The sequence below is a fragment of the Miniopterus natalensis genome, chromosome 18 (assembly GCF_054644295.1).
Source record: "Miniopterus natalensis isolate mMinNat1 chromosome 18, mMinNat1.hap1, whole genome shotgun sequence".
NCBI classification, from domain to species: Eukaryota; Metazoa; Chordata; class Mammalia; order Chiroptera; family Miniopteridae; genus Miniopterus; species Miniopterus natalensis.
The window spans coordinates 41,262,770-41,374,439 of record NC_142098.1 but is presented as its reverse complement, the minus strand read 5'-3'; the positions used below and the strand labels follow the sequence as shown (position 1 = coordinate 41,374,439).

At 53.2% G+C, this 111,670-nt stretch overlaps 7 protein-coding genes and 1 pseudogene across 19 annotated transcripts; 5 read left to right on the top strand and 3 right to left on the bottom strand.

Moving 5' to 3' along the window:
• Window positions 1–1,028: 1,028 nt before the first annotated feature.
• ZNF787 (zinc finger protein 787) lies at window positions 1,029–16,790 on the bottom strand. Of its 2 annotated transcripts, XM_087826978.1 has the most exons (3): window positions 16,704–16,790; window positions 6,481–6,569; window positions 1,029–2,092 (listed from the first exon to the last, which is right to left on the bottom strand). In XM_087826978.1, exons 2-3 carry the CDS (start codon window positions 6,557–6,559, stop codon window positions 1,029–1,031), a joined length of 1,143 nt encoding a protein of 380 aa, XP_087683104.1. In that variant the 5' UTR covers window positions 6,560–6,569; window positions 16,704–16,790. The 2 variants fall into 2 exon arrangements, with proteins under 2 accessions (XP_087683104.1, XP_087683103.1); XM_087826977.1 differs by lacking the exon at window positions 16,704–16,790 and having other exon boundaries at window positions 6,481–6,900.
• Window positions 16,791–23,547: 6,757 nt separating this feature from the next.
• Window positions 23,548–30,463, top strand: ZNF444 (zinc finger protein 444). 5 transcript variants are annotated; one of them, XM_087826986.1, is made up of 5 exons: window positions 24,938–25,205; window positions 25,348–25,499; window positions 26,122–26,467; window positions 27,974–28,058; window positions 29,795–30,463. In XM_087826986.1, the coding sequence occupies exons 3-5, from the start codon at window positions 26,156–26,158 to the stop codon at window positions 30,400–30,402; spliced, it is 1,005 nt and encodes a 334-aa protein (XP_087683112.1). In that variant the 5' UTR covers window positions 24,938–25,205; window positions 25,348–25,499; window positions 26,122–26,155; the 3' UTR covers window positions 30,403–30,463. The 5 variants fall into 5 exon arrangements, with proteins under 5 accessions (XP_087683115.1, XP_087683113.1, XP_087683112.1 ...); XM_087826989.1 differs by lacking the exons at window positions 24,938–25,205; window positions 25,348–25,499 and adding an exon at window positions 23,548–23,610; XM_087826987.1 differs by lacking the exons at window positions 24,938–25,205; window positions 25,348–25,499 and adding an exon at window positions 24,151–24,314.
• Window positions 30,464–36,863: 6,400 nt separating this feature from the next.
• Window positions 36,864–40,501, top strand: ZSCAN5B (zinc finger and SCAN domain containing 5B). The gene is made up of 4 exons (XM_016222228.2): window positions 36,864–37,439; window positions 37,994–38,230; window positions 39,306–39,456; window positions 39,714–40,501. The coding sequence occupies exons 1-4, from the start codon at window positions 37,068–37,070 to the stop codon at window positions 40,499–40,501; spliced, it is 1,548 nt and encodes a 515-aa protein (XP_016077714.2). The 5' UTR covers window positions 36,864–37,067.
• An 8,520-nt stretch (window positions 40,502–49,021) lies between these two features.
• EDDM13 (epididymal protein 13) lies at window positions 49,022–66,927 on the top strand. The gene is made up of 8 exons (XM_087827074.1): window positions 49,022–49,106; window positions 49,210–49,268; window positions 49,706–49,767; window positions 56,670–56,693; window positions 57,323–57,360; window positions 62,791–62,915; window positions 64,111–64,148; window positions 66,921–66,927. The coding sequence occupies exons 1-8, from the start codon at window positions 49,022–49,024 to the stop codon at window positions 66,925–66,927; spliced, it is 438 nt and encodes a 145-aa protein (XP_087683200.1).
• A 2,105-nt stretch (window positions 66,928–69,032) lies between these two features.
• ZNF667 (zinc finger protein 667) lies at window positions 69,033–82,884 on the top strand. Of its 3 annotated transcripts, none has more exons than XM_087826966.1 (5): window positions 69,033–69,085; window positions 70,363–70,451; window positions 71,622–71,748; window positions 73,061–73,153; window positions 75,341–82,884. In XM_087826966.1, the coding sequence occupies exons 2-5, from the start codon at window positions 70,419–70,421 to the stop codon at window positions 76,909–76,911; spliced, it is 1,824 nt and encodes a 607-aa protein (XP_087683092.1). In that variant the 5' UTR covers window positions 69,033–69,085; window positions 70,363–70,418; the 3' UTR covers window positions 76,912–82,884. The 3 variants fall into 3 exon arrangements, with proteins under 3 accessions (XP_087683092.1, XP_087683093.1, XP_087683094.1); XM_087826967.1 differs by lacking the exon at window positions 69,033–69,085 and adding an exon at window positions 69,392–69,512; XM_087826968.1 differs by lacking the exons at window positions 69,033–69,085; window positions 70,363–70,451 and having other exon boundaries at window positions 71,659–71,748; window positions 72,943–73,153.
• ZNF583 (zinc finger protein 583) lies at window positions 81,099–92,408 on the bottom strand. Of its 3 annotated transcripts, XM_087826969.1 has the most exons (6): window positions 92,309–92,408; window positions 90,862–90,958; window positions 89,505–89,662; window positions 84,935–85,061; window positions 84,599–84,694; window positions 81,099–82,749 (listed from the first exon to the last, which is right to left on the bottom strand). In XM_087826969.1, exons 3-6 carry the CDS (start codon window positions 89,538–89,540, stop codon window positions 81,272–81,274), a joined length of 1,737 nt encoding a protein of 578 aa, XP_087683095.1. In that variant the 5' UTR covers window positions 89,541–89,662; window positions 90,862–90,958; window positions 92,309–92,408; the 3' UTR covers window positions 81,099–81,271. The 3 variants fall into 3 exon arrangements, with proteins under 3 accessions (XP_087683095.1, XP_087683096.1, XP_016077716.1); XM_087826970.1 differs by lacking the exon at window positions 89,505–89,662; XM_016222230.2 differs by lacking the exons at window positions 90,862–90,958; window positions 92,309–92,408 and having other exon boundaries at window positions 89,505–90,452.
• A 1,895-nt stretch (window positions 92,409–94,303) lies between these two features.
• On the top strand, window positions 94,304–102,918 carry ZNF582 (zinc finger protein 582). 3 transcript variants are annotated; one of them, XM_087826975.1, is made up of 7 exons: window positions 94,304–94,419; window positions 95,311–95,443; window positions 95,954–96,040; window positions 96,556–96,682; window positions 96,919–97,014; window positions 99,788–100,988; window positions 101,243–102,918. In XM_087826975.1, exons 3-7 carry the CDS (start codon window positions 96,032–96,034, stop codon window positions 101,250–101,252), a joined length of 1,443 nt encoding a protein of 480 aa, XP_087683101.1. In that variant the 5' UTR covers window positions 94,304–94,419; window positions 95,311–95,443; window positions 95,954–96,031; the 3' UTR covers window positions 101,253–102,918. The 3 variants fall into 3 exon arrangements, with proteins under 3 accessions (XP_087683101.1, XP_087683102.1, XP_087683100.1); XM_087826976.1 differs by lacking the exon at window positions 94,304–94,419 and adding an exon at window positions 94,432–94,643 and having other exon boundaries at window positions 95,358–95,443; XM_087826974.1 differs by lacking the exon at window positions 94,304–94,419 and adding an exon at window positions 94,432–94,643.
• A 5,663-nt stretch (window positions 102,919–108,581) lies between these two features.
• Window positions 108,582–111,144, bottom strand: LOC148091129 (BOLA class I histocompatibility antigen, alpha chain BL3-7-like; annotated as a pseudogene). The gene is made up of 6 exons (XR_015716010.1): window positions 111,074–111,144; window positions 110,692–110,976; window positions 110,146–110,421; window positions 109,298–109,573; window positions 108,931–109,174; window positions 108,582–108,640 (listed from the first exon to the last, which is right to left on the bottom strand). The product of XR_015716010.1 is annotated as a BOLA class I histocompatibility antigen, alpha chain BL3-7-like (transcript).
• Between the last annotated feature and the right edge of the window lie 526 nt (window positions 111,145–111,670).

The following is a 111,670-nucleotide window of genomic DNA, read 5'->3' as shown; positions in this document are numbered from 1 at the left end:
GAGGGGGCGCGGGAGCGCGCGGACCCGCACCGCCGCGGGGAGGGCGCCCCCGCCCGCGCGTCCCTGGCGTGGGCAGGGCCCCGTCGGCCGCGCCTGGGCTTTGCTTAAACAGCAGCAAAGCGGCCCCAGTTCTCCCCAAGGCTGGACGCTGGTGGCCACCGCTCCGCGGCCCACAGCCCACCGCAGGTGACCTCGCCGGGTCGCTCTTCCAGGACAACAGCCCAGTCTGCGCCCAGGGTGGGTGTGGACTCACTGGGCAGCTGCCCAGCCAGCTGCCTCTCCGCCGGCCTGGCTCGTGGCCGGTGACGCCCCAGCCATTGCCCCGCAGGGACCCCGCCTATCCTCTGGCTCTGGCCCTCTCCCTCTCCAGCTCAAGAACCACGCACAGCAATCAGACAGTGCCATTTATTGCCCCCGCACCCATCTTCCACGCGCCCAGGCCTCGGAACAGGGAGGGACCAGTTCTCCCAGGGGCACCTCCGAACGGGGCTGGTTCTGCTCCCACACTCCGGCACCCCCGTACCCAGGACGGGAGGCGGGCTTGGGCAAGAGGAAGGGTGGGACCCACGGGGGAGGAGAAAAACAACGGTGATGGGGTCGGGTGGGTGCGATTAAAAGAAAACTCTAAAAGGGAAAAGGGCCCCTCTTCCCCTTCCCTCTGGGCCCCCCTCTAAATGGGAGGGCCCGATGGCTCTCGACTCCGTGCCGCACCCCGACGGCGGGGAAGAGAAAGTGGGGAAATGGTCTTTCGCTCGTGGGCTCGTCGCCTCTTGGTCTCGAGTTCACACCGTCTACCTCGGACTCCGCCGGGGCCTACAGGGGCGGGCAGGTCCGCCCAGGGCGCGGGGAGGGCGCGGCGCGGCGGGCACCCCGGCGCCCTCCCTAGGCCACCGCGCGGGACAGGCGGCTGCGGGGAAGGCGGTCGCTGCGGTCTGGGCCCCCTCGGTCCATTCCTCCCCGGGCCTCCGGGTCCTGCGCCATCGCTCCCGCCGAGCCCGAGGGGCCCTGCCCCCCCGGGCCCCCCACCCCTACCGGGCCTCCCCGCCGCGGCACTCGCTGCACCGGCCGCCGGCCGCCTCGTCCTCGCGGTCCTCGTCGTCCGCGCCCGACCGGTAGTAGTTCTGTCCGCAGCGGCTGCAGACCGCGGGCACGCCCACGGCGTGGACCTTCTTGTGCCTGCGCAGCGCCGCGCCCTGCACGAAGCCCTCGCCGCACTCCACGCAGATGTGCGCGGGCTCCTCGGCCGCCCCGAGCCCGTCCTCGTGCTGCGCGCGCTGGTGCGCCAGGAGCCCCGCCGCTTGCCCGAAGCCCTGCCCGCACTCCAGGCACACGTAGGGCTTGGGGGCGGGCGCGCGCCGCGAGCGGGGCCCCGGCGCCTTGGCCCCCGCGCCCTCCCCCGCGGCGGCCGCCGCCGCCCCCTCCCCCGGCGCGCCCACCACGATGATGCCGTCGCCGTCGCCCACGGGGATGGCGATCTCGCCATCTGCCGCCGCCGCCGCCTCCGGAGCCTTGGCCCGGCGCACGCTGGCCGCCAGCACCTTGGCCGCGACCCCGGGCCCCGACAGCTCCGGGTGCAGCCGCAGGTGGCGCGCCAGGCTCTTGGGCTGGCTGAAGCCGCGGCCGCAGCGCGGGCACACGAAGGGCTTGAGGCCGCTGTGCGAGCGCCGGTGCTTGGCCAGGCTCTTGCTCTGCGTGAAGCTGCGGCCGCAGTCGGGGCAGGCGTAGGGCTTCTCGCCCGTGTGGATGCGCTGGTGCTGCATGAGGTTGGAGCTCCAGCTGAAGCGCTTGCCGCACTCGGAGCAGGCGTAGGGCTTCTCGCCCGTGTGGATGCGCCGGTGCTGCACCAGGTGCGAGCTCTGCGAGAAGGTCTTGCCGCAGTCGGCGCAGGCGTTGGGCCGCTCGCCCGTGTGCGTGCGCTGGTGCCGCGTCAGCTTGGACCAGTGGCTGAAGCTCTTGCCGCACTCGTTGCAGATGTAGGGGGCGGGCGGCCGCGGCCGCGGCGGGGGCCCGGGTGGGGGCGCCGCCTGGGGCGGGGACAGCTTGGTGGGGGGCCAGGTGGGGACGTCGTCGTCATCCATGATCAGGATGTCCACTGGAAGGCAAGAGGGCGGAGGGAGAGTCAGACCGCGCTCCGCATGGGAAACCCGCGCCCCTCTGCGGGCCCCTCGGGCTGCCCCGGCGCGGGGCGTGGCGGTGCGCCCCTCTGCACAAACCTGACCCCGGAGGAGTCCCACCCGTCTGCACCCCTAACCCGCCCCACTTTCCTCAGAACCCATCAGCCCTGCCATCTCACTAAACATTCCTGTCACTGCCTGTGCCTCCCAACTTCTACGCTGTCTGGCGCACCCAGGAGATGCCCGGGACACAGCAGGGACACCAGGCTGGGCAGGGGTTCTCAAGAGGAGAGCTCACTGGGGGGGCGGCAGTGACCCTGGCCCGGGACCCTGAAGGTGCAGCAGCGGGAGGGACAGCGTCGCGGGTGGGCTCTAGGGCACTATCCTGGCTGCAGGTGGAGGATGACAGCCAGCAGGGGAGGCCTGGGCTCCGCTAACCCTCACCCAACGCAGCCACTATCACGGGCGTCCTCACTTGGGCCCCTGGCTTTGTGGGTCCTGTGTGCCCAGTGGGGCCTTGGTCTTGCTGAGGACACCCCCATGGACAGGCTGCCCAGCAGCCTCTCACATTTAGACCAGCCTGGCCCTGAGCGGTCTCCAGGGGTACACGAGCCAGCCTCCTGCCCAGCTCTGCCGCCCAGACGAGCCTGTGTGTGCCTGCCACTTCTGCTCCCCCAGCAGCTGGGCCTCAGCCAGTCAGAGGGCGATGGGGGCGCCTCACCCCCGGCTCCACTGTGGCTCTTAGCACCCCAGTGCAGCACAGCCCTTACCCCTGCGAGGCTGCCCAGGGCGCACCCTGGCGCCACCACCGTGCCCAGAGGGCACAGAGTACTGCAGTGCCGTCCCCAAGACCACGCCGGCGACATGCAGAGGGGGAAGGCTGATGCACCAAAGACACTAGCGTCACAGGTGTGCAGCCGCTGGTTTGTCCCCTCCAACTCTACTTGGGGGATCCCAGGGACACCTTCGCACCTAAGGCACATTATGTTGTGAGCGTGGCCCAGGGGAGATGGGTTTGTCATGCGGTGCTGTGTTTCACGTGGGGCGTGGGGGCCCAGGGCTCAGGCATGGCATCCTAGGTGACCTCGCAGGATTCTAAAGTGCTCTGACCGTGACAGAGAGCTGACGGGGACATCAGCGTTCCATCCCCTGCAGGTGATGCCATCTTTCTAGCTGGAAGAGCTCCTGCCTCAAAGTCAGGATCTTCTGTATTTGGATTCATTTTCTGGATCGCGTCTCTGAATGCCTGTAGCTAGGGCCCGAGACAGGCCTGGATGGCTCTGCTGCCCCACCGCTACCAACCCATGCCCCTCACATCCCACCCTGAGAAGTCCAGGCTGGGGCCACTGGAACAAGGGGCCCGGGCCAGCAGGTCAAGAAGCCAGACGGCCCTGGGCCGTGGGTGTGCCTCCTTACAATCACAGGTTTGCTGTCTCCAAACCCCAGCACCTCTGCTCAGAGTCTGACCAGGAGGGTGAGAATTCCGTGAGGTACCCAGCCAGCCTGGGGGGGCTGGTGCATAGCTCAGGGCAGGTGGGAAGAGCTCAGGGCCCTGGCTGCTGAGAACAGCACCAGCCCAGGAATCTGGACACCCTTCCCACCAATGTTCAAACCCAGGGGAAAATACGATCTCCGAGGTTCCCCAAACGCCCTGGGTAATTGGATCTCATCTGAAAGAAAACCGAGACCTTAGTGCTTTTCCGTCTCAGCCACTGAGGAGCAGAGTGCCTGAGCGGCGTGGTCACTGCCGGTCACAGCCAACAGTGGGCAAGGGGACTGGCTGTGTGTACAGAGGACCATCTGGGGAACTTTATTTCGGTGCCACACAAGTAAACACGCAGCTGGGGGGTGCAGCCCCAGAAGTGACCCCATAAATGATGTTGGGCCTTGACACAGAAGAGCACATATTGCAGAGCCACCACACCAGAACCGAGGTGGCCAGGGCCTGCCCCAAGTAACAGACAGCGTCCCCTCTGCTCAAGACGCCTTGCCATGGGGAGGGGCGGGGTTCAGACTTCTGGGGACAGAGGGCTGAAAACTTTTCTTCAGGCCCCTCATCCTGAAGCCCAGCCTCCTCCTCCCAGCTGAGGCCCCACCACCCATCCCACGGTCTCCAAGGACACAGCCTGCAGAGCCACTGGCCTTGGGGAGGGAGGCTCTGGCCCACAACGGCCTGGGAAAAGGTTGCCCATAGCTCCTGAGCTGCTGGCCACCTCCACCAAAGGGCAACGTCCCCTGGACTCAGCGTCCTCCCCCGTGACGGCTACAGTCAGCTCCCCAGCACTCCGGAGCCCATGTGACGCTGGTCTCCATGAGGAGGATGCTGGTGCTGCCAGTCAGTCCCCTCTATTCCTCACCAGAAAGCCCCAAGCAAGGGGTTGAGCCTGAATAAGCCAGTCTTGGTGACTCTGAGGCCACCTCCCTGCCAGTGAGACCCAGCTGGGGGCTGATGGAGGGAGAGCCAGAGGCCCCGCCTCCCTGCTCCAGCCCTTCCCTCCCTTCCTGTCCTTCTGCCTTCGGTGGTTTCCTAGGAAGGTGGAAGGGGCGATGGCTGGACGGAGGCGCCATCTCAGGATGGCACAGAGGAGGCCCTCAGGGCCCCAGGTGTCCGTGGCTCAGGGAGCAATGGCTGAATTGACCACCCTGAACCTCCCATCTCCAACCAGATGCCCCAGACCATTCAATGTCCTTTTGATAGGAGCCACTACTGGGTGGGTTCCCTGGGCAGCTGAGAGGGTCCCCATGGGTCCGGCCATGCTGCCCTGTGTCCTTCCTCAAGCTCTCCACGGGGCCTTTGCTCCAAGCTGGCCACCGCCCTCTGCACCGTCACCGCATCTCCTTCCTCGGCAAGGCCTGTGCGGACAGAGACGGGCCTCTCCAGGGAGGCGCTCCGCGGGAATCCCGTCTGTGACCTCGTGCTGGGGCACCGTGCGGGCGACCGCGGGCCAGGCGAGCAGCGCAGGTGGGCACCGCTCCGCAGGAGCCAGGGCCCGGCCTCCACTTCCAGAGGCGCGGCTGGGGCGCTGCGGGGCCGACCGGCCTCGTGCGGGACGAGTCCGGGCCGGGTCTGGGCCGGGCGGCACGCCCGCTTCCTGCGAGGGGCTGCGGCTGCGCCCGGGCCCGGCTCGGGGAGCTCGGGGGCCCGGCTCGGGGAGCTCGGGGGTGAAGCGACGGGCGCCTGGGTTTACCTGAAATACCGCAGGCAGCGCAGCCCCCACGCGGGGGCAGCGGGAGCCGCCGCGCTGCTCGCCTGCGGCTGGCGGGGCCGGGCGGGGCCAAGTGGGACCGAGTGGGACCGAGTGGGGCCGAGTGGGACCGAGTGGGGCCGAGTGGGGCCGAGTGGGGCCAAGTGGGGCCGAGTGGGGCCAAGTGGGGCCGAGTGGGGCCGAGTCGGACCGAGTGGGGCCGAGTGGGGCCGAGCGGGACCGAGCGGGTCCTCACGCAGCGCTCGCGTGAACCGCCCGCAGCGCGGGCTTCCGAGCCGGTGTGTAAACGCCGAGCCCAAGGACGTGAGGCGGGAGGGGGCCCGCGCCGCCCCGGCCTCCGGCCTCCTCTCCCGCGGGTCGCGCGCATGGGAGCAGGAGGGGCGGCGGCCTCACCCTGGCCCTCGAGGCCGGGCCCGGACTGACCGGCCGGTGGGCACAGGGGCCGCACGCCAGCGCCCGCGCTACGGATAAAGTTTTATCGGTGCCCGGCCACGCCCCCTCCCGCAAGGGCAGCGGCTGCTTCCGCTGCCGCTACCGGGCAGGCCCGCAAAGCCGGAAGTGCTTCCGCTCGGGCGCTTTACGGCGGCTTTGCGACCGGGTGGGGCGGCGGCGGGGCGCGGGCGGCGTGGCACCGGCCGCAGCGGGGCACCGGGCGGGACCGTCCGCCGCAGGCGCGAGCGCCGGGCCAGGGAACACAGCTTCCACCGAGGGGTGAGTTTATTCAGCCCGAACGATGCTTTTATTAAGCGACAGCCGTTTCCGAGCCTAGTGAGGGCTTTCAGACGCCCCCTCTGCCCCCGCGCCCCGTCGGCCCGAGCCCTCCTCTGCGGCCTGTCACCCCCACGCGCTACCTCTGGCCGCCAGCACTTGGGTTTCCTACCTCAGAGAACCGAGCCCCTCAGAGAAGAGGCAGGGCGCCCGGGACGGTGGGGGAGCAGGGGTAACCCCTAACGAGGGGCAGTGAGGTGGCCCCACGGGCCCCAGGGACGGCAGCTGGCAGGAAACGGAGACGCCACCCAGCCCGAGAGGAGGCCTGGCCGAGGCCGGGTTAATGGCGCCCGGGCCCCTGGCGGAAGCAGGGGTGATCCCAGACAGGAGAGAGGCCAGGGGGCCAGGGGGAAGGCGCGAGGTCAGCTGGCAACTGCCGGAGGCCACCTCACCTGGATTTTCGTGACTGGCCATCTGCTGGTCCTCGGAATCCAGCGGCCCCGGAGACCAGGCCTCTTCCCGCAGCTCCATGTGTGGGTCCCTGTTAGAAGGGATGAGACAGGACAGTTTACAGGGTGCCAGACAGACAGCCCGGGAGGGCAGGTTCGTCTCAGGTCCCGTCAGTGCTTGAGCTCCTAGAGCCCAGCACGGCCCTGCAGACAGAGGGACGGTGGAGAAACGGCCCCCTTGTCCCCACTGGACAGGGGAGCAACCGGGCTGCGGCGACCCAGGACCACTGGCGCACCCGTGACAGCCCCACGTGCAGACCTGGGGACACGCAGCCCCAGCCCTTCCCCGCATTTTCATGCAGAGCCCCGCAGGAGCGTGGCCATGACCGGCAGGAAGAGGGTCGGGAGGTCTGGAAGGGCAGAGGCCTGAAGAAGCGGGTGCAGAGGCCCGGGCAGACCCGGAACCCAGGCCCCAGGCCAGCGCGAAAGTGCGCAGATTCTCCCGCGGGGCACGCAGGCCAGGTGGGGACTGGGGAGTCGCTTGAAATGCGGGTCCCTGGGAGGAGGGCACCCTGAGGACTGTTTACAGATGCGGGGGGGACTGAGACGCGGCAAGGACCCCTCGCGGGCAGCAGCCTTGTCAGGGCCTCGAGACCACTCAGTGCCCGGCTCAGCCGCAGTGACTCGGGCGACGTCCGGACGCGAGGGAGACGCGCCCCCTGCAGCAACCTTCCCGGGGGCTGTAGGACAGCCCCTCCCTAGGGACGGAGACCATGGGCGCCGGGCACCTGCAACGTGGCTTCCGGGGCGGGTGAGTGCCGAGCGCCAGGCAGCCATTGACCAGTGACCCGGCTCCTCCAGCTCATGAGGGGAAAACCTATCCTCAGAAAACGCTGCTTTACCAAAAAAAGTTCATCACAGCAGATTCAGAGCAGGGGAAACTGGGGAGAACCAGTGTGCTGGGGGGCAGCGTACGTCACATGGACACGCCCACCGTGTCACTGCCTACGAAACCAGAGTATGGCTGTCCCTGCCCCTAACAGGAAGAGCGATTGCAGCTTTTTAAAATCTTCCTTTCCCAACTTTTTTACGATAATGGGTAATGCTTCTGTGGTAAAGGGAGACTACAAGTTGGGGGTTTTTGTGACGGACCCAAGGACTGCGCACCATACGGGACAGTCAGGGGTGCTGAGGGGCAAAGCAGGTCACTCCCGGTAAACACGGGCACCACACAGGGGCCCTCACCCAGGGCCCTGGGACCCCACAGCAGCTGTGGAAAACGGTCTGGCCGGTCCTCAGAGGGGAAGCAGTCACCAGATGACCATCCACCTCCACTTCTGGTGTGCCCCAGAAATAAAGCACATGTCCACTCAGAGACCTGTGCGCCAATGTTCTCCCGGCGCTGCTCATAACAGCAGCCAAAATCAGAGACGACTCACAGGCTGGGTGAGAGGCAGCCACAAAGGGCCACACAGAAATGTTCAGAGAGGCTGCGGGGCTGGTTTCTGGAGTGACGCCTGCTCACTGAGTGAACGTATGAACGACAATGAATTGCACACACTGACAGGTGAATTTTACAGCATGATTACAGCTCAGTTAAAAAGTGGATTGACTTTAAACAATGGTCCCGCCCTCTGTTTACACCATAAACATGAAGTTGTGTAAAAAGAGTGAGAAAGACACCAAGCACGGTGGAGGTGGGTCGGGAGAGGCTGCTCCTCTGCTTTCTCCATCCAGACTTGTCATGTGCGGCAATAGAGAGGGACTTTCCAGCCCGAGCCTCCAGTTGGGGCCTGGCTCCTGCAGCAAGGGCATCACACGGTTGCAGGGAGCGAGTCCCATCCTCGTCAGTCCAGGGAACCTGCAGGCTTTGGGGCAGCCCCGGCCTAAGCAGCCGGGATGGTGGTCCTTCTGTCTGCAGCATTCAAGGTGTTGGCTGCCTAAGATCCCTGTGCATTCAGCAGGTGCTTACTGGCGGCCAGGAACCCCACTGCCAGGACACAACCGAAGGAAATCAACGTGGAAAGTTTCTGTGGTGGGGAAAGCTGGGAAGATGGCGAGGAGGGAAGGAAGCAGGAGGGCTGGTCTTGAGAAAGAGTTGGTCCAAAACAGTCCACTTGGCGGGTTTATCTTGACTTCAAGGCCACAGCGGTACAAGGAGCACTCAACCCCCTTCTTCCCTGAGCTGGAGATGAAGTTCCCCTGCCCCACCCTGGGAAAGTGCCCTCTCAGTGCAGGAGGAAGAAAGTTATCTCTAGACACCAGGAGTCAGGCAGAGGGCGAAATCTGTACAAACATGTTCAAGAACTACTTCTTCCGTGTCCCAGGGAGGGCAGTCACCTGCCCCTGTCGTCATCTGCACAAGCCCTCCCTTGGGCCTGGTCACCTCTATGGTCTTTCGGTCATGGAAATACAGTTCTTCGGCTTGTCTGTCATCTGAGTCCATCTCACCCGGAAGCTCTAAGAGCCTAAGAGGGCAGAGGATAACCTTGCCACCCCTACAGACGGGTGGAAAAGCCTCTGGGACAAATGGAATGGGTGTGGGTAGCACAGGAGGCAGGCCAGCCCACCTAGACTCTGCCCTCCAGCTAAGAATGGTTCTGCCTATACATTTCAGTGATGTGCTCACACTGGGCCTCAGCATCGGGGGAACTGCAGGTACCCACAGAGCTGGGTGTGAGCACCAGGTAGGTGCTAGCAGCGAGGGTCCTGGGGAGCATCAAGGGGGGAATTCACTGCACATGACCCAGTCCTTTCTCTCCGGCTCACTCAGTCACTCAGCTGCTGAGGCCTCTGGTCCTGCCCCTTCCCATCCAGGGGCAACTGCAGAGAGGAAGAACCAGGGCTGAGGCCTGGGCAGCCTCAACCAGCTGGCAGGGCCAACAGCTCCCTGGACAAGGCCCAGGCAATTCCGAGTCAGCCTGACCGTGGAATTGGACTTGTGAGGCTGAGAGGGGACACCCACCCTGCCTCGACCTCCCCAGCTCCCCGCCAAGCTCTCAGCAGGAAGCTCAAAGCCCCGCACAGTCCTCACTCCCCACCCATCCAGTGGGGCCCTGGGGTGATCCAATTAGCACGCAGAGTTGTCAGGCCCACGGCTAGTAAGCTGTAGACAAATTATTGTTATTGTTGTTATTAGATCCCACCCACCTCCTCTGGATGCCTGCCCACCAATTACTCTGCGCTTTCTTCTGCTGCCAACCTCCTCCTCCCCAGGCAGCCAGCTTGCTGGGCTTCTCCCCTGGCAGGAAACGGCTGTCCCCCTCCTCTCCCTGCCACAGACCCTCTCATGAGCCCGCTGGCTTTCTCCCCCCTCCCTGCTTCCCCTCCCCCCCTCCCTCCCCCACCTCCCCCGCCACTCCCTAACCACTGCCCCTTCACCCTCTGGTAACCACACCCAGTGGCTATTTCTCAGCCTTGACCCCCCACTCCACAGTCACGTGCACTTGTGCTCTCCTGCCTACCTCCTCCCCTTATCCCTTCCTCCTCACACCACAGATGAACTCATCTTTGTAAGTCAGTCGTTCAAACAACCCAAGTTAAGCAGAACAAAGGATCAGAACAGCCATGTCTTCAAAGAAAACACACAGGCATGCAAAAAGATGCTCAACATCACTGCCACTGGGGACACACGTGCACCGAAACCACAGCGAAGGCCCCCGCACACCACTGGGGTGGACACAGAAAGTACAGCAAACAGCAGGGGTAGACGAAGACATAGGGACATCGGAAATTGTACGCTGTGGATGGGGCCGTGGGGCCCCACGATCCGTTTCTGGGCACACCCTAGAGAAACACATCCACACAACACAGCACACATGCCCACAGCAGACAAGCGGATGGACACACTGCGGTCTGCCCACTGTGGACCTCACACAAGAGGCTGTGTGGCCTGCTGTGCCACCAGCGACCTCACAACACTGTCGGGTGAACAAGTGCTAGTCCACGGACAGAACAGGCAGATTATAGCTCAGAGGTTCCCAGGACCACAAGAATGCTCTGAAAGTGCTGTGGCGAGTCACCTGCGTGTGCCTGCATAGAACACCACTGGGTGCACAGGGAAGGGTGGGTGGTCCAGTCCAGGAACTGTATCTCCATTATGCTGGTTTTTTAAAGGCAGCTCAGTTAACAGCAGCCCCTGCCCAGACTCCCTCCCCAGTCATCCTACAAACACTGCCCCCTGGGATCCTCACTCTGGGCCCACCTGTTTCTCTAGAAAGCCCACCCCGTACTCCACCAGCCTGGGCCCGCTCCCCTTTCAAGGGTGAGTTCCTGTCCCCTGCCCCGTGGCCGTGCCCCACCCCATATCACATAGCAGGCCTCCTTCCTTCCCACATCCATGGGCAGAGTCTAGCACACTCTTCCTCATTTCCTTCCGCAGGGTCCGGTCTGCTGCCACACAAACTGCTGGCTCAGCAGGTCGGCCTCCGACCCTCACACCCTCCTCCGCTGCTGGTACTGAATGGCCCTGTGTGGTGGGAAGCCCGGCAACACCAGCCAGCCCCACTTCCCTTTTCTGTGAGCACTTTGCCCCTCCCTCCAGGCCCAAAACATGGCCTGTCTCCGAAGGTGTCGTTCTGACCGCAGTCTGCAACACCCTCCAGATCTTAGCCGCCCCCTCCCCAGACTGGCCTGTGTAGATTTCCACCCTTCTAGAGTGAGCTAGGAGATTACACATCCCCGGATTGTGCCCTGTGCCTCCCCCAGGTTTCCCCTGGAGTTGACAGGAGCATCGCAGGCTCTACTCCCTTATCCCTCCCTCTCCCTTGATTAGGTGCCTCTCAAAGCCCATCATTGCTTTACTCCTCCCACCTCTCACATCTTGACCACCTGGCCTCCCAGACTCAGACTCACACCCTCCATGCCAGTCACCACCACCCCCAAGTCCTCCACAGCCTCCCCAGGGGCCCAGGACAGAAAAGGAGTGAGGTCAGTGTTAGACATGAGCAGAGCAAGGAAGATGGGTCAGGTACAGACACTTACCAGGGAAGAAAGTCACGGATGCCTAGCAAGGGGCAAAACTGGGAAAACAAGAACCTTGTCCCCAGGGTAACCTATCCTCCCCTAGTTTATCACTGGTCATGGGGTTTAGACCCACCCCCACCCCACCCCCCGCCCGAGCATTTCCTCCCTAAAGATAACATCTAGGCCTCAGTGGCATCTCAGCTCCAGGCCCAGAAAAAGCAGCAAAACCAGACCAGTGGCACCACAGTGGCTGCCTCAGGGCCATAGACATTGACTAATGACCCTCTGCCCTGGCACTGACCAATCAGCGGAGACCACGACCCTGAAAGAGCACACCTGGAAAGCTGAATATTCTATGGAGACACTCCCTGGAGACCTCCCCTAAGATTTCCACCTGCAAGAAAGAGATAAATATGCTCAGGACAAAGGACCCAGGGAGCACACCAGCCCCATCTCCTTCCGCCCTTCTTCCTTCCTAGGAGACCCCACAACCAGGGGAGCAATGGGCAGCAGCAGCTTGTCCCCGGCTTACCCCTGACCCTGTCTCCAAGGCCCCCTCTTCTCTGACTCCTCAGTGGCCAGAGCAGCCGAGCCTGGGCTCTCCTGTCACCTCTTCTACGCTCTTCCTTGTCTCACTGTCCCACAAATATTTTGCTGCCACCATGGACCCAACGCCCTCTGACTGAGTGCTGTGTAGTCTTTCCCTCTGGATTTCCCCATCCCCCATCCCCTTTCCTTAAATAAATTCCATTTTTCTTTATTCACCACCTGAGATGGCAAATATTTAGCCTGCAGGCGCACCACTGACCTTAACCTTTCAGTCAGGGTGCACACGTGTGGCCCGTCACCACTCCCACTTTCTGTAGAGAGAGAAGTTTCCAGAACTCCTAGAACCTTGACCTATCATGGCGGCAGGCCCACCTGGGAGTGGCAGGGAGCACAACCCTGGCCACCTGCCACCATTCAGCATTTCCAGATTCTTGAATGTTGGTAACTGAAAATTGTTTAACAAACAAAAATACTCCTCAGGCCAAAAAAAAAAAAAGATCTGGCAAATCGCGCAATCAGGCCACCAACCCAGCCTCTGTCCCCTGGGTGGGTGTGCTCTCCCACCCTGGCCTTTCTTGCAGGCACTTCCAGATTTGCTGCTAGGGCCCCATGAAAATAACACCTCCCCTAGGAAGCCTTCCCAGACTTGTCACTTCCCTCAGCTTAACTGTCCTCTGAAATAGTAGAATGCATTCATCAAGCACAGGCTGGATCACAGACCCCAGGCTCGGGGTGCTGTAGGCACAAAATTCTGACCCCACAACCACCCAGAGATGAGAAGACAAGCATTCGGGGCAAGCTGCCCAGGTCGGGCTCCGCCCCCCACCCTCCACATGACCTTGGCATCAGGATCAATGGGACGATGTATGTGAGGTACCCACTGAGCCAGGTGCTTAGTAAGGGCCTAGCAGCACTGACTGGGGTGACCTGAGCCTCAAGGCCACGGCTCAGACAAGCTCAGTGGCCAATGTCACAGCCAGAGCAGAAGGGCTGGTACTTGACAGGTCAGCCAGACTCCAAGGCACCTCCTGTCCCTCTCCCTTAGGACACTGGCACTTGTTCCCTGTACCTCCCATTATTAAGGATAAGTCTTGCATCCCTGGGGCGGGCCCCCCACCCCAGCCGAACTAGCTCCCAGCACAGACCCCGGACACAGCAGTCTCAGGAATCCGACACACTGACTGGCCTGGGCTCAGAGGCCAGACCACGCCTGATGCCTCTCTGGGTCCCCAGCATCACCCATTACGAGGGCACAGAGGACTCCCCTTCTGCGCACGAGAGAAGCCAGTGTTCTGTGAGCCCAACAGCCAGGCACTGACAGAACTGGGAAACCCCCAGCTCTCTGTGCTCCTGCAACAGGGCTGCTTACACTGGTGGTGTGACAACCCCAACGCCCCCTCCCACCTGTGTCCTGGCCACCTGTGAAAGTCACACCTGAAATAAGGGGCTGGGTCTCCAAATCCCCTGAACCAGCCGGCAGCCCAACCCAGCCCAGCCCAATGACTGACACCTAAAGGCATCAGAACAGCAGCCTGTCTCTCCAGACCCCAACCTTGGCCAAAAGAAATGTCGAGGCAACGGCATCACAGTGAAGGCCAAGCTCTGGAACCACAGCAGCCCCATGATCCAATGCTGTGTGGGTCTGGGCTTGGACCCAGTACTCCTACCATGGGGGACCACCTCCATCCCGGTTCTCTGAGGGCTGTGACAGTGAGTGAGCACCAGGAACAGAGTGGGCATGTGTCCAGTGCTCAGGAAGCAAGTGTGCTCACATCTGCAGTCTACCCTCAGCAGGAGACCCCAGGCAGCGTCCAAGAGGAACGAGTGAGGTTAGGAGGCCATGACAGCCAACAACCCTGGCAGCCAGGCAGTCACTGGAGGCCATGGCCAGATCTTTTCCACTTGCCCGAGAGTCCAGGGTTCTCTTGGTCAATTCCTGCCCTTGGAGACTCAGGACAATCCGCCTCCCTGGATATCCTCCCTGACCACAGTGAGGCAAGGCAGTGAGATGCTAGGAAAATTCCTTGGCAAGTGGAATGGGGAAACTGAGCCAGGTGGCCGATTCAAACTGGCCCCATCCAGCACTCCCACTCCTGCCTCCTTCTCCCTGGCACAACCACTCCCTTAAGCATTAAGCCCTCAGGACAACGAGGTTCTGGTCAGCATTAAATAATCTCAGGAACAAAGCCTCAGGTCTGTTGACCACAGAGACAGAATTTCAGTCAAACTAGAGATAACACCTAAGCCTCAGTTGTGTTTCAGCTCCAGGCCCAGAAAAGAAGCAAGGCCAGAAGAAGAGACACCATGGCTGACTTCAGGACCAGATGCAATGACCAATAACCCCCTGCCCTGGTGTTGGCCAGTCAGTAGAGACCACAACCCTGAAAGAGCACACCTGGAAAGTTAATGAATATTCTATTGAAATCCTCCCAAGTCCTCCCCTAAAATTCCTGCCTTTAGGGATCCAGCATGCCCTCACCTTTCCTCCCTTCTTTCCTAAGGCATGTATCTTTGCTTTTTCTCCACGGGCCATTATTTCAACTCTGTAACTTGTTTCCTGAGTCCACACAGCCCAGCTGGCTCAATTCTTCTGCCTCTGTGATTTTCTTTCTAAAGGGCCAAGGCAGCCATGTCTAGGCTCACTCCCATTGCTGTTATCTTACCTCTTCTGTCCTAAGCCCTTCCTTTGTTTCACTGTCCCCACTCTAATAAATGTACTCTCAAAATCACCTGTACTTGTGTTGTGAAATCTTTCCTTTACAAAGTCAAGAACTGAAAGTCAAGAACCAAGAGCTCACTTCAGCATACCCCTGCCCCATAGCTCCAGGAGCTATTCTGCATACCCCCAGCCACTCTGCCTGGTGCTTGTGTGTGTCTCCCCACATGCCTCTGAGCTGCTCCAGGACAGGACTGCTGCCCAGCACCACCCAGCTCTGGGTCTGGCCCATGGGAACCTCAAGAAATGTGTGCCAACTGACCTCTGCCACCCCAGAGCAGGCAGCTGTGCCCATGCACCCAGCACAGGGTGGGCATGTGTGGCAGCCTGACCAACAAGGCTTATCCAATGAAGAGTGAGCTGTGCTCTCCACCTTAGGGTATGAAGAGGAAACAGCCTGGGAAAGAGGAAGTAACAGGTCCAAGGTCACAGGGCTGGAGAAAAGGAGCGGAGGGCAACCTAGGAATGCCAGGCTTCAGAGCCCTTTCCACACACTCTACACCCACTTCTCTTGCTGTAAAAAGAAAGCATACCAAGGTCAATGCTATTATTTCCATCTTGTTTTATCCGGCAGAAACCCAAATTAGTTACCTAAATTCACAAAGGTCTGAGTGTGGGGCTGGGATTCAAACCCAGGTCCTCTGACCCCAGAGCAAGGGCCAGCATCGTGATAAACCTTTCTGTTGTGGACAGGGTGAGGGTGGGGGTGGGGATTAGCTCTGGAAGGCTTCCAGAAGGAAAAGGCGAAGACATGAGATAACACCTGAAGGAATCTGATCTGAATGTTCTCCATAGCTAAGGCCGAGGGGACGGCAACAGAGGCAGCAGTGAAGGCCAGCTGCACTCAGCAAAGCGGCTTACAGACTTAGGGAGGGGATAAGCCAGGATCAACAGCACCTGTGCTTCCCTGCTAGTCCAGCTCTGCCTCCCAGCTGGGTCCTCAGCATTGCCCAACCTGGGGCCTGGCACCAGGAAACGCAGAAAAACCCCAGCCAAGTCACTCCCTTCCTAAAACGCTGACCGCCTGCTGGACTGGGCTGGGCTGGCTGCCCTCCCTGGGCTCCCACGGGCCCTGGACCTCTCCATTAGGGCTCTGGTTAGCGGGTGGGGGCTCTGTGTCCAAGTTTGCATCTCTGCTCCAGGACCTGTGTCCACACTCGCTGCGGGCTCTCAATCCTGTGGGTCACTTTTCCCTTTGATCACGCCATCCTGAGCTTGCAGGACCCCGCGGGTCCGAGGGCCACTCAACTCCATGAACTGGGGTGTCCCCTTTTGTGGCCGGCAGTGGAGAATACAGGATCCGGGAGGCCTCTAGGGTCGCCAGCGAGCCCGGCCACAGTCTTCGCCCAGCACCGCGGGGCCACACGGGGCCTGACCTTGGCCCAGCCGCTCCCCCCGGGCGTATGCAAGTTCTGCCCCCGCCCGCGCGGGACCAATGAATGAGCCTCCGCCGGCCGGAACGCCCGTAATTACCGCCCGAATCAAAGGCAGCACGCGGCCCGCCAGGGCAGCGACGGGCCCCGGCTCTTTGAAAAGGGGAAGGAGTGGGGGTCAGGCTTCCGGTCAGGCAGGCTCTGCCCGCGTGGCCCCCACCCCCACCGGGGCCTCAACTTCCCCCCGGAGTCGCCACCACTTCCGGCCACTACCCGCCAGGCAGGATAGGGGGACGCAGCGACCCCGGCCCGAGCCGAGCCCCGAGGCAGAGCCCCCAGCGCTGCGCACGCGCGCTCCTCGCGGCGCGCTCCCTGTCCCGCGCGGCCGCGCACGCGCACTCCCCGCCCCGCACGCGCTCGCCCGCGGCCCTCCCGCGCGCCCCCGCCCGCCCCGCCCCGCCCGGCCGGCCACGCGCCCTCACGCCCCCCCAGCGGCGCGCACGCGCACTCACCGCCCAGTCGCGCTCGCCGTCCGCCTTCCCGCCCCCCGTCCGCAGTCCGGCTCCCGAGGCGCGCCCCCCGGCCCTGGTCCCACGCCCTTCGCCCCCGCGCCCTCCCCTCACCTCCTTGGTCCCGGGGCCGCCGCGCCGCACTCCTCCTCCTCTTTCCTCCCTCACGGATGGTGGCAGCGGCGGCAGCGGCGACTCAGACCCTGGGGTCAGGGGGACGGGCGCCCAGGCCGGAAGTGACCTTCCTGGCCGCTTCCGCCCGCGCCGCTCCCCCCTCCCCCCACCCCCCTCCGGCCGCCACCCCGTCCTGGCCGCTCTAGGAAGGTGAGCCCGCGACCCCCCTGGCCGCCGCCCCCCCGGCTCGATGGTGTGGAGCCGGCGTTCGGAAAATCACTTCCGGGCACGTCTAGGACGCGGGTCCTCCGGCCGCGCTCTATGGCTCCGCACGCCCAAGGGCTGCGGCCCCGCCCCCTCACAGGACCGGAGGCGCGGGCTCGGCCCGTTAGGCGGAGACTTCCGGTGTCTAGGGAGGTGCCCCCCTCCCCCACACCCCGGGAGCCGGGCCCTCGCGCCTGCGCAGTGCCCTCCCGCGCCGGCCGCGGGCGCCAGGTGTGCAGAGTGGCCAGGGCCGCTCGTGCCGCCCCGAGTCCTCCAGTCGTCTCTATCATCGTAACCCCTTCCCTGCCGACGCTCCTCGCAGTGACCGGCGCCCGCGTGCTGCAGGGGACTGTCCTCTGCGGCCCTGGCGCTTTCGATACTGGACAGAGCGTGCGGGCCTCAGGTGCCGCCCGTGTCTACGTCTCCCTCTCAGCCCGTCTCCCCCTACCGGGAGTAATGGCACAGTGTTCGCGCCCCAGGGCTTTGCCAGCATGAGGGCCTAGTAATAACCTCTCATCTGTTACCACTTTGCAGATAAGGAGGGACTGAGCGGCCCGGGCACCTGCAGAATGTCACAGGCCCAGAAGGCAGAGCCCGGGCTCGAACTCGGGAGCCTGGCGGCCCGTTCGCACAGCTTTCTGAAGTTACTGTTTGCGCCGGAGCGTCCTTGCAGGTGGTCCCTGCCCTGCTCCGGGCTTGGCCGGCGCGCCCCTGAGGCCCGATGACCCCTTACAGTCGCCAAGCGCGGGAGCCGGGAAGGGGGCGTCCAGCCGAGCCGGTTACAGCGCAGCGGGGGCGCCCCCGGGTCCCCGCGTCCCCGCGCGCGGAGCCCTCGCTGGAAACGGGCTGACTGGCATTGCTCCTGAGCGTTGTTTCTGTCCCCGCGTCTCTGCACCCCCGGTTCTCAGCATCAATCGTAAGATGTGCCTTGAGGAGTTAATAACATCTCCCAGGAGAGAGAGAGAAATAAAAAGCAGGACTCGCTGCGTCCTCACATGGGGGAAGGGGCGAGGGCTTTCTCGGGCCTTTTATAAGGACCCCAGTCCCATTCAAGAAAGCTGGGTGCTCATGACCTGACCACCTCCCCCAGGGCCCGGTCTCCGATCACCATCACCTGGGCCATTGGGATTGCAACGTGCATTTGGGGGGGATATGCCCTAGCCCAGTTGGTTAGAGCATCGTCCCAATACGCCAAGGTTATGAGTTCAATCCCGGGTCAGGGCACATAAGCTTTAAATTAACTTTTAAAATATGTTACTATCCTATTTAAAAAGAAAAACCTTAGAGGTCGGCGCATCTCAGGTTGAAACCGGCTCGGGCAACTACAAAACGTCATGAGAACATTAATGAGCGCTCGTAAGTGGTATCACGGGGTGTAAATAAACTAAAACCCGTTGCTTTGCTCTCTGGGGCAGGCGGGGAACTGTTCTTGGAGCTATAAAAACTTCAGCCCCAATGCCTAGTGCCTGTGAGGGGCCCTGGGACGCTTCCCACCGTTTTAAAATAAATGCTTATTTATCTTGGGCAGTGTTCCCTGATATCACTGGACATAGATGCGTTGGGTTGCAGGTTTCACAGCTGACCTGGCTCCTCAGAGGGATCCCTGCAGGGGAGGTGAAGGGCACGCCCTGGACTCAGCCCCCTTGGATTCTCTGTTTCTATCTCTCTCTCTCTTTCTCTGTGTGTCTCTGTCTCTGTTTATCTTTATTTCTATGTCTATCTCTCTGTGTCTACATTTATTTCTCTATGTCTGTGTCTCTCGATCTCTACATCTATGTCTATCTCTTTATCTCTGTCTCTCTCTGGGCTGCACAGTGTGGTGGAGAGAGCGCCTTGGAACCCCAGGAGCCTCTGTAGAAAGACACTAACCCTCACATGAGGTCCCAGGCATCCCAGAATCAGTGGCACCGGGAAGAGGCCACTTCACACAGTGACCTGTAGTTCACCTTTATACAAGAACTTTGTTTCAGTTTTGGTTGGGATGTCACCAGACAGGAACTGGGCCCAGAGCGCATCTGCCTGGAGTCCAGCCTGCAGGGTGTGGGTTGGTGACGTCCGGCAGGAAAGATTTCACAACATGGGCTCAGGTGATTTTGAGAGGACTTATGTTAAAAGCTGGGGACAGTGAAACAAAAGAAGGGCCTAGACTGAGCTGCTTTAACTCACTGGGAAGTCAGAGAAAAGGGGGCCCTGAAGGCAGGTTCAGGGGGTTAGCCCCTGATGAGCTGCCCATTGCTCCCTGGTTGCAAGTCTCATGGAGTCCCTTAGAGTTTAGGAGGGACTGAAAATTTCATGCCTGAGAAGGGGCATGGGCGTACCCCAGAGAGCCTCAGCTGGGTCTTTGTCTCCAGGATTTTTATTTCAGTGGACTATGCATCCGCTTTCCAGGTGTTTTCAATATGCTGATGCATCAAATTGGGTGTATAGTGTCGTTTGGGATCATTCTCTGGTCTGCTTTACTGTTTTATCTTGGGTCTGTCTGGCTCTAATTGGATTTGTTGTTTCCCCGACTTCATTGGTCCTTGGGTCTGGCTGGCACAAATGGCACTAATTGGGTCTCTGCCCTCTATCTCCCTGACCAGGGTGATTTGAGCTCTGGGTTCTCTGGTCGGGGAGAGGAGATATAAACCATTTGCTCTCAGGTGTCCTTGGTTAGGGGAGATAAGGTCTTGCGATTCACCGGCTGGCTCTACTTTGTTCAAACTGCTCCGCCGTGTTTAATTTTCATGTCTGTTTCCCTATTCTACTTGCCCAGGAATTTTCCTAGCTTCTTACCACCTTGCCTCTTAACAAAAGAAACTAAACATTACCTGTAAAACAGTTGATCCTCATTACAGGTGGATTCCATATCTGCGAATTCACCTACTTGTTAAAATTTGTGTTACCCTCGAATCAATCCCCATGAGAAACCCACCCTGCAGACAGCCACCCACACCTGTGAGACGACCAATCTCTCTGGCTCCTTCCTGCCGTAGGCCCTGCTCACTGTCCCTGTGTCCAGGGAAGAGGGTACCTGGCCAGCGGAATACATTCCACCTGGCTGGCCCAGGGTCCTCCTGGAGCGACAGGAGGCCCCACAGCTGCTTCTGGTCACCAAACCCGGGTCTGCCCCACCTCTGCCTCTATTACTGTGTCTCTTTGAGAAGTTGCGCCAGTCTCACTGAGCCTCTCATCCCCACTGTAAACAGGGCTGAGGCTTTGATCTGTGGGCAGCCCATCATTAAGCAATTCATTTGCAATTTAATTATTTATTCTTGATTGTTTCCTGAGGCTGGGAGAAGGTGACTCACACTCAAGCCCAGCCCCTAGGAGCTCTCCCTGTGGGCTGCAGACTGACGGGAACAGGTCCTGCTTTCGTTCCAGGAGTGTCCCCTCCTGCGTTCACCCGCTCACCCATCATCTTTTTTACCATGAAATATTCCCCGAGCCTCCAAGCCTCCAGGTGCCAGAGTGGAGACCCAGAGACAAGCCAGGTTCCCTCTCCACCCTGTAATATCTGCGGCTTCAGAGCCCCACACGAAGAGAAAGGTTAATTATTATTTTGGGTAATAATTATAACGGTGCTACAAAGGAGCAGGTTGGCTCGGGTAGGGTCTGGGCGGTCAAAGGAATTCTTGCCCTCGGGCCTGGGAAGTAGGGTGAGAGCAACATTCCCTCAGTTCTTGTTTACTCAGCGGCCCCACCTGGGAGCTGGCAACACGAGGGCTCTGTCGTTGAGTTGCTCACCGGAAGGACGGAAGGACGGTGGGCGGGCAAGACACACAGTAAGTAGCTCAAGCCCGAGATGGAATATTCATCAGCTTTCCAGGTGTGTTTGTAATATGCTGATGCATCCAAATGAGCATATAGGGGAGTTTGGGATCATTCTCTGGTCTGCTTTACTGTTTTATCTTGGATCTGCCTGGCTCTAATCAGGTTTATGTTCTTTGTTCCCCTGACTTCATCCGTCCTTCGGTTTGGCTGGCAGAAATGGCACTAATTGGGGCTCTGTCCTCTCTCTCTCTGACCAGGGCGATTTAAGCTCTGTGTTCCCTCAAGTGTCCTTGGTTAGGGAAGATAAGGTCTGTAAGTTGTTCAAACTGTTTGGCTTGTTTGATGATGTTGTCTCAGTTTCCCAATCCCACTTGCCCTGGAAGTTTCCAATTCTTACTCTCCTCCCTCAATAGGAGGTCCCTAGAGTCATCAAATTCATGGACAGAAAGCGGAATGGTGGCTGCCAGGGGCTGGGGGAGAGGGAGGGATGAGGAGTTACTGTTTCATGGGGACAGAGTGTTAGTTTGGGGTGATGACCAGAGTTCAGTGGCTGGATGGTGGTGATGGTGTTGCAATGTGAACACCACCAAACCGTATACATAAAGATGGTTAAAATGGCAAAGTTTACGTTATGTATATTTTATAATTAAAGAAACAAGATCCCTCTGGCGGCTAAAGGGACTGGGGTGCAGGAGCGGGAGGAGCCAGAGCCAAAGCAGGAAACTGTCTATGGTCCCTGCTCCTGCTCAGGTGACTCACAGGGACTGAGACCAGGTGATAGGGTGGTGAGCAGTAGACAGGCTGACTGTGTTTTGTAGGTGGAGTCAACAGGACCTGAAGACAGATCTGATGTGGGGGTGATGGAACATGACAGTGAGGGGTGACCCTTCCCTGTTTGGCCCAACGGCCAAATGGAGTAGTGAAGAAGGAAGTTTTTTGCTGAGGGAGACAGGCTGGGGGTGGGGTGGAGTGGGGTGGAGGGAATTCTTTGGTTCAGATGCCTATTAGGAAATCCAAGTGGATTCTGGGTATTTATCTGAAAAAAACCAAAATATTAAATTGAAAAGACACATGCACTGCCATGTTCATTGCAGCATTATTGACAATAGCTAAGATATCGAAGCAACCTAAGTACCCATCAATAGATGACTGGATAAAAAAACTGTGGTACAACCCTGGCCGGGTAGCTCAGAGCATCATCCTGATAGGCCAAGGTTGTGGGTTTGATCCCTGGTCGGGGCACATACAAGAATTGACCAATGAATACATAAATAAGTGGAACAACAAATTGATGTCCCTCTCTCTCCCTTTCCCCTCCCCCCCTCTCCAATCAATCAATAAAGACAAATAAATGACTGGATTAAGAGGAAGTGGTGCATATATGCAATGGAATATTACTCGGCCATAAAGAGTGAAATTTTACCATTTATGACAACATAGATGGACACAGAGGTTTATGTTCAGTGAAATAAGCCAGTCAGAGAAAGACAAATACTGTATGATTTCACTTATATGTGCAATCTAAAGAACAACATAAGCTAACAAACAGAAACAAACTTATAGATCCAGAGCAGAGACCGATGGTTGCCAGATGGGGGGGGGGGGCTGGGTGATAGTCGATACTATTGTGATAACCGTGTGGTGCCACGTGCGCGCTGGAAATACTGGGAGGGGCACTTTGTAGAGTATGGGATTGTCTGACCTGTAAGATGCACACCTTAAGCTAATACAGAATAATACTGGATGTCAACTGTAAGAGAAAAAAGTCCAAGTGGAGACGTCAAGCGGGCGATGGGCTGAGAAGGGGAACGAGACCGGGCGTCCCTGGAGCAGAAAGGCCGGTGCGGCCGGAACGCCGCACGCGAGGGCTCGGGCCGAGGCGGTGGGAGGGCGGCCACGGCGGGCCCGGCGGTCACCCGGGCGGGGCCGGAAGCCGGGCCCAGCCGCCACCGCCGGAGCCCGGGGCAGTAACTGCGCGGAGGCGGCCGTGGGGACGGCTTCTCCCGGGCCCGCGGGGCGCGCAGCGCAGCCCGACCGGGATTTCTTCCCGCTCCGAAAGCCAAACATTCTCCCCGCCCTGGGGCAGCGCGGGAGAGGTCGGCAGGCACTACCCCCGCCCCATTCAGGGGGGAAACTGAGGCCTGTGGGCGGGTTCACGCAGAAGGACCCGAGCCAGGCGCCTGGGTCACGTCGGGAACCCGCGTGGACCTCAGGCCCGGTTAGTTCCGCCGCGTGGGGGGGAGAGGCCACCCGTCGTCGACGGGACGCGCCCCGCACGCCACCACTGGCGCGGAGCTCCTCCTTCCTCCTCGGCGGGTTCCTCGCTGTACCTCCAGAGCGCCGAGCAGCGTCCGGCCACCTCCGGTCTCCAGGACAACGCCGCCATAGCTCCTCCTTCTCACTTCCCCCTTGGCGCCCTGGCTTCCCGTCTGCATGTCTGCGCATGCTCAGTTTCTGCTCGGGGGCAGGGGGGGAGCAATGGGAAGCCCTGCTTGCATTCTGGGAAATGTAGTCCAGTGCCTGGCGCGCTAGGAAAGGCCATTTTTGCGATAAACCAATAGGCCGCGGGCAGAGCTCGGTGCATCTTGGGAAGTGTAGTTCTGGCGCAGGCGGAGCCTTTTGGGGACGGGCGTGCGCGGGTCTCCAAGAGGAGAGCCAATGGGAAGCCGCCCTCGTCGCGCGGCTCCCTGGGAAATGTAGTGCCGATGAGGCCCGCGGGGTTGAGAGCGGTGCGTCAGGCCGGAAGGACGCCTCGGTCTCCGGGAGTGTGGGTGGGAGGGGCCACTGAGGAGCTTGGCGCAAAGCCTGCCGGGGCATGGAGTCCCGGTGAGCGTTGTGCGCATGTGCGGGGAGGCGAGGGGCTTGGGGGGGCCTCGCCTGCGAGAGTGAGGTGAGTGAGGGGAGAATGAGGGAGGGGTCGGGGGATGGCTGGAGCTGTGGGGTGGGGGCCTGGAGGCCGGTGGAGGGAGGGGTGGGAGCGTCGGGGGGAGGGGATGAAAAGGGGGTCGGGGGGCCGGGGGGGAGGGCGAGCGGGAGGGGAGGGCGGGGGAGGGGAGGGGTGCGGGCCCCGGGGGCGGGGGTCGCCGGGAAGAGTTGGCAACTGAGGGAGGGGAGTTGGGGAGGGCCTAGGACGGGGGGAGGGCTACAGCTGGGGTGGGATCCGCGCCCTAAGGGGGAGCCTGGGTTCTCTGGGCCCTTGGGAAAGGTTTGGGGGCAGGGGCTTTAGGTGGGGTGCAGGTGGTTCCTTTTGTGCGCCCTGTCCACACCCTTGTCAGTTGTGAGATTCCCGAGGATTTCTTGCCTAGTTTTCTTTCTGGATGGAGAGGGCGTCTTTTGGGGTCCCCCCTAGCTTGTTGCTGGGGGTTGAATCCATTACTAGGAGGGTGCTGTGTTTGCTGTGATCGCCTGAGGCGGCCCCGGCCCCCCCCCCCCCCCCCGCCAGGTCAGCTCCACTCACCCTCTTTTATTTCCCCTGCAGCTAGATTTCAAAGGCTGCAGAGGCAGGTGCCTGGGTTGCAGCCTGATTCCCGGGCGGGCCCGTGTCACATCCATGTTTCTCTCTCTGAAAAAGCAAATGGGAAAGAAATGTCCTCGGTGAGGATTTTTAAAAGTAACAGCCCGGCCGGCGTGGCTCAGCGGTGGAGCATCGACCTCGGATCCCGGAGATCGGCGTTCGATTCCCCGTCGGGGCACAGGCCCGGTGTCCAGCTGGATCCCCAGTCGGGGGCGTGCAGGAGGCAGCCGATCAATGACTCTCCTCATTGATGTTTCTCTCTCTCTCTCTCTCCCTTCCTCTCTCGGAAATCAATAAAGACGTAGTTAAAACAAATTTTTTTTGATTAGTAAAGAATGAACCAATGAATGCATGAATAAGCGGAACAGCAAGTTGATGTTGCTCTCTCTCTCTTCCTCCCTCTCTCCCTTCCTCCCTCTAAAGTCTGTAAATTAAAAAAGAAAAGAAATTGAAGCTCTAAGGAAATGAGGGTGCTGAGGATCCTCAACCGGAGGTAGTTACTTATATTACTGAGACTTTGTGAGTTGGGGGCGGGGGGTGCTGCTAGTAACAAAACAAATTCATACATTTAATTAAAAATTAAATTTAAAGATTATTTATTTTAGAGAGAGAGAAATTGATTTGTTGTTCCACTTACTGATGCAGCCATTGCTTTATTCTGTTTTTTTAATATGTCTTTATTGATTTCAGAGAGAGGAAGGCAGAGGGAGAGAGAGAGAAATGTCATTGATGAGAGAGCCATTGATCAGCTGCTTTCTGCACTCCCCGCACTGGGGATCGAGCCCGAAACCCAGGCATGTGCCCTGACGGGGAATCGAACCTCCATCTCCTGGATCCTATGCTGATGCTCAACCACTGAGCCATGCCCAGGCGGGCACATTGGTTGGTTCTTGTATGTGCCCTGACCAGAGACTGAATACACAGCCTTGGCACGTTGGGACAACAGCTTGAGTTTTTACTGCAATTCTTAGGTTAGTGTGATTTTAGACCCAGGAATGGAGGCGCGGTGTGTCAAAGGTGCTGGTTACCTTGTCCAAGGACAACTAGCTGGTTGGTGGCAGGGCTGAGATTTGCTTCGGAGCCCTCAAGCTCTGAGTCAATATTTGTCCCCAGGGTACATGTGGCAATATCTGGAGGCATGTTTGGTTGTCACAGCTGGGGAGATACTACTGGCATCTAGTGCAAGAAGTTCAACATTTTCTGTGGCAAAGGATTATACAGCCCAGTGTCCATCAGTGTGGCGGTTAGAAACCTGGAGAAGACAGGTATTCACTGAATGCTGACTCAGTGCCTCCCACTTCCAGAACCCCTTGTGGGGTAGGAGCCACGATTAGTCCTCTGTTACAGGTGGAGAAATTAAGCCCAGAGAGGACAAGGCATATGACCAAGGTCACACAGCGGGTCAGTGGCAGAACTGAAAACTGGAGCCAGGCAGCCCAGCGCCAGAGCCCATCTCCTCACCTCTTAATAAACCCAGCCTGGGTTACTTATTTTTAAAAATGTTTAAAATTGATTTTTAGAGGGAGGAGAGGGAGATAGAGAAACATCAGTGTGAGAGTGAAGCATTGATTGGTTTCCTCCTACACACCCCGTACTGGGGATCAAACCCAAAACCCAGGCATGTGCCCTGACTGGGAATCGAACCTGCAACCTTTCAGTGCTGCGGTCAACACCCAACCAATGGAGCCACACAGACCAGCACAGCGCTTTGTTTTATTGGGGGCATGGGGAACTAAGGCAGAGTTGACATCAATTGCTCCAGGTCACACTGCTCCTAAGAGGGGACACTGGGGTATGCACCAGCACCCCTGCCCCTCACTGTGGGAGGCAGCAAGTTCTGGAAACACTGGGCTGGGCTCTCAACGTGCTGGACGTCTCACCCCACAGGTGCTGCCGTCCCCATCAGGGCTCTTAGGCCCCCATGGAAGTCCTTTCCCCGCTGCCCGTGAAGCAGGAGGGCCAGACCCCTGAGGGCCTGGCCCTGGACTCACCATGGCACCGTTTCCGCCACTTCCACCTGGGGGACGCCCCGGGCCCCAGAGAGGCACTGGGCCTGCTGCGCGCCCTGTGCCGGGACTGGCTGCAGCCCGAGGTACGCACCAAGGAGCAGATGCTGGAACTGCTGGTGCTGGAGCAGTTCCTGAGTGCCTTCCCCGCTGACATCCAGGCCTGGGTGTGCAGCCGGCGGCCCCAGAGTGGAGAGGAGGCCCTGGCCCTGCTGGAGGAGCTCTGGGTGAGCATGCAGGAGGCGCCCCCACCCCCCAATCCCTGAGCAGCCTTGTGGTCGGAGACTGGCTGCCCCTCCAGCCTTACTGTCTGCCCGGTCCTTGCCCTGTGGGAGTCTCTTCCACATGTGAGCAGACAGACCAAACATGTTCAAGGGTGTGACAGTAGGGATGCTGTCAGTGGGAGCCTCAGGCTGGCAGGACAGTTTATCTTTAAATACGTTTTATTGATTTTAGAGAGGAAGGGAGAGGGAGAGAGATAGAAACATCAATGTGAGAGCACAACATAGATTAGCTGCCTCCTGCACTCCCCCTCCTGGGCATTGAGCTTGCAACCCGGGCATGTGCCCTGACCCGCCACCTCCCCAGGTAGATGGTGAAAGGGCTGGGAAAGGGTGTTCCAGGCAAAAGAGTGGAGACCCAAGAGAGCTTGGCACCTGGGACACACATGCTGAATACTGTGGCAGGGACTTAGAGTTCCAGGTGGGGACCCCACCAGAGGTGGGGCCAGAGGGGGTGTCAGGGGCCAGGGCACCCAGGCCTCACGGGCTACTGCAGAACCAGTGGGCCCCTAACACCCTGGGCTGCACGAGTAGTCAGGAATCGATTTACAGAAAGGTGACCACGCGTTACCCACCCTGCTGCCTCCCTGACAACAGGCATTTATCTGTATGTTCCAAGCAAGGTGCTGCTATGGAAGGCTGGAGGCTTCCTGCTGAGTCCTCTCACCACCTGAGAGAGTTAGGCAACGCTGATTTTCACCCTAACGACTGCTTTAGCCCGAAAGCATTGGAAATAAGTAAAATGTGAGGGAGCGAGTTGGATGCGGACGACTTCTGCATCAGCCCCTCATTGGCACCAGGAGGATCCTGACCTTTTCCTCGGCGACAAAGGTTTGAGGAACCAGGACAAGAGCAAGAAAGAACCAAATATTGACCCTCTGCAGCTTTGTCCGAAACCTTCCTTCCTCCTGGCTGGTGCCGTCCTGCTCAGAGCTGGGCACTGTGTGAGCTGGGGGAGATCCTGTTCTGAGTTAACTTTATTTTTTCCTGAGTTTAAAGTGGCTTGTGTTTTTCTTCCTGAATTTTGTCACAAGAGTTTGCAAAGGGTGGTAAGAAGCTACAACAATATTCAGAGCAGGTGTATCTGTTACCTGTAGCTGTGTAGCAGGTCACCCCAAACTTAATAGCTTAAAAATAAACATTTAGCATCTCATGCAATCTCGGTGGGTCAGGAACTTGCAGTGGGTCTGGTTTGGGGTCTCAGGAGGTTGCAGGTAAGATGTTAGCAGAGGCTTTTGTCACCTGAAGGTTAGCCCAGGGCTGGAGGAGGCGAGGCAGCTCCCTCATGTGGGCCTTGCCTGGGGTGGCTGAGTGTCCCCCAGCGTGGCAGCTGGCTTCCCCCAGAGTGGGTGATGGGCCTCGGTGAGTGGTTGAAGGTGATGGGGAGAGAGAGGGACAGAAATCCATGCCCTTCCTCAGGTGTCTCAATTCAGAATTGGTATCTCGTTTCAGGGACCAGCGATGAGGGCCCCTCGGGATGTGACAGAGGGCTCCGGGGTTGGCCTCCAGAAGGAAGATGGCCGCATGATTCCTCTAGGTGAGCAGCTGACCCCGTTCTTACACCGCTGGCTTCCTCCCCAGCCCAAGGTGGGCCTCAGCCTGCCCGCCACTCATTTCAGTGAGCATCCCTGGTGTCCTTGCTGTGGGCTCCAGGGGCTGGAGATGAATCAGTGGCCCTGCCCTGGAGGGCAAAGTGGGGGCGATGGGCAGGCTGGACCATGCCGCCGGTGACATGTGCACCAGGTGTAGCGAGCTGAAACCCCACCACAGCCCCTGAGATATGCACATTGCCCACGTTCTGTAGCTGCAGACATGGGTACAGAAATAAGGTTACTCACCTGAGACCAGGGGTTGGCAAAACCCAGAACACACTGGGCCGTCTGGCCTGGACCTTTGCACCCACACCCAACCTCTCAGCTAGTTGCATGGAGTCCCCGAGTCACATCTTGTTGGTTGTGATTGAGCCATGCTCGTCCCAATCCGTGCACTATGGTCAGGGGTGCAGCACCCCATCCGGAGAGCCCAGGCCTGGCGCACATACCTGCCCACGGGGCTGGGGCTTGAGCTAGAGCCAGCTCTGTCCAGACCACATGTGTGACAGTGAGAAAGGGAGGTCAGGTGGGACATCAGCACAGGCAGACAGTGATTCTGGGCCGGTGCAGAACCAAGTGCCAGGCGGCCAGGTGCAGCCATTCAGGTGGGAGACAGCTGAGGCCGAAACAAGCGGCTGAGGGTCACCCCAAGGTCGAAGGTGGAGGCAGCAGGATGGAGTCCATGAGGAGGGGGAGACCTGGGGGGGAGGGGTCACAGTGAGGACAGGGGACTGGGGTGGATGGGGTCACATTGAGGACAGCGACAGGTGGTTCTTGGCAGTCCTTAGTCCCAGGGAAAACTGATGGAGGTGGACAGACTGTAAGGTGTAAGGGTGCTGTGGTCCTGGGGGGAGAGCAGAGAGGGTGGGAATTCAGGGCCCTTCCTGCAGTAGGACGGGGCTGGGAGGGCCACAGGAAGAGGCCTCTGAGCTCAGTGCCCTCCTCTGCTCCCCTGTATCGGGGACAGTAGTGACCTGCTCCTGCTGGGATGTGTGAGGGTGAAGTGAGACTGCAGGTGAAGGCTCAGCCCCGCCCCAGCACACACGCAGAGAGCAGATCTTAGCAATTATTTTATCAGCCTGTGCTCCTGGAGAAAACACGGGTTGTGTGTGTCTCTGTGGAGTCCCCAGACCAATTTGAAAACCCAGAGAAAGGGAATGTGTGGTTCATACCCGAGCCACCCTCCCATTTGTCACCCGGGTAGCCGGTCAGAGGCTTCCCAGCCCCTTGTGCATCACCCACCCATCAGCCGACCTCTCTCATCCCTTCACCTGGCCCCTCTGGCCTCCCCAGCACCCGTCTGTCCACCCCTTCACCTACCCACCTGTCCACCTGCCCGCTGGTCATCCACCCATCCATCCTCAGACTTTTACTCACCCATTTTCTCCCCCATGGGCCCATCCAAGTGCTGATCTGCCGTCTGTCCATCAGTTCGCCCTTCCCCAGTCTCTTCTGTGCCCTGTACCACTTCCCACCCACACACCCATTTGTGCTGTGGGCATTTCCTCTGCAGCAGGCGCTGCTGTGAGGTCGCAGCGGTGAGTGAGGAGCCCGTGCCCACCACCGTCCCCAGCGCTGCCCTTCCTACCCACACGGCCGGTATCCCCGGCCCACCCCAGGCTGGCTGTGCCCGCCCCGCCTTGCGCAGAGCCTTCGCCCTGACTGCGCCTTTGCCCAGCAGGAGACCCGGTCCCAGGGGTTGAGGAGCTGGCCGCAGGGGACGCCCAGGCCACGCGCCCCTACAAGCAGGAGCCAGGCAGCCCCCCGCTGGCCCCGCCGGCCCTGCCCGCGCCCGACCTGCCCGCCTTCCTGGCCACGGCGGGCACCGTGTCCTGCCCCGAGTGCGGCAAGTCCTCCCTGAAGCCGGCACACCTGCTGCGCCACCGGCAGAGCCACTCGGGCGAGAAGCCGCACGCCTGCCCCGAGTGCGGCAAGGCCTTCCGGCGCAAGGAGCACCTGCGGCGCCACCGCGGCACGCACCCCGGCAGCCCCGGGCCGCACCCCGGCAGCCCCGGGCCCGCCCTGCGCCCGCTGCCCGCCCGCGAGAAGCCGCACGCCTGCTGCGAGTGCGGCAAGACCTTCTACTGGCGCGAGCACCTGGTGCGCCACCGCAAGACGCACTCGGGCGCGCGGCCGTTCGCCTGCTGGGAGTGCGGCAAGGGCTTCGGGCGCCGCGAGCACGTGCTGCGCCACCAGCGCATCCACGGCCGCGCGGCGGGCGCGGGCACAGCCGCTGCGCCGGGCCCCGAGGGCGGGGGGCCCTCCTTCCCGCCGTGGCCCTTGGGGTAGCCGCCTGCCACCCACCCTGGTGCTGCCCGCTGCGTCCTCTAGCCCCTCCTGTCCCGCAGCCCACCCCCAGGACCCACCCCTCTCCCCGCCTCTCCTCCCGAGTCTAAACTGTCAGATGCCCTAACGTTCTCGGTTCCTTCCCAGCTTTTTCTGCCCCAAACCTCACTTCCCTGCTCCAGTCTCCCCTCCGCCCACCCTTTTTTACCCCCCAGGCCGCCCCACCCTATGAAAGGTGCCTCCCCATTCTACCCTCTTCTCTCCGCCCACCCTATACCCTGGGGGAGGGCAGCAAGGTGGGCCAGGGGCCCAAGAGAGGAGCCCAGGGCCGGAGCAGCAGGTGGGCCCTTGGTCGGGAGGAGGCTGAAGGCAGGGGACTGGGTCTTGAACCTGGGAGAGCACCCGCAGGACAGATTGGAGGACAGGGGCGGGGCCTGGCAGTGGGCTCCGTGGTCCGGCTTCTCTCTGCCACCCAGGAAGCTGGGAGATGGACAGAGATGCCGCTCTGGGAAGCGCATGGAGACAATTCACCAGCATCTGCAGAGCAATAAAGTCACTGATGAGGTGTGCAGCCGCAGTCCCAGGTTCTGTGGTAGGCGCTTCTCCCGCCGCTGTGTCTGTGTCTGGGGAGAGGGTCGCTGGGGGGAGGCCTGGGAGTCTGGGCTCAGCCCTAGGGTAGCGCTGGGGGGGGGGGGGGGGCACGGAAGGAGGTGAGTCTCGGCCTTTGTGAGTGTAATTTTATGTTTGGCCTGGTGGGAAGGCATTGGAAGGTTTCGGGCAGGAGTTCCATTGTCCGATTCATACTTTAAAATCGATTTTAGCTGCTGAGCGGGAAACGGGGAATGAGATGCAGGTGAGCGGAGTCCGTTCAGGGAAGAGCCGGGAGCCGGCGGCTGTGGGGAGGCTGACGGTCAGCAAACCGGCTCCGAGTCCAGATGCCTGGGTTTCAAGGTCGTTGCCTGCTAGCTGTGCAGCCTTGGGAAGGTGACTTGACCTCTCCGAGCCTCCGTGTTTGTTGAGGGCTCAGTGAGCCCCATTCCCTGCCTCGCGGGGTGCGGGAGGGTCCGGTGAGGCCCGCGTGCTGACGGTGCTGCAGGGGAAGTCCCTACCCCGTGCCAGCGGCGCCCACCTTCTGCCACACCCACCGGCGCGAGGACGCGGGGCCCGGCCAGGAGCCTGCGGTCTCCCTCTGCCCCGGGTGGGCGCCCAGAAAAGCCCTTCACGGGGAGCGGGGCTGCGCACGTGCAGGTGCGGGGAAGAGGGGGCCGCAGACGACGGGAAGCGGCCGGGATCTCGGGGCCTGCAGCTCTGCGCAGAAATGAGGAAACCCTGTGGGTCGGTAGGGGACCCCCGGGAAGCAAAGGGCAGAGCCAGCAGGGCGTGCCCCCCTTCACTCTGGTTCCTTCTGAGAAGGAGGGAGAGACACAGATACACCGAGAAACGCACAGCACAGGGAACAGAGTAGCATTGGGATGACTATGGAGGGGCTGGGGGGTCTGGGGGGGACTGGGAATATCAGGGGCTCCCTCCCTAAGGTACAGAAACGCCTGATCACGCTGCGCACCTGACACTCATATAATACGGTATGTCCACTGTCATCGAGAAATGAATTTCCAAAAATTAAAACGAGCAGCAGAGGGAGAGAGCGCCGCCCGCACAGACGCGTTGGATCTGTCCACCCGCCGGACACTGCGCCGTTCCAGCGGCTACGCAGGGGTCCGGTCCTGCTGTTGACCCCGAGGCTGGACCCCTCTGCCCTGGGGACCGTCCTGCGCCCTGTAGGAAGCCCCTGAGCTCCACCCACGAGACGCCAAATCGCAATAAGCAAAAAAAAAGTCTGCGGCGTGGGCGGGTGTCCCCAGGCGAGCACCGCGGGGCTGGAGACCAGCGGGGCCGCATCGCCGCCCTCGCCGAGCTTACTTTGCAGGGAGGGAAACTCCCACCCAACAAGGGAACCAATGAACAGGTGCTTCACGCGGGAGGGGAAACGGAGGCAGCGAGGCGGATGGGAAGACGCGAGAGACTCGCGCAGCTGCAGGGCCTCCCGGGAGAAACCGAGGCCCAAAGGTGCTGGGATACTGAGCCTATCCCCAGTAGGGGGCGCTCTCACACCCACGCTTCTCTCACTTCCCCCCTCTCTCAAAACAAACAAAAAACCAAACAAACAAATCAATCCAGAAAAAGATCCCACCAATATGTAAAACATTAAGCGGTTCTGTTGAATGGCTCGGTGGGAGGTTGCAGATAAAATTCCCGGAAGGGAATCCGCATATGGCGGGAACAGAATGAGTCCTGGTTGTTTGCAATAGCTCCTCCTAGCAAGAGCCCCCTCTGCTTCCTCCTGGCTCACCCCTGGTCCTGGTATCCCGTCTTCTCACCTGGCCAGGTAATATCTCTGAGACCCCCCCCATTCCACATCTCGGAGAGAATTGCGGAGGTGGGGGGTTCAGTCACCTGAGCGCACACACTGAATGCAGCCTATGAGTTGGACTGGATTTTCTCACAGCGGTCACCTACCAGATGGGGACAATGGAGTGTATCTAAGGCAGGATTTTCTTTTCTTTCTTTCTTTTTTTTTTTTTTTTAAGTGTTTTTATTGATTTCAGAGAGGAAGGGAGAGGGAGAGATAGAAACGTCAATATGATAGAATTTTCGATGGGCTGCCTCCTGCACGCCCCCTACTGGGGATCTAGTGCAACCCGGCATGTGCCCTGACTGGGAACCGAACCGTGACCTCCTGGTTCATGGGTCCACCCTCAACCACTGAGCCACGGGCGCTGGGCTAAGGCAGGATTTTCAACGTCGGCAGTGTTGACATTTGGGGCATTCCGTGCTGTGGGGGCGTCCCGTGCATTGCGGGGTGTTTAGCATCATCTCTGGCCTCCCTCCACTAGATGGCAGGAGACCCTCCAAGCTGTGACAACCCCAAATGTCTCCAGACATTGTCAGATGTCCCCAGGGAAGCAAAATTGCCCCTCAGTGAGGGCCACTAAGTACAGGCTGATGGGTGTGGCTCAGAGGTTAAAGTGGGTTTTGGCTTGGATGCCCCGTCAAGGGCCTGTACCTGGGTTTGCAGGTTCCATCCACAGCCCCGCTCCAGGTGCATGCGGGAGGCAACCAATCCACTTGTCTCTTTCCCATCGATGTTTCTCTCTCTTCTCCCTACCCCCCTTCCTTTCCACTTTTTCTGAAAATCAATGGAAAAAATACCCTCTGTTGAGGATTGAACACAAAAAAGGAAAGAAACCCCACCAAGGTCGGTGTAGACCCTCAGCCTATCTATAAACCACTTTTTCCAACCCTGGTGGGTGGGGTGAGACACAGAGTGGTGTCTGTGTCCTTTATCCTGGTTTCTGTTATTTTTCTATTTTTTTAATTTTTAGTTTTAATTGTTTTCTCTGTTTTTAGAAAAGGGTCAGTTGACTAATAGGAAACTAGTGACTTAATCTGTTTTGAGCAATGCTTTAATGTATTGATTTCAAGATACTAAAAAATAGTAAAGAAATGTTTTTATTTTATCTTTTTATTTTTTTAAATTTATTTTTATTGTTGGAGGTATTACAGATGTTCCCTTTTTCCCCCCATTGGTCCTCTCCCTCCTGCACCCCTCCCCCCAGGCTTTCACTCTACTATTGTCTGTGTCCCGCGGGTTATGCACACATGCACATAAATTCTTATGTTAATCTCTCCCCACCCACCCACCCATGGCTCCTCTCTGAGATTCCTTAGTCTGTCCTGTGCTTCTGTTTCTCTGGATCTATTTTGTTCATTGGTTTGTTTTGCTCATTACGTTCCAGGTGAGTGATATCATGTGATACTTGTCTTTCTCTCACTGGCTTATTTCACTCAGCATAATAGTCTCCAGGTCCCACTATGCTGTCCCAAAGGGTAAGGGTCCTTCTTTTTCACAGCTGCATAGTATTCCACAGTGTAAACGTCCGTGAAGATGCTTGATATGATTTCAGTCTTCTTGAACTTGTAGAGACTTGTTTTATGTCCTAACATGTGGTCTATCTTTGTCCCATGTGCACCTGAGAAGAATGCATATTCTGCAGCTTTGGAGTGAAATGTTCTGTAAATGTCAATTAAACCCATCTGATCTAGTGTGTCATTTAGAGTCACTGTTTCCTTGTTCTTTGTCAGGAAGATCTATCCAGTAAAGTCATTGGGGCATTAAAGTCCCTACGATGACTGTATTGCTGACGATATCTCCTTTAAAGGCCTCCAGAAGTTTGTGTGTTTTTCCAGCCTGCAGAGTCTTTTGTTCTGAGGTGGGTCTCTTGCAGACAGCATGTATTTGGGTCTTGTTCTCTTATCCATTCAGCTACCCTACGCCTTTGATTGGAGCATTTAATGCATTTATATGTAAGGTTATTATTGATAGGTCCTTATCTATTGGCATTTTATTTCCTTATGCTTATGTTTCTCTTTCTGTTTCTACTTCGTATTGCAGCGCTCCCTTTAACATTTCCTGCAGTGCTGGTTGCTGGTGATAAACTCCTTTAGCCCTTTTTGTCTGGGAAGGTCTTTATTTCCCCACCTATTTTGAATGAAGGCCTTGCTGGATAGAGGAGTCTTGGTTTCAGTTCCTTGTTTTGCATTACCTTGAGTACTTCATGCCATCCCCTTCTGGCCTGTAGAGTTTCTGATGAGAAATCGTAAGGAAATGCTTTTTAAAAAGACTATGTCCTACGTGTGAATAATTACTTTCCTCTTGTTCAATACCCTGGCTTGCTGAATTGCTCTGAGGCCATCGTTTTCTCTGCTGGCCTCTATGGCCGCTCGTTTTCTGCCTGTCTTGCTCAGAAGTATGTTCTTCTCACACTTTGCCCTGTCATCTTATTTTAAATAAAATCATTTAAAAATCGTTTGCATTGAACAAAAACGTAGGTGACCCAAACTGGTTAAAAATTCTTTCATTATAATAAACAGCAGAAAAGATGTTTCTTTCTCTTTTCAATTTTTTAAATGATCTAATTCTAATTTTATTTTTTTATTATTTTTTATTGATTCTAGGGAGAGAGGGAAACAACTAATGGGCGGGGAATCCAACGGGAAAGCTGGGCATGTGCGCAGGCCGGAGGGGGCTGCGACCCTCCGGGACCCTTGGTACGCAGGGCGGGGGGTGGGGGGGGGCGGCCAGGGCGGGGGGGTGTCTGAAGCCTCCGAAAGCGGGCACCTGCCGCCTCCCACTAGGCCAGGCCCCGGCTGGGTCGCAGGTAAGTTTTTCTCTTCCTGCCGTTTAACCTGCCGGGTCCTCCACCCGGGACCATGCCACGGTCTTAGGCCAATTACTGGGCTGACTACGAACAGGAAGGGAGGCCGCGCGGGGGTCGGGGTGGGGCCAAGAGGGGGCGGGGCGGAGAGGGGCGGGGCTGGGGAGGGGTGGGTGGGGCAGGGAAAGGGGCGGAGCGAGCCAACGGAGGGCGGGGCGAAGGAGGGGGCGGGGCGAGGCCACCTATATAGACAGAGACCTGTGGGCTCCAGGCACCCAGTTCTCCGGTCGGAGCCCCGGGAACCTGCGAGTCAGCGGCGCGCAGGCGGTAAGTGAGGCTGCGGGAGTCCGAGGGCCCGGGCGCCGGGAAATGGGGACGGGAATTTTGGGAGTGAGGATGCGCGGAGGCTGGTTTCAGAAAGATTCGGGTCCACGTTCGCTGTGCATTTCTGGGATCCTGTGAAAACAAGGGACCCCCCTCTGTACCCCATACACTTGGACTCCTTGTATAACGCGCGGTTAATGCACACGTGGTGTGGTTTATATTTTAAACCAGGCGTGTTCAGTCCCCGCACTGTTGCATTTTTGGCGGGATCCATTTTTATTTTTATTTCTTTGGGGGGGAGGGGGCTGTCCTGTGTATCCCAGGGTGTTCCGCAGAGCTTCCCTCCTCCCTCCCCCACGCCCAGTTGTGACAACCAAAAATGTCTTCAGACATCGTCGAATGTGTCCGGGGCTGGGGGAGGGGCCCCTGCAGGAGAAGCACTGCTTTAGGCATTGACCGCTCGGAGCAATAAGGATGCGCCAGCCTGGCCCGTGTGGCACAGTTGGTTGGGCCTCATGCGGTGCACGGTGCATGAGGCCCGGTTGGATTCCACGCCAGGCACGTGCCCGGGATGCAGGCTCGATCCCCAGTGGGGGTGCACTGGAGGAAGCGGATCCCCAGTAGGGGGCGCGCGGGAGGCAGCGGATGCCCAGTAGGGGGCGCGCGGGAGGCAGCGGATGCCCAGTAGGGGGCGCGCGGGAGGCAGCGGATGCCCAGTAGGGGGCGCGCGGGAGGCAGCGGATGCCCAGTAGGGGGCGCGCGGGAGGCAGCGGATGCCCAGTAGGGGGCGCGCGGGAGGCAGCGGATGCCCAGTAGGGGGCGCGGCGGAGGCAGCTGATCCCCAGTAGGGGGCGCGCGGGAGGCAGCGGATGCCCAGTAGGGGGCGCGCAGGAGGCAGAGGGTCCCCAGTAATCCTTGTATCTATGAGTCTGTCTGTTTTGGGACCAGTTAGTGGTGTCTAGCATTGTGGGGAGGGAAGGGTGAATGGACAGGTTAAACTCATGCCATTCTCTCCTCTCTACCCCCCAGAATTCTGCATCTATTACAGAGTAAATTCCTCCTTTAGCTATTAGCTGCTGACTTCAAGAAGAGTTTGCTCCAGTCATATCGGAGAATTTTCCAGTGAATATGGCATCTTCAGGGGGTCATGGGAGATGCCAGGAAGGCCTGGGTTTGGAGCTGCCACGGCCTGTACCACCCCATGGAAACCTTACTGAAAGGCAAGCCTGGGACTCCGAGATGTGGCACGTGATCTTCAGGGGCTTCAGCAGCTCGGGGAAATCGGACCCGGTCCGGGACCTTCGGAGACTGTCCGAGCTCTGCTATCTGTGGCTGAGGCCAGACTTGCACACCAAGGAGCAGATCTTGGATAAGCTGGTGCTGGAGCAGTTTATGATCTCTATGCCCCCGGAGCTTCAGGTCTTGGTCAAGGAGAGGAGTGTGGAGAGCTGCAAAGACCTGGAGGACATGCTGAGAAATAACGAGAAACCCAAGAGATGGGTGAATAGGGCCCTGGTGATGGGCGTGGGGAAGGGAGGGCAGGCAAATGTACACATTAGCATTCCTCTGAGGGACACCTGCAGACATTTGCTCTCCTGTCCCCAGACTCACTTTCCCAATGACCTCAGAATAATGAATCAGTTCTGCTTTACTGGGGAGGAAACTGAGGCAGGGACAGGGTGGGGTGATGGCACCTTTTACCCCAGGGAGTCCTTTACAAATGTTGGGGCATGTTTTGGTTGCCACAACTTGGGAAGTTTCTATTTTATTTATCAATTTTTTTAGAGAGAGAGAGAAAGGGAGAGAGATGGATCTGTTGTCCACTTATGCATTCATTGATTGGTTCTTGTACATGCCCTGACCAGGGATCGAATCTGAAATCTTCGGGACCCTGGTGTATCTGGGGGACCCTCTAACCAACCGAGCTGCCTGCCCAGGAAGAGAGGTTGCTATTTTACACTAGTAGCCCCAGTGATGTCTGAGTGCTGGGCAGGATTCGCATGGGGAACAGGGTACGTCCCGGTTCTTGATCTTGTTTAATTTTCTCCCCACAGACCACAGTCAGCATGCAAGGACAGAAGTTCCTTATGCAAAATTCGGATGTCCAGATGGCCGAAGGGGAAGTCTGTGACATGGGCCACGTGAGGGACTTGTCCATGAAGTCCCAATCTTTGAAAAGAGAGACAGAGATACATCCCAAGGACAGCCAAGAGATGTATCCCGAGAACAGCCAGGAGGTCAACCAGGAGCCAGAGAATCAGCCAGGAATCAGTGACATGTCCAGGGGCCAGGTGAGTGTGTGATGCCCTGATCTCTGGGGACAGGAGGAAGAAGGTGCCCGAGGAAGCAGTGGGCATAGCTACTACGGTGATTGGGACATTTGACACGGGACAGAACTGGACCCATTAATGCATCCTAAGGGTGCATTAAATCCCTAGACATCTCTGAACCAATGTGGACAATAAAGATTCACCAACCTTTGTCTGCCCCCCACAGGCCAGTAAACTCAAAACTAATTTTCCTCAAAGGTATTCCATGACCTGATAATTGGCCTGAGGACCAGCTGTTGGAATATTGTCAATTCCTTACACTTAAAGGAGTGGTTTTCTCTGGGAGTCCTTTTGCCTCCCAGAAGACCGAGGCCAATGTCCAGAGACGCTGTTTGGTTGCCCAAGTGGGGGATGGGTGGGAGGAGCTACTGACATGCAGCGGGTAGAGACCAGGGCTGCTGTTTGTCATCCTAATTGCACAACAAAGACTAACCCTAACCCAAAATACCAAGAGTGATGACTCAGGACAGTGGGGGCAGGGAGCAGTTGAGATGACCTGGAGAGGTGCCCTTGGAGAACTAAGAGTAAAAACTGTCCCCTGGCCCGTATGGCTCAGTGGTTAGAGCGTCGTCCCAGGCACTGAGGGGTCTCGGGTTCGATTCCTGGTCAAGGGCACATACTTGGGTTGCAGGTTCAATCCCGGGCCCTGGTCAGGGCACATGCTGGAGGCAACCATTCAATGTATCTCTCTCACATCAATGTTTCTCTCTCTCTGTCTGTCTGTCTCCCTTCCACTCTCTCTAAAAACCAATGGAATAAAAGATCCTCGGGTGAAGATTTAAAAAAAAAAGTAAAAACTGCAATGTGTAGGCTTGATTGAAAGGTGTGGTGGGTACACATTAACAGTATACTTGGGGATCAGGGGGAATGGGGTGGGGTGGCCCCGTGGAAGTCTAGGCATTTCCACAAACCTGTGCCATTAGGAAAGTTGGGAGTCTCAGGTCAGGGAGATGGGTGAGGGGCGAAGAAAGGACAGACCTTTCCACGTCAGAATTTTTAGACATGTCCCTAATCACACTTGGTTGTCTGTTGTCAGGGACAAGAAGTCCTTCCCCCAGAGATCATTCCTGAAAACGGTGACCTGTGCGGTGTGAGAGCCACGCAGGTGCTGGCGATGGACCTGATGGGGGACGGGGAAGAGGCAACAGCAGTTACAGCTCTAGAGCCTCAGCTTCCAAGGGGGCCTGGTGAGCATGGAAATGGGGACCTCAGAGGAACTGGTGACATTTCCTGTGCTGGGTACCCAGCTGGGCGTCCAGTATAATCATCTGTCGGGGACAGTTGGCTCTCGATGCCAAGCCTTCTCCATCACCAACTTTTGGGTCTCTCAGGTTTGTTGGTTGACAGGAAAGTTGTCAACCAACATCCACATTGGTTCAAATGCATTCGGTAGTGTGGAAAATGCTCTTTTACTAAATGTCACGTGTCCAATCCCTTCTTTCAGAAGGTCCGGTGAGGACAGAGGGTGAGGAGAACCTCCAAGAAGGATTCGGCACTGAAAATGTGAATGCCCATGTGCCTTCCACCCACGTCTCCGAGACGGGTGTTTTGAGTCAACATCTGAAAAGAAGATATTCTCGGAATTCAAGAGGTCCCCCGAAAAGAACAAGGGGTGGCGACACCTCCGTTCCCCAAGGTGTGCCTCAAGAAGGAGCCATGGCCTTGGACGAAGGAAACTTCTTGAGACAACACAGGTCCAATTCAGTCAGTGCACAAAGCACCCTGGGGCCAGCTGGTCGCCCTGCTGGCCAAGAAGCCCACAGACAGGTGCAGCATGAATGTGGGGACTGCAAGAAGAGATTCGGGTACAGGTCTCAGCTGGAGCTTCACCAGAGAACACACACGGGAGAGAGGCCCTTTGGGTGCCAGGTCTGCCCCAAGAGATTCATTCAGTCTTCAGACCTCCAGGTCCACCTGCGCACCCACACGGGCGAGAGGCCCTACATCTGTACATACTGCAGGAAGGCTTTCGCCCACGACTCCACGCTGCGTGGCCACGAGAGGGTCCACACAAAGGAGAGGCCTTACCGATGCGACACCTGCCACAAGCATTTCAGCCACCGAGGAAACCTCAAGGTCCACCTGCGCACCCATTCTGGCCTGAGGCCCTACCTGTGCCTCGAGTGTAACCGGGCCTTCAGTCAGCTGGGGACTTATAAACGCCACCAGAAAACTCATTTCAGCGGGGCCCCCCGAAGATCCCACGTCCCTTCTGCCCAGGAAGGAGATTAACTAGCCGAATGCCATGTTGAGCGCTGATGGGGTTCTGTACGTTGGAATCAGGATCGTCGCGTAAGGGCGCATCTTCCCGACTGGTTTACGTTTTCTGCTTCCCGAGGACTTAACCATTTTCTTCATCGTAGGTTTTATTTCTGGTCTTCTGGGCCATTTAAAGTCTTTCAATGAAATGCAGTTGTTTTGGTTGTTTCAATAAATATTTCACAGTTCAACCGTTACCCTTGTTTGTCCTGCGTTCCCTTATTTCCCGGTGAAATGGGGCGATGCCAGAGGGGTGGCCAGGCTAACTTCAGAGCCCCAGTGAAGGGCGAATGTCAGATACACAGGGTTTTTTAGATGCAGATGCTCCGAATTATATTATCTGAAATTCACATTTCACTGAGCGTGTGTTGGGGGTGGGGGCATCTTTTAAACAGACATTCTGCCCTGGCCGGTGGCTCAGTTGGTTAGAGCACCATCCCAATACACCAAGGTTTCAGGTTCGATCCCTGGTCAGGGCACATACAAGAATCAACCAATGAGCCCTGGCCGGCTTGGCTCAGCGGCTAGAGCGTCAGCCCTTGGACTGAAGGGTCCCGGTCAAGGGCACGGACCTTGGTTGCAGGCTCGATTCCCTGGCCCCGGTCGGGGCATGTGCAGGAGGCAACCAATCGATGTTTCTCTCACATCCATGTTTCTCTCTCTCCTACCCACTCCCTCCCTCACTTCCACTGTCTTAGAAATCACTGGAAAAAATATCCTCCGATGAAAATTAACAACAAAAATAGAATTTAGGAGGAGGAGCAGTGGGTCACATGTGACAATTCAATCACTCCCTCCGCTCCAGCTGTCACACCCAGCCCGCTGCACCCACACAGCTGGGCCACTTGTTGGAAATTAAAACCTACCGAGACACAAACCCCAGGCGTGGGCCCCGCACTCGAGTTTACTCAGCCCTCCAGGTGCTCTTAATACTGAGATTCTCCAGCCACAGCCTCTCATCCCTGGTTCTTACACCTGGAGGCAGCTGAGTAGAGTTTTGCTTCATTTTAGTTTTATTTATTTATTATTTATTTTTACTCTCATCTGAGGATATTTTTTCCATTGTTTTTCAGAGAGAGTGGAAGGGAGCGGGGAGAGAGAGAGAAACATCGATGTGAGAGACACATCAATTGGTTGCCTCTCGCACGCACCCCGACCGGGGCCGGGGATCGAGCCTGCAACCCAGGTACGTGCCCTCGGCCAGAGCCGAACCTGGGACCCTGCAGTCCGAGGGTGGATGCTCTAACCACTGAGCAACAGCGGCCAGGGCAGGGCTGAACATTTTTAAACTGTTAAGTTGCAACTGTTGATTTTAGAGCTCATTTAAACAGTTATTACCGCAATTACCCACCAGGCAGCAGCAACGGCCTTCGAATAGGTGCCACTAGATGGTTTTAAACCAGTTGCTATTTCCTTTATAACTTTATTGACCTAGGGCTGCAGAGTGACAGAAAGTTATGACTGTGATAGCAATTTTCAAAACTTAGTGTGCACAGCTTTAGTAATTCTCTTATTTCTTCTTTTTATATACGTTTCACAGTTTCAAAAAAATTAAAAAATTCTTGTATTGTTGACACTGTTACACAGGTCGCCCCCTTGAGCACCTCCACCCAAGCGCTATTCCCGTGTGTAGACATAATATTCTCTCTAACTGTTCGTGGACATTTAAGTGGCAGAATGTGACCTTCGGTTGTGCACGGGATTCCCCGCGGGCGTGGGCGCGTGTCCCCCTCCCCCTGCACACTCGGGGGCTGCGCTGGGGCCCTGCAGGCGTCCGCCTCGTCGTTGGTTCTCACTTCAGTTCACGTGTGTGCATTTCTCTTCCATGTGAACGTTAGAATCTACCTAATAAATTCCACCAAAAGTCCCATTGGAATGTGGCTTTGATGACGTTTTCTTTACAACCACACCCCCAGGTGCTGACGCTGTGCCCACATGTGCCCTGAGCCCCATGAATTTTGAAGGAGTGAATGGATAACACCGTGGACATCGGAGGGCGAAGGCACGTCGTCCCTGAGGGAGAACAGGACAGACCTTTACCTGCTGCTTTGAAAGAAAGCAGGTCACTTAACCACAGAGACCAGTGGGGCACTTGCTTGGTGGGTACAGGTGTGTGCAGGTGTGTGCAGGTTTCTGCAGGTGTGTGCGAGTGTGTGCAGGTTTCTGCAGGTGTGTGCGGGTGTGTAGAGGTGTGTGCAGGTTTCTGCAGGCGTGTGCGGGTGTGTGCAGGTTTCTGCAGGTGTGTGCGGGTGTATACATGTGTGTGCAGGTTTCTGCAGGTGTGTGCGAGTGTGTGCAGGTTTCTGCAGGTGTGTGCGGGTGTGTAGAGGTGTGTTCAGGTTTCTGCAGGCGTGTGCGGGTGTGTGCAGGTTTCTGCAGGTGTGTGCGGGTGTGTAGAGGTGTGTGCAGGTTTCTGCAGGTGTGTGCGGGTGTGTAGAGGTGTGTGCAGGTTTCTGCAGGTGTGTGCGGGTGTGTAGAGGTGTGTGCAGGTTTCTGCACGCGTGTGCAGGTAGGCGTGTGCATCACGCGTGGCACAGGGCCTACACCACACTGGGACCAGGGTTGCTGAGGGGGAAGAAAGGGAAAGAAACGTGCAGGTGTCTCTGCGTTTCGGTCGCTGCCGCCTCTGGAAACGGCGCAGGTGCTTCCACTTTGTTTACAAAGCTTGTTGGCGGCGACTCCTTGTTGGTGAAAACACGCAGTGGGTGGTATCTCACCCAGATTTCCGGAGTGTAGGTCCTGAGCCCGAGAACCTGGGGCGGGGGCGGGGGAGGAGAAATGAGCTGCTGACATGGGGAGAAGCCTGCAGGTCACCCCAGAGAATCAGGACCCGCCAGCGGCCCCGTCGTCACTCAGGAAAACAACAGCCTGGCGGCGGTCCCGGTGGGTCCTGTCTCCCCACAGCCCTGAGTGGCCTCTCGCAATTGCAAAGTTCTAGTTCCCTCGAATGGGTTCGGATTAATTTATTCCCCGAAGCCTCTTCCCCGCGCCCCGCCGTGTCCCCGCCAGCCTCCAGCAGGATTAATTATCCCAATTACACAGCCGCCAGGGAGAGGAAGAGCCGCTGTCACCGGCCGGGTCCCTGCGAGGCTGCTTGATGCCGATTTAATGAGCCCCAGAGCGGAGGCCACTTTCTGCCAGTGGAGCCGCTAAATTGGCACCAGAAAGTTCACTCTGCTCGTCTGGAAACTTCCTGCCAACTGCCAGCCTCTTGGGAGACCCGCCTCCTGTCCCTGGCGACTTTAAAAACTGGGCTCAGCCAACGTCACCCCAATCGATTCAATTCAAAAACAAACAAAGGAACAATGAGAAGAAAAGGGTCAGGGTCTGTTTCCGGCCCTGAAGTGACTGGGGACCTTCGGAAGATGCAGGAGCAGGGTCACAGGGCCCGTAAATCAATCGCCTGTAATCTCAGCCTGTAGACAGCAGTTTCTATTTAGTTTTTTGTTTGTTTTCAATAGTAACTTTTAGTTTTTATTTTTCAATTACAGTTGACATTCAATGTTATTCTATATTAGTTTCAGGTACAGCAAAGCGATTAGGCATTTATATAACTTCAAAGTGACCCCCGATAACCCCGCCCCATCCACAGTTCTCATAATATTATCGGCCGCCCTGCCTCTGCTGTCGTCACACCCCGTGACCCCACTGCTCCCCCCAGCCTGCACCCCTCCACCTCCTCACCTCTTCCCTCCAGTCCCCCAGCCCCCCACGCGGCAGCCGTCAGCGTGTTCTCTGTCTGTGAGCCTGTTTCTGTTCTGTTTGTCCATTTATATTGTTTTGTTTTGAATCCACATATAAGCAAAATCATAGGATATTTTAGACAAGTGGTTTTAATGTTTCATGTGTGTCCTTCTGGCATTTTCCCTAACCATCTGACAACTGCAAAAAAGTAGGTTACCTCACCACAGAGGCTGTGGGGCTCATTTGCCGGGTCGGTACAGGTGCGTGCAGGTGACCGCAGCTGCGTACAGGGGCGTGCAGGTGTGTGCAGGTGTGTGCAGGTGCGTGCAGGTGTGTACAGGCGTGTGCAGGTGTGTACAGGTGTGTGCGGGTGTGTACAGGTGCGTGCGGGTGTGTGCAGGTGTGTACAGGCGTGTGCAGGTGTGTACAGGTGTGTGCAGGTGTGTGCAGGTGTGTGCAGGTGTGTACAGGTGTGTGCAGGTGTGTGCAGGTGTGTGCAGGTGTGTACAGGGGCGTGCAGGTGTGTGCAGGTGTGTACAGGGGTGTGCAGGTGTGTGCAGGTGTGTGCAGGTGTGTGTCTATATCATGGACAGTTACATTGTATATAAATGTATATATGTATACATCTATGTGTGTGTGTGTACACTACATAAATATGCGCATATACATTATATGTGTACACACACACACACACATACATTATACACATGCATATATTTAAAATGCAGAACCTTTGGGTCATTGAAGAGACACAGAGGAGTGACACGATGACGATTTCCTTCAAAAACACCAGCCTGGCAGTCAGTGCGGGGAGAGGTGCCCTGGTGACACAGACCAGGGGGTGGCCGCTGCAGTGGCCCCGGACGCCCCAGTATGTGATGACTGCCTGGAGTCAGGCGGTGGCCGGAGAAAGAAAAGTCTGAGAAACGTTCAAACGGTGGAAAGGGAGGTGTCACGAGCACCTCTGCTGCAGCTGGAGGCAAAGAAAATAGAACAGGTGGCTTTGGGGGGCCCCCAAAGGGAAACCCATGAGGGGAGTGGGTCTGAAGGGTGATGAAGAGAGGTCTGTGGGGTGTCCGGGGAGACGTGTCTGGAGGGGGACACCCACCTCGGCCATCAACCCAGAAGGGCATCGGGGGTTGGGACCAGAGGAAGGGCTGAGGGAGGGAAATGGGGCCTGGGGACCGTGAGGGTGGCCGGGTGAGGACGGGGGCATGTGAAAGGAGGGCCAACGTTCGAGGGCATGGGGACACCAGCATTTCTGCAGCGGTGACTTCTCGGGGCTGGGGAGCTGGGGGCGCACCCAAAGCCGCCTCCACCTTCCCAGGGAAGTCGCGGGAGGATAAGGGCCACTTGCCCCCGGGACACGGGCTGCCTCGGCCCCTGTGAGTCCCTCCAGTGCCAGACAGGTCACTGATGTGCAGACACGGACGCCCACGGCCTCAGCGGCCAGGAGCTGCCACGGCCCACGCTGGCCTGTCCCGGCGAGCCCCTGGCAGGCTTCCAGAGGCCCCTTGGTGCCAGCCCGGGAGCCGCAGGCCAGGGGCAGGCCATCGACCCCAGCTGCTCTGCGAGCCTGCTTGGAGCCACCGAGACACCCTTCCCGAGACGCTGAGCCCCACCATGCTGGAGGCCTGCGTGACCCCGGGGGAGACTGAGGGAAATCGGGGTTCCCGGCCTTGGAGCTCTCACCGTCCAGTGGGGGTGACAGACACACACTCGCACCTGTGTTTTCTGAAGGCATTGCCACACTCTCTCCCATCTCGTGTGTTTTAAAAATTATTTACTGATTTCAGAGGGAGCAGGCGGGATGGGGGGGCCGGGGCGGAGGCCCTTGGAAGCGCCTCTGGTTATAGAAAGTGCGTTAGAAACTGTGAGCGGCTGGGGTGGTGCCCCCAAGACCCCGGGGGCCACGGAGACATCATTTGTCCGACTTCACGGAGCCAGGAGGCCGAGTTGCTGAGGTTTGATCCGATAGCTTTCTTTTTTTAAAGCTTGAATTTACTGGGGTGACGTTGGTTCGTGAAACCATATGGGTTTCAAGTGTACAACTCAGCAAAACACCACCTGCGCCCTGCATCGGGCGCCCGCCGCCCAAGCAGCCCCTTTCCACCCCAACCCCCGCTTTGCCCCCCACCTCCCCCCCTTCCCTCTGGCCAGCACCACACTGTTGACTGTGTCTGCGGGTCATGTATATATTTTGGGGGCTAACCCTTCAGCCTCTTTCCTCCAGCCCCCTCCCCCCTCCCCCTTACAGCCGCCTCTAGGCCTCTGTTTCTGTTTTGTTCGTTAGATTCCACAGTCTGGCTCATTCTCAGAAGGGAGGTTGCAGGTCCCTGCTGGGCAAATCCCTTAAATTCTTTGCTCCCCCGTCTGTTCAGTGGGGGGCTCAACGTGGGACAGGGAACGCCAGCAGCCCCCTCCCGGGATGGGGTGTGAAAGAAACTGGCCACCGGGGAGCCGGCCAGAGCCCAGGAAGCGGGTGGTCGACGCCAGGGCCTGGCAGGGCCGTGGCCTTGCCGAGGGGTGACGGGGGCAGCAGGCTGCCCAGGTCAGGGGAGCCCGGCTGGGCCAGCGGGCGGCATCTGCTCAGGGTGCAGCGCCCGCGTGGGGGCCGCTGGGTGGGAGGCGCGGCCCCTGGGGCAGGGACAGCAAGCGCCTTCCTCCCACCTGCGGAGCTCTGGCTCCAGGAACCACCGTCAGGGTCAAAGGGTTTTCCTTAACTTCCCTGTGCAGGGCTGGGAGGCGCTGCGGGTTTCATGGGCCGATGTGGTTCATTGTAATACGTGCTCGGACTTAAAAAACACCACCACGCAGGCTGCTCTTTCAGTGTTATTTTTAGAGACTTTCATCTACTTCCCCGCACTTAAACATTTTTAAGTTGAGATGACAGTCACCTAACATAAAATCAACCGCTTAAAAGGACTGTGTAGTGGCTCTTGGAACATTCACGGTGTTGGGAAACCCCCCGCTGTACCCGGTCCGAAAACATGCTTATCGCCCCCAAAGGAGACCCCAGTCCCCCCCCCGCCCGGGCCCCGCCAGCGCCAGCCCGAATTCTGCTGGGAGGATCTGCCCACTGCGGGTGTTTTACGTAAATGGACTCGCACAACATGTCATCTTCTGGGTCTGGCTGCTGTCACTCGGCACCTAGTGCCAAGGTTCACGCGTTACTTTATTTCTCTCCGTAGTTTATTCTTATGTTGAGAGTATGTTTATTAAAGCTGGGGACAGGGAGACAACGGGGGGCTTAGGACGGAAGAAGCACCAGGGGAGACCAGGCGGGCGGCTTTGGCTCCCTGGGAAGTAAAAGTCACAGGGAAAGGAGTGAGAAGAGGGGCCTTGGGGACAGGGTCAGGGGGTTAGCCCCGGACGAGCTGGCCCTGCCCATTGCTCCCCGGGTTGCCGGTCTCCTGGGGACCCTTAGAGTTTAGGGGATGCGGGCCTGAGAGGGAAGAAGGGGGCGAGGCCCCGAGGGATCGCGGGCGCTTTGTCTCTCTCTAGAGCAGAGGCCCATCCGGGTCCACGGGGAGAGCTCGTTTGGTTTACCCTCCATCCCCTGAGGGACACTTGGGTGGTTTCCACGGAGGAACGTGAACATCATACTGATCTCTGGGAAGCGTGGTGTGTGTTTTGTGGTTCTTTGTGTTACTTTTTTCCCTCTGAAATTTACAATTGGTCTCAGGCGAGGTCGACCACCTTTCCTGTAAAGGCCGATGGCAAGTGTGGGAGGCCGCTGGGCCGGACTGTCTCGGTCACAGAAGCTCAACCCTGGCTTCGGAGCGTGAAAAGCAGCCCCAGACCCCCAAAACGGAGGAGTGTCCCATAAAACACTGTTGATGGACACAAACACCTGCGTTCCGTATCATTTTCACATCATGAAATAATATCTTCTCTTGTCTCTTTTCTTCCCAACCATTAAAAAATGTTAAAAAAAAGAAAAGAAGAAAAAAAAAAAAAGCCCTGGCCGGTGTGGCTCAGTGGGTTGAGCGTTGTCTCCTGCACCTAGAGGTCATTGGTTCGATTCCCGGTCAGGATACAGGCCCAGGTTTTGGGCTCCATCCCCAGGAGGGGACGTGCAGGAGGCAGCTGATTGATGTTTCCTCTCTCCCTCTCCCTCTCTCTCTAAAATCAATGAAAACATATATTTTAATTTATTATCTTATTTTTTTGTTAAACCTCACCTGAGGATATTTTTTCCATTGATTTTTCTAGAGAGAGTGGAAGGGAGAGAGGGGGAGAGAGACATCGATGTGCAAGAGACTCATCGGATTTCATGTTTCCTCCCCCATGCACCAGACTGGGCGGGGGTAGAGCCTGGAGCCCAGGTACATGCCCTTGACCAGGAACCAAACCCGAGACCCTTTGGTGTGTGGGCCGGCGCTCCAACCACGGGCCACAGCGGCCAGGGAAATAAAAACACATATATATATATGTGTGTGTATATATATATATTTTATTATTATTATTATTATTTTTAATGTAAAAAAAACACAACACTCTTGGCTCATTGGTTCTACAGAAACAGGGGATGGGGGGATTTGGCCCTCGGGTCCTCGGTGGACAGCACCAGGCTCAGCCTGACACTGTTTAAAAGGTTGTTTTCAGACCAATAAGCAGCTACCGGTGGGAAGAAGCAATTCTGTGTCCCCAGCTGGGAGCGTGGGCACAGGTGGGTCCCTGCGGCCTTCAGGCCAGCTGGAGGGCACATGTGGGCAGCTAGCTCTGCCCTTGGATTCAAGAGAGCGGGGGTTAGCAGAGTTCTGCTTGTCCTAGCAGGGGACGGTCCAGCCCGACCCCGGCCCCACCATGCACAGACCGGAGCTGTTTCTGAGGATGTCCCTGCTGACTCTGCTTTTCCTGGGGCTGGCGGGAGCCTGCATCCCCCGAGAAGGTAATGCCTGCCTCCAATTCCTGGTCTCCCTCCGTTTCTTCTGACCATGGACTGGCTTCAGACAGAGCCTCCTGACGTCTAAGCAGGCTCCCTCTTGCTCCAGGTTCAGACATTCTCCACTCCCTTTTTCTTGGAGGTGAGGGTGGGGCGGATGAGTCCTGGGTACCAGAGCCCCTGCCCTTGCAGATGGACAGACTTGTGTCTGCGTCCTGGTTTTATCATGGATGGGGTGGCTGGAGGGGTACATGGCCTCCACAAGCCTCACCCTCCTGGTTGGACCAGTGGGCATCACAGACCCTCCAGTCAACAGCCTGGGCTGTGTGTCCTCAATGAGCTTACGCGTGTGTCATGCCCAGGAGTTAATATTATTACAGTACAGAGTTCTAGCAAGACCCCAGACCTTCACAACGTAAAGGCGCTGTGTGCTGGGAACAGCACTGCAGTCTTGTCACAGAACTGAGTTCCTATTTCATCACTCACTCCACAAGTGTTTACTGAGTTCCTGGTTTGTCCCATAAAGCTAGGAATGCAGTGGGTGAAAAGACAGACTAGCCCCGTGTTCATGGAATTCTCATGTCACACAAATAAACACATCCTAGTGCGGCAATTCAGACAAGGCCTCTCTGGATAAGCTACATCTGAGGCAAGACGTGGACGATGGGTAGGAGCAAATCAGGTAAAGAGTTAGGGGACGCAGTTCTGGGTGCAAAGGTCCTGGGGCAGGAAGGCACAGGGTTCCTCCATGGATGGATGAATGATGGATGGAGGATGGATGGAGGATGGATGGAGGATGGATGAAAGATGGATGGAGGATGGATGGATGAAGGATGGATGAGAATGGAGGATGGATGGATGGAGGATGGATGGAGGATGGAGGATGGATGGAGGATGGATGGATGGAGAATGGAGGCTGGAGGGTGGATGGAGGATAGAGGATGAATAAAGGATGGGTGGAGGATGGATGGATGGATGGATGGATGGATGGATGGATGGATGGATGGATGGAGTATGGATGGGTGGATGGATGAATGGATGGATGGAGGATGGATGGAGGGTGGATGGAGGATAGAGGATGAATAAAGGATGGGTGGAGGATGGATGGATGGATGGATGGATAGAGTATGGATGGGTGGATGGATAGATGGATGAATGGATAGATGGATGGATGGATGGAGGATGGATGGATGGATGGATGGATAATGGATAAATAATGGGTGGATAAGTGGGTGAACCTAAGTGGGTTATTGATACAAACCGGGGTGGGTTCTGGTCTCCAGTGGCATTTCCAGCTCTGGTTTCCTTGGTCATTGCAGTTATTTGAATCTAATTCTAAATTCTCTCCCCTCTCCCTGCTCCCTGCTCCCGCTGGGATCCGGACGGCTAACACCTTTGCTTCCAGTCGTAATCGAAGAAAAAAGTAAGAACTGTGGAAACCCCAAGTTCGTATTCTGATAGTTGGCTCCATTCAGATTTCTTCAGATATTAAGACCACTCAGGGAATTCTGAGAAAAGTGGGACCTGGGTCTGGTACACAGGTTTTGTCTTGGGAACAGGGCATAACTAGTCATTTTACATGGTGATAACTACATAAACAGCCTCTCGGGAAGCCCTCCCCACATAACAACAGGCAGATAAATGAAGGAATGGAGACTGCTTGGGGAAACTAACTGGGGTGGGTCATGTTAGCGCTAACCCTGCTCTCTCTGTTGGGTTTATTTTCCATGTTGATTCTCTGGCTCCTGGTTCCGTTGCTCCCTCCAGTCAAGTGTAAGTTCTATCTCCTCCGCACATGGATAGGGAGCCCCTCAACCCGTAGACGGAGGGGCAAGGGGGGGAGCAAAACTGCCGACCACCGTGTTCAACCAGAGAGAAGCTCTCAGTTCCACGTGGGATCTGAACCCAGAATCTGCAGATCCTGGAGCGGGGGTGGGGGACTGGATGGACTGCAGGGAGGTCAACAAGCCTCTGTAATCACGTGTAAAGTTGGGTGCGCGAGAGAGAACCTGCATTGTAGTTTTCTGGGAACATGGATTTCGTTGCTTTGATCAGATTTCCAGTAGGATGGGTGTCCTCCTGCTCTAAAATGTAGAACTGGATCATGTGTGTATTATTGCTGGGTTTGTTTTTGGTTTTATGGTTTTGTTTTTGTTAATCCTCACTGAGGATATTTTTTCCATTGACTTTTTTAGAGCAGGGAAGGGAGGGAGGGAGGGAGAGAAACATCGATGTGAGAGAGACACACTGATTGGCTGCCTCCTGCATGTGCCCCAACCAGGGCTGGGGGTCGAACCTGCGACCCAGGTAAACCTGTGACCCTTCGGTGTGTGGGCCAATGCTCTAACCACTGAGCAACTCCGGCCAGGGCCATTAGTGGGTTTTAGATAAGAACAATATGGTGCAGAGAGGATAAACCTCCCTCTCTGGCAAGTCCTAACCACCCTGGTGTCTAGTTGAGAAATGGAGATGATGAGTGGTTGTTATGGAGACTCTCCTGCCAAACCCCTGAAACTCAGGTGGAGGGGGGAAGGTTTGGATGCCCCAGGCAACTGGCATCCCTGGGATATATTAGAGAGTTTATTTAGAAAGTCACAGAGGTAGGAGAAGTGAGTGGTAAAAGGAATGGGCTCAGGATACAAGCTACAGAGGGAAAAGAAAGGCCCTTGGAGCTTAGAGGAGAGAGAGAGGGAGAGAGAGAGGCAAGGAAACCGCGCCTGGGGGGAGGACAAGGCAGGTGGGGGAAGGCACCTACGTGCTCCCAGGGTTTCTTCTGGGGTAAATGTGTTTCCAAAGGAGTCCAGGACTCATGAAATGGGTCACAGCTTCTCATTCTGGCTCCCTGTCCTGTCTCGGGGCCTATGGGGTGCAGTGAGGTACAGGGTGATTTAATTCATTTCATGTTTTCTCTGAACCTTTACTGGGAAAATGATCCCCACCGGCCACCATGGGTCCTCTCTGTCCTGCTGGGTGCATGTCCACAGTGCTGAAAGGTAAGACGTGGCTCATTTCTCTCTCCCTTCCCAAGACGGCTGCCCTAGTCCAACGGGGGACATTTCTGATGACCTTCAATGGGTCTTTCTTCCCCTAGCACCAGTTCAGTCCACTGAAACCACAGGTTGATGGCTGGGTTTGCACGTTGGGAGGGAGGAGCCTTAGTCAGGGAGCGAGGTGATATCTGGTAGGAAGGGCGCAGGCTCAGGCACCCCTGTTATCAGAGCCCCAGTTTACCCCCTTCTTTGCTGGACAGCCTTGGAGAAGTCGCCTCACCTCTGTGTGCCTACTGCATGCGGTTAAATGCAACCACAGATGCGAAATGATCTTTTTTTTAAAAAAAATGTTTTTATTGATTTTTAGAGAGAGAGAAGTATTGATCGGCTGCCTCCTGCACGCCCCCTACTGGGGATTGAGCCCAAGGATTGATAATGTGTCCTGACAGGGAATCGAACCACCGACCTCTTGGTTCATGGGTCAACGCTCAACCACTGAGCCACGCCGGCTGGGCCAGATGTAAAACACCCTTCAACTCAACCTAAGAAAACCAGAGCCCAGGAGCTCTTCCTGTTTCTACCCTCCCCCTACATACGTGCACAGAGTCGTCACTGCTTAAGGGTGCTGCTGTGATTAAAATCGCGATTCTTACTGTCCTGGCTTGGTGTTGCTGTTTCTAACACTGATCATTCACCTTGAGCCAGGAATTAGGCTGAGAACTCCATGTGCTTTATCTTCCTTCATTATGGCTACAGCTCCATACGGAAGAAAATATCCTCGTTTTGCTGAGCCATGGAGCGTTCAGTGACGGGCCTGAGGTCACCCAATTAGTAAAACGTGCAGCATGGATATCGACCATTTACTCCCACACCTACATTCCCAACAACGTTAGGCTTTGACTTACCTGCTGGCTTGGAGTGATGTGGAAGACGGTTTTGTGAGCCACATAAATACAGACATTTCCACTAACAAACCCAGCAGAGTTTCTCAGCATGTACGGAGCCAACTCCAACCTTCTGATGAGTAATAATATTCTCATTGTGTGGTTGGGGACATGGACACACATCCTCATGTTTTTAAAAAATTTATCTTTATTGTTGAAAGTATTACAGATGTCCCCTTTTGCCCCCATTTACCCCCTCTACCCGGCTCCCACCCCCTCCCAGGCCTTCAGGACACTATTGTCTGTGTCCATAGGTTATGCATATATGTATATATGCGTCTTGGTTAATCTCTACCTGCCCCCCCTTCCCTCTGAGATTTGTCAGTCTGTTGGATGCTTCCATGTCTCGGGTCTATTTTATTCGTCAGTTTATTTTGTTCATTAGATTCCACATATAACCGAGATCATGTGATACTTGTCTTTCTCTGGCTTATTTCACTTAGCGTAATACTTTCCAGGTCCCTCCATGCTGTCCCAAAGAGTACAAGATCCTTCTTTTTCACAGCTGCATAGTATTCCATGGGGTAAATGTCCCACAGCTTTTTATCCACTCATCTACTGATGGGCACTTGGGCTCTTTCCAGATCTTAGCTATTGTAAACTGTGCTGCTATGAACATAGGGGTGCATCTATTCTATATAGAGGGAGTCAGAGAGATCTGAGTTTGAATTCTTGCACATTTGCTCACCAGCCATACGTCTTTGCAAATTACATAATTTCACAGGCTTCTATCCTCAACGCGGGGGCAATTCTCTGAGAGGACTGGCGTGAAGTCAATGGAAGTAGAGTTGGGCACCTCTTTCTAGAGTCAGTGAAAGACGCTTCCTTCCTCTCTTCCTAACATGACTGAAGAATGGTCCATGACCATTTCCCAGCTCATACACGCTCTCCCCGAAATAAAATGCAGAGAGACCATCAAAAACTCACAGGGTTCTGGACCCTGGTCCCCAACCACCCACCATGACCCATTGTGGACACTACTTCCCAACCTGTTCCCAGAACCCAGCATCCCACCTTGTTTTTGGTTTTCTACTTATGGCTTTGTCTCTGTGATGACCATCCCACCGTCCGCGCCACATCTGCAACCTTGACCTCTGTGGGGACTTCTCCTGGATGGGCTGCCATCAGGAATCCTAGGTAACCATCTTACCTCATTCACGGTGCCCTTCGACAGTGAACTTTGGTGGGAAACTTTGAGCAAGAATTTCTGAGTGTCTAATATGTGCCCAGACTCATGCTTGGGTGATGACGACCCATGTGTGGGTGATGGACACCCAAAGGTGGATCAACTACGGTCACGGTTTAGGAACTCAGAGGCTGGAGGGGAACAGAAACAAATAAACAGAAATTAAATGAGATTAGAGACAAGCGATGGCTGCTGGGGGTGATGGGGCCAGGAAAAGGGTCGGTGGGGCTATTGAGGAAACCCTAAAACATTCCTGAGGCATCATCCTAGTCATGTTTGTTCGACCTGTTGATCTGGGGGGAGTTTATTAATTAGAAATGCTCCTTTCTGCTGCATTTACACAGCATTTGGTGTGTTTTCTCCCTCAGGAATGATGAGCAGATTGCAAGTGGATGGTAAGTGTAAGGACTATTTTTTCTGGTATTTCCTATCTCTTGTTTTCACGGGAGCGCCGACTTACGGGGTGAGCTTTTCTTTGTTTATTTAAAGTAGATGACGTTTGTTTATCTAACTTAGTTTTTATCGATTTATTTTGGAAGAAACGTTGAGATAGTATCCAATCACATTCTGTTACGTTGAGTTCTGAGGTCATGGAAATCTTCATTTGTGCGTAGTTTTAGAGCTAGAATTTTACCTTTTTAGTTATGAAAATAGTACATTTTTAGTTATGAAAATAGTTATGAAAAAGGTTGAGGCAACGTCAAATGAAAGTCAAAAATCTTCTTCATCCCGTTTCCAGTCCTACTGCCTAGAAACAGCCACCGTTACTGTCTCTCGTGTATTCTCACGAGAAATATTCACACATAGGCCCATGCGTCCTCCACTTTTTGAGTTGAAGCTATTGTGCATTTCAGCGATAGGACTTTATCTCTTTCTTTCAGGTACCTGAGTCGTGTTTCACCCACAGTCATATAAGTTAACGAGTCTTCTGCTCACGAACATTCCATCTGTTTCTCTGATTTATTTTGACTTTTGTTCATTCTTACGCCGTTGCAAACAATGCTACAGCAGACACCCTAGTGCAACCATTGCTTTCCCTCGCTTTGCAAACGTGCAGATGTTAGACACATTTCTGGGAGGCAGGGTCGAAGGGCATAGACATTTAAAATCTGGACAGAAGTCTACAAATTTCCACTCCCATCCACATAGGGTATTATCTAACTTTTTTATTTTTTATTTTATTTATTTCTCTTTTTAATTTAATTTTATAATGACATGGCTGGGGGGAAAAAATGGGTCCTCGTTTTTCAAAGATAGAATGAACCCCAAGAGGCATTCCCGCCACAATCACGCACTGCCGACACTATCGTTTATGTTTGTCTTTAAATGGACTCCGTGTTTTACTCAGATGAGCTTGGAAAGGAGACTCTGCACCTCCTGAGTAAGTGGAGGGAGCCAGTGTTGTCCGCTATAAGCCGGAGGCGACTGTAAAAATAAGAGTCATGTTAATAAAATGCTGCTAAATGAGAGCAGGGTGCTGTTTCCTGCTGAGGCTCCTCATCTGGGGACTGCCCTCGCTCTCGGGCAGAAAGGACGGTCAGCGAGCCGTAGAGAATGTGTCACAGACGGGTCAGCATCGTCTGGAGACGCTGATGGAGAGAGAGTTGTAAAAGGAGAGTCACTTTCCCACCAGGTGGGAGTTCAGGCCAGACCTGTGTCCATCTGAGACCTCCCCGGCCATCACCATGGGTTGGATCTCGCTGCATAGGAGATGCCCGAATGCACAGACCTAGGCAGGGGGAATGGGCTGGGCTCCCCAAATTCCCAAGCAGGCGTGCCTGCTTTAAATTTTATTTAAAATTTATTTAAATCTAGAGTGATGCGGTTCACTCAGGACATTCCTGGTGTTAGCATGGAAACTCTCATCCTGAGGACACCTTCTATCCTGGGCCAACCAGGGTGGTTGGTCGTCCTGTTATAATTTCCGTCTTTCCTTTTTTTTAAATCCTCACCTGGGATATTTTTTCCATTGATTTTTTTAAGAGAAAGCGGAAGAGAGAGAGAGAGAAACATTGATGTGAGAGAGACACATTGATCGATTGCCACCTGTATACAACCCAGGTATGTGCCCTTGACCCGGAATCAAACCAGAGACCCCTTGGTCCACAGGCCGATGCTCTAACCATTGAGAAACTGGCAAGGGCTGTAATTCCTTTTTCATGGGGAGGAAACTGAGGCACAAAGAGGTGGAATACGTTGCCGAAGGTCACTGAGCTAGTAAACAACAGAGCTGAAATTTGGACAAGGGTCCAAATCTTTCGTGATGTTCCATTTTTCTTACTTTATTTTATTATTTATTTGAGAGAGGGAGAGAGAGAAACATGGGTTTGCTGTTCCACTTACTTATGCATTCACTGGTTGATTCTCGTGTGTGCCCCACGACCTTGGCATTTCGGGACAATGCTCTAAGCACCCGAGCGACCCGGGCCCGGGTTCCATTTTCCTCAAGAAGTCTGAGTTCTTTAAAATTACCGACCGGGTTCTGCATCCTCTAGATCTGGTTTCTCTCGTGCACGGTCATCTCCCGCCACTGTGCCCCGTGGAGGGCCCCTCGAGCCTCCAAAGCTCTGCGCAAAAGCCTTCCCGCACAACTCCATGACTCCGCTCCGGCCTCTGCCTGAGCTGCGCTTCCCTCTCCCCTTCCAAGTGCCTGCCCCTGGCTAACCCCTGCTCGTCTTTCAGGTTTCAGACCCAGCAGCAAACTCTCCAAGATGCTTTCCCCGACACCCCCAACAGGTCAGCAGCCGTCGCCCCCCGTAGGTGCCCCTGTATCCCAGACACACACATCCCACCTGTACTCAACTGATGACCCTTCTGTTGGCCGCTTCTCCGAGTAGGCTCGGCTCGCGGATGCTGAACGTAGGGACCTTGCCCGGTTAGCTTTCCGTGTGTCTTCCACGCCGTGCACGCAGGTGCCTGGCTGATGTCTGTTAGAGAGAAAGACTGACTGCGTGATGGAGTCTGAGGCTTACCTAACTCACCTCTGGTAGCATTTCTGCCTCTGCTCTCCTCTGATCAGGGATGCTCCCCTGGTGGGGTCTCGGGTCCCATTCTTAATGCCCACTTCTCTCTTTACTCTGCACCCCCTGCTGGAACCTGGCTGCCTGCACTTTCACCTCCAGATAAGACAGAAGAAGAAAGTAAGTACTGGGACCGTCCCAAGTTTGTGTCCTGGAGATCACCCTCTCGGAACCCCCTCTGGGCTTGGGAACTCCTTAAAAGTTCTGGGGAAGGGCCCTGGCAATTTTTTAAATTGTTTTTATTGATTGATTTGAGAGGGAGAGCACGTGTGCAAGAGAGAAACATCGATTTGTTGCTCCGCTTATTTATGGACTCCTTGGCTGATTATTGTATGTGCCCTGACCAGGGACTGAACCCACAACCTTGGCATATGGAGACACTTTAACCAACTGAGCTACGTGGCCAAGACCCTGGGTCAGGGGCAAAAACCATTGGCCTTGGGTCAGGGGCAAAATCAGTGCAAACAGACTTCACAAAAGAAGGCAGCCGTGGGGGATGGGTAGAGAAGGGAGCCCTGATTTGGAGTGACTGCCAGTTTCTGTGGTGTAAATACTTTAACTCTGGCCGATTTCAAGCTACTAATGGTTTCACAGCTGGCTTGCAAAATTTGTGAAAATTTAACCATTTTTGTGTGTGGGTAGCTCCAGCATGGGAGTTCATTGGACAAATGAGGTTAGGGTTGGGGTTCCCCTCAATCTCCAATCTTCTGTCTCAAGTCCTGCTTCCACTCTCCCCTTGAGAGGGAGAGGCTGTGATTCAATGGTTCCCACCTGTTTGGGGTCATTCGCTGGATCTTCTAAACACTTCCAGTGATTGTATAAATCTCCCTTCTTTCATTTATAAAAGCAAGGGAATGCTGTCATTATAAGATAGCCTCCCTATGACTGTGAGACAGATATTTAATAAAGTACAAAGTAAATGAGTGCATGAAGAAAACGTGCCCTCTGATGAAAGCTGACAGTCCAGTGAATGGCACTAGGCCAGTGTCAATTTGCTGGTTTTGATAACACACTATGGTCATGTAAGTTGTCACCATTGGGGGGAAGCTGAGCAATGGGTACACGGGACCCCTCTGTGCTATTTTTGCAATATTTTGTGAATCTATAATTAGTACACAATAAAAACTTAATAATTTTAAGACTATTTACTGAAGAAATAATGAACTGGGGGGTGGTGGTTAATGTTGATCTTACTCTCGCTTGCTCTTTCCCACATGGACTCCGTGGCCTCTGGTTCTGCTGGACCCTCCAGTGAAAAGTGAGTTATTTCTCTTTTTTTTTTATGGGTAACTTGGATGCTGGGAAGAAAAGAAAACAAGAGGGAGAAGGGGATCTTTGGCTTCTGCTCCATTTAAGAGCCACGTTGCAAGAGAGACCCTCTGCTAAGGGAGGTCCCCTTCTACTGCCCCCATTTCTGAAGGAGGCTCGGGATGAGCTGTGGGGGCCCACACGCCCCCTGAGATTGTGCTGAGAGTGTGCCGGGGATGCGGGTGGCTCCGAGGCGGCAGGCATGACCGGGTAGGTGAGCACATGTGCATACACAGCCCCTAGACTTTGTTGGATTCTCAGAAGCCAAGGACCACCGCCCCAGAACACAAAGCCGCCTTGAGCGGCAAGTGTTTGTCGAGGGGATTACTGCATCAGGAGGACCCAAGATGCGCAGCTCTTTCCTCAAGCTTTCTCCCTCCTGACCCCTCAGAAGTAGAAGTGAGATAAAAATGGGCCAAGGAGATCTTCTTACGAGCCTCCTAACCTCTAGGAGACGAATCCCCAAGGAAACGCTACCTGGGGACCCTGGCCACCCGGATAAATGTGTCTCCAAAAGGGACCAAGTATAGCAGAAGCACCTAGAGTCACCCGCCCTGGCCCCCACCCCATCCCACGAAGCCTGGGGGCCCTCTCACTTCCCTCCCCCGCGAGGGTCTCTTTTGAGAACCAACAGGGTGGGATGAGCTGGGAAGGAGCCGTTAACACCGTTCTTGTCCTCTCACCCCCCGTCTGTTGGCGCCAACGACTCCTACTGGATTTTTCTCCTCTCGGCTGCTCACATCTCAACAGTATTGAAACGTAAGGGCCACCTCCCCGCCCCTCCCCGCTTTGGCGTGTCCACTTTCTTACGTCTGCTCGCGGGTCCACTCCTAGCCATGGATCATTTCTCAGGGAGTTTATTGTAGCCCAGAGACCAGAAAACAACCACAACACCACTGCATCACCTTTCCCTTCAAAGAGGTGGGGCGTCTTAGGAGAGCCAGCCCACACCTCAAGTCAGCGACGCGCGCAATGTTGTGACGATGGCGATGACCGCAAAGAAAGCCATCAGGAGCTTCTTAGGTGCCAGGCACTGGAAGCAGCACCTTTATGTATCACGTTATGTATCCCCCCAAACCTCCTGGAGAGGTAGGCATTGTCCATCTGAAGCATGTAGGTGCCTTCGAGACGGTGACACCGAGTGCATATGGCGGGGTGGTGGCTGCCTCCCCAGCCTAACCCTGATTCAGCGCAGGTCCTTTAAGCCACGGGTCCCCTCCGACCCACACAGTGAGGCTTTGGGTCATCTCCCCTTGCCCTGGGACCTGCCATGAGTCCTAACTGCCCACCACCACCCACCTGGCCTCTGCTCTCATTTGCTCCCGATCTCCCTCCTTCTGACCTTGTGATTCCCCCCCCCCCCCCGACTTATGGTCTCATCTCTCATGGCCCCTTAAACCCAACACTCCGGATTTTGCGAACCTGGCCGTGGCCTTGCCTCCTGGACCACACTTCCTTCTGGATGGATGACACCAGAGATTCTAGGTGACTATCTCACTCCACCCGCGACCTGGGATTCTGGCGGAGATCTTAGTGTGGGCCGGGCCCACGGAGGGCGGTGGAACCCCACTAGATGAATGGGAAGTTCTCGTACCTCGACGTAAACTCAGCCCGCCGGGGAGGCAGGCAGTTATGAGCCACCACGGACGGGGGTCCTCGGGGAGGCGCAGCGAGGGAAGGGAAGGGAAGGGGAGGCTTGGGGTGAGCCTGCCAGAGCCCGTTGGTGGGGCGTCTGCCATGCTGCCTTTTGTGATTCAACCCGCACGTTGTGTTTGTACGTTGCCCTCCACAGGCTTGCTGAGCCTCCAAGTGCTGAGCGGTAAGTGGCGACTTTGCTGTTCGGCTTTGCTCTTTGTTTCTGGTCCCCTGCACAGAAACAGAGAGTGACTAGCTTTAGTATTATTACTATTTTTATGTTGGAAGACCCTTCAGATATCATCAAACCTTATACTCTCTGTCATCAGCAGCAGCAGAATAAATATTTAACGTTTTTCATTCGTCCAACAACAAATACTAGTAGATATTAGCTTCCCTGTCTAAGTTCCGTTCTAGGCACTGGAGAGATAGCAGGGAACAGGAGAGACAAAAATATGTGCCCAGGTGGAACCAATGAAAGAAATGAAATAATAATAGTAATAATGAAGTAGGTTAAGTCTGTTGGGCATTGAAAAGTCCTGTGAAGATTGCAGGGTAGAGGAGAGGGAAACGCATCCTGGGGGAGGTTGATCTCTTTCTACAGGGTGGTCAGGGAAAGGGACATCTCAGCAGAGACCTGAAGGGGCGAGGGGGCCAGGCATGTGTACGACCAGGCTCCGGGCCTTTCCGGGCAGAGGGAACAGCATGTGCAAAGGCCACGAGGCAGGGGCGTGTGGGCATCAGGGGCAGCAAGGAGGCTCATTGCATTCCCTTCTCACGCGAGGCACCCAGAGGCACTGTTGGCAGTTTTGTGTCCCCCCCTTTTCATAATTCACTGACGGTTTCTTTTCTCGCTTTCTCTCCTCCTACGCCTTCCCTTCCCTTTCCCTCCCTCCTTCCCTCTTTCCCTCCCTCCCCCTCCTCCCTTTGTAGAAGAAACGACTGACTGCAAGGAAGGTGAGTGCAGGGAACCTGGTAGAACAGTGAGCGCCTCAGGCTGGGCCACCATAAGCCTGGAGAAGATCTCAGGGGACCAAGGTCAGGGCTCCTGTATCTGAGACATTCTTTTCAAGGGCGTCCAAAGCCTGTCCCCTTCCTCCTGCCCCCTGGTACCAAGGGGACCCAGCATACTAAGGCGTGAATGGGACACGCACGGTTTCCTTTTTCCTAGTTGCTACCTCTGTTGACCACTGAACCGTGGCCCCTCCCTGGAAATTACCAGGCAAGTCCTGAGTGACAGGACCATATGGCTTTGCAAACCATGAGAAAGGACGCCAGAGAATATCCGCGAGCTTCTAGGTGGCCCAGGTATCAGGGGGAAGCACTTTAGAACAGCTAGGATTATTAAGTTCCCCAAAATAGACGAGCCGTTTCACCGGAGGACGGCGCTTCGTTTCATAAGATAATCGAGTGGAAATTGTGGAATGGAAAGCCCATCACTGAGACGAAGGACTCAGTCACTGGACGTGACGTCAGAAAGGGTGGTCGCTGGGCCAGGGGACGGGAGAGGCCGTTCGAATGAAGCACAACAGTAAAGAGTGTAGAAAATGCAGAAAAGATCACGGGAGACATGACACCCAGGGAAGGGTTGTGACGCATGTAAGGTTAGAGTCTCAGAAGGGGAGGCCAGAGAAAGTCCAGCTGAAGGAATCTCTGAAGAGTGAGTGCCTAAGAATTTTGCATGTGGGTCAAAATAACCACCAAGTAACAGGTTTTGAAAGTTCTGAGAACCCCAAAGGGGAATGTGTACCTCTAAGAGCCTTGGCTGGGTGGCTCGGTTCATTGGAATGTCGTCCGGTACACCAAAAGGTAGCGGGTTCGATTCCCGGTCGGGGCACATACCTAGGTTGGGATTTTTGTCTTACCAAGGGTTGGGTATATGTCGGTTCATAAAGCCAGCCTCAGTCAATTTCGGATTAAAGCCATTGAGATGATTTCTCTGAGTACAATGGCATTAAGCTATAAATCAACAATAAAAGTATTAGAAAACCCAAACTAATAGATTAATAGATATAATTCTAAATAACCCTGGGACAGAAGGAGAAATCACAAAAACCATTAGCATTTTGAATTGAATTATAATAACGATAATCATTATTAAATCTTGTAGGATACAGCCAAAGCTTTCTTTAGAGGGAAATTTATAATCTTACACACACATTAAGAGAAAAGAGGCAAGATAAATAATAAATTGGAAGAAATCTCTGCAGACATTTCAAAGAGCCAGAGAAAGGACTTAACAGCTATTAATTTTCCAAAGTAAATTCCCTAAGAAAAGGGGAGGAGTGTCTCTCCCTTAATTTTCAACAGGGAACATTAGTTGTTTCCCCTTTTTCAACTTGCATTTGCCTTTACACTGGTAATGTTTTTTTGTGTGGTTGTTTTTTGTTTTTGTTTTTTAATTTGGGGCCTGTTTAGACAGATGCGTTGTGTCAAAAACCCAGAAGTAGCAAAGTTAAAACCACAGGATCAGTAAAATAGTATTACGCAAGAGTTTATTGTTCACGTGAGAACAGTTCTCGAATGGGGAGCTTTCAAATTCAGAAAGGCGGGAACGGGCGGGGCGGGCCGCCTTCAGCCCAGGTCATTGCCATCCGCTCCTCCCAGTGAAGCTTCCCCCGACGACCACCCCCACCACGAAACCCCTCAGGAAAAGGAACAAGTGGAACATCCTGAAGTGCGCCTACATGATGGTCACCTTCTTGTTCGTATCCTACAATAAAGGAGACTGGGTAAGGAGGAACCTGGCGCCTGGGGAGGGAGGGGCAGTGGAGGGGAGGGGAGAGGGGGGGGAGCACTGATGCAGGAGGGAGGGAGCCGAAGAAGGGCCACGCAAACGAAGTATAGGAGAGGAGGCCCCTCTGCTGTAGATCAAGGCCTGCCTTCCTTCCTCCCTCTCTCCTTCCTTCCTTCCTTCCTTCCTTCCTTCCTTCCTTCCTTCCTTCCTTCCTTCCTTCCTTCCTTCCTTCCTCTCTCTTCTTCCTCCCTCCCCTTCCTTCCTTCCTTCCTTCCTTCCTTCCTTCCTTCCTTCCTTCCTTCCTTCCTTCCTCCCTCCCTCCCTCCCTCCCTCCCTCCCTCCCTCCCTCCCTCCCTCCCTCCCTCCCTTCCTTCCTTCCTTCCTTCCTTCCTTCCTTCCTTCCTTCCTTCCTTCCTTCCTTCCTCTCTCTTCTTCCTCCCTCCCCTTCCTTCCTTCCTTCCTTCCTTCCTTCCTTCCTTCCTTCCTTCCTTCCTTCCTCTCTCTTCTTCCTCCCTCTCCTTCCTTCCTTCCTTCCTTCCTTCCTTCCTTCCTTCCTTCCTTCCTTCCTTCCTTCCTTCCTTCCTCTCTCTTCTTCCTCCCTCTCCTTCCTTCCTTCCTTCCTTCCTTCCTTCCTTCCTTCCTTCCTTCCTTCCTTCCTTCCTTCCTTCCTTCCTTCCTTCCTTTCTCTCTCTTCTTCCTCCCTCTCCTTCCTTCCTTCCTTCCTTCCTTCCTTCCTTCCTTCCTTCCTTCCTTCCTTCCTTCCTTCCTTCCTCCCTCCCTCCCTCCCTCCCTCCCTCCCTTCCCTCCCTCCCTCCCTCCCTCCCTCCCTCTGCTCTGACACAGCTCCCAAGCTTCCTAGGAACCACCACCACTCCTTTATTCCCTCCCTCTCAGCCCCACCCTCTCTCTGTCTCTCTCTACCTTCCTTCACGTGCGGGGAGCTCTTAAGGGCCAAGCATTTACCATTTTGCTGAAGAGGCTGGAAGATGGGGCAGAACATGGGAGCAGCGAGTGAGCAGTTAGGTTCAGCAGGTCAGCAAGACCACGGGGATGTTAGCGAGGAAAGGAGAGAGAGGTGGGTGGGAAAGAAGGAAGGAAGGGGTGGGGGTGGGGGGAGGCGGCAAGGTGGCTGGCCTCACCCCGACCGTTTCTTTCTCTGTCTCCGGTTCACTCCTGCACCAACCTCCCAGTGTTACTGCCACTACTGTAATGCAGAATTGGACACGAGGTATGTTATGGCAGGGGAGGGGGCTTTGCCCGCTCCTGGGTTGGGACGGCTTGGTCCTAAGTGCCTGGTGTTTGGGTGGGGAACCCCAGGTGGGTTTGGACACTCCAATCATTGAATCACAGGATTGTATAAAAAGTTCCAAGTTCGTTACGGTTCATCCCAAGCCACTGCCTGACACTGAAGAGCATCACCAATGATAGGGATTTGGAGAGCTGGAGAAATTAATTTATGATTTCACTTAATAAATTTTATGTTGTTTTTTTTTTTAGTTGTGGCAAAATATCCATAACATAAAATTTACCATTAGTGACATTTAGTATATTCACAATGTTGTTCATCTACCACTATCTAGCTCTGAAAAATTTTATCACCCCAAAGGGGACTCTGTCCCCATAAGCAGTCCCTCCACCCTGCCCCTGGCAACCACTACTCTACTCTCTCTATGAATTCACCTATTCTGGAAATTTCATATAAATGGGATCATACACTATGTGGCCTTTTGTGCCTGACTTTATTCACTTAGCGTATTGTCTTCAAGGTTCATCCAGCCTGTAGCGTGTATCAGTACTTCATCCTTTTTCATGGCTGAATAGTACTCCATTGTGTGGTAAACCACACTTTGTTATCCATTCGTCAGTTGAAGGACATCTGAGTTGTTTCCACCTTTTGACTGTTGTGAGTGCTGCTGTGAACAACTGTGTACAAGTTTTCATTTGAACACCTGCTCCCAGTTCTTTTAGGTACATACCTAGGAGAGGAATTGCTGGGTCATTTGATAATTCTATGTTTCAGTTACTGAGGAACTCACTCAATCAATTTTTATTGAGCAACTACTCTATGACGAATGGTGGATTAGTTGAAATGATAAATTGTACGTTATGTGGATTTTACCACAATTAAAAACAAAACAAAACTATAAAAGGGGTGGAGGCTAGAGTCACCCTCAGGATCTTTTTGTTTGTGGATCCCTGCACTAGACTGTGAGCCCCTCGGGGAGGAAGAGTCAAATTAATCTGTCCCTGGGACTCCAGTGCCCAGAGCAAACTTGATATATTCACTCCCTGCACTAACCTTGTGTGCCCCAGGGTGCCATGTTGGGGGTACAGTGGAGCTGCAGCACAGGAGGTCCTCCAGCTCATGAGGCCGCCCTCTAGTGGGAGGGCAGGGAGCAAACTAAACTCCATGAATTTCCTTGGAAGGCCGGACAGGGTGCTGTAGAGGGCACCTCCTTTCCACTGGTTGGTCAGAAGAACCCCTCTCTGAAGAGGAGATATTTGTACTGAGTAATGGAGAGGAGCTGCCTGAATGAGATCTACGGACGTGTGCCTCAGGGGGTGGAAAGGGACAGAGTGAGCAGAGCATGGTGAGTGAGGAGCTGCACAATTGATGCACAAATACATTTCTTTCTTTTTCCTTCCTTTCCTTAGAAGTGACCCCTGCTGTGCTTTCTAGCAACCATGCACCATCTCAGCTCAACCGTCACGGGCCCTCCATCTCCCAGGTAGTCTCACCTCCCAAGAAACCTCTCTGTGCCCTGGACTGCAAGTTTGGAGGGTAATGAACTGGCTCCTTTGAGGAACAACACCTGTCTCCCCAGAGGCACAGTGGGAAGGCGTCTCTGAGGGCCACACGGAGGTGGGCCCGGAGAGTGGCCGAGTGCGCTTCGGCAGGGGTCTCCCACAGCTCTTCTTCTAGACCTTTTTTCTGCTCTCCCTGCTGTTTCTGTAATAAAATGTACTTGTTGAAATGGCTGAATGCTTGGTTATTTCCTTCACCCCACATCGAGAGTTAGTAACGTTCAGGGTGGCAGGGGTGCCAAGGACCATGTATACCACCTAATTATGGCAACAACCCTAGAAGGAAGTTCTGTTATGGTGCTTGCTTTATAGGGGAAGAAACTATGGCTCGGAGGGTGTTATGCAAAGTGCTGAGGTCCCAGAAACCCTCGGGGTGTGTTCTTGGATTCCCAGAGAAATAACCCGGAGGACTTAATTTTGGTTTTTAAAATTTATTTTTAAGGTGGATAGAATTGCCATTAGTTTAAAAATAGTTTGTTTGTTATTTGGTATGTTTGAAATGTTACACCAGCTTTTAAAGCCAACATGGCTTAAAGTTAACACGGAGCAAGGTTATTGTCAATTCCGTACGATGGACTGTAACACAGTCGGTTTTGTAGAGCAGGCGGCACAGAAGTGAAGCGTTTACATCAGACGCAAACGCATGAGGCCACTGTTCCAGGGTGGAGGCCTGGAGGAAGCCCGGCCATCTTCTCTCGGTAACCTTGATCAAAGGCTTCGCTCTGGGCCACTGCCAAGTGATTTTTCCAGTCCCCTGTGGTTCCTGTCAAATACACAGCGTAAGCCCAGCTCAGACTTACACATGAGGTCTCAAGACTTCACGCGAACTTCTCTGTGTGCCTCTGCTGCGAATCTATCATGCACAGTCGATGAAAAATGCACCCAATAGAGCCAAGTGGTTAAATCTTTCCTGCCTGGATTCAGGTGCCGTTGGCTTCCATTCCATCCCAGACTACTAGTTGCATATTACAGCTGACTCTCCAGTTTAATAAGACTGTTCCCAGGACCTGCCTCAGGTGACGTTTTGAGGACTGATGATAGCAAAGGCAACGACACCAATAATACCTAACACACAGTAAGTAATTCCTTCTACACCAGGCACTGTGCTAGGATATCACATGTCTGCCTCGTTTGACACGCAAGATGTCCATTTAGGACCATGGCGGTTCTTTTCTCCTATGCACTCTCACCCCAGGTCATAGAGGTAGAGCTGGTGTTCTTACTCTTGACGGCTACTCCAAAATCCATCCTGAACTCTCCACCTTCGAATGGCATAGCATCCAGCTACGCGACCCAAAATGATCAACGTGCAGTGTCCTAAGGTTATTTCTTTGGGAATCCAAAAAAAAAAAGAAAGGGACCAGGAAAACACTGAGTGTGAGCTAGAATAGCCTTTCCTCCTTTAACCCAGCGCATAGTCCAGCGTCATCTCGCTGACGTCTCCCCAGCCGCCCTCTGGTAAACTGCAGGTTGACAATGAAACCTTCCCAGTCTATGCAGCGAACACCTTCATTCCTCGTGTGTAGCGGACACACTTGGTTTTTATTATAGGGGTCTCCGCTGAAGGTTCGGTCTGGAGCTAAGTCACACGCGTTTCTTCTATTTCTCTGTCCACAGTGGTCCTCTTCGATGGATTCTGATGTATAAAATAAGTGTGTGGGAGGCAACCACTCAGTGTATCTCTCTCACATCAATGCTCCTCTCTCTTTTTCTCCCCCCCCTTCTACTTTCTCTAAAAAAATCAGTGGAAAAAATATCCTCAGGAGATTAACCAAAAAAAAAAAAAAAAGATTTTATTGAATGCTGCTCAGTAAAGACGATGAGGAACGAACGCGACAATTATGTGGATGGACACGGGCCTCACTGTGAACTAACACAGCGATTGTAAGACGCACCAGAAAAAGAGTGAAGATTCCCAGTCAGGGCACATGCCCAGGGTGGCAGCCTCGATCCCCAGTAGGGGGCGTGCAGGAGGCAGCCGGCGGATGCTTCACCCACTGATGTTTCTCTCTCCCTCTCCCTTCCTCTCTCTCTAAAATCAATAACAACATATATATTTTTAAAAGGACAGAGAAAATACTGGGTGAGTGTGAGTTAGATAGAGGAGCTGTGGGGCAGCACCCGATTGGTTCGTTTGCAGACGGAAGGCATATTCTCAGGTGAGGTGCCTACTAATCTCTGGGAATTACTTCGGCCTGGAGGGAGCAGTCTCTCTCCTGCTAGCTAGGTCCCCCAAGATGACAAGATATAAAGTAAAATACAGAAAATAAAAACGAGAGCAACTTGAGAGACTGGGCACAAAAGGTCAGAGAGCGTAGGTAGGATTTAATCTATATTCAACCTCCAGGATAGGTAAATCCATAGAAACCGAAAGCTGGTATCGATTTGCTTAGAACGGGGGACGGGGGAATTGGAGAGGGATAGCTAAAGATGATGAGATTTCTTTCTTTTTAGAGAGAGAGGGAGAGAGAGAGAAACATTGACTGGTTGACTCCTGTATGCACCCCGACTGGGGATCGAACTCGCAACCTGTGTATGTGCCCTGACTGGGGATCGAACCCGAGACCCTTGGGTGCACTGGACGACGCTCCAACAGACTGAGCCACACCGGCAAGGCCATGAGGGCGTTTTTGTGTGTTTTTTAAAAATATATCTTAATTGATTTCAGAGAGAGGAAAGGAGATGGAGAGAGCGCGAAACATCAATGATGAGAGTCACTGATCGGCGGCCGCCTGCACGCCCCCTGCTGGGGATCCAGGAGCCCGCACCGGCCTGTGCCCCGGCCGGGAATCGAACCCCGACCGCCCGGACCCTAGGTCGGCGCTCCCGTATCCCGAGTGTGCCGCTCACGTACGCAAACCACGGAAGCCGGGGCTCAACAGTTAAGGCGACACGCGGTCGCGAGGACGCGCGCACACGCACAATCACGCCCCCGCGGCCCCGCCTCTCCCCGACTCACGACCACCCGCAGCCGCCGCCTCACTCGGCAAAGCCTAACGCGTCGCCAAGGCAACGGGCCGCAGGGCCTCCTGGGAAATGGAGTCTCGGCGGCGCGGCTAAGGCACCACGCAAAGGATTCTGGGGCTCGGCGCGGCATTAAGGCGAAGGTGAGGGTCCGCTCGCGGCCCGGGGGGCATCCCTCCGCCCCTCTCCCGGGAAGGACAGACGGCAGCCCGCGCCCCCGGCTCGCTCCTCGCCCGCACTGCGGCCGCCCAGAGCCGCGCTGCGCCCCGAGGGCTTCGGGAGTGAGTGCGGAGGCGCCCCGCTGTTCCCCCGGGGCCCAGGGGAGGGCGCTCGGAAGCGCCCGGACAGGAACACGCAGGCGCGGGAGCCGAGAAGGGCGGCGAGCCGCGGACGCTGGTGCGTACTACGTGGGCTGGCGCAGCAGCGGCGACGCTCCCCCGGACCGCTCCGGCAGCGTGCGTGAGGGGCGGGGCCTCAGGCGGGAACCTGCGTGTGGGAAGCTCTACGGCCTCTGGGGGCGGAAGCGCTCGAGACACGCGGCTTTGTTTAGGGGCGGGGCCTGTCGCCCTCGACTTGGCCTGGGGGCGGGGCCGCACGTGAGGGGGCGGGGCTTGGGCTCGGAGGGGAGCGCGCAGGCGCGGTGTCAGGGTGCGCGCCGCCGGGAGCGACCCCAGAGGACCGAGGCGAGCGTGAGGGTGGGTGTCTGCGCTCCCGCAGCTGCGTGGGGGCGTGAGCGTGGGCCCGAGGCTGTTTTCTGTACCACGGGCTGTGCGTCTGTGGCTGCCCCGCGGTCCTGCGTGTCATGTCGTGGGCTGCGTGTGAGGTGAAGGTCGGCGACCGTGAAACGTGTGATGGCGTGGGTGTGCTGTGTGAGTGTGACTGAGTGTGACCGAGCCAGCCGGGTGGCGGGGGCGTGTCCCAGGACCGCGCCTTTCGCTGTCGTCTGTGCTGTTTACACGAGAGAGAAGGGACCGAGCCTGTGGGGGCTGGGAGTGGGCCTGCGAGGGCGGGCGGGGATGTGTGGTTGGAGCGCGCGCGTGTGAGTGTGTGTGTGTGAGTGTGTGTGTGTGAGTGCGTGTGTGTGAGTGTGTGTGTATGAGTGTGTTGCACGTGTGCACATGTGTGTGAGTGTGTGCATGTGTGAGTGTGCATGTGTGTGCGTGCGCGTGTGTGAGTGTGTTGCACGTGTGCGCGTGTGTGAGTGTGTGTGTGCATGTGTGTGAGTGCGCGTGTGTGAGTGTGTGCGTGAGTATAAAAGTATGCCGGTATCTGTCCCTGGGCCCTGGCACAGGGCTCCTCAAACCCTTGTAAACTCCTAAGTGACAGGAGCGCCTCCGGATCTAACGTGGGGATTCTGGGTGGGCTCCTGGATGGGGCTGCTCCCCAGGGAGACGCAGCCCTGAATAGAAGCTTGGAATTCCCAGCGCCCCTGCCTACCACCTCATGGAGCTGTCCCGGCCCCCGCCCTGCACTGGGTGCCACGTCGTCACGTGGGAAACTGTGGTGACCTCACCTCCTGTCCTCACCAGACACCGCGCACTGACCTTTGGTGCTGCTGGTGTTTGACTCCCCGCATGTGTGCGCATCCGCGTGAACACCTGTGTGTCCAGGGCGAGGGGCCCTGGGGCTCTCTCCGAAGGCCAGCCACCCTCCTGACTCCTCTTCTCCCGCAGCCCCACCTGCCCAGCACGCTGCGCCTCCCGGGCAAGGACTCAGTGGGGAGGAAGGGATGCCAGCCCCCCGAGGGAAGTCCACGTCCAAGGTAAACGGCCATTCGTCTTCCTTCCGAACGTTTTTTCTCATGGGACGCAGAACATGTGCTTTCCCTGCAGGACACTTCCCTCCCGGTGGAGACCAGCCAAGACCTGGTCCCCAGACCCCTCCCATCACCACAGAGTGGCCGCCGGAGAAGGGCCCCCTCTCCTTTTTTCCCATTGTGCACATGATCGCTCCCCTGTTCGTGGTGCGATTGGAGGGTCCCTGGCGGCTGTGGGAGAAACACCTTCCCCAGAGGGACGATGACAGCCGCTGATTCCTTAAGATGGAGACTTGGGCCCCGGTGGGACCCTGCGAGGCAGAGGGGGATTCCAAGTTGCTCTCCAGAGCTACCTAATGTCGCTTCGTCTGCTTGCCAACCCATTTGCACAGAGGACATCGCCCTGGCTTTAAGAGACTCTCGTAACTGTTCAGGCCGAGTGCCCAGGAGCCAGGCCCATGAGGCGGGATGAGCTGGCGTCACCGCTCTAGCTGATGAAGAGATTTTCTTTAATCCTCACTTGAGGATATGCTTCTACTGGTTTTAGAGAGAGGAAGAGGGGTTGCGGGGAGAGAGACATGGATGTGAGAGAGAAACATCCACCGGTTGCCTCTTGTTCGCACCCTGACCGGGGATCAGACCCTCCCCCGTTTCTGTGTATGGGATGGTGCTCCAAGCCCCCCCTGCCATCCAGCCAGGGCAAGTTATTTATTACAGTGCGCATCTTGGAGGCAGTTTCTCTTGGCAAAGAGCTTCACCCTCTCAGTTACTTGTATTTGTTCCCTGTTGCTGCTACAACATTACCACCTACTTGGTATTTATTACCGCCCGGTTCCTGGGTTGGAGATCAGGCACAGCGTGGCTTAGCCGGGGCCTCTGCTTTGGGTCTCAGAGGGCTGAAATCCAGGTGTTGGCTGGCTGTGCTCTCACTTTCTCCTGGTCCTTCTCCCACTTTCCACGGGGCCCCTTCTCCCATCTTCAAACCAGCGGCAGCAGGTCCGGTCCAGCTCGTGCCTCATATCTCCACGACTTCCCTTTCTCTCCTTGTCTGCGACCAGCAGGAGGTTTGCTCTTAGGGCCCCTTGTATCTCCCATGTTTGGGACAAGTCCACTGTCTGCTCTGGGTGTGTGGGAACGTGAGCCTACCGTGACAGGACGTGGGGTTTTCCATTTCAGGCACCAGTGACGTTTGGGGACTTGGCCATCTACTTCTCCCGGGAAGAGTGGGAAAGGCTGAGCCCGGTGCAGAGGGATCTGTACGAAGACGTCATGTTGGAAAACTACCAGAACCTGGTCTCTCTTGGTGAGCCCCCTCCCCCAGCCTCCCCCATATCCACCACTGGCCCTTTGAAGGATGGCAGTCTGTCAGTCTGTTAGGAAAACAGAAGCCACGCCAGTTTGGGTTTGCTTTCTTTTTAACAGCTATATTGAGATGTGATTCACACACTGTACAACTCACCCATAGGAAGTGTACAACTCAGTGGTTTCTATTGTATGACAGAGCTGTGGGTCCCTCAGCACAGTCAATTTAGAACATTTTTACCACCCCCAGAAGAAACCCGAACCCAGTAGCACTGCCTCTCCATTTCCCATGCCCACTAATCCCCCCACTAGGCAAACACTAGTCCACTCTGTCTCTATGGATTTGCCTATTCCTGGCCTTTCATAGAAGTGGATCATACCATTTGTGGTCCTTTGCTTTTGCTGAGCATCATGTTTTCAAGGTTCATCCACACCGTGGTAGGTGTCAGGACCTGGTTCCTCTTGATGGCCCAAAAACATTACATTGTAGAGACCACATTTGTTATCCATCAGTTGATGGGTATTTGGGCTGTTTCTGCCTCGCAACTTTCATGAATAGGCTGCTATGAACATTTTGTGTGAGTTTTCATGAGGATGCATGTTCTCATTTCCCGTGGGTGTGTACCTAGGAGTGGGATTGCTGGTCAGATAGTAGCTGTATACGTAACGCCCTGAGACACCTCACTTTTGTTAAGGGAGGGAGCTTAATATCAGGGGCTGACTTAACAGGTACTGTTAAAAGGTGAATAGAGGACACGGGGGTAGCACAGAGATGGTAACTGCAGGATGCAGCCACCCTCCCAGGGCAAGGGGAAAGTTTGGAGCTTTCAGAACTTAGATGGACACAGACTAATGCAGAAAGGGAAAGACGCACTGCCTGGATTTACACTCCTGAACGGGCAAGATGAGGCTAGCTCTGGGAGTGGGTGGGGAGAAAGAAAAGCAGAAATTGAAACCACCAGAGCCCCTATGGGTGGACCCTCTCGGGGAGCAGTAGTGAAGGAGGGGTGTGGGTTGCCGAGCCCCTACACCAAAAACAAATCAGAGAAGGGTGGGGTTGGGAGCTGAAAGGCAGCAGCTTAATGGCCAGCCTTGAGTTTCTGCTCCAACTTTTCAGGAAAACAGTTGGCTCTGTGGAGTTAAAAAGGAAAACCTCTGCCGGCTGAACCTGACTTTTCTCCCCCTCATTCTCCAGCTGCCCTTCACCTCCTCCGTGCTCCCTGTGTGCCAACAAATCCTATTATTGGCACAGGGCTGGGTTCACTGCCGTGGTTTCCACATCATGCTCAATTCCAGTGTTTTCCCATGGGCAGGACTTACCTGTCGGAGGCCTAATGTGATCACCTTATTGGAGAAACGGAAAGCACCCTGGATGGTGAGACCCGTGGGAAGACGCCGGGGCCTGGGTGAGTAACCGAGAACCCAGGCTTGGAAGTTGGCGGTCTATGTAAGAGCGCACTCCACTGCGAGAGGGCCACCCCTGTGAGATAATACTCAAGAGCCACTTTCCCCACCTCAGAGGCCACTCCTGTGCAGAAAATTCAAGTCTCTTCAGTATGAGCCCCTGAAGGGGAATAACTAACATCTTATAAGCCCTTCCTGGGCATCAGACACTCTTCTAAATACAGGTTGTTTCCAGCTGTTGCTGGATGAAGTAATCTTGAGATGTCAGTTACATGCTGTTGAATGATGGTATGGTTGAGTTCTCCTGTGTCCTTACTGATCTTCCGCCTGCTGGATCTGCCTGTTTACAAGAGGGGGTGGATATTGAAGTTTCCAGCTGTGATAGTGGATCCATCTAGTTATCCTGGCAGGTCTGTCAGTTTTTGTCTCAATTAGGTTGATGCTGGGTTGTTAGGCACACATACAGTATGAATTGTTATGTCTTCCTGAAGAATTGACCCCTTTACCATTATGTATGCCTCTCTTTACCTGTGATAGCGAGCGTTCCGTGTTTTTAAGTCTGCTGTGTCCGAAATTAATGTAGCTACTACTGCTTGCTTTTGGTTGGGGTCCACATGGCGTATTCTTCTCATCCATGGGTCTTTATTGCTAAAGGGGTTTCTTATAGACAGCACATAGTTGTTTTGTGTTTTTTGATCCACATGACAATCTCTTGTAATTGGAGGCCATTTACATTCACAGTGGTGACTGACGTAGCTGATACATAGCGTCGGACATCAACATAGAGGAACCGTGTCTGTTATTGTTCTCTATTTGTTGTCTTTATTCTTTGCTCCTGTCTTTGCCTCCCACTCCTTCTCTGCCTTTTGTGGTTTTATTTATTTATTCTATTCTTCTTTAATTTTTTTCATTTCACATGATTCTGCTTTGTCTTTCTTAGCATGTCAGTTATACTTTGTTTTTAACTTTTTTAGTGAATGCCCTGGAGTTTACAGGATACATTTACAGCTGATCCAAGTCCACTTTCAGGTAACACTGCCCCACTTCATGGGTGTCGTGAGTGCCTTATTACAACAAAATAAGGCTATGCCTTCCTCTCGCTCCCTGTATCATTGCTGTCATTCACTTCATTTAAGATAAACACATAGGCACACATAATCAAATACGTTGCTGTATTATTATTTTGAACAAATTGTTATCTGTTAGGTCAATTAAAAATAAGAGAAGCCCTGGCCAGGTGGCTCAGTTGGTGGATTGTCATACTGTGCACCAAAGGCTGAGGGTTTGATTCCCGGTCAGGATGCGTGAGGGAAGTAACAGATCGATGTTCCTCTTCCCCATCAGTGTCTCTCTCTCTCCTCCCCCTTCCTCTCTCTCTCTAAAAATCAATAAAAGCATATCCTGGGGTGAGGATGAATAAAAATAAATAAGAAGAGGGTTTCTTGCCCTCACTTATTCCTTTCTCAGCATCCTTCCTTTCTCTGTGTAGAGCCTAGTTTCTGATCTATGTTATTTTCCTTCTCTCTCTAAAAGGACCTCTTTTTAACATTTCTTGCAGGTCTACTGGTAAATTCAACATTTGTTTGTCTGAGAAAGCCTTTATTTCTCTTTCACTCTTAAAGGACATCTTCATAGAGTACAGAATTTGAGGTTAGTGGTTTCAAGAGAGTTCCCAATGGCTCTTGCAAAAATGAGTATTTAGTTAAACGCCCACCCTGCCTTAAATTTAATCAGCCTAATGAAATTCAAATTTCACAGTATTATTTTTTCTTAACATTAATTCTGGGAAAATATCAAAAGGGTTCAAGCAGTTTTAAATTTCTCTTCTAATCCTTTTCAGTTTTTACCACTCTTAGCATTTCAAAGAGCTACTTTAGTCATTTAAAATAACTATTAATTTTTATATTCATAAGGAACATGTAATGATAAAAATCAAAATGATAAAAATCAAAATGAAGGAGAATGTTACTACAATCCTTTCTACCAGGAAAAGGATACTTTACATTTAGATATACAACTTCCAGGTATTTTCAACTTATAAAATGAAATCATTCTTGTGGTAAAGTTTGATGAACTCATTTTTCACTTATATTCTAGGAAATTTCCTTGTCACTTCAACTTAGTTTCTTACATGACACTTTTTAAATAAAAATAAGAAAACAAATATTTAATTTGTTGATGTCTTTCAGACTCAGGTTCTAAATGTGAGACCAAGAAGTTACATCCAAATAATTGCAACAAATCTTGCCAAAGCATCTATCAGAAACCAGTTTCTGCAACACAAAAAGGTCCCACAAGAAAGAGAGGCTGCAAGAAAAATTTGGCCCTTAGAGAAACCAAGAAATTGCATCCAGGGGAGAAATGTTTAAAATGTAATGAATGTGGGAAAATCTTTAGTCAAAGCTTATCTTCTAAACTTCATCAGAATTCTCATACTGAAGGGAAGCCTTATGAATGTAGTAATTGTAGAAAGGCCTTCAGACAGGTTTCGTTCCTCATCCTTCATCAGAGAATTCACAATGGAGGGAAAAGCCATGAATGTGATCAATGTGGGGAAAGTTCTATGCAAAGAACAGCCCTTATTCTACATGAGAAAATTCATGGTGGAAAGGAAATCTTTGACTATGGGAAGGCCTTGAGTCAGTGCCCATCCCTTAGGGTAGATGAGAAAATTCATCTTGTTGAGAATGCCCACCAGTGCAGAAAATGTGGGAAAGCCTTCATTCGAAGGTCATCCCTTTTACTTCATAAGAAAATCCACAATGGAAAGAAAACACATGAATGCAATAAATGTGGGAGAGGCTTTAGTAAGAAATCAGCCCTTGTTGTACATAAAAGGATTCATATAGGAGAGAAAACCCATGAGGGTGAGAAGGCCTCAAGGCAACAGAGCAGTCACCATTTAGAGAATCCTTATAAATGTAGGAAATGTGGAAAGTCCTTTAATAGGATTTCATCCATCATGCTTCATCAGAGAATTCATGCTTCAGAAAAACTGTACAAATGTGATAAATGTGAGATGGTCTTTAGGCAGTTTTCAACCTTTATTCTACATGTAAAAACTCATAATGGAGAGAAACTGTACAGATGCAATAAATGTGAGAAGGTCTGTAATCGGCATTCATCCCTTATTCAACATCAGAAGGTTCATAAAAGGAAAAAGAAACTGTTTGAATGTAAGGAATGTGGGAAAATGTTTTCTGAAACTGCCAACCTTAAAATACATCAGAACATTCATTCTGAAGAGAAACCTTTCAAGTGTAATAAATGTAGCAAAGTTTTCGGCCGCCAGTCATTTCTTATTGAACATCAGAGAATTCATACTGGAGAAAAACCATATCAGTGTGAGGAATGTGGGAAAGCCTTCAGTCATCGAATATCTCTTACTCGACATAAGAGAATCCATACTGAAGACAGGCCATATGAGTGCGATCAGTGTGGAAAGGCCTTCAGTCAGAGCGCACACCTTGCCCAACATGAAAGGATTCACACTGGAGAGAAACCGTACACGTGCAAAACGTGTGGGAAGGCATTCAGTCAACGTACGTCCCTTATTCTACATGTAAGAAGTCATACAGGAGAGAAGCCCTATGAATGTAATGAGTGTGGGAAGGCCTTTAGCAGTGGCTCGGACCTTATCCGGCATCAAAGAAGTCATTCCTCAGAGAAACCCTATGAATGTAGTGAATGTGGGAAGGCATATAGTAGGAGCTCATCCCTGATTCGACATCAGAATACACATTCAGAAGGAAAAACCTAAGGTTGCTACAAAAGCAAAGACTGAGGCTCAAAGTAGCAGATAAAATACATTTGTCTCTAACATAAATTGTGTAAAAAGGGGACCATTTGATGGTGTATCCCACTTCGAAAGCCAATGGGCAAAAGCCCTTGGTGACTTTGACCTGAGAATTTGAAATTAACTGAAGCAGTGATCTTACAGGTCTTAATGAAGCTGTGATGATTGGATCATTTTTCATTCTCTATTTGATGAGAATCACTGATATTTTATTTCCAATGTAGTTTTACAGCTATTTCAAAGTGGGATTGTAGTTATTTCAGTGGTCACATACAATGAAGTGGAATTGTCAGTTTTTTGGGGTGGGGCTTTGAGCCTGATTTAATGTCATGTGAAGAAAGGGTTTGTCCCTTAGAATGAGCACTATCACATAAGGCACTTCTTGGAAAACCAGGGTGCCACTTCCAGCTGACTGAAATTTGTTGGTGATAAAAAGAGTGAATCTTTAAATAAAGATGACATTGACAGTAGTGGGACAGAGACATTTCCATACTATCTCCAAAGATATGAAGATGCATGACCTTTGTGATGTGAAGTTTAACAAGCCTGACAAGCTAACAGGAAAACAAACCAGGATATACTAAAGAACAAGGAACATCGGAGCAGGGAGAGATTATTTTATTTAAGGATAAACTTGTTTCTATTTATATGAATAAACATCGGTATTTTCATGGAAGAACACTGGTGTGCAGTAAGTAATTGGTAGAGAATGTGTCTCTCCCAGAATCCATGTGTTGAGGCCCTACCCTCCAGGGTAATGGTATTTGGAAATGGGTTAGGTCACTCTAACAAACCACAACTCAGAGAGAAAACCACATTTGTGAAGGGTGATCATGCATGCAGTATAATAGAACAGCTAATTATTTTTATTTAAACTTGCCACATTAGTTCTGTAAAATCAGCATACAAAAGCTCAAAGATTGATTTTTATCATCTTTATTATTTCCATTCTTCTTATGCTAACTCTGGTGTTCATTGCTCTTCATTTTCTAATTTAAGGTGGAAATTGAAGGCACTGATTTGAGAGCTTTCCTTTATAACTTAGGCAGTTAGTGTTGTTATACTTCCTTTTAAGTACAGTGTTCTTTCATTCAATTCAAATACTATTTTCCCTTTTTGGTTTCTCTTTTGACCCATGGGTTACAAAAAATTGGGCTATTTAGGTCGAAATACTTGGGAATTTTCCAGTTATCTTTCTGTTACTGATTTCTCATTTAGTCTATCCTGATCACAAAAACATTTTGTATGACTTAAACCCTCTTAAATTTATTGAGATGTTTTTAAGGCCTGGAACATGGTCTATCTCTTAAATTTATTGAGATGTTTTTAAGGCCTAGAACATGGTCTATCTCAGTAAGTGTGCTGGGTGTGTTTGAAAAGAATGTATAGTCTGTTCTTGGGTGGAATAGTTATAAAATGTCAATTAGGTCAAGTTCACTGATAGTGTTAAGTCTTCAACATCCTTACTGATTTTCTACTTGTTCTGAGAGATGCATGTCAAAATCTCTTAAAATTGTGGATTAGTCTATTTCTCCTTATAGTTCTATCAGTCCTTTTCTTGACTTCAGGTAATTTCCATACATGCATGTCCTGTTGTTTTCAGATAAAAACTAGAGTTTTTACTCAGGTAAAATTTCTGCGGATGTCTGTGGTGTTTTTCTTCTGGGAGCCCTCAGGTAGTTTATCCTGTAAACTAACCACCTCGTCTCCCAGCTCCATCTCCTGTACTCAGAGAGCACGGTCTGAAAACTCCACATGCTGCTCCCTGGGGATGTCATTGTTTGGCACTCTGTTAATTCGCTTCCCATTCCCCAGGGATCTCTCTTAATTCAGTCTCTTGAACACCAGGGTTTTATATATTTTATCCAGTTTTTTAGCATTTCAGGTGGGAGTGTAAACTACTCCTTCAATTCCATCTTCACCAGAAGTGCAGATCTCAAGCACTTAGTGAGGGCAGGGATCACTGTGGGTCTAGAACTTTGTTTACACTCTTGTATCTGTGCTTCATAAGGCCTTACCAGTACTTCTGGAGGATAAACTGCTGGATGAAAGCACAGACATTTCAATAGGTCCTGCCAACTTGTCTGTGCTGTTCAAGTTAGAACCCATCTAGAATGAAGGCTTCTTAAGAGGAATTTTAAGCACCTTCATCCACTGCTGTGTCTTGCCCACCAAGTTGGGCTGTATTAGTCAAGTTTTCCTGTTTCTTCTGCCTGCTTTTTCTCCATTATGCTGCTCTCACCAGGGGACAGCAAGTGCGAAAGACCCTGGCATGTTCTTTTAGTGTGACCCTAACAGCTGTGTCTATGTTCCACCTTTCATAGTGTGTGATATGAAGTGGTATCACTTTCCTATTTCAATGATGCTGGCATATTTAATTTTGGGGTTTATTTTTAATAGAAGTTGGTAAGACTGACTCTACCCGTATTTCATAGGGTCTCTGCAAAGCTAGAACTTTGATTCTTGAATGAGTAGAGTTCCTGGTCTAGCTATTCTTCTGACTCTCTTCTGCTCGTTTGGTACCTTTTACATTGAGAGATACACTTGTGTGTTGTTAACTGCAAAAGGAAACCTTGGTTTGGCTAGTGAAAATTCTGATCTTGACAAGTTGCCTTTCACAAAGGAGGTACAATTCATTCTTCCTCACTCAGCACAGAGAAGCATCTTTTTTTCACATGCTTTTGCAGCACATAGTCCATTGGTTTAACTTGTATTTCTTCTGATCCTACTGAGATTCAGTACTTACCACATATTCATCAGTTGCCTCTTCACAGCCTTTGCCCATGGGTGGTGGGGGGGGGGGTGTATGTGTCATTTGCTAAGTGAGTGTAGGAGCACTTCTATGTTAAGGATATGCACTTCATGGGTTAATGATTTCCTCTAATTCTGATGCTTAAACCTTTTGTTTATACTACCTTTGACTATATAGATACTTAATAAAATTCTTACGCAATTAAACCTAGAATCTTTGTGTGGCTTGTACACCAAATCGGACATGTTTGTGGGCAGCCAATTTATGAGTGTTGATCTAGTTTTGGTTTCCTTTCTCCTCTAGTTTTGGAATCACATCTTAGACACTCAACAACTTTTCCATTTTAAACAGCAAAGATGTAATATAGCCACCTAGAATTAGGAGCAGGGGTCACACTTACACTTTGCTTTTTAGTCTTCTTTGATTATTGATCTTTTCAATTTTTCTTTTTTTAAATACCTGTTTTACCTCTGTTTATTTTTATTTATTTAGTTTAAATATATCTTTATTGACTTCAGAGAGAGGAAGGGATAGAAACATCAATGAGTCAGACTGGCTGCCTCCTGCATGCCCCCAACTGGGGACCGAGCCAGCAACCCGGCATGTGCCCCGACCAGGAATCGAACCCCAATCACCTGGATCCTAGGTCGACGCTCAACCGCTGAGCCATGCCCAGCTGGGCTCCCTCTGTTTAAATATAAATGAAGAATACATCTCAGTAAATTCTACTTATCACAAGTTGATTTTTAAAATCTGGGTTCTTAGAACTGTTGAATGTGTACTGAAAGTAGTTTTTCTTACCAACAAAGTCATATCTCTAATCCCTATTTTCATGTACTCGAATGTCAATCCTACTGCATCAGATACCCTGGTCATCCTCCTGTAGAACACTGACCACTGTTCGTAATCAAAAATCTTTACTTCTACTCTTGAGCTGCTGCTTTTATTATTTCTCAACTGATCACTGTTGAGATGATGTTTTCTTTGGATACCACAGTACCTTATTTTACACTAAAGTTTACTGAGTGACTACTTTATGCTAGGCACTCTACTGAGCCACTTACATGCATTATCTTATTTAATGCTCCCATTAACTTTCGAGGTAGTACCATTATTAGTCCCCAAATAAAACAGAAGCTTGTGAAAGACAAAATGTTTCTCTAAAATTAGAGGGCTAAAAAATGGAAGAGCAAGGATTAGAACCAAAATCTATTTTATGCTGGCATAAGGTTCTGGGTAAATCTCCAAAGAATGAGATGGATATTGGCATGAGATGGTGCTTTGTAAGGTAGACTGGAACAGGGTATTGTGGGGAAAGTCTCTCAGGCTATTTTGAGGAATATGTGCTTTAATGTAAGAACTACTAGATGCCACTGAGGGGCTTCAATGAGAGGAGAGAGATGATCAAACTGTTTTTAATACAAGTTTGTCTGCAGTGTGACAACTGGCAAAGTAGGTGGTAAACACAGGAAATCAGAAAGCTATTTCCACAGTCCGTGTTAAGTGATTATTGTGTACTAGACAAATAAGATGGAGTCAAAATGATTTAAAGGAGTGAGATTCAAGGCCTACTTAGGAGATAAAACCTACAGGTCTTGGCAACTGACTGGACACAGAGGGTGAGGAAGCGGAGAAACTTAAGAATGACTCCACAGTATGAATTCTCTCATGATGAGCCAAGTGTGCCCGCTGCCTGAAGGACTTCCTGCAGTCCTTACATTCATAGGGCCTTTCTCCAGTGTGAATTCTTTGATGCAGAGTAAGAGAGCCACTATAGCTAAAGGCTTTCCCACACACATTACATTCGTAAGGTTTCTCTCCAGTATGAATTCGCTGATGCTGAGCAAGGCCTGCATTCTGGCTGAATGTTTTCCTGCATTCCTTACACATGTAAGGTTTCTCTCCAGTATGACTTCGCTGGTGTTGTGCCAGTGATGAACTGTTGCTGAAGGCCTTCCCACACTCAATGCATTCATAGGGTTTCTCTCCAGTATGGACCCTCTGATGCTGATCAAGGTATGCAATCTGGCTGAAGGCTTTCCTACACACTTTACATTCATAAGGTTTCTCTCCAGTATGAACTCTCTGATGCTGAGAAAGGTGTGCATATTGGCTAAAGGCTTTCCTACATTCCTTACATTCGTAAGGTCTCTCTCCGGTATGAATCCTCTGATGCACAATTAGGTAACCACGATGGCTAAAGGCTTTCCCACACACATTACATACATAAGGTTTCTCTCCTGTATGAATTCTCTGATGCTGAGCAAGAAATGAACCATTACTAAAGGCCTTTCCACATTCAATACATTCGAACGGTCTCTCTCCAGTATGAACCCTCTGATGTTGGGTCAGGTGTGCAATCTGGCTGAAGGCTTTTTTACACTCATTACACTGATAAGGTTTCTCTCCAGTATGAACCCTCTGGTGTTGAGCAAGGTGTGCATTCTGGCTGAAAGCCTTCCTACATTCTTTACATTCGTAGGGTTTCTCCCCAGTGTGTATTCTCTTATGTTGGGCTAGGTTTGCACTCTGGCTAAAGGTTTTCCCACATTCAACACAGGCATAAGGTTTCTCCCCAGTATGAATTCTCTGGTGAAGAGTAAGGGATGAACTCTGGTTGAAGACCTTCTCACACTCATTACACTTCAAAAGTTTCTTTTCTACATAGACTTTCTTATGCTTCATTTCAACAGATTTTTTTCGGTAACTTCTCTTTTGTGGCTCATGCTTATGCACTCTTTCTTTGGTGGGAAAACTCTGTTTTATAGCAAATATTGCACCCTGGTGGAAAGTTTGCCAAGATTTAGTATATTCATTACTTTGATCTTCAGTGAGGATTTCCTTATGAGTGATGATCAGTTGACTAGGATGTATCTCCTTACTTCCCAACTTGTTCTTAAACCAGTCCCCACTTTTACAGTCTTCTACCAAACTGGGGTAATCAAGGCTGTAACTAAGATGGCTTCTTCCCATTGTCACTACTTTGAATGATTCTTCATAAATAACTTGCTTTGATGAAAATTCACTGTTTTTAAATGCATACTCCCAATCTAAAAGATAGTAAGAAAAAAAAGTCTTTTGTGTTTATGCAGAAGAGAAAAACTTTAAAAACAAAAATCAGTGAATAAAATGTAAGTTTGAGTGTTTAACAGCTGTTAAGTACAGTCTAAAAAGTATATTACAAAGAACAAGAACTTATGAAAGTTAAGGACATAAATTAATCATATATAACTAGTAAGGTAACTATCAGAAAAATTAAAAATTGAAGAGGTTATTTAACATCACATTTATTTTGTTTGTGTGTGTGTGTGTGTAATGTATCACCATCTCTAAACACCATTCTTATGCCTCAGTTTATCCTGCATTTAAGAGATGTTCATTATCTTTAGGAAAACCAATTTTACAATGTCAGGGTAGCTAAAAAACCTCCATAAGATCCCCAGACCCAAAGATACATCAGGTGTGTCTTAGGCTGTACATAAAACTATGGTAAAACTTTTGCAGTCTGAAAAAATTCTTACTGAATATCATTTTCTATGATTTATATTCCAACCAAATGTAAATTTTCAGTTGATCCATGAAGCTGAGATGCTTCATATAGAAGTAATTTTGTATCAAATTGCTTGACTTTATTAACTTGCACTAGGCCTTAATTTGCCTTCCCATTTCCATTCCCAAATCAAATCACCTATTCTTCTGCTCAAGATTTTCCAATGGTTTCTCACCACTTTTATAATAAAATCAAAATTCCTATCATGGTTCACAAAACCAATGTAGCACATGAACATAAATGTAAAACCTTTAATAACATTACAGCAAATGCAATCCAGGAAAATATGAAAGCATAATCATGACCAAGTATAGTTTATCTGAGGAATGCAAGGTTGGTTTACTCTGTGAAAATCAATCAATGATCACTACACATCAACAGATTAAAGATGAAAAATCATATGATCATTTCAACAGATGTAGAAAGATTATTTTACTAAATTTATTTATAAAAATTCTCAGCAAACCAGGAACAGAAAGGAACTTCCTAAAACTCAGAATGAGCATCTAAGCAAACTAACCAACATCAACTTAATGGTGAAAGACTGAAGACATTTCCCCTTCAGACTGAGAACAATGCAAGTATATCTGCTCTTACCAGTTCTATTTAACACTGTACAGGAGGCCCTAGCTATTGTAGTAAATCAAGAAAAACAAGGCATAAGGATCAGAAAGGAAGAAATAAAACTGTATTGGCAGATAACATGATTGTCTATGCAGGAAATGCTCAACAATAAGAATAACTACTAGATGAATCTAGCAAGGTGATAAGATATAAAGTTAATATAAAATCACTTTACATTCTTGCAGACTATCAGCAAAAAACTGGAAGATGGAGTTAAGAATTCTATTTATAACAGCATAAAAAAATAAAAGATTCAGAAAATTTTTTTTAGATATTTAAGACCACTACACTGGATACTAGAAAATATTGCTAAGAGAAAGAAGACTAATAAATAGCTAAAGAAACTATACTCATGAACTGGAAAACTCGATGTTAGGATGTCAATTCTCCCCCAAGTTGATGTATAGATTCATCATAATACCAATGAAAATCCCAGCAGGCTTTGTTCAGAACCCACACAAAACTTAAAGGCAAAGACAAGGAGACCCTGTGACATTTGGGCCCAGAGAACAGGACAGGTTATCAGAGAAGACAGTACCATGTAAGACAATATATACAAGGAGAGTAAGTGGGGAGCTCAAGCGAAAGATGCCTCCATGTTTGTCCCAGGTCTGGGGCCAAGGAAAGCTACCCAGAAAACCTCAACTACAACCTGGAACCCTTCAGAATGACAGAGCTTGTTTTTATTGCCATGGCCTCTGCCTCCCCAGTTCTCTCTCACTCACCAGAGCATGTGCTTCCTGTCCCCACCTTCTTCACCATCCAGGGCTCTTTTCCTTGCTCCAGCAGTGAGATCACCTCTGGCTTAGAAAGTGAAAGTCCTGCTTGTAAGAAATAAGGGGAGTTAGCCAGGCCCTTATCAGATCAGGCCCTTGGTCCCCAGGAGGTGGGTAATTATAGAGGGAGGTGAGGATGGGGACAAGTCCCATGAAGCCGCTAGTTCTACAGAACTCAGCCTGCGGGAGAACCTGGAGAGACCCCAGTGAGGTGTATCAGAGGCCTCTCAAACACCATGTGGAGAGCAGCCCTGTGTGGGGTGCTGAATTACGGGGAGACCTCACCCAGTGACACCAGGCTCCTGTAGTTCTCCAACATCACCTTCCTGTACAAAGTCCTCTGAGCAAGATTCAGCCATTCCCACTCCTCTTGGGAGAAAGCTATGGCCACGTCCCCAAATGTCACCAAATCCTGAAATGACAGACATATTCTTGCCAAGCTGGTGTTCTTACCCTACATGGGCGTAGTTTGAAGAGCTAAATCATCTATACTTTTGGAGAGAAATACTACATATAGTGAAATTCTCTGGTGGTATCTTAGGTTCTGAGCAACACACATCAAGTAATCGCTGGGTGACTTCTCTGTGCTCAGTGTTGATAGTGCTGTGCTAAGTGTACAATTTCATAGTCTCTACTGATGAAGAAAGGATTTGTAACACACAAAAATGGGCAATAACACCACTAAACAACTGTAAAATAATAGTTAGTTATTCACCCTAAATGCTACAGCATTTCTGAGTCTGGAAAATCAGGATAGACTTTGGCAGTGAAGAAAGGCTTCAGGGACGAGACAGGAACATGAGCTAAGACTTCCAAAATGTATGTGGTCTAAACTTGCATCTTCCCAACTCTACTGTGGCCTGTTCCAGATATATCAATATGTATACATCCTACATACACACACATATACAGCCTATCTTATTAATGCTTATAATATTGACATTCTAAAGTTAAATATATATGTAATAAAATAGTAAACAAGTTTGATAGTGATTTTGCAAAACCATAATTTAAACAAATGTACACCACAGAGAAAAAGCAGGGGCAACGAAAGATTCTCTAGCAGCTCTTGGTAACCCCACTGAGTTCCAGCTGGAAACCTCTCAGCTGGCCATCTAAGAGACAAAATAATAGCAATTTTAAGCACTGCTAAGTAGCTTAAATAGCGAACATTTCCAATGTGATCATGAAGTGCATCAAAAATACCCACAGCTCTCACTGGAGGGACACACCCAATTTCGCATGTCTAAGGAGCAAAGGTTTTTTGAGTATTACAAGACCGCTAGCTCTCAAACACTGCTACTACATGGTGAATTAAGGATCTTATTTATAACGTGGAACAAGACCTAGTCTGCTCCCCCAAAATTCAAAATGCATATCCTTCCTAAGAGATACATCTGCTCCATACTTACCAGGGCTTGCTGCATACGGTTTCACATATGATTCTTAGGTTTGGCATGGCACAGAGCAGCACCCACTCTCAGCTGGGCTGAGGGATAGGTGGCACTCAATGGGACACCCCTGGAGAGCTGAATTGGCTGCCACAGTACTGAACTACTGCCACACAGGTTGGTAAACAGCTACTGCACTGAGCCCTGCTGGCGCCCGTGCCAGATCTCCCCTCCACCCAGCATGGCAGCAGCCTCCGGGACCCCAGTGGAGTAAGCTCTGGTGTCCCCGCCTTATTGGTTGTCAAATACAAACCTCACTCCTACTCTTCCCATAACGCTCCTACTGAAGACAAGTTTAAGCACATCAGTGATTTCACACAAACATTTTTCATGGAAAAACCAAGTCACTATATGAATCGCTACTGCCTGAGAAATGGACAAAACGTTAAGTAGCTCGAAGGGAAGCAAAAGTACGGCCCCAGGAAACATCAGTTCCATGCATCAGCTCCCATGCTACATGCTTCCACCTCTAGAACACTTCATAACCCAGGGAGATCTGAGGAGTGAGGCTTCAGGAATGAAGCAAACACGGGTTGGGTCTGAAAAGATGAACCTTGTTCTAGACAGTGTAGGCACTGTCACCCACCAGCTCTACTAGAACTCAGGCTTTTGATACCAACTCTTTTAAATTTATTTCTTTTGTAGATGGAGGTGAGGTGAGGTAGGTTTTGCTAGAAAAATTCTTTTATTTATCTTTTTTAATCCTCACCTGAGAATATTTTTCTATTGCTTTTCAGAGGGGGGGGGGAGGGGGAGGGGAAAGGGGGGAGAGAGTGGGGAGAGAGAGGGAGGAACATCAGTGTGAGGGCAGGGATGGAGCCTGCACCTGAGGTACATGCCCTTGTCTGGAATCAAACCCAGGACCCTTCAGTCTGAGGGCCATGCTCTTAACCACTGAGGAAACTGGCTATGCTAGATAAAGTTCTTAAAAGACATTCTTTCGCTGCACATACAAATAATGGATCCTGGGTTTCAACTGTCTTACTGACATTTTTCTTTTGGCCAATGAGACTTGACTACCTTTCAAATATTTTTATATTTATGTTGATGTGGTAAAACAGAATTTCCATACAATTTGTTATTAAGGAAACTTAGGAAATGATATTCAGTATTTCTACCTTCAGTGAATTTTTTTCCCTTTTAGTCCTCCACCCCCCACATTTACCTACCGTGTCACCCTAACTCCTAGAAGCAATCAGAATTTACAGTTAGTATATATTTGTTGAAATATGTCCTTATCAGACATATCTGTGTTCATCTGTCCATATCTATTTACATATAACATCAGTTTTGTTGGATGGGTAACATTACAGGGTATGAACAAGCCATATCTTACTAACCCTGACTATTTTCAGTTATATGAATCTTCATTTTTCACTCTGATGCCGCAATGTCTCTACTTCCTTAAAATAAATTTCTAGACAGTATTCTCTCCACTGAGACTAGGATCTTCCAAAATTACTTAACCTCAGAAAAAATTTTAAATTACACTATTTTGACCCAGCAAGAATAGGAGCTAATGAAAAACAGTTCAGGCTGGGAGTAAAGAACTGACCTGCACTCAAAGAAATACCAACAGGGGTTCTTCAGGTAGAAGGAAAAGGGAAGGAAATGAAGGCATAGTCACAGGAAAAAACAAGAGCCCCAAACAGTAACTATAAACCGTATGTGACATCTAAGTGTCTTGGAGGTAAACCACTAGAGAGGGGTCTTGTCCTGCCAGGAAGTGCTAAGGGTACTGATTAGAGAGGAAGAAAGGGGGTTACTACCCAGTGAGACATGGATACATACCATTCTAGAGTTGCCACTAAAGGAACAGTAATAAGGGGAAATACCTGACTTATCCCAAAGGAGAAACAGGAGAGATGAAGAACAGACGGTATCAGTAGGGAGCACACTGCAGTGTGGGCGACGTAGACACAAATGTATCACTAATTACACTGAATGAAAATGTACCAAACACTAATTAAAAAGCCAAGATTATCAGACTGGATTTTCAAAAATCAATGTTTTGCAGGGAGACGCAGGGACTGTAAGAGGCAAACGGCCACTCAAGTGCCCAGCTGTGAGCAGGGGGAAGAAAACCGGCCAACTATCTGCTGCTTACAAGAGGCATGCTTCAAATACCGTAGAAGCCTTAGAGGCAGAGGTTCTAGCCCTGGCGGGTAGATCAGTTGGCTGGAGCGTCGTCCCGACACAGCAAGGTTGCAGGTTTGATCCCCGGTCAGGGCACAGACAAGAATCAGCCAATGATGCGTGAACAAGCAGAAGCAGAGGCTCTCAGAGAGTGTGCGTTAAGGTCATGCTGGGCCTCCCACCAGAGACGATGATTCAGGAGGTCCCGGGTGGGAACCCAGAAACAGCACTTGGGGTGATGGGCTCTGTCTATTCTACACATCATATCCTCTGCTTTCTCCTTCCATTACCAGGTCAGCGGCAGGAGAGGAAGCTGGCTCTTGCCGCCATGGAACTCATCCCCTTGTTCATTTACAGGTTCATTTGGCAAATACAGGGCGGGGCAAAAGCAGGCTTACAGTTGTGAGTACTTGAAACAGTTTACTTTTGTGTTATTATTTATTAATCATTGTATTATTTTCCATATTAACAACTGTAAACCTACTCTGCCCCACCCTGTGCTACCTACACTGTTCTAAGAGGTAGGGATACAAAGGTGGACAAAACATAGTCCCTCCCCTTGTCAGCTAATATTCCAACAGAGGAGAGATACAGGTCACACAGCGTCAGGCAGTGTTAAATACTCTGACAAAACCCAGGGAAGGTGACTGAGAGAGATGGGGGTATTTATTTGAACAAGAACCTGAATAAAGAGGGAGGGCAGGCCACACCAACACCTAGGGGTTGGAGAATCACAGGAGGGGGAGGGCAAACGCAAAGGTTCAGAGACAGGAAAGAACCTGGTTTGTTTGAGGAACAGCAAGGTGACTGGTGTGACTGGAGCAGAGAGATGTAGAAATTGAGGTCTGGAGTCACACAGGCCCTATAGGCCAGGATTAGGAAGCCAGTGAAGGTTCTGGGCAAAGGAATGAAATGACGTGCTCCGACAGCAGGCACACTGCTCCAGCGTCCTCCGTCGTTCCCTACCGCCCTCGTGAATATGCACTCACCATCATCCATGTTCCTGACCCTCGCGCACGGCTACCTACAACTGCACAGTCACTAACTAGTGTCAGGCACATGTTCCTTTCCTCCCTTGGCCTCTTTTCTCCTCATCTGTAACATGAGACATTTTTGGACAAGTTCACCCACAATTTTCTTCCTGACTTTATCATTTTATAAGCCTAGATCTGTGCCATCCAATCCACTAGCTACTAATCACATGTAGCTATTTAAATTTAAGTCAATTAACATTGAAAATTCCATTCCTCAGTCATACTAGTACATACAAGCGGTGCATAGCCACGTGTGGCACACTCTATCATCAGTCATCACAGGAAGTTCCACTGGACAGTGCTGATTTCCGCTTCTGGCTCAGCTTCCTCTTTACAACCATTCTGTGTATTTTCATGTAGCAGTTTGCATGGTTTTATTTTTTAGATTTCACCTACACAATGTAAGGAAGAAATGTTTTTCTAAATGAATAACCCATCCCTTCACTGATTTAACATCATTACATTATATAATAAACTAGTAGATACTAAAGTCCATGTAGACAGTTTTTATTTGCCACAGTATTGCGAGCACTTAGTACAGTACGTCTTTAATAACTATATGTTTAGGAGTGAATACATTTTTGCCATTCTTATTTATATTTGCATTTGTTTCTAGACATTATATGCTGATCTTTTCATTTGTTCCTTCTGGCTCTAAACTACTTACTGTTACAGATGTATGTAGCCATTTTTAGATGTGGCTTTAAGTACTCCCTACTATTATTCTTTTTTTATATAAAACGTTTTTATTTACTTTTTCTAGAGAGAGAGGGAGGGAGAGGGAGAGAGAGAAACCTCAATGTTAAGAGCAAAATATCAATCGGTTGCCTCCTGCACGCCCCCTACCAGGGATCAAAGCCCACAATCTGGGCATGTGCCCTGACGGAGAATCAAACCAGCAACCCTTCAGGCCACTGGACAGCGCCCAACTAACTGAGCCACACCAGCCAGGGCCCTACTATTCTTTTACAAAAAAGTTCCTGCTGTTTTTCCATATTAATTTCACTAATCTTAACTGGATGACCTAGAATATACTAGCTGTAGGCCACTACCTACTCAGGATGTCCCTAAAACAGGGCCTCATTACTCCCATGGAATTCTACTCCTCAATGCCCACAGCCTGAAGAAAACCCCAGCTCTAGCTGACCCATGCTTTACTACTCAAGACCTCAAAATCACCTTGAACGGGAGACCTTGTCCTGTACTGACTAAGACCACCCAACAGCCCTCATCTTGCCTTCCTCTCAAACCCAGGTGCGTGGGAAAGCTCTAGGCTAGTGGTCACACCTGCACACACACCTCGACCTCAGTGAATCAAGTCCCTACAATGAAGGCTCTCATATCCCACCAAAGAGTGTATTTTTAGAGCTCCTAACCCACAGGAAACGCTAAACTATTTCTTGAATGAAGATGAAAATGCTAAGAAAAAGAGGAAGCTCACTCGGTTTTTGGGGATCCCACCTTTTACTGAATTGGAGAACATGAGAACCAGCCCAGGGACTTTGTTGGGCTGGCAAGTTTCAGAAGAAAACCAAAATGTTCATATAAGACCTGAAAACCAAGGCATTTCGGGGAAGAGATGCTTCCTTACCTTGGACATGGCTCTAAGAATTCAAGGGCGTAGAACAGCTTTGTCGTCTTCCCTCAGGCTCCTCTCTGGTAGAAGGGCAGTGTCCGAGAAAACAGGGCTGGAGAGGGAGAAAGAAGTCCTGCATCACCAGCCTAGAAACCCCCCTTCCCTTCTCCCCCACCACAGACACAGATTAGAGGTGTCGCTGAATCGGTCATTCCCGTGTGCTTTAGATCTCAAGAACCCAGCCTAAACTTTGTGCCTAAGTCAGCTCCTCAGTTCTAATTATAAACAGCAGCAGCCTCTACCCTTCAGAATGGCACTACTAAGTAAGGATTTCCCCCCTTCCCACATGAAATTATTCAAGGCCTCATGGTAATAAGTAATTGAACCCAACTGGAATCAGTGTCCAACTTTTAACCTTTCCAACAAATGATGCTGTTGAAGGGAAATATGTCCCCACCCTTCCTACAAAGATGAGAGAGAAGCCAGAGTGGCTGCCACAGAGAAAGCATCTTTACAGAGCAGGCATCAGAGCGGCCATGTGGTCTGGAGACAACCGGGCCAAAGAGTCAGGACACCGCGCTTCTGGTCCTGGTTTAGGACAAACTGCACCTGAAAACCAATCTCTCCACTTTTCTGAGCAATTCTCCACAAGATGGAGGCGAGAGACAACACACGAACAGTCCTGAAACCCCTTAATCAAGAGTTGTTTCTGGTCCTGGCCAGGTAGCTCTGTTGGTTAGAGCGCCGTCCCAGTATACCAGAGCCGTGGGTTCGATCCCCAGGCAGGGCACGCACAAGAACCAAGCAATGAGGTGGAGCAACAGCTCGGTGCCCTTCCCTCCCTCTCTCCCCGCAAAATCAATTAAAAAAAAAAAAAAAAAAGTCACTTCCCACTAACCTCACTGCCTTGGAAAGAAAAGCACATTCAGTGGTAAGAACCACTAGGTTTGGGATCAAACTGCCCGCAACACCCAGTCCACCGCACCACTCACTAGCTCTGCAGCCCCCCTCGAGCTAGGGACCCGCTCGGAACCTCAGCTTCCTCATCAGAAAAGGGCACCTACTGCCCGCCCACCAGCTGCTGGCAGGATCATGAGATGGTCCTCAGGGGGCCCCGCGCACGGCGCCTGGACACGCTCTGCGGTCAGAAAGCGCACACAGTAGGGCTCCCCTTCGCGTTCCTCTTCCGCCCCGAGGCGGCCCGAGGCGGGGCTCCCCGGGCCCCCCTCTGTGTCCCCCCCGGGTCACCCTCCCGTTCCCCGTCCCCTCCCCCCGTGCCCCCGCCTCCGCCCCTCCGTCGGTCTCTCCCGGCCCTGCAGCCCCGGCCCCCGCCCAGACCACAGGCGCTCCGCCCGCCGCTCCCCAGGCAGCCCGCGGGCACGTCCCCGCCCCGCAGGGTCACACTGTCCCGTGGCCACACAGTCCCACGCGGTCCCGCGGTCCCGCGCAGTTGCCCACTCACTGTCACGGACACGGTCGCACGTTCTCATCGCAGCGCCTCCCGCGAACGCGGCCTCGCGCCCGGTCGCACCCGGTGCTCTGTCCACGCGCTGTGACAGGCCCCTCCACGCCTGCGCCCGCCCGCCGGCCCGGCACTCCCCACGGCCGGCAGCTCGCTCCGCGCGGGGGCCGGGGGCCCAGCATCCCCGCGGGCCGCGGCGGGGCTCGACGCCGGGCGCTCGGGCGGACTCACAAAGGGGCAGCCGGCGCCGGCCGCAGGGGCCGCTGGGAAACGGAGTCCCGGCCGGAGCGCGGCGCACAGCATCCTGGGGCCGCTCGCCGCGGGCGCGTGCGCGGCTCCGCCCCCCGCTTCCAGGGTTCCCCACCCGGCCCTCTCCGGACGCCCCACCGAGTCCCGCCGGGCCAGGGGCGGCTCGCACCGCGCAGGCGCGGCTCGCTCGGGCCCCGGAAGCGGCCCAGCCGGGGGCGCGCGTGCGCGGTGGGGGAGCTCGGGCGCGCCCGTGGGCTCCGGGCCCAGCGCGAGCGAGAGGCTCAGGCTCCAGGGCTGCTTTCTTCCTCTAATTTCTTCTCCCCTCCGTCTCCGTAGCCATTTACTGAGCACCTGTGTGCCCGGCGCTGTCGCGGGCGCTGGGGACACGTCCGTGAGCGCGCGGAGCTGCCCCTCCTGCTCCTCACGTAGCCGACGCTCTGATGCGGGAGAAATGCCGCGGAGAAGAGACCGGGAGGGTACGTGTTACAGAGAAACAGTTTACAGCTCCTCCTTTCAGTTCTTCATTCTTTCAGTAACCTTTTCTCACGAACCTCTGTCTTTGACAGTATTTTATAAACTCCTGTCTCTAGTTCCATCTCCCAACTCATGGCTCAACTCTTCCAAAATTGACGCACTTACTGCGTTAACATAACTTGTCCCCTTCCAAAGTCACCAAGACAAAAAGCATGAGCTGGGAATTTTTATAAGTGAGGGCCTTTTAAAAATGCAAATACATTCACAAAGATACGCACTGGAGCATTGTTTACGGTAGTAAAGTGTGGACATACACATTAGGGCTGCAAGTAGAATGATTAGATAAGTACGTGAAAACTGGACGACTTACAAAGGCAACAGCCGTGGTGACGGAGCGACAGGGAAACGGCTGGTTTCTTACACGTTACCTAGCTTTTGTTGAGGGAGGGACGGCAAGTTTGTCGCGAGCGCGCCGCCGTCGTGGGCAGCAGGGCCTCCCCCGATGTAGGCTAAGCGTTTCCCGGTTTTCACGCGCGAACGCATCCTGGCCTGTCTCCCAGGGGGCTCCGGACGCGGCCCCAGGACAGGGAGGGTTTCCTCCTCCAGAGGCCAGGCCCTGACCCGCGTCCAGGCCACCGGGCCGCCGGCCACCGGGGACCGCGCTGCCTCGGGACGTGCGACGAGCAGGGCTCCCCGCGCTTCCTCACACGGAGGCTCAACTGCCGGTGGCAGTAGGGGACCTGGCCTAGATGTCGCCCCGAAACAGGACACTTCCTGTCTCGCTTAAAGCATTTTGCCGACTTTGCATTCCCACTCACAACCGACATTTCGACGTAGGTATAATGTTTAAAACGGGCTTTCAGGTAAGCCCTTGGGCTTCTTCCTCCCTCCAAGCCTTCTCCACGGAAAGGGCGATTTGGGATTTAACGCATGAAACCCTTTTTTCCACAGTCACACGCAAGCGTTGAACGGCCCCAACCAACGACCGCGTCAGAACCAAACACGACACACACCGTCCCAAGAGGCACCGCACACGCTCGTCACGGCCGCGACCAGACAGACGACGGCGCACTGCAGCCCTCGCGGCAGAACAACACGCTCCGCCGGGTCCCCCGACGGCGCGCACGCACGCACGCAGGTCCCGCCCGCGCGAAACACCGCGATATCTGGCCTTACAGCTCAGCTACGGCCTTTACAACCTAGAGAATACGTTTCCCAGAAGCTACTGCGGCGCTGGCCCAATCGCGACGCAGCATCGGCGAGGCTTTGTGAGTCTGCGCCATCTTCCGGCTCCAGGCGCTGAGTCCGCCGCTACTGAGGAGGAAGTTCGCCCGGGGCTGCGGCGGAGAGTGCCGCCGCAGGGGCACCTGCACCCGAGGAGGCGGCAGGTGAGGGGCTCCGGAGCTTTCTGGGAGCTTCGGGATACGTGCGAGAGCGGGCTCCGCGGCGGGGCGGGCCCCGGGCCTAGGAAGAACCGGAACGACCCGCCCTAGAGTCAGTCTGCGGCTTCCCGGGCTCTGGACTACATTTCCCATCGGCCCCCGCGGCGTTCGCCGCACTGGCGCCCCCTGGCCGCGTCACGGCTCATAAGCCGGGTCCGCGGACCCCATAGGTGGGTGAGGAGAGGGTCCCGGTTCCCTGCAAATGCCTGCGGGTGCTTTGCATTCATTCTCACCCTGCTGTTTTGTTTTGTTTTGTTTTTTGTTTTATCTGGGGCAAAGCCTTGTTCCATGAAATTTATGAAGAGTTGCAAGGCCCCAAAAGATTTAAAACCAGAGACTTAAACTTGGGACATTTTAGATGATTTTGTTCGAAATCTGTGCCCATCAGTGGGGAAAGGGTTGCAGAAATCCTGAGCCACTCATGCAAAATCAGTATTCATAGGAAGGAAAATTCCCTTTGCACGAGGTCAAGGAACATTCATAATGATCTCACACATTAGTTACAATTAAATATTTGGAAATAGATAAGTAAATAAATATTTGTCACCTGTCGGGAACTTCCCTAAACTACTGTGTAAACAGCTCAAGAAGTGGTTAAATGACATCACTCTTAACACTTGGATGTTTTCCAGGTTTTTTTAGGTTTTTCTTTTCCTCCATGTGTCCCTAGGTGGGTGGGTCTGACTTCTTTTGCTGAACATTCTGATGACGTACAAAGGGTCCAGTTGTGAGTGTCATTCATTGTCAGCTGGCGATCTTCATCTGGCTGGGCCCAAATTCACTGCGCCTTGCCTACTTGTGGGCTGTTATGTACTAATATTTGGTTCTGTTTTCCAGCAAATGTTATTGCACGCACAGCTTCGCACACTGTTATGTCTGTGCAGGGGCCTATTTTTGTGCTGATAAAGGAACACGGGACCTGCTCCATCTAATTTACCCTCTGCAACCACATTTCATTTGTTGACTCGAGGTAAGGTCCACAAAGTGGTGTCCACCAGGCCTTAAGGAGGGCTGTGGGCTCTTTGTGAGTTTGGAAGTTGGGGAAAGTGCCAGGGAGACTTCTGAAGGTGTTCCAATGTGGGCATGAGAGAATTGAATGGTCTGGTTCTGGGAAAACTTTATTCTTGGCTGGGCTGATCGGAGTCAGGCAGGCTCTGTGTGTTTCCTGAAGACAGCCTTCCTTGTCCTTGGGACACCATGTGGCCTCAGTCACTGGACTGAGCATCCCATCTCAGATTTGCATCAGTGACAAGGTGGAACTCTCTGTGTATTTAGGGAAAATGGGAGAGAGCCACCGGTTCCCTGTGTCCTTGTAGCAGCTAAAGCTGGGCTTCTTGAAGTTGGGTGGGGACTAAAGCTTGTTCCAACTCCCTCTGATTTGTTGGTAGGTGGGAGTTAATGGGATGGGGACTTGTAACCATGGCGTTATGGGAGCTGCGAGGCAGGCCTGGTCACTCATGTTTGCTATTTCTTCCCCCAGCTCTGCCATCTCTGGACTGGGCCCTTCCTGAAGACGAGTCAAGAGGAGGACCCCGCAGCCCATGAAATTCTAAAAGTCATGTCCTTCGTGAGTTTTTAAATTACGTGAATACTTTCTTTCCTTATCCTGAAGCTTCCTTCCCACCTGATCTCTATCGAGAATCCGGTTCTCAGAGCTTCCCATTTTCAGGAGAAAAAGGACCAGGTAGCTAGTGCCCTCTCCCATTGCCTTCATCTGTCAAAAATTGTTGGTTTGGGTTTATTTTTCTTTTATTCCGTAGAAGTAGAAATTCAGGTGTCACATGGAGAATTTAGCATGTGCCAAGGTCAGAGTAAGTCACAACTGGGAAAACTCCATTTAGCTGGATTTTAACTTTCATCCCAGACCTGTGTACCAGAGCTTTGGTTTGTAGTAAAAAGGAACGTTCAAGAACATTTGACTCACACCCATGTGCTCCTGTCATCCGCTCACTTCCAAGGCCTGCCACAGCCTCCGTTTCCACCAGAACATCCCATTGCTGCAAAGACCTCCTCCATGTCGTCTTATCCCCCGAGAGACATTTCCGTGATGTACACATGTAATACAACTGGCTGTTGTTGCAGGGGTCAGACCTATTCAGGGATGTGGCCATAGTCTTCTCCCAAGAAGAGTGGGAGTGGCTGGCGCCTTCTCAGAGGGACCTGTACAGAGACGTTATGTTGGAGACCTACAGCAACCTGCTCTCACTGGGTAAGGGCACCTGGTCTTCGGCATAGCTGCTCCTTCCTTTTCAATTTCCCAATGCCATTTGAGTGGTTAGAGGGCAGCTCCATGGGCTGAATCTACTTTGTCCCCAGCCATCAAATGACTGTCATGTCTTCCCCTGTCTCTTCCTGCCATGGCCTTTCATCCTCAATAACCAGGTCCTGGATCTGAACTCTGGGCCCCTCACCATAACCGGGTGTCATGTTTTTTCCTGCATCCAGATCTTGCCATTTCCAAACCTGATGTGATCTCCTTCTTGGAGCAAGGCAAAGTGCCCTGGAGGGTGGAGGAGGCAGCGACGGGAGGCCTGTGCCCAGGTGAGTAAGGCACGTGGGCGAAGAGGAAAGCCACTGCCCATAACTGTCCCACTGGTCGGTGATAAAGCAGGCCCTCGGAGGTAGTAAATTGTTCCTCCAAGTTGCCAGACTCAGAGCTCAGGTCACAGTTCTCAACTTCTGTGGCTTGTCAGCAGCATTTGACAAAAGTAGTTTCCCTCCTGAAGCGTTTCTGTATATTTTGGTCCCTACTACCTCTCGTTTCGCCTGCCTCGTGAAACCACCCTCAGCCTCCTGTGCTGGATCGTCTCACCTTCCCCAGATCTCAGGCTCAGACTTGGGCCTCTTCCTTCCTGTTTATTCTGTTTATTTCCATTCCCCAGGACCTTCTCCGTTACCATGCCCAATACCATCCATACCCGGGCTGTCCAGTGTGGCGCCATTGATACCATGCAGGCATTGAAATTTAAGTGAATGACAATGAAATACATTTAAAACTTCAGTACCTCAGTTGCAGTAGCCACATTTTAAATGCTCAGGAGGCACTTTCTGATTCACAGCCACTGTATGGGACACCACAGATACATAGCATCTCCATGGTTGCAGAAAGTTCCGTCAGACAACACAAATGCTTACCTTCACCTTCCCATCTCCTTCACACTCCAGCGCCCTATATCCAGCGACCTCATTCTGGCCACCAGGGTGTTCACCAGGCACTTCCAGTTTAACAAAAGCCCTAAAAGGAGTCTGATCCGCCCTGAAAATCTACCCTTCCCCATTCTACTGCACTTTGGTAACAGGGGACCTGATCCTTCAACCTGCTCCAGTCAAACACTCGACGTGTCCTTGACTTTTCTCTTCCATGCACTTATCTAGTTTGCCAGCAAATTCTAAATGTACCCAAAATTTAACCACTTGTAAACAGCACCACCGCTATCACCCGCACCCCCCCCATCGTCTTTGGCTTAGACTGTTGCAGTAGCCTGCTCCCTGTCCCTCTGTCCTACTCTCATCCTCTTCAGCAAGGGTGTATTACAACCTGTCAAAGACTTCCCATCTCAAGAGAAACTCGAGTCCATAGCGAGGCCTAGAAGGCTCTGTGTCTGTGCTGTCTAGTGGAGTAGACACCAGTCACATGGTATTGAAATTTTAATTTTTATTTATGATGTTTAAAGAGAGGGAGGAAGGGAAAGAGAGAAACATCAATTTGTTGTCCCACTTATTTATGTGTTCATTGGTTGAGTCTTGTATATGCCCTGACCAGGGATCACACCTGAAACCTTGCCTATTAGCACCATGCTCTAACCTACTGAGCCAGCTACCTGACCAGGACTGGTAGTTCTATATTTAATTTTTTTAGGAACCTCCATACTGTTTTCCAAAGTGATGGCACCGTTTTACATTCCCACCAACAGTGCATAAGAGCTCCACATCCATGCCAACTCTCGTTTTATTTTGTTTCGTTTCATTTTGGTTTTTTTTTAAATAGTGCCATCCTCATGGCTGTGAGGTAGTGTCTCATAGTTTGGATTTACATCTGTCTAGTGATGGGTGATGTTGAGCATCTTTCCATATGTTTGTTGACCATTTGTACAACTTCTTTGAGGAAATGTATATTCAAGTCCTTTGCCCATTTTTTTAATCGGGATAGGTTGTTTTTGTCATTGAGTCATAGGAGTTCTTTACATAATCTGGATATTAACCTGTTACCACATACAGGATTTACAAGTGTTTCCTTCCATTCTGTAGGTTACCTTTTCTCTGTTGTTTCCTTTGATGCCCAGTTATTTTTTAAGTTTGGCGTGGTCCCCATTTTTCTGTTTTTGCCTTTGTTGCCTGTACTTGTGACTCCATGTCCAGGAAATGCAATGTCACAAAGCTTTCCCCCATGTTTTCTTCTAGGAGCTTTAGAATGTTAGGTCCTGTGTTTAGGTCTTCAGTCCATTTTGAGTTAATTTTGTATTTATTGTGAGATAAGAGCCCTGCTTCATTCTTTTGCATGTGGACGTCCAGGTTCCTCAGCACCATTTGTGGAAAAGACTGTCCTTTCCTTGTATGGTCTTGGCATCTTTGTCAAAGATCATCTGACCACATGCATGCAGGTTTCTTTTTGGGCTCTCTGTTTTGTTCCATTGGTCTACATGTCTGCCTTTATGCCAGTACCACATATTTTAATTTCTATAGCTTTGTCCTATGTTTTGAAGTCAGGAAGTGTGAGACCTCCAACTTTGTGCTTCCTTCTCAAGACTGTTTGGCTATTTGGGATACCCTCAAGATTCCATATGAGGAAACCAAAACATTTTAATGCTAAGACTGTGCATAAGATTTTTGGACATTATTTCATTGGTTGTCCAAAACAGTGACGACTAATGCTAAATAATTAACTTTAAAATACTGTGCCTTGGTCCTGGCCAGGTGGCTCAGTTGGTTAGAGCATCTTCCCAATAACACCAAGGTTGTGGGTTCGATCCCCAGTCGGGGTGTGTACTGGAGGCAACCTATTGGTATTTCCTTCTCACACCAATGTCTCTCTCTCCTTTCTCCTCTCTCTAAAGTCAATGAAAATGTCCTTGAGTGAGGGGTGGAGAGAAAAAGATAGAGATGTTTACCAGGGCTACTCTTATAACCTCCCTGATGTCCTTATTTATGGTAGTTCCTCTATCTCTGTGCTATTTGTCCATTTTCTCATGGCTTAGCCACATTCAGGAGCTTATAGGTATTATCTTGAGTCTAAGCTTCCAGTTTTTACTCTCCAAGTTCCTTTTTCTGCAAAAGGAAGAAAACAGATGCATACTTGCTCTCATGTCCTTTTCAGTCGCGGGATCCAGGTGTGATACTAAGGTGTCCTCTCCAAAGCGGCCTGTTTGTGAAGTACAGCCAACCCTGTGGGAGAGAACCGAAAGCTTTGCAAGGTACGATCTCGAGTGCTTGAGTTTCCAGGACGACTGGGACTGCAAAAGCCAGTTTGACACACAACAGGGGAATCCAGATGGACATCTGAGACAAATTATAATGCATTCTGAAGAAACGCCGCCTTTGGACCCACAAGCGTCCCTTGCTTTTTATGAGAAAATCCGTACTGGAGACAGACCCTGGGGATATAACAAATGTAGAGAAGACTTTTGGCCAGAGGACTTCCTTATTAACCATCGAGGAATCCACACCAGTGAGAAACCCTATCAATGTAAGCAGTGTGGGAAGGCCTTTAAATATGGCTCACGACTGGTTCAACATGAGAATATTCACTCTGGCAAGAAACCCTATGAGTGTAAGGAGTGTGGGAAGGCCTTCAACTCTGGTTCAAATTTCATACAACACCAGAGAGTTCATACCGGCGAGAAACCTTATGAATGTAAGGAGTGTGCCAAGGCCTTCAGTCGGAGCTCCCAGTTGATCGAACATCAACGAATTCATACTGGAGAGAAACCCTATCAATGTAAGGAGTGTGGGAAGGCGTTCAATCGGATCTCACATCTTAAAGTACATTGCAGAATTCACACAGGTGAGAAACCCTACGTGTGCAGGGAATGTGGAAAGACCTTCAGCCATCGGTCTCAGTTGATTCAACACCAGACTCTTCATACTGGCAAGAAGCTCTACGAGTGCAAGGACTGTGGGAAGGCCTTCAATCAGGGCTCAACTCTCATTCGACACCAGAGAATTCATACCGGTGAGAAGCCCTATGAATGTAAGGCCTGTGGGAAGGCGTTTAGGGTGAGCTCACAACTTAAACAACACCAGAGAATTCACACTGGAGAGAAACCATACCCGTGTAAGGTGTGTGGTCGGGCTTTCAAACGGGTCTCGCACCTGACTGTGCATCATAGAATCCATACGGGTGAGAGACCTTACCCACGTAAGGCCTGCAGGAAGGCCTTCAGCTACTGCTCACAGCTGACTCAACATCAGGTGGTTCATACTCAGGAGACAACCTGTGACTGTAAGGAAGGTGGGAGGCTCTCAGTCATGGTCCACGTGCTGTTCAACACCACAGAGTGCAACGTAGAGAAACTCAGGTGAGTGTAAGAAACATAGAAAAACCTTCCATTAGCACTTACCCCTTGTTGATCATCAGAGAATTTATGTTAGCAAGTAACCCTATGAGTGGGAGTCATGGGGGAGCCCATGGGTGTAGGGCAATCACAGAACCATATGAGTGGGAGTCATGGGGGAGCCCATGGGCATAGGCCAATCACAGAACCAAATGAATGGGAATCATGGGAGAGCCCATGGGCATAGGCCAATCACAGCTCCTTTCTTTCATCTGCAGAAAGACTTGAAGGATGTCACAGGCGTCAGAATGCCTTCATTCAGAGCTGTCATTTCGCCGAACTCATAAGTTTCCTGCTGAAGAAAGATTTTATGGACGTGTATTGTTTAGACCGTGATGGTCAATGAAGCCAGGGAAATTTGGAAAACACATCTCTAACATATTCTCGATTCACCTTTTCTAACTACCATGTCATAATTTTAACAATAGCCAAAGGTTTTAATTTTCTTAGAAATTGAAATGTAATAAAACAGCTGTGTCACTCTTGGGTTAACAAGGAGACAGATCATGCAGTTCCCATAAACGGCAAAGAAAAGGGTGAAAGTGAGAGGCCCTCACCATGTAGCATGTTGCAGTGTAGTCTGAATACGCAAGGGGTGCAGGTGTGACCCCAGTGCAGACATATACAGGACTCAGCGTTTGACACACAAGTGAGTGGAACAAGGAGATCCATGTGTCTCTCCCTCCCTCTCTCTCAATCAATCAATAAATTTTTAAAAGATGAGTTTTTTACGTTACAACAGATATGCGATGTGGCTCATGCTCCTCAGAGGAATTTTTATGGCCTTTAAATGTCTGTGAAACATGAGAACTGAATTACAATCAAATATACTAAGTGTACTATTCAAGAAGCCAGAAAAGAGACCACCAAATGCCCGGACAATGAAAGAACAAGTTAGTACAAAGTGATGACGTAGAAAGTAGTCATCTTACAATAACCTAAGGTTCCATTTCTTCCTGACCCAAGAGTAAACTGAATTTAGGAGGTGGTGCTTCCATTTCCTCCTCATGGCATTGCTGGGGGGGGGGGTCTCTGATAACCCCTGTCACAGACAGAAGGGGTTGGTTACCTCACAAGAAGCCAGACTCAGTTCCCCTTCATGTGGGCAGCACCTGCATTTTGCCTGAGACTCCAAAGATGTCAGATGCTAATTTCCCGCCTCTGCAGCTCAGGATGGTCTGTATCTTCCAGGGACCTGTGGGCTTCTGGGAAAGGTGGTGCTCATTCAGAAGAGATGGATGCATTAGGGAGACTCCCTCTCTCCTCACTTTCTGCTCTTAAACATTATCCTCTGAGAACATGATGTATGGAAGCAAGAGGAAAAAAGAGAGAAGCTGACCCACAGCCCTGAAAACACTGAGCCATGAGACCACTTCTAAAACGGTCTCTTGAATGCCTTGTTATGTAAGAAAAATAAACCTCTACCCCAGCTGGGCGTGGCTCAGTGGTTGATCATTGACCTAGGATCCAGGCGATCCGGGATCGATTCCTGGTCAGGGCACATGCCTGGGTTGTGGGCTTGATCCCCAGTCGGGGGCATGGAGGGGGCAGCTGATCAATGACTCATCATTGATGTTTCTATCTCCCTCTCCTTTCCTCTCTCTGAAATCAATAAAGATACATTTTTTTAAAATAAAAATAAATCTCTACTGCAAACGTTTATTTTAGTTGGATACCTTGTAAACTGCAGCCATAAGTATCCTAAATTATAATACATAATACATTAATTATGGTTGGGAAATGTGGCCTAGAAATAAATACCAAAATAATTTTTTTTTTTTTGATGCAAGTGTCTATTTAAGGCTGTGAATTATAATGATATAATTCTCCATGGTCTTATATTATTTGGTATACTGGATCAGAGTTTCTAAAATTAAACACTTTTTTACCAAGATCATAAGTTTCCAGAAATGTTTACCTTTTAATTTATGTCTGAATGTGACTTCAGCCCTGTTTATGAATCAGGCCGCTATCTGGCCTGCTGCCCGTGTTGAAGTTTTCCTGGGTCACAGCCGTGCTCGCTTATTTACAGCGTGTACACCTGGCGGAGCTGAAGGTGAGCACAGACTCACCCGGGACAGCTGTGAGGACCCCGGGAGGCCGTCCGCGCGCTGCAGTCCCAGACGCCCCGAGACGCGTGTTCAGCATGAGCTGTGTTCGCACAAGAAGCTTAGGCAGAGAGTCGCTTTGATCAGTTCTAGGAATGGCGGGAACGTCCCAAATCCAGCTTCCTGGGAACTAGTCCGCGGACAGCATCTCAAGCAGGCCTTTCTGATGGGAGCCGTCTGAGGCCTGCGGTGTGATTTTCTGTTATTTTTTACTTTTTCACTCCTCACCCCAGGACGTTTTTTGTCTGAGGGGAGGGGGGACATCGCTGTGAGAGAGAACCATCGGCTGCCTCCCGCATGCGCCCGACCGGGGCGGGGTATCCGGCCTGCTACTGAGGTGCGTGCCCTTGGACGGAACAGAACCCGGGACCCTTCAGCCCCCCACACACACACCCCTCTACCCGCTGGGACAAACGCCCGGCGAGGGGGCAGCTCTGCAGCCGGCGGAGATGGGGTGACGTTTTCCTGAAAGGGAGCTGCCGCCTCCTCACGTGAAACTGAGCCGACGCTCACCCCCGAGACACTATTTCATTTGACCAGCAAAGCCTTCTGGGTCCCTTGGCTTCTAGTCACTGGGTCTCAGTGAACTTGCCCCCGAGTGGGGACGTCGCGGGAGGGAGGGACCTTGGGGACCGGCTCCGCTGCCAGGACCGGAGGCTGGTGTCGTTGGCGCTCCGGTCCACACGGGGGCGCTGCCGCCCTGAGAACAGCCTGGCGTTCCGGTCCCCGGGGCGGGGCTTGTTTGTTTTTCTTTGCCTTTTCCTTTCATCCGGGGATTTCACAGTGTTTGTCCCTAGGTCACCCGGGAGGGCAGTGGAACCTGCGGCAGCCTCGGGAAAGAACGGGCTTCGGGGGGACTTACAGGCACATCCGTCCCCCGTCCATCTACTGAGGGACCCGCTTTGCGACAGAAACGGTTGTGAACGGAAGTCAAAGAAACCGAACTGTTCCCACGGAACGTGCGCTTTCAGCAGGAGATTAGACAGGACAGACAGACGGACAAATACAGAGCGTCCCCTCAGACGGAGCAACGACAGAGACAAAGCATGTTCGCGGACATGGCGGCAGAGGGCGCTGTTTCCCCTTCACACCGCGAACCAAGCGCCCTTCAGTTTCCTTTCTTGTTTAAAAATTATTGATTTTAGAGAAAGAGGAAGGGAGCCGGGTGGAGAGGCACGTCCCCGGGCTGCCTGCCCTGAACGGGCCTCCCTGGGGGTCTGGGTTCGGGGTCGACGCTGAACCGCTGAGCCCGCAGGACAGGCGGCTCCGGGGCTCGGTCCCGCGGACGCGCCGCTCCCGCCCGTGGAGCCGGACGCTTTCTCGTTTCCCGCAGAAACTCAGGTCCCGGAGCTTCACCCGCGCCCGTGGGAACCGGCTGCCCTCGGGCTGTGGGCTGGACACAGGGCGGGGGGTGGGCGTCAGGTGGGCGGACAAGCGGCTGCAGCGCCCCGCCCTCAGCCTCGCGCCCCGCGCCCAGCACTGCCCCCCAGGGGCCGGGCAGGGGGCGGAGGAAGCGCTTCACCTTCACCTGCGCAGGTGCCGCAGGGCGTCTCCCCCGGGCTGTCCCCCGAAAGGACGTTCTCAGCGCCTGTCCTCGGGGTTGTGCTCCAAGGATCCTGCGGGTCTTCCGTCTAAAATGCGGCTTCGTCGGGAGAGACGGCGGGTGGTGGTCGGTTTTCCTCTATTTCGGGGCTTTACGCGCGTCATGCCGCCGACCCGACGGCCAAGGCCGGGGAGACCCAGCGGCCCCTCGCCGGGGGCCCGCGGCGCCGGGTCGTGTCTCCCCCGCCGCGGCTCCTCCTGCCTCTGACCTCCCAGCACTTTGCTGAGCTGGGCCCTCGACGTGGTTCACGGCGTCCGTCCCGCCCGGATCTCCCTCCGCCTTTTCAATCTGCGCTTTTACGCGTTCACCAAACAGAACCGCTGGAGCTCGTTCCTTCAGCCCCTTCCTGCGGGGGGCTCTGGGCCTTTCGGGGAGACGTGTCCCATGTTTTGCGCAGCTTACATCTGTCACCTGCAGGGACACTGGCCCAGATTGTCCCTGTGGAAGGTGCTGAGGACCCTGCGGGGCAGAGCAAGAGGTCGGGCTGGGAGCTCGTCCCCCCAAACGCCGCCTGTCGCTCCCCAATAACAAACACGGGTACACGGCGCTCTGCAGCCCGTCCCCCCCCCAAACCTGCGCATCTGACCCCAGAAATGACCGACGACTCCCGGCGTCCACGCGGCACCCACCGGACGGCCAGTTGGCCGCGGCACGAGCTGCAGAAGCAGGTTAGGAATCCGCTGGGGACCCAGGCTCCGAGCCCAACAGTACCGACTGTTTCCGTCCCTTGGGGCCATCGGTAATGTTTACGCGGAATCTCCCGAAACGGAGGAAAGCAGAGGCCGCAGGCAGCGAACAGGCTCCTGGCGCACAGCGGAGGGAAACACCAGAAATCAGGCCCCACGTGGCTCCATCCTTCTGAATCGTTGTTCAGGTGTAGAAATCTCATCCTGGCGTGAAAGGAAAACACGTGTGAAGCGACCAGCCAGCAGTGTCCCTCCCTTAGCAGTGGCTCCGAGCTCTGGGCTCGGGGAGATTTCCACGCTCTTCTTTGTCTCCTTCCCCGTTTCCCGACCACAGACCTGTCTAATCCGCGCTCCTCTCCGCCCTCCTCTGCTTTGTATTTCTCCGGAGTCCTTCCCACCGCCGACCTACTGTTCAGTTTGCTCGCTGGCTTCTGGCGTCTGCACAGAGGAGGGAGGAGCTGGGACGTGAGCGACGGTGAGTGTGCTTTTGGGAGGCTGCAGGGGGCAGAGACCCTGCGGGTGAGAGGAGGCCGCGCCCCCGGAGACCCCGCTGTGGCGCCCTGGAGGGCGGCTCCTGGGTGGGGCCTCGGGGGAACCCCTGAAGGTCGGGGTTGGATGCCTGGCCCGGGCACACACCTGGGCGTCAGGTCCCTTCCCGCTCGGGCACCTGCGGGAGGCAGCCGACCAATGTCTCTCTCACATCAGCGTTTCTCTGTCTGTCTCCCCCGCCACCCCCTTCCACTCTCTCCAAAGAAATAATGGAAAAAATGTCCCCCGGTGGAGATTAACAAATAACAAAAAAGAAATCAAGTGAGAGAAGGTAGTCTCTGCAGAGGACCTGGCACACCTCTTACTATTTTTATTTGTAGTAAGATCAAAGAATGGGAAGGCGGCTTGTAGGAAAGAGATTAAGTTTTGGACCCGAACATAAGAGAACCTCAACAGCCATCATCTCCCAGGAGCGTGGGTACAGGACCAAAGGAAGCTGGAGGAAGGCGAGACGGGGTTCGACTGGCAGTTCTGGGGGTGCAGGGCAGGCCTCTAGCTCACTCCCCTTTCTCTTGCCTCAGCTTTGCTCTCCCAGGACCCGGCTGTTCTCCAAGAGAAGCCAGGAAGAGACGTGGAGAAAGCCTGTTACAGACGGAGACGCCCGGCTGCGCCCCCGGGTCAGTCCCGGGAGAAAGGAGGCCCGGGGTCAGCTGCAAGCTGGGGCCTGAGGGCCTCTCAGCCGGTCCTGGGGCTGCCGGGCGGCCTTGGCGTCCACGCTCTTCCCACGAGGCCACAGGGCAGACCCAGGACCAAGTCAACTCCGGACCCTGAGACCCTCCCTCCGCCCGTCCTGCCCACAACCTGCTGGGCATGGATCCCGACCGCGGCTGGGCCCGGGACCCTCAGTCAGGCTTCCCCTCAGTGCTGTCTGCTGACTGGGTGGAGTCCACGCTCTCTCTATAAAATTCCCACACTGTCCACAGAGAAATAAAAAGATCACGTGAAGTAATAAACGGTCAAGATACACTGGAGAGAAGTTTGTTTGGGGGGACAGTGTGGAGTCAGCATAGAATTGCACACCCATGGTCCCACCACCCTGGTCGGGGCAGAGTGGCCAAAGGAACCCTCAGAGCCCCTGGGAAAGCGGCCCTCAGGTCCGACTCCTTCCCTCTGTTCCCACACCCACTGCTTCCCCCCATTTCCTTACCTCAGGGGGCACAGGTTCCTTCTCTAACCCCCTCTGCTCTCAGACTCACAGGTGTCCCCTGGGGCGATCAGGGACTTACCCTGAAATTCAGAGGAAGGCGAGGTCCCTGGGGTCTCATAAAGTCCTGTCCCTTTTACTGTTTTGGAAATGGGGAGCGGGGAAGTGGGTCTCCTTGCATAATGTTCCTGGCTGAACAGCAGCTGTGTGGCCCCCACCTGTGAGCATCGGGAGACCCTGCCCCTGAGAGCCAGCAGGGATCTCCAGGTCAGTCCATCCGTCCTCCTGACGTTTTGTGTGTTTTTAAATCCTCCAGAGAGGATATTTTTTCCATTGCTTTTCAGAGAGAATGGAAGAGAGAGAGACAGAGGAACATGGATGTGAGAGACACACAGGGGCTGGTTCCTCCCGCACATGCTGCCACCAGGGCCCAGGATGGAGCCTGCAACCGAGGTCCTGCCCTTGTCGGAATCCACCCCTCAGACCTTCAGCCTGGGGGCCGACACTACCCACTGACCCAAACTGCCCAGGGCCCTTCTACTTTTGACTCCCTGCCGTCTCGTCTGTGTCTCAGTCAGTCTCTGGTGTATGTAGTGAGTCTGCCAAAGGGCACAGGCCCCGACCTCACTCGGTCCTCACAGCCTCTCCCGGCCCCTTGCCCAGGCTCAGCACAGCACACACAGGGCTTCTGGAAAGTCCTAGATGCTCCCCTGTATTTCCTCTCAGACTTTAGGATCCTCTCCTCTAATTACCCATCAGCCCTCATGGCAAGAAGTCAACAAACAAAGTCAGACCCAGAGTCTTTATTTATTTAAATGTTTGTATAGATTTCCTAGAGGAAGGGACAGGGAGAGACAGAAACATGGATGAGAGAGAAACACTGATTGGCTGCCTCCTGCACGCCCCCAACTGGGGATCCAGCGAACACCCCGGGCATGAGCCCGACTGGGAATCAACCAGAGACCTCCTGGTGGACGGGAGACATTCAACCACTGAGCCACACAGGCCGGGAGGGGTCTCATTTCAATAGAGGAGTAAGAAGCTGGAGATCAGTGCAATGGAAGTGGGGGGGTGGCAGCCCGCCAATCTGAGGTTCCTGAGTCACCAAGTGGGAGCCTGAACAGATCTTCCATCGCTCAGTCCCCACAGGCAGCTGCCTCAGGCTGTGGAAGGAAACCATCAGGAACAAGTTCAGGACAGTGGCTGTAACTGGTCACATTCTCAAAGGTCCACTTCATGCTCACAATGTCCACAGAGTCCCCATAACCCAGTCCCGTCCCCTCTGCCCCAAACCCTCCCCATTCAGGGTCTCGCCTTTAAAAGCCAAGAGAGACACAGAGCACTGGGAGCTGTCACTGCCTGGGGTGGACACAACAGGACATGGTCAGGGACCCAGGACAGGAGGCTAAAGGAGGGACTATGGGGTGGTGGGGTCCCCACGGGCTCCCATCTACACAGTCCAGGGTCTCACGGGGCATCTCCTCCATACTCACTGGCAGCCTGAGCGTAGCTCCCTCCTTTTCCACCTGCAGGAAGAAAACATCCTGTGAGAGACCAGGGAGGGGGCAGGGCCCTGAGGTCCTAAAGGAGCCTAGTCCTGGGCCCAGAGAAGTTTCTAGAACCCTGTGTCTGTACAGACCCAAGGCAGGGTCAGGAAACCTGAGGAAAGGGCATGTGCAGGGACTGGACTTGCCTCCCTCCTGCATGTCTGTTCTCAGCAGGGACCTGCCCTCTGACCTGGGACTCCTGGGGCCCGGTCCCCATCACTAGGACCATCAGGTGATACATGTGTCCCTGAGTGTCACACCTGCCTCACTAAACAGGAAGTCAGCACACAGGGCCCCACACTGGCAATCCCAGGCCTGGGGACGGTGCTTCCCATGAATGAAGCAGGACACACGTCTCCTTGGATTGACACCCCAGGGGGACACGAAACTCACACCCCCCTTCCCCACCTGAGCGCCTCCTCGCCCACATCACAGCTTCAGCCACCACAGCTCTGAGGACAACCAGGCCAACAGCAGCGCCCATGATGATGAAGGGGGTCTGAGAGGGAGGCTCTGGGAAGAGGGGGGAAGGGAGGGTGAGGCCCCGAACCCCAGGCCTCAGCCCTGAGCCCACTGGAGCCCCCAGAGGTCCCTGCTTCCCTGGGAAGAGGCTCTGTGCCCACGTCCCCTCCTCACCCCATCTCAGGGCCCGGGGCCCCGGCAGCCCCTCGTGCTGCACAACACAGGTGTATCTCTGCTCCTCTCCAGGGGGCACCCCCAGGGACGCCCACTTCTGGAAGGTCCCGTCCCCCGCGGGCCTGGTCTCCACAAACTCCATGTCCTGGGTCTGGTCCTGCCCGTCTCGCTGCCAGGTCAGGCTGATGTCCGCAGGGTAGAAGCCCAGGGCCCAGCACCTCAGGGTGACCTCATGCTCAGAGATGGGGTGGCGGGTCACGTGTGTCTTTGGAGCGACTGACGAGAGGGGAGAAGATTCAGGAATTTTGCTTCCACCATGGGACCCTCCAGCAGGGCTCAGGTGACCATCCTGAGAAGGGACAGGACACAACCCAGACACCAGCCTGGACAGAGGCAGGGGGATGACCTATTGGTCCCTTAGGAACTTCCAGGGTCAGAGCAGCACAGCCCAGGGCGGGAGGGAGGCAGGTCTCTGGGGGCAGAAAAGGCATTTCTGGTCCTGACCTGGGAGGAGGCCAAGGACTCAGAGCAGCGGGGCTCAGACCTCAGACAGGGGGTGTGGGGCAGGGAACAGGCCCGAGAGAAAGGCCCCCTGGGGCCCAGAGCCACCGCCAGGGTCCAAGGAAACCGCTGAGCGCCTGTTTCAGGGGTGGTCTCCCCTGCATCCCCGGAGACTGCACCCTAACTGTCCCTGAGAGGAGGGTGGGAGTCCCTCTCTGGTCCCTGACCTCAAAGTCCCGGGGACTCCATCGCTGCACCTAAAGCAGGGGTGTCTGACACGGACCCCATTTCCCGTCTCCTCGCGGGAGCCCCACCCGAGGGAGAGGAGGGCGCCGCGGGCCCTGTACCTGTGCGCAGCAGGGTCTCCTTCCCCTTCTCCAGGTAACGGCGCAGCCCCTCCACGCACAGGCCCTCCAGGTAGTTCCTGACTCTCTCCGCATCACCGGCCGCCTCCCACTTGCGCCGGGTGATCTGAGCCGCCGTGTCGGCCGCGGTCCAGGAGCGCAGGTCCTCGTTCAGGAAGATGTAGTCGGCGCCGTCGTAGGCGAACTGACTGTACCCGCGGAGGAGGCGCCCGTCGGGTCCCAGGTCACAGCCATACAACCTCTGGAAGGTGTGAGACCCTGACCCCGCCCCCGGGTCAGCCCCGCCCACTGACCCCGCCCCCGGTCAGCCCCGCCCACTACCCGCCCCCAGTCACCGGTCCGGGCCCCGCCCGCGGGGACTGAACCTAAACTGAAAATGAAACCCGGTCGAAGTCCCCGCGGGCTCCTCCCGGGTGGAGGGACGGGTCGTTCCACTCCCTCGGGGTGAAGCTCGGACCCCGACACTCGGGGCGACCCGGCCCGTCCGTGGGGATGGGGGTGGTGACGGGGCCGAGCCCCGCGGCTCACCGTCCTCGCTCTGGTTGTAGTAGCCGCGCAGGTTCTTCAGGTTCACTCGGAAATTCTGTGCGGTTTTCTTGCTGATCCGCGTCTGTTGGTCCCAATACCCCGCGTCCTCCTGCTCCACCCACGGCTGCTCCATCCACGGCGCCCGCGGCTCCATCTTCGGATTCGCGGCGTCGCTGTCGAACCGCACGAACTGCGTGTCGTCCACGTAGCCCACGGAGAGGAAGCGGGGCTCCCCGCGGCCGGGCCGGGACACGACGGTGTAGAAATATCTCAGGGAGTGGGGGCCTGGGGGGGACACGGGAGACGGGGGGCCGCTGGACACGCGCTTCCCGGGTCCCGCGCTCCTCCCCGCACAGGCCGCGCCCTCCGACCCCGCACTCACCGGCCCGGGTGCGGGTCAGGACCAGGGTCCCCGCGAGCAGCAGGAGGAGGGGTGGGGAACCCATGACTCCAGTCCCTGGTTTCCGGGGACGAAATGAGTCCGGGCGGGTCCGCGGGACCTTGTAACGGAAATGGACGGTGAAGCTTATTGGCTGATCCAGGAACCGCACAGCCCATGGGAGTGAGAGGAGTACCCGGGCAGGAGGCCCGGACACAGGTTGGGAAAAGGGAAGTGAAACCCGGGAGCTGGGGAGTCCCCAGCCCTGAGCTTCCGCGCCCCAGACTCCGCCCTCGGGCTGAGACCTGAGACCCAGGCCTGGGGGCCCGGGGCCGAGCCCTGACCCTCTCGCAGGGGGCGCGCTGGTCACCCCGTCTCCCCGAGTCCCGGCCCAGGGGCTGTGTTCTCAGCGACTCCCCCAGGTTCTGGGTTCAGCACCTCTGTCCCGTCTTACAAATGAGGGGGGACCCCAAAGTAATGCTGTTTATGGGGGTGACAACTGTCACACTGGCCACACAGGCATCAAACAGTCTGAAAAAATATTAACTCAGTTTGAATATTAATAACCTATGACGTGTTAACCGAAGTAATGTTTTGCTG

Bases quoted from the DNA above. Each gene is read 5' to 3' on its own strand.
- ZNF787 (XM_087826977.1), bottom strand. From the start codon at position 6,835: ATGAAAATGCGGGGAAGGGCTGGGGCTGCGTGTCCCCAGGTCTGCACG. The intron at 2,093-6,480 runs GTGAGGTGGCCT...CTTGCCTTCCAG, and splicing joins GGCCAGTCACGAAAATCCAG to TGGACATCCTGATCATGGAT.
- ZNF444 (XM_087826989.1), top strand. From the start codon at position 26,156: ATGGAAGTCCTTTCCCCGCTGCCCGTGAAGCAGGAGGGCCAGACCCCT. The intron at 26,468-27,973 runs GTGAGCATGCAG...ATCTCGTTTCAG, and splicing joins CCCTGCTGGAGGAGCTCTGG to GGACCAGCGATGAGGGCCCC. The intron at 28,059-29,794 runs GTGAGCAGCTGA...TTTGCCCAGCAG, and splicing joins TGGCCGCATGATTCCTCTAG to GAGACCCGGTCCCAGGGGTT.
- ZSCAN5B (XM_016222228.2), top strand. From the start codon at position 37,068: ATGGCATCTTCAGGGGGTCATGGGAGATGCCAGGAAGGCCTGGGTTTG. The intron at 37,440-37,993 runs GTGAATAGGGCC...TTCTCCCCACAG, and splicing joins ACGAGAAACCCAAGAGATGG to ACCACAGTCAGCATGCAAGG. The intron at 39,457-39,713 runs GTGAGCATGGAA...CCCTTCTTTCAG, and splicing joins TCAGCTTCCAAGGGGGCCTG to AAGGTCCGGTGAGGACAGAG.
- EDDM13 (XM_087827074.1), top strand. From the start codon at position 49,022: ATGCACAGACCGGAGCTGTTTCTGAGGATGTCCCTGCTGACTCTGCTT. The intron at 49,768-56,669 runs GTAGGAGCAAAT...ATTTTCCTCAAG, and splicing joins AGGCAAGACGTGGACGATGG to AAGTCTGAGTTCTTTAAAAT. The intron at 62,916-64,110 runs GTAAGGAGGAAC...CCAACCTCCCAG, and splicing joins CCTACAATAAAGGAGACTGG to TGTTACTGCCACTACTGTAA.
- ZNF667 (XM_087826966.1), top strand. From the start codon at position 70,419: ATGCCAGCCCCCCGAGGGAAGTCCACGTCCAAG. The intron at 71,749-73,060 runs GTGAGCCCCCTC...TCCCATGGGCAG, and splicing joins CCAGAACCTGGTCTCTCTTG to GACTTACCTGTCGGAGGCCT. The intron at 73,154-75,340 runs GTGAGTAACCGA...GATGTCTTTCAG, and splicing joins GGGAAGACGCCGGGGCCTGG to ACTCAGGTTCTAAATGTGAG.
- ZNF583 (XM_087826969.1), bottom strand. From the start codon at position 89,540: ATGATAGAGTGTGCCACACGTGGCTATGCACCGCTT. The intron at 84,695-84,934 runs GTGAGGTCTCCC...TCTTACAAGCAG, and splicing joins CAGGAGCCTGGTGTCACTGG to GACTTTCACTTTCTAAGCCA. The intron at 82,750-84,598 runs GTGAGTGAGAGA...ACTATCTTTTAG, and splicing joins GACAGGAAGCACATGCTCTG to ATTGGGAGTATGCATTTAAA.
- ZNF582 (XM_087826975.1), top strand. The intron at 96,683-96,918 runs GTAAGGGCACCT...TCCTGCATCCAG, and splicing joins CAGCAACCTGCTCTCACTGG to ATCTTGCCATTTCCAAACCT. The intron at 97,015-99,787 runs GTGAGTAAGGCA...TGTCCTTTTCAG, and splicing joins GACGGGAGGCCTGTGCCCAG to TCGCGGGATCCAGGTGTGAT.